This window comes from Pinus tabuliformis, chromosome 9, assembly GCF_031772625.1.
Source record: "Pinus tabuliformis cultivar Carrire ecotype Pingquan chromosome 9, CPIR1, whole genome shotgun sequence".
NCBI classification, from domain to species: Eukaryota; Viridiplantae; Streptophyta; class Pinopsida; order Pinales; family Pinaceae; genus Pinus; species Pinus tabuliformis.
The window spans coordinates 527623067-527727476 of NC_142307.1; the positions used below are offsets into that span (position 1 = coordinate 527623067).

Sequence of the window (104410 nt, forward strand, 5' to 3'; positions counted from 1 at the left end):
AAATGAAAAACTATATATCTAGAAAAAGAAAGAAAAGAAACATAAATTTTAGGGGACAAAAAAATAAAATAGAGAAAGAAATGAGAGAAAATAAAAGAAAAACAAAAAGAGAAAAAATATATGAAAATGTCCCTCTAGGTGAGCAAGTCTAAATGCCACCAAGAAAAATCACAATTACATACTTGAAGAATTTTTGTAAATAAAGTGTGCAGCTTGTTTAAATGCCACATCGTAAATAGGAAAATTAGAAATAGTTAGTCTAATCACACTGTTTAAATGTGATTAGTCTGAAAATAAATTTAATTAGGTGAGTGAATAAATCAATCACACAGTTTAATCGTGATTGAGCTAGATTAATCGACTTAATCACACCATTTAAACATGGTTAACTAACAAAGAAAAAATCATCAAAAACCTTAGAAAAATAAATAAATGGGCTTACAAAATCAAATGCACCCTAGATTTGATTAATTTGATTTAAATTAGTTAATTTGGTTTTGAATAAATCGATCACGTGTACAAACATGATTAATTAATTGTAATAAGTGTATATTATTCTTTAATGTTTCCAAAGGTTGTAATAAAGTTTGAGGTCAGCATATTAGTTTATCGATGGGAGTATTAACTACGCAAATCAATGGTTAAGATCTTCCTCGTCCAGAACAATGGCGAGGAAGTGTTTTCGGGCCCCCCGAGATCCATTCCAGTTTATCCATTGGGGGGGGGGGGGTCTGAAAGGCCCTCTACGTGTCACCCCCACATATTTTAGTACCCCCCTCCGAAAAATCATGCAATGTTGATCGCTCTCTCCCCCACCAGTCCCTATTCTCCATGACACCTATTCCCAACCCCAATCACCATCTGTCAACTCAACATCATAGACCCCACTCCCATAACGTTCACTTTCGTTTAACCTGTCCCGAGAATCTATCTCACTCCCAATCAAAGGCCTCCAACTGGCATCCCCTGCCCATGTCAGCAAACCGTTACGCCAATTAATTTCTCCCGCTCCCTTTGCAACAAATCTGCTCCCTGTAACAGTAAAATATGAACGGTAAAAACAAATGGTAATTTAAAAAATTACCTTATTAAGCATGATTAAACCGCAAATTCCTTTCTTTCTCCTATTTGCACGACTTGTACAAGCTTTCATCGTCCACGTTGTCACAGTAACTAGACAATTGCTCAGCGACAATGATCCAGTCGCTTTCAGAGACCCCACTCCAACTTCTGGAGTAAGCCTTCTGTTCCAGGTAATCCTAGTGTCGTCATCCCCCTGCTTTTACTTTTAAAGATTGACAATGCCTCCTAAGACTAGAACCCCTAAGGACAAGGGAAAGAAACCAGAGGAAAATCCCATGCTACCCCCTCCTATTGATCTGGATCATCTACCCTTAGTTGATATGCAGTATAAAATCGTTGAAACTAACTGTGAATTCGACTTGTTCGAACTTCACAGTTGGTTGAAGCAGAAATTCTTAGATCAAAGTGATGAATTGAATCTATGGGAGTCTACCCTCCCTCAATTCATGTTCCATGGACCCATCACTTCCCTCAACTAGTCTCCTAGTGTCTAATGAGATATGTACCCTCCCAAAGAGCGATTATGAGTTGAAATGGTGAAATTTCGATCACCATAACAGCTCAAGACATATCTCAAATGCTCTAAGTGACAATTAAGCCACTTTAAGTAAACTCTCTCACAGAGCTCTACAAGAACTTAACCTTCCCTCAGAGAGCAAAAATATTTGAAATATTTCTTCCTGAAGATGCCCAATTACCTAAAACAAACCCTCCATACTCATCTTCTATGTTCCCTGAGGTAACCAAATATATCATTAGCATCATCTCATACCTACTTGGTTATCACTCTGATTAGTGGGTTGATGAGGCCATTGTTGGCTTCCTGTCAATTTTTACCACTGGTGAGAAACCTGTTGTTTTTAATTACAGTGAATTTATTGCAGAGGCAATGCATGAGAAATTCATGAAGTTTCCTACAAAGGGAGCTTTCAAATATTTTGTTGTGTTATTTTATATGTTTATTTATCATCAAGCAGACATGTTTCCCTTCACTTTGCAGAAGATGGATGAGCAGGGTAGTGCTCAATTAGTCATACATTGGACCTCTCTCATTAGGAAAAACTCCACAGAGTTCACTTTCACATATTATGTTGATCAATTTTTGTATACAGTTATTTGTCTACTACATAGTGATTTGGAGCCTAGGATAGGAGCAAATATTAAGAAGGTTTTTCATCTTAGTGACCAGGTGAAGACAAGTGACTGGTATTTATACCAGAATTACACCAAGATCAAAGTCTATGGGTGTGAATTGCCACCCTATAGGCTGCCAAAATTTGTTCCCATGAGATTGTTCTCATTAGAATACATCAGACAAATGATACATATGGATGACCTACATTTTGTGGCAGCTAAGAAGAAGGCACAATTTAAAATCAAAGCACAGGTAGGACCTTTTGTGTGCAATACCAGAACAATTGGTAAAGAAGCAGATTTGTTGTTGAAGCAACTAAACTTCAAACTGAGCTTCACTTGGTCTTATGACCCTTTTGGTATGATTTCAAAGCTGAGGGTGGAGCAAAAGACTACTCCCTACACACATACTCCTCGGCCAGAGATTGAGAAATACATGAACCGAGACCAGTGGGAGGAAAACACCTTGCAGGAAGCAAAGGAGCAGATTTTATCTACAACCACCTCACAGACACCCATCCCTCAGGAGAAGCATGATAAAAGGCCTAGAGAAGAAGAGTCTTCTCCAGTAATAGAGATTGAAGCTAAGCAATTTTTAATCTACACTAAGAAGCCTAAAAAGAATCCACCACCAGTCTTTATACAGGAGGAGGAAGGGCAGACTACTATAGTCATGTTAGGTAAACATGCTTCGACAACATCAGAAGACATCTTTGCAGGTATAAGATAGGAGGATGTTTTCTAGGCTCTCCATCTTCCTCTGTTTCTCAAGATCCTCCAGAAACACCACAAACAGGTGACTTGGCTCAAGATATTGTTGAGCCTAATATTTTTTCCAAATATAGGGCAATCAAAAAGAGGAATGAGATGCTGAAAGCCACAACATACACACAATTTTGGAAGTAGACAACTACATCACAGCACAAGCTCCTTTCAACATTTGACACAGAAAAGGGAAAAATGAAAATTGCATTCCTGGAAGCTAAAGTGCCAGCCCCAAGGACACTAGCAGATTACAAAGAATCTGTGTTTAGTTTTGATACACAACAGATCTATCCAATAGATCAAATGGATATGCACAAACAAACTAGTGAAATGATGTATTATACACTAACGAATGTTGCCATGTCTGCTTCTAGATTGCAGGCATCGTTAAACAATACACAGTCACAGCTAAAGTTGGAAAGGATTTCATCATTACCTAAGGATACCAGGATCAAGTCACTGGAAGAATTGGTGATCAAATTGGGATACAATCCCAAAGATGTAAAGGCAACAAAAGAGCTGGTGAAAATAAAGGATGTTGATATAGCAGCATTAAGGAAACAACTAAAACTGCCTACCACAGAAGATCCACAGGGTAAGGATATCAGAGAGATGGAAAAGCAGAAAGAAAATATATTCCAAATAGTGATTGAACAAAATAGCTAGATCAGGGACATGGAAGTAGAACTGGAGAAACTGCTCAAAGAGAAGGAGCAGGCAACACAATTGGCCATAGTTCCACTTACAACAATCCCAATTTCAGCGACCACAACCCTAGGAGCATCTACATCAACTTCAGCACCAACACAAACATTAGATTCTGCAAGTGAGCTTGTTAAAGCCATGGATGATCTCTCCATTCAGGAATAAGAAATCGTTAAGTTAAAATCTCAGCTCAAAACACTGTTAGAAAATAAATTGAAAATTGATCATTTTTATGTGGCAGAGTTGTCGAAAAACCATCAGCGTAATCTTAAAATTGAGCAGTTGCAGAGTGAATTAGTTATGGGTCAAACTATGGCCCAAGCCAGAGAAAAAATATGGACAGAAATCAATGAAGTGATCATAGAAATATGGCCTTCAATACAGATTATTTTTTAGCAACAAGAATTGATAGAGAGGTCTAGGGAGGTAGTAAGGAAAATCAACATAGACTTAGGGAAAAAACCTGGGGATGCAACAACACTTATTAAATTCCTGAATTCCAAAAACATAGAAGAATTAGAGCAGGTGGGAATTCAAGACAGGACATAGACTATTTTAGAAGTGAGGAGGATGCACACCAAGAGGAACCTTATGCTACAACTTGACAATAAGTGTCAGAGTCTAGAAACCAGCATACAAATATTTCACAAGAAGATGCAGGTGTTGAACAAGAAAGGTTTACTAAAATTGATTAATAGGGAAGATAAAATTATGAGCTTGACAACAAGGAAAAAATCACAACGAAGTTGGAGGTTCAGTCATCAACAATCATCCTCGGAAATAGGGCCAATAGTGCCAACAGTTTGAAGTTCCTAAATTTTTGTACTATTTTTATAATCAATTGTTACATATTTTTAGGATCCTATCTTGATCTTTAGAATCAAGATATTTTGTAATATTTTCTATAAGTACTTCATAATTCGAATTATGAAGGGTTGTGACTTGTTTTGAAGAAAAGGAGTTGTATTGTAAAGCAGCTCACAGAGCCACCATTGATCAGATTTTCAGTAATACAGTGCAATCATTATAGGATTATTGTGTCATGTTTATTGGTGAAGTGCATCTCTTTTTGTCAATTTGTTCTCTTTTTATTCTCACATGTGATTCTAAAATATGAATTATTCTAAGAAGATAAAGAACATAATTTGTTTGAATGTACACTTTGTCTCTGGCTTAAGAATAATTTTTATGTTCCACTGAAGATTAAAATCAGAATTCTTAACTACTCTATTTTAATTGGATTTCTAAATCTTTTCTTCTCTTTCACACTATAAATCTTAAAGGATCCAGTGAATTTGCCTACTCTACCCTGTAATTTTAGCTTGTAAAATCTGTATTTGATTTACCCAAACCTGTGACTCCATTTTCCAAATGGCCTCTCTTCCCAGTTTCAACCCAAAAACACAAAAAACCCAAACCTGGACTTAATAGCTAGCCTAATACCTTCAGTTAAACAAAGCGAAATCATAAAGAGAGATCCCTCTCTGAAACTGGACGGGCTATATTCCAAGTTTCCAAAGTAGTTCTGTCATTACCTCTGTGATTTTTTTTGCAACCTCAAAAATTATGGAGTGATAACATCCCGACAACCATATTGGGGAAGGACATCTTCGTTTGAAATTTTATTTCCCTGGTTCAAAAACTTTATTTTAGCAATATTTAAGATTTATTTTTCAGAAATAAATGTTTTGAGGTTGTAAAATTTGTACATATTTGAAATTGTGTGTTTAATATTATATAGATCTGGCTCCTAAAAGAATTCATACCAGAGCTCATCCAGATCTAAATCCTCCCAATATCCTGGATAATCCGTAGAAATTGATAAGGAAGAAAACTTGACCGAAAGTCAAGGGAGTAACAGCCCTTTGCCTAGAGCCAATTCTTTTCCAGAGAGCTTTGTTACCATAGAACATATTCAATTTGATCTACCCTCTGAACTCAGTTTGTTTAGAACCAAGTCTGAAAGCTTTGCAGATGAAACTTTCATTGATGACTCAATGTTAAGACCATACATATTTGAACATCAGTCTGTAGACCAAGATTTAGACGAACAAGCTCTTCAACTGTTTGAAAAGTTAGAAGACCTAGTGACAGACCTAGACCAAGCCATCCACAAAGCCTACATTCAGTAATTAGTTGAACTTTCATCCCTATCATTCTTTGTTTCTTCTCCCATCACACAATCTTTACATCTTGTTTCCACTAGTTCCATCTCCTCAACAATTTCCACTACCTCCCCATCAACATCACAAATTGTAATTCAAACTGTCTTAATCCCTTCCACATCTACACCTCTTATAGGTTCATCTGTTGTTCACCCTCATATACCAGTCATGGAAACTCGATATGCTCCCCTGGTTTTACCTGCCCAATTACATAACATGCCTCAAGACTATCAAAGTAGGATTCCTCAGTTTGATGGCACTGGGGCCATCACTGCACAACAACATGTAGATAAAATGAATGACTACTTTGACCTTCAGGAGGTTGATGAAGATGATGTGAAGATGAGGTTTTTTTCCCAAAGCCTTAATGGAGAGGTAAGAAAATGGTTTAAATCTTTACCAACAACTACCATTAATGACCTTGCTGCCTTTCATCAGTCTTTCCTCAATAGATGGGAAACTAAAAAGAATCCCCTCTAGGTTTTAAATGAATATAAAAATCTAAAAAGAGGGCCTAATGAAATTGTTGAAGAATATTGTGATAGGTTTAATCGAGTCTATAATGCCATTCCAGCTGCTATAAATCCCCCACCAGGGTTAGCCCTCATTCATTTCCCTGAAGGATTTGATGTTGACATGGCCTACCAATTAAGAGAAAGAGACCCTACCACACTTGAAGAAATGCAAAGTAACGCTGTCAAAGTAGAGGCTAATTTATTAGCCAAAAAAGCCAAGCTTAAAACTGAAAGAAGGGTTACCATCAAGGAGGAACCTTCCTCCTCTTCATCAGACTTAAAAATAGACAACCTAGTCAAAACCATGGAAAGAATGATGGAGAGGATGACAGTGGTTGATAGAACCCCTCCTAGGGATAACCAAGAAAATTCTCAAAACAGAAATAAGAATCTTAGGAGAAATCCACCTCTGATAAAACAAAGGGAACAAAGGGGCCCTAATGATCAACAACTTAGGCCTCCTTTCCAGGAAAACTATGTCGAAGAAGAAGTGGAACTAGAAGAATATTTAGAGGAAAACCAAATTAATTTGTTTGGGGAGACATAAATTGATCATATCTTTTTTATGAAAGAAGAGAAAAATCAATTTTTGCTTTCAAAACCAGAAACAATTCTATTAGAGTCTTAAGAATACAAATAAGGTTACCAGAATGCCATAACGGAAGTGCAGAGGCAATATAACCTCAATAGTAGAAAAACTGTTGATACTCCATCGAAGAAAATCTCTGATAGTCCTTCCAAAAAGACTGCTAATAATCAACCAAAGAAAACTCAGATTGATATCCCTTCTTCTAGTCAAACTAAATATGTTCCTTCCTCTAGTCAATCCAAAGAAGATACTAAAAAAGAAAACCTTAAAAAATAGGATCAGAACATCAAGGAAACATAGAAGCCACAAACTTCCTTCAGCATAGAAAATGAATTGGCTAAAGTTAAAATTTCAATCCCCCTCACTAAAATGATGAATAAGAATGCATACAGGACACAAGTAATGAAAGCCTTAAAAGTAGGAGAAGGAACAAATATTGTAAACCTCACTGATGACAAGCCTAAACTGTTGTTTGGTCTAGAGGTAGAAGGTAAACCCCAATATGGAAATGTTCGACTCTGGTGACCCACACAATTTAATGCCCCAAGCCATAATGGAGAAATTGAATCTTGACATCACTAGGCCATATAAAGACTTGTATTCATTTGATTCCAGCAAGGTAAGATGCCTTGGTCTCATTAAAGACCTTTGTGTCACCCTAGCTCAAATCCCTGCCAGAAGCATAGTTATGGATATCGTAGTGGCAGACATACCCCCAAAGTATGGAATGCTACTCTCTAGATCATGGGGGGCAAAGCTGCAAGGCACCCTACAAATGGATATGAGTTATGCTACCATACTTGTTTTTGGTCAACCTAGGAGACTTTACAGAGAAACCCTAATGAAATACATGGTTAGCAGTCAAGATAGACCAAACAACCATCCCTTGTATTCAGTCCATTTAGACCTAGACTCTTTTATCTTGTATAATGATGGAGGTATAGAAGGAAAAATCCCTAACCTAGAAACTGATTTGTGTGAAATGGAAGAAAAAAAAATAGACATTGTAAAACTGGATGAAGAAAATGAGCCTTTATGGAACATGGATTTTGATGGGGTTGTAAGCAAGGAAGGATCAAGAGCAAGTGTGTGGGTTTTCAATTCACAAACTAGAAAAGCTGAAGGACATTCATATAAACTGAACTTTCAATGTAGCAATAATATAGCTGAGTATGAAGCCTTAATCCTAGGATTGCATCTTTTGAAAAGATTAGGTGCCAAAAGAATTTCAGTTCATGGAGATTTTGAACTCATAATTAAACAAATCAAAGGGGAATATTCAACTAAACATCCAAGGTTAAGGGCTTATAGGAATGTTGTTCTAGATTTCCTTGAACGTTTTGTTGAGTATGAGTTATCTGTAGTTCCAAGAGGTCAAAACATCATAGCTGATGGTCTGGCTACTTCAGCTAGTACTTGTAAAATGCCCTATCGCCCAAGTCACCAATACACAGTTGAAGTTAAAAACAGACCAACTGTCCGGATAATATCAGGTATTGGCAAGTTTTTGGTAATGATGAACAAATTGAAAAAAATTTGTAGTCAAAGGATGAATTCGAGTGTGCCAATATAGACATAGATTGTGATGTAGATAATAATGTACATAAGATGATGAATAAAGTAGAATTGAATGAATTAGAAGAGTCAGAAATTTTTTAGTTGAAGGATAATGTTTTGCCTAGAGGGTTAGTTCCCTTGGAAGAGTTATTTGATTTTAATGATGTGGCTAAAAAACCTAAAATAGAACCTACTGGAGCCGATGTGGAAGAATGTAACATAGGAACCGAAGAAAAGCCTAAAATAGTTAAATTGTCCAAATCTTTGCCTTTTGCTGAAAAGCAAAAGTATATAGAGATTTTCAAAGAATTCATAGATGTATTTTCCTGGAGTTATGAGGATTTAAAGTCCTATGACACCAACATTATACAACATAAAATTCCTATAAAAGAGGACCATAAACCTTTTAAACAAAAACTCAGAAGGATCAACCCAATGCTTTTTCCCCTAGTTGAGAAAGAAGTTAAAAAATTGTATGATGCCAAAATCATTGTACCCCTGCAGTTTTCAAAATGGGTATCAAACTTAGTTCCTACTAGGAAAAAGACTGGGGAGATTAGACTATGTATTGATTTTAGAAATCTCAATAAAGCTTCTCTGAAAGACAACTATCCTTTGCCCAAAATGGACCACATCCTACAGAAGGTAGTTGGATCAACAAGAATTTCCTTATTAGATGGATTTTCTGGTTACAACCAGGTACATCCAGATGACTAAGAGAAGACAACATCTACAACATCCTGGAGCACTTTCATGTATGTGAAAATGCTTTTTGGTGTAATGAATGTTGGTGCTACATTCCAAAGAGAAATGGATTTCACCTTTGCAGATGAATTAGGTACGTTTATAGTCATTTATTTAGATGATATCACTATCTTCTCAAAGACAGATTAGGAGCATTTGCTTCATTTAAGGAGAGTTTTTGAAAAATGTAGAAAATTTTGTATCTCTCTTAACCCTAAGAAAACGTTATTTGTCTTCGAAGAGGAAAAACTGCTAGGTCGTATCTTCTCAAAAGATGGCATAAAAATTGACCCTAGCAGAGTGGAAGCAATATTGAAAATAGATCCCCCTAGGAACAAAAAAGAAGTCCAATCCTTTATTGGAAAAATAAACTTCCTTCAGAGATTTATACCAAATTTGGCAAAAATATTAAAAGCAATAACTGACATGTTAAAGAAGGATACTAAAATCAAATGGCATAATGATGCAAAGGATTCTTTCACTAAGGTCAAGAAAGCATTAACAACTGCACCCATTTTAATAAGTCTTGATTTTACAAAGGATTTCATGATATTCTCTTTTGCATATGATCATACAATAACAATTGTGTTGTTGCAGAAGAATGTTGAAGGACATGAACAACCAATTGCCTTTTTCAGCAGAGCATTGAGAGATGCATCTTTGAAATACAACATCATGGAAAAACAGGCATTTGCATTGGTAAAGGCACTTAAAGATTTCAGGGTTTATATTCTGCATTCACACATTATTGCTTTTGTCCCAAGTGCAGTTGTCAAGGACATACTCACTCAAACAGATCCAGATGGAAGAAGGGGAAAATGGATTGCCACCATTTTGGAATATGATATTGAAATCAGACCAACAAAGCTTATCAAGGGTCAAGGGTTAGCAAAACTCATGGCAAAGTCTAATTTTAATTTGTTAGACATCAACAAAATTAGATGAACAGGAAGAGCAGGTGACTCCACCGATCTCAGAAGTTTTCAGCACATCACCATGGTATGTAGACATAATTTTTGTCTTATAAAACTTATATGCTCCTCCTAGTTTAACAAAAACCAAAGCAAGGTTCCTTAAAATGAAATCTTTGAAATTCTGCATTCTTGACAAGAATTTATATTGGAAAGATGTTGGAGGGATGTTACTAAAGTGTTTGTTGAAAGATGAATCAGACAGGGTCCTGGAGGAATTTCATCAGGGAGACTGTGGTGGCCATCTATATTGGAAATCTATAGCCAATAAAATCCTTAGAGCTGGTTTTTACTGGCCTACCCTATTCTTTGATGTACATAAAAAGGTCACCTCCTACCATCAGTGCCAAATATTCGAAGGAAAAAGAAAGTTGTTACCTTTACCATTAAAACCAATTTCAGTAGAATTCCCTTTTCAACAATGGGGTCTAGACTTCATTGGTGAAATCCACCCCAGTTCCTTAGGCCAACACAAATGGATTTTGACAGCAACAAACTACTTTACTAAATGGATAGAAGCCATTCCCACTAGACAAGCCACTGATACCATTATTACCCAATTTCTGGAAGGAAATATACTGTCTAGGTTTGGCTGCCCCCATAAAATTATAACTGACAATGTTGTTGCTTTCAAGTCCAGGAAAATGATAGATTTTTGTAACAAATATCAGATTAAGTTAGGGCACTCTACTGCTTATTACCCCTAGGGTAATGGGTTAGCTGAGTCCTCAAACAAGAGTTTGGTTAACATTATCAAGAAGCTATTGCAGGAGAACAAGAAGTCATGGCACAAAAAATTAATCAATGCACTATGGGTTGATCAAGTTACTACCAAGAAGTCCATTGGAATGTCACCATTCCAAATAGTGTATGGGACAGATGCAGTTTTCCCAACTTCTTTGGGAATTCTAGTGCTCAAACTTCTACAAGAAACACAAGTGGAGACCAATGATATGAAAAGAAGGATAAACCAGACTATTCAGTTACAATAGTCAAGGGAAGAAGTCTATCATAAAACTCAAGTCATCCAAGAAAATATTAAAAGGATTTATGATAGAAGGACTAAAGCTGATGATTTTCAACTCAATGATCTTGTTTTGAAATGGGATTCTAGAAATGAGGATAAGGGAAAACATGGTAAATTTGACAACTTATGGAAAGGACCTTTTAAGATTGATGCTTTCAGAGGTAACAATGCATTCCTTTTGTTAGATTTGAAAGGAGAAGAACTGTCAGGTGGACCAGTGAATGGCAGACAATTAAAGCATTATTTCCCACCAAATTAGATCAATTCATTTATCAACATTGTAAAATATCATTTCATTTTTATATTGCAAGAGTGCAGGTGACTCTCAGTAGAAGTTGAAGCCCGCAGAGAAGGCCCTGAGCTTCTGATGGTGTGTTACCATAGGTATGAATAATTCACAGGTATAACAATTCAGCTGAAATATTTTTTCAAACTGGCCCAATGGATAAGGCTACTGATCTACGGTGTTCTTTGGCACCTCACAAGGAGGATGCCATCCCCAGTTGGAGCCACTGTTAGGGTCCTATATTTCATAGGATGATTTGTTTTGACTTGATGATTTATATTTGAAAAATGTAAATAATGTTTCATGTTTGAAATTTATTTCCAAAAGAAAATGAATATATATATATATATATATATATATATATATATATATATATATATATATATATATATATATATATATATATATATATATTGTAGGGATAGAAAAAATAGAATAAAGAAAGAAATGAAAGAAAATAAAAGAAAAACAAAACGAGAAAAAATATATGAAAATGTCCCCCTAGGTGAGCAAATCTAAATGCCACCAATAAAAATCAGAATTACACACTTCAAGAAATTTTGTAAATAAAGTGTGCAACTTCTTTAAATGCCACATTGCAAATAGGAGAATTAGAAATAGTTATTCTAATCACATTAATTAAATGTGGTTAGTCTGAAAATAAATTTAATTAGGTGAGTGAAAATCAATCACATAGTTTAATTGTGATTGAGCTAGATTAGTGGATTTAATCACACCATTTAAACGTGGCTAACTGACAAAGAAAAAAATAATAAAAAACCTTAGAAAATGAATAAATGGGCTTGCAAAATCAAATGTGCCCTAGATTTGATTAATTTGATTTAAATTAATTAATCTAATTTTGAATAAATTGATCATGTGTTTAAACACAATTAATTAATTGTAATAAGTGTAAATTATTCTTTAATGTTTCCAAAGGTTGTAATAGAGTTTAAGGTCAGCAAATTAGTTTATCGATGGGAGTATTAACTATGCAAATCAACGGTCGAGATCTTCCCTACTCGGATCAACGACAAGGAAGTGTTTTTGCCCCCCCGAGCTCCATTCCACTTTATCCATTGGGGGGGGGGGGGGGGGTGGTGTCGAAAGGCCCGCTAAGTGTCAACGCCAATTAATTTCTCTCACTCCCTTTGCAAAGGATCTGCTCCCTGTAACGGTAAAAACAAATGGTAATTTAAAAAATTACCTTATTAAGCATGGTTAAACTGCGAATTCCTTTCCTTCTCCTGTTTTCACGACTTGTACAAGCTTTCATCCTCCACATTGTCATAGTAAGCAAACAATTGCTCAGCGACAGTGATCCAGTCGCTTTTAGGGACCCCACTCCAACGTTCTGCAGTGAACGTTCTGTTCTAGGTAATCCTAGTGTTGTCGTCCCCCTACTTTTACTTTTAAAGATTGACAATGCCTCCTAAGACTAGAACCCCTAAGGACAAGGGAAAGAAACCAGAGGAAATCCCATTCTACCCCCTCCTATTGATCTAGATCATCTACCCTTAGTTGATATGCAATATAAAATCATTGAAACCAACTGTGAATTCGACTTGTTCGAACTTCACATTTGGTTGAAGCAGAAATTCTTAGATCAAAGTGATGAATTGAATATATGGGAGTCTACCCTCCTTCAATTCATGTTCCCATAGACCCATCACTTCCCTGAACTAGTCTCTTGGTGTCATTTGAGCTATGTACCCTCCCAAAGAGCGATTATGAGTTGAAATGGTGAAATTATGATCACCATCATAGCCAAAGCCATATCTCAAATGCTCCAAGTGACAATTCTAGAGCCTTCTAAGCCACTTTCAGTAGACTCTCTCACAGAGCTCTACAAGAACTTAACCTTTCCTTAGAGAGCGAAAATCAAAATCTTTGTTCCTGAAGATGCCCAATTACCTAAAACAAACCCTCCATACTCATCTTCTATGTTCCCTGAGGTAACCAAACAGATCATCAACATCATCTCATACCTACTTGGTTATCACTCTAATCAGTGGGTTGATGAGGCCATTGTTGGCTTCCTCTCAATTTTTACCACTGGTGAGAAACCTGTTGTTTTTAATTACAGTGAATTTATTGCAGAGGCAATGCATGAGAAATTCATGAAGTTTCCTATAGAGGGAGCTTTCAAATATTCTGTTGTGTTAGTTTATATGTTTATTTATCATCAAGAAGACATGTTTCCCTTCACTTTGCAGAAGATGGAAAAGCAGGGTAGTGCTCAATCAGTTATACATTGGACCTCTCTAGTTAGGAAAAACTCCACAGAGTTCACTTTCACGGATTATGTTGATCAATTTTTGTATACAGTTATTTGTCTAATACATAGTGATTTGGAGCCTAGGATAGGAGCAGATATTAAGAAGGTTTTGCATCATAGTGACCAAGTTAAGATAGGTGACTGGCATTTATACTAGAATTACACAGAGATCCGAGTCTATGGGTGTTAATTGCCACCCTATAGGTTGCCAAAATTTGTTCCCATGAGATTTTTCTCATTAGAATACATTAGACAAATGATACATATGGATGACCTACATTTTGTGGTAGTTAAGAAGAAGGCACAAGTTAAAATCAAAGCACAGGTAGGACCTTTTTTGTGCAATACCAGAACAACTGGTAAAGAAGCAAATTTGTTGTTGAAACAACTAAACTTCAAAATGAACTTCACTTGGTCTTATGATCCTTTTGGTATGATTTCAAAGCTGAGGGTGGAGAAAAAAACTACTCCCTACACACATACTCCTCGGCCAGAGATCAAGCAATATATGAATAGAGACCAGTGGGAGGAAAGCACCTTGCAGGAAGTAGAGGAGCAGATTTTATCTAGAACCACCTCACAGACACCCATCCCTCATGAGAAGCATGAAAAAAGGCCTAGAGAAGAAGAGTCTTCTCCAGTAACAGAGATTGAAGCTAAGCAATTTTTAATCTACACTAAGAAGCCTAAAAAGAATCCACCACTAGTCTTTATACAGGAGGAGGAAGGGCAGACTACTATAGTCATGTCAGGTAAATATGCTTCGACAACATCAGAAGACATCTTTGCAGGTATAAGATAGGAGGACGTTTTTGTAGGCCCTCCATCTTCCTTTGTTTCTCAAGATCCTTCAAAAACACCACAAACAGGTGACTTGGCTCAAGATACTGTTGAGCCTAATATTTTTTCCAAATACAGGGCAATGAAAAAGAGGAATGAGATGCTGAAAGCCACAACATATTCACAATTCTGGAAGCAAATACCTACATCACAACACATGGTCCTTTCAGCATTTGACGCAGAAAAAGGAAAAATGCAGACTGCATTCCTGGAAGCTAAACTGCCAACCCCAAGGACACTAGCAGATTACAAAGAATCTGTGTTTAGTTTTGATACACAACAGATCCATCCAATAGATCAAATGGATATGCACAAACAAACTAGTGAAATTATGTATTCTACACTAACAAATGTTGCCACTTTCGCTTCTAGATTGCAGAGATTGTGTTCAAGTATGGGGTTAGTACAGGGAGCTATAAGGATAAACTGTGACAGCCAAAGTGCAATTTTCTTGGCAAAGAACCTTGCATATCATTCAAAGACAAAGCACATTGATGTTCAATATCACTTTGTGAGGGATTTGATAGAAGACAAAAAGGTGTTGCTGGTAAAGGTGGACACTTGAAGAACACTGCAGATGCATTGACAAAATCTGTGAGCTCTGAGAAGTTCTCTTGGTGTAGAGAAACAATGGGTGTTGAAGGAGCTCTGAGAAGTTCTCTTGGTGTAGAGAAACAATGGGTGTTGAAGGGCTGAATAAATGACTAAGCTCTCTTATGGCCCCCTGTGGAAAGAAAACATGAAGTGGGAGAATGTTGTGTTGTGTTATATTCTTTCCACGACTAGCCCACGTAGTTAACTGGGGGTAGAAGGGGGTGAAGCCACCCCTTCGTTGCGTCGATTGCGTAGCAGGGGGGGTCACAGGGGGTTTGAGGGATGTAGGTAACCCCATTCAATGGGGTCCAGAGCAGCGCCCCAGAAAATTTTGTTTTTGGACCATATATTAGGTTGGGCGAACCTACCTATGGTTTTGTGCATGATTTTTCGCACATGGTTTTGGACGCGATGGTTTTCGGTCCATGGTTTTGGACGCGATGGTTTTTGGTCCATGGTATTGGATGCTTCGGCATGTATAAATATGTATTGTAACATTGAAAGGAAAATAATGAAAAATCAAGCTAGTAGTCTTGGTTTTGGGATCCAGGGGAAAATCTCTGTGCATATGTGTTTTATGTGTTATGCTCTTGCATTGTTTATTTTCTGTTTTTTAGAATTCATATGCAGGTAATTTCCGTACGGAGTTAAAACCTACACATCCTTAGCCAAGGATACCAGGATCAAGTCACTGGAAGACTTGGTAATCAAATTGGGATACAATCCCAAAGATGTAAAGGCAACATAAGAGCTCGTGAAAAGAAAGGATGTTGATATAGCAGCATTAAGGAAACAACTAAAACTGCCTACCACAGAAGATCCACAGGTTAAGGAAGTCGGAGAGATGGAAAAGAAGAAAGAATATATATTCTGAATAGTGATTGAACAGAACAGCAAGATCAGGGACATGGAAGTATAAATGAAGAAATTGCTCAAAGAAAAGGAGCAGGCAACATAGTTGGCCATATTTCCACTTACAACAGTCCCAATTTCAGTGACCACAACCCAAGGATCATCTACATGAACTTCATCACCAACACAGACATCAGATTCTGCAAGTGAGCCTTTTAAAGCCATGGATGAAAGTTAAAAGCTCAACTCAAAACACTGTCAGAACATAAATTGAAAATTGAAAACTTTTATGTGGCAGAGTTGCAGAAAACCCATCAACTTAATCTTAAAATTGAGCAGTTGCAGAGTGAATCAGTTATGGGTCAAACTCTGGCCCAAGCTAGAGAAAACATATGGACAGAAATCAGTGAAGCCATCACAGAAATATGGCCTTCCATACAGATTATTTTTTAGCAACAAGAATTGATACAGAGGTCCAAGGAGGTAGTAAGGAAAATCAAAATAGACTTAGGACAAAAACCTGGGGAAGCAACAACACTTATTAAATTCCTGAATTCCAAAAACAAAGAAGAATTAGAGCAACTGGGAATTCAAGACAAGACAAAGACTATTTTAGAAGTGAGGAGGATGCACACCAAGAGGAACCTTATGCTACAGCTTGACAATAAGTGTCAGAGTCTAGAAACCAGCATACAGAGATTTCACAAGAAGATGCAGGTGTTGAACAGGAAAGGTCTACCAAAATTGATTGGTAGGGAAGATAAACTTATGAGCTTGACAGAGTACCAAGAGAAAATATCCACTATTGCCCAAGATAAGTCAAGATTTGCAGGTATAAAGGGGCACATAACAGGGAAATCATTCCTGGAGGCCTTATATTTCGACTTGTTCATCAGTCATGAGCTCAGACATTTGTTCATCATCAAACCAACTTTCCAGAAGTACACAGATGTCGATGAGGCCTATAGAAAATTAGTTAAATTTTCTATCCCTACTGAAGACAGATGGGAGAAACTGTGTGAATTACTTGAGTAATTTTTATCTTCGACAGCAAGGCAAACAACACAACAAAGTTGGAGGCTCAGTCATCAACAGTCATCCTCAGAAATAGGGCCAGCAGTTCCAACAGTTTGAAGATTCCTAAATTTTTGTACTATTTTTGTAATCAGTTGTTAGATATTTTTAGGATCCTATCTTGATCTTTAGAATCAAGATATTTTGTAATATTTTCTATAAGTACTTCATAATTCGAATTATGAAGGGTTGGGACTTATTTTGAAGAAAAGGACTTGTATTGTAAAGCAACTCACAAAGCCACCATTGATCATATTTTCAGTAATATAGTGCAATCATTACAGGATTCTTGTGTCATTTTTATTGGTGAAGTGCACCACTTTTTGTCAATTTGTTTTATTTTTATTCTCATATGTGATTCTAAAATCTGAATTATTCTAAGAAGATAAAGAACAAAATTTGTTTGAATGTACACTTTGTCTTTGGCTTAAGAATAATTTTTATGTTTTCCACTAAAGATTAAAATCATAATTCTTAACTGCTCTATTTTTAATTGGATTTCTAAATCTTTTATTCTCTTTCACACCATAAATCTTAAAGGATCCAATGAATTTGCTTACCTTTCTCTCTAAGTTTAGCCTATAAAATATGTATTGATTGACCCAAAACTCTGACTCCATTTTCCCAATGGCCTCTCTTCCCAATTTCAACCCAACAACACAAAAAACCCAAACCTGAACTTAATAGCTAGCCTAATACCTTCAGTCAAACAAAGCTAAATCATAAAGAGAGATCCCTCTTTGAAACTGGAAGGGCTAGATTCCTAGTTTCCAAAGTGGTTATGTGGTTACCTCTGTGATTTTTTCTGCAACCTCAAAAATTACGGAGTGATAACACAATATATTACATTTCATATTTATGAAGACCGACCCTGTTTCACATTTTTCAACATGCATGACATTTGGATATGATGAAATTCATTGTGTATTTTAATATTCAAGAGTTTAAGCAGTTTTGGAGACACCTTCAGAATGCAAAGATTTATGTTTTGTCATTTCATATTTGTGTGAGTGGAACACGAACAACCGTCAAAGTTCATTTATAAGTTTGTGCAAGGTTGGAGAACTGGTGGGTTAGATAGTTAGAGAATGTGTAAGAGTTGATTGAGGTGTTCGTCATTAATTACTTGGAACATAGAAGAGGTGATGTGAAGCAGATTTAAGGAGGAGGAGAAACAAAGAAGAAGATCGAGGTATGTAGATTTATAGACCAGGTAACCAATGCATTGTTTTCTCTTTTCAAGTTGCAACTTGATAAATGATAGGTTGGAGCTTGTTGAGGTAGAAGCCCCCTGTGGGTTGTAGCCTACTTAAAACTAATGGGAGTTGGGGCTTTCTCGCATGTTGTAGCTTGCAAAAAAATTGAGGTAGTAGCCTCTTGTAGGTTGGAGCCTACAAAAAAAAATATTTAATAAGGGGGTAGAAGTTTTCTTTACATCACAACAACAACAAATTCGTGGTTTTCTCCCTTTTTGAGTTTCCACTTATATCTGGTGTCCATATGTGTTGTTAATATTGTGTTGATGTGATGTTTTGGCTTTACTTATTACTTCTTGTTTGCATATTAAATCTATTGGTTATGATGTGTTAATATAGCCATTTAATGGTTTAGTTAATGAGTTTAAAGAAATCATATTAATGTCCATAAATATACTAAACTGATTCACCCCACTTAGTTTAGCCAAGTTTTCATCAATTGGTATAAGATTTGGTTCATTTTGTATAAGCCTAACAACTTGAAGGTAGGTCTGGTTGAGTTATGGACTATCAAAGTGTACCTGTGTTGAGTGCCAAAAAACTTTCATGAATGGAGAGATAAGGTAAAATCTAAACTTATAGCTTATGGACGTGGTGTATGGAAACTAGTATGTGATGGCTACTATAAAGACTCCCCCTCTATGCAAGAATAAAAATGGAATGCTAAGGCAAAATGTACTATGTATAATAATCTTCATAATAAGGCTCTTGATACAGTGATAAAATTAAATTCTGCAAAAGAAATTTGGGAAAGGTTGTAGCTCATGCATGAAGGAGAGATTAGTAGTAGCCGTGTAGAAAATGAAAAGAGAAAGAGCAATAAGAAAAATCCCTATCAAAAGGAAAGAGTTCAGTTAAATGAAACCTCTACATGTGCGAATGTACCTTATTCTCATGAAGAAAATATAGATGAACATCAATCTAGGCTTAACTTATCATTGGCTAGCATAGATAAACTTAAGGATGAAATCAAAGACATGAAGAAACTTGTGCAAATATGTGATGAGAGAGAGCATCAGTACAAGGAAGAAATTGTTAATATGAAGGCACAACTTGAAGAGGCAAGGAGAATATAAGAAACGATGAATAATCAGTTAAAGGAGAAAGAGGTACAGTTGGAAAGATTAGAGTTCGAGATTATTTCAGCTGGAAGAGAGTTAGATAAAAAGAACAAGTTGTGTAAGGAGCTAGCAGAAGAGATTGCCTCCATGAAGAACTCAGAAAAGGAAACCATTAAAGATGATAAAACAACATTAAAAAAAATCTAAACAATGTAAACTTTGAAACGGGAACTGACACTGTTACCCATTTCGTAGAGATTGCAAAAGAGTGACCCGATTTTGAAAAGGGGCGATGCAGAACACACATATTTTTTTTAGAGCATAGTTTTTGACACTTTAATTTTTTTTATGTACATTATGTTTTAGAATGTTAGTGATTTGCATGCTGATTTAAAAAAGTGGTGATTCTGCATCAAACCCTTTTTTTAAAAGACCTATTTTTTGACTTTAAATTTTATAATGTATGAAATGTAAATAATTATTTTCTAAATTTAACAATTTTTGAAGTGGTATTCTTTTTCATATATTTTTTTTTGTAGAGAGGTTTTTATTGTTTTGCATATTTAAAGAAGAAGGTCGATATTTTGAAGTTTCAATATTCTACATATTTATACATCGTTAATTAATTTTTAAATGCACATGAAATAATTGCCTCTAAAAAACAATAATTTTTAACAATTGGCATAAAAATAACCATTTTCAACATAAATATATCTAAAAAATTACACATTTTGATCATTTTTTGCTAGAAATGACATGTCAAAATCACAATTTTTATAGGAAAAATTTAACTAAAAATGGTTAAATAATAGTTTTTTTTAATGAATTTCATGTCAGAAATAAAATAATAATCATTATTTTTTGACAAAAAATAATAATGAACATAAAAATTAATGCGAAAATCATATAACACAAATATTGAACACATAACAACGTTAATTGAATGTTTATTCTTCTCATAAAATTACAAGTCAAAACATTACAAGTATAGCTAATTAATAGTTACAAAAAATGAGCTTGATTTCCAAACATAACTTGAATTTAATCAACAATATCATGTAATCCAAATTCTTCATCCTCTAGAGTTTCATCATTCTCTTCTTCCACAACATTTTCTGCTTCATTTTGCTCATTTTGTTCTTCTAAAGGATCTTTGATGTCTGCGAATCTCCTAATGTAAGCCTTTCCAATCATTCCATGTAATAGTGGTTGAAGTTCCGTTGCCTTTTTTGCCATAGGTGATTCACTAAAGTCCCGTTTCTTCAACCCAATTTCTTGCATTGCATTTGGCAGAAATTGAAGCGCATTAATTATTTGCTGAATAAAATTGCATTGTATTGAATATTTTTCAATGGCAATGCAATTTCTTTCTTTTTGAAGACAACATGCTAGTTAACTAATTATCAAGCACAAAAGAAATAATGAAGTAAATTAGTTCAATAACATATAAATTAAGAAAGAAGATATTGAAATTCAATTCCACATAATAAAACTTATCTGAGCTAGAAAATAAATCTAGAATCCAATCTCCTTCATTTCAACATATGTCTCTAAGATAGTTAATTAATAACTATGGTTTTTGATATATGTTAACTATCTCTCCTTTTTCTTCTGCCTTTATATGTTAGTTTTCTCACAACAACATCATAAGCTAGTGCTTGACTATGACTCTTTCCATCTACCCGATTAAAAATCATAGACATATAGCTATCATCTTTTGCCAACTATCAATATGAGTGAACTCACAATCATTTATAAATGGTTGATCTTCATGGTTAAGAAAATTTGACTTTTGCTTGTAACATGGAATAGTAAAAGTTCAATTAACTTATACATAAATGAATTTTTTAACATTAATCAAATATACATTTTTAACGTCTTACCATGTAAGTTGCATCCTTGAGTTTGTTTTCCCATTGAAGCTTGACAATAACATTGCCAATTGTGTGTCTAAATGAAATGTCACAAAGCTCCATAATGGTGATGATGTGACTTCTAGAAATACCGCAATCACTTTACTAAGAGCTTGATAAGTATAAGAGTCACTATCATAGTCAATGTTTGGGATATTGAAACCATGGGCAATATCTGCAATAACTAGGGCATAATCCCTTTTAGGTATGATTTTAGCAATGTCTTCATAGTCCCTTTGTATTACTTGATATTGAATACTGTCAAAGCCCATTCCAAATGAAATGAGTAAGAGTTGGATCAAGTTCAACATTCCTAAGACGTTGCTTCTTTAGTCTTTTGATCTTACATTTTCCAATAAAGGTTTTGAAATTATCTGGTGCTCCATTTGCATTTAATAAAATAAACAAATATATGTATAAGCTATCAAATAAAAATAGTATACATATGAATAAAAATACATGTATAAATCAACATACATTTTTAAATGCAAGATATATTTTTTTAATGTTGATGTAGAACTTGAATCTGGATAATTGCGTACAACATCATCCCAACTATCTTTATTCAACAGTTTAACCATTTGTTCTTGAATTTTCATGTAAACTTTGTGACTACACAGATAAAGTAAGAAAAATTAATATAATGATATATATAACAAATACTACCAAGAACAATATGTTATATTTAAAAGAAATTATAATATAAAAATAAGTAAAAATAATTCAACAAATTTACTTTTCAAATTCCTTAGACATTTTCTCCAATGATAATTCCCCTGACCTCACACGAGATAATATTGCTTTGACAAGTTTTTCATCCTTCACTTCTTGCAGTGCTCTGCAAGGTGTGATAGTCAGATCTTCTGAAAGCTGCTTCATTTTAGGACTTGATTTACTGTTGCTACATATCAATGGTTTAGACCTTTGGCCTTCTGGTTTTTAATGCCAATGTTCTCCCACATGTTAAAAATCTCATTAATCAATTCCCATATCTCTTCAGTTGTAAATGCCCACTGGAAAATGTTATCAATACCTCTGAATAAATCACTATTTACGTTGTCGCTTTTTGAATTGATTTTCTCCTCAATTTGATAGCCTATTTCCATACAACATTTTTTTCGGAAATCTACAGTAACATTTATCTTATTCCCACCACATTTTTCTTCAAATTCACTATGAGTAAATCTAACCCTTTGGATGAAAGTCATAGACATCCTATATTCATTATCTGAATTATGATTCCATGCCATTAACTTTGCTTCTGTATATGATAAATCAACATAAATGATACATTTCATTGTTTCAAAATGTGGGTTATTGGGGTATTCCTCCATCAATTGTCTTTGAGCTTTTACAGAATGGTTCCCCCCAAGAACATAATAATTGTATTCAAAACATTTTGACTTATCAAATGCTTCTTTGTTGGGAACTTGAACTGGATCAACAAGAAGCACATAATTAACCACACGAGCATATGTATTGTACCTCATCAATGTCTTTAAGTTGTGAACATGCAGGTGGTGTGCTTTCTGATTTGATATTTACATTTTCCTTCACTTGCCTTATAGATTTGTCTCACATTAAGCTGAAATGTATGACCACCCTCAATTAAGTTTTTCTTTGTCAAGTTCTGTCAAATGACCTTTTGTTTTGTTTTAATAATGTCATCTTCTAAATCAGCGTCTGGTGTAATGATTTCTTTGCTTTCTTTTGAAGTTTCACTAGGATCTTCATTGTTGGTAATGACTACTTGAGAACGTTCAACTTTACTTTTCTTCCTCATAACATTCTCACCATTAACTAGAACAGATTTATTCTTGGGCATTGTTACTTTTGGTCTTTTACGACTCTTCTCCTTTCTAACATCAGTTCTAATGTCATCCTCAGTAACGACAACATATTCTTCAGTGTCAGTTTCAACTTCCTCATCTTCAAACGTACCCTATCTACCTTTGCTAGATTTATCCACTAGAGGCATTTTTTTCTGATCCCTTGGATGTAGTTTTGTAGCATCATGAATTACTATATTTTGTTTGTTTGTCATATCTTCTTCTGACACTGAGTAAAAACTGTTGACAACTTTCATAATATCATGCCCTATGAAATGAATGTCTCCCAACATAATTGAAACACTTTCAACAAAATTATGTCATCTCATTTACGATTTCTTTACACAACTTTGTAGATACCTCTCTCGTGTCATACAATGAATATAATAACTGATATTTAATCATTTCATGTGACTTGGACTGTTTTGTAAGTATGTAAACAACTTCACTGTTTGGTACCAAACACATGTCTATGACCTTTCCCAACACCTCATAAATTCCATTATCGTTAGGTATATCAACATATAGATATATCTGCACATCTTCGTTTTCTCTTTCTTTCACATACCAGACATTTGCTGGAAGTTTCACTTCTTTTGATTTCTTCTAGTATGAAATCATCTTCTTATCGTTTGAGGCACTTGAAAGATTTGTAGTTATCATTTCAAGTTTGGTTCGTTCAACAGATTTTTTTGAGGATCCACCTTTAATAGTCTTTTGTCCAGAAAGATTCACATTTTTTTTTAATGCCATTTTCCTAAAAAAAAGACACATATATAAATCAGTGAATTACAAAAAAAATAATAGCTTAAATTAAAAAAACAAAATGATAAATGATAATTAATTTTGTAAAACATAACAATTTAAAAATAAATTAAGAATAAATAAGAAATTTAAAAAATATAGCGCCCTATCACCCCACCTGGGAAATTGATCAGCCACCCGAGCTGGCAGTTGGGCCCAGCCCGCCTACCCCACCCTGGCGACACAACAACCGGCTCCCCTCCTCACCTCCAGCCCCGTTCGGTCCCCCGCCCCACCCCGACGGTCCAACTATTGGCCGGGGCGGCAGGTCATTGGGCCGTCGGGGTGGGGTGCGGGCCCACCCAAGCGGCCCAACAGCCAGCCGGGGTGAGGGGCCCAACCCAATGGCTCAACAACCTGCCGCCCGACTGGCCGTTGGGCATTCGGGGTGGGGCAGGGTGCTGGGCAACCAACCCCCCCGCCCTTCACCCATGGCCCCGTTGGGCCGCCGGGAGCATGATCGGGCTTACCATGCCCACTGCGGATGTAGTGGGTATATCTGAAATTTTTAATTTCTAAAAAAAAATCATTAAACTTATTTAATTTTAAAATTTGCATAGCAGAAAAATTAACTAACCTTTCAAATGCGATAGTCCTCCGTTGAATATGTTGTTGATAGCAATGTAGTTGCTCTACAAATTTGCTCCAAGTCTTTTAACGACCCTCAGAAAACCTTGATGTGATGTGAGGAATAATGATAATGAAATTTATTATATAGGGGAAATTACGAAATTGTTTTACCGTGCGGTTAATGTGGGATTAATTTGTTTTTATAAATTTTAACATGTAAATTTTGTTATGGCGATATAGGAAACAATGATAAAGCAAACATTACAGAATTGTTTTACAGCACGATGAATGTGGGAATATTTTATTTTAGAAGGTATAATAAAAATTAAAAAAAAATTCAATTATTTAGTAAATACTATATAGTTTAAGTAATAAATTAATTTAGGTAAAAGATTTAGTTTACAATTTTAATTTAAAAGATTTATTTCATAAGAAATTTTTAGTTAAAATTTTTCGATAAATTGTACAAACAATAATGAAAACAAATACATGAAACGAAATTTTTGACGAAATTTTTTGGAGAGAAATTTTCATTCTTTAAGTTATATATTATCATTAGGAGAGTCTACATTTGTATCATTCAACCTCTTTTATTTGAAAGGCATGGATTCTTTTGATAGTGAAGTTTCGCTTTGTGAACCATCAACATTTTTGTTGCGTAAAAACTCTATTCATATTGATGAATATAATGGAAATTATTCCACTATGAATAGAGAGTCAATTCTTCCACTTAGTCCCAATCCTAAGGACTATGAGGGCAACACTGATAAAAGACGGGATGAAGAATTTTAAATAAATAAAGAGTCACAGTTTCCACTTAGTCTTAATCCTATGGATTATGAGAGCGACAGTGATGAAGAGCATGATGAATAATTTCAAAAGAATGGAGTGTCACGGTGTCCACTTAGTCCTAATCCTATGGACTATGAGAGCAATAGTGATGAAGAGCATGATGATGAATTTCAAAAGAATGAAGTATCACAGTGTCCACTTAGTCCTAATCCTATGAACTATGAGAGCAACAGTGATGAAGAGCATGATGAAGAATTTCAAAAGAATGGAGTGTCACAGTGTCCACTTAGTCCTAATCATATGGACTAGGAGAGAAACAATGATGAAGAGCATAATGAAGAATTTCAAAAGAATCGAGTGTCACAGTTTCCACTTAGTCCTAATCCTATGGACTATGAGAACAGCGGTGATGAAGAGCATGATGAAGAATTTCAACTGAATAGAGTGCCACACTATCCACTTAGTCCTAATCCTATGTACTATGAAAGCCGCAGTGATGAAGAACATGAAGAAGAATTTCAAAAGAATGAAGTGTCACCGTGTCCACTTAGTCCTAATCATACGGACTATGAGAGCAATAGTGATGAAGAGCATGATGAAGAATTTCAAATGAATAGTGTCACAGTGTCCACTTAGTCCTAATCCTATGGACTATGAAAGCAACAGTGATGAAGAACATGATGAAGAATTTCAAATGAATAGAATGTCACAGTGTCCACTTTGTCCTAATCCTATAGACTATGAGAGCAACAGTGATGAAGAACATGATAAAGATTTTCAAATAAATAAAGAGTCGCAGTTTCCACTTAGTCCTAATCTTAAGGACTATGAGAGCAATAGTGATGAAGGACATGATGAAGCACCTAGTCCTAATCCTAAGGACTATGAGAGTAGTAGTGACAAAGGACAAGATGTAGAATTTTCAATAAGTAAACAATCACATTTTCGACGTAGTCCTAATCCTATGGACTATGAGAGCAGCACTGACAACGCACATGAGGAAGAATATCCAATAAACTTTGAGCCAAATTTTCCATTTAGTCTTAATTCTAAGGACTATGACAGTAGCACTAAAGAAGGGGAAGATGAAGAATATCCTCCAAGTTAGTATTTCAAAGGCACAGATGATCATAGTGAGGATAACATTCTTCAGAATGATGATGAAAACGCTTATACAAATGATGATCCAATGATGAATATGTTGCCAGGAAATTTTGTATCGAGGAGTAGGGGCAGATTTTTTTGTATCAATCCAAGATGTTCTAGTTATACAAGGGGTAGAGCAGAATATCTGACGAGAAGAAGTTCTATCAGCGCTCTCATTTCAAGTGAATGTTGTTAAAAAGATTGCTTAAAACATATGGATTTCAAGTTTGCATTAGAGAAAAGGAAGAGATATTTGTCAATGAATAAAAGCATGCAAAATTCATATTTAGTTGGGTGCATGCAATTTACATTGTCAGGTTATGGTTATCATATTGGGTCTTTATTTATATGTAGAAAGGCTTTCAAAATGTTTCATTCGATGGGTAATTTTCGTTTCTCAAAAATCCAAGAAAATTTGGAAAAGGATCCCACATTTTATTCATAAGTACGTCATAAACGACAGTGTGGGCCATTATCAAATATTGCAATGTCATGGATGAAAGTTTTTTTTCAGAGCATGAAGAGTGTATGCCAAATAGAGAGACAATACATATTCCAGATAATTTTTCAAGACAAAAAATCTACGACTTATACAAAGAATATGTAAAAGGTGCTGAGGGACATGTTCGATTTATTACATATCAATATTTTGTGAAGGTATGGAAGAAAGAACTCAACAATGTCTGTATTCCTAAGAAGACCAGGATGGAGATTTGCAATACATGTGCTTCTCTTAAATAAAAAATGGATAAATGTGAAGGGTCAAAAAGAGGTAAGCATTCATAACTTTAACTTTTAAAATTGTATAGTCATCAACTATGAAAACGTATTTCTTAATGAATTTATTTTATGTTGTGTAGATTCCATTGTCAAAGAACTTCAAGAGCATCGCGAACAACAAACAAGTGAAAGGAAAAAGTTGTACAAGCATCGAAAGAAGTGTTATGATAATCCGAATAAATATTTGGGTTTGATAATTGATGGTATGGACCAGAAGAAAACACTTTTACCACATTTTGTTCGCACACCCAAAAATTTACAGGAAGAAAATTTTATTTAGTATCACTTGGTCAGTTTTATGGTCTTCAATGGGAAAATGTTGCCAAGGGTGTACTTCGCAGCTCCAAATATTCATAGTGATGCAAATCTGACAATAACCATAATTCATGATGTGCTTTCTCATTGGTTTGGTAATCTTCCTGAAGTTTTGTATCTACAATTGGAGAACACTTGCTATGAAAACAAAAATCAGGTTGTTTTTGGATATCTAAACGTGCTTGTTGAATTGAGAATTTTTTAGAAGGTAAAGGTTGGTTTCCTTCTCGTTGGGCACACTTATGACCATATTGATCAGATGTTCAGTCGTTTTTCAGTCACATTGAGGAGGAAGAAAGTTGGGAGCTTGCCATCATTAATTGAATGTATTAAGAAATCATACATGTCAGCGCCTACTTTTGATGTGTTGGAAGAAACTGTTGAGATGCGAAGGTTTATTCTGGGATCGTATGGTGAGTAAAAATGCATTGAACAACTTAATGACATTAGCTTCCAACATCTATTTCGTATCAAAAAAATTGATGAGAAAACACTAATATGGGGCAAGAAGTATTCAACTACTGCAGAATGGGCACCATCCTTAGGTTTGGAATTTTTGAAGTTCATTCCAGATCATCCAATAATTGCATCAAATATATTGTTATTACAATCAATTGTTGAAGTTCATAATGCACACAGACAGAATAAAGATATAAATTATTCTGATTGACTAGAAGGAATTAAAAAATGTATTAAATATACATGAGTACTTTGACATCGTTGATTCAGTTTGGTGGGAGTCATTTTTCAATAATCAAAGCGATATCATTTCAAGAACAACAAATGAAGATATACCTTTGAAAAATCCATTTATTTGGCCACAAAATGTATCAAATGAACGCAAGGAAAGAAACATTGTTGAACAACAACACTCTCAAAGTATTATTAATTCTTCACAGGTAGAGGAAAGAGAGATGGATATTGGTTCTAAAAAATCTCGTGCACAACATGAAGCCATGGAAGACCTTTACAGGCGTTTAGTACAGGATATTAAGGAGGGTTACATGATCACATTGCTAGCAGATGGAGATCCCAATGGCTATCTATTCTAGGTTGTTAAGGTTATAAAGGTCTTTACAAAAAATGAAGATGTTACAGGGGTTGAAGTACATCAGTATGCCACAAATACACACCCATTCAATGGTGTGTATAAGCCAAAGATAGTAGTTGATAAAAAAATTCACAAAAAGAGAAAAAGAAAGAGTACAAATATAAATCGTCGTCGCACAGACCTCTTAAAATTGGAAGATGTTGACATACTTGTTTATGACTTCAATTTAACAAAGAGATGAACTCTTCACTTGAAGACGATAGAGATTTTAAAAAATTGTTACCAGAATGAACAGTGTTGAGATGAGAGTTTGCTGAAACCAGTCGTAGATCTAGAAGAATTTTGAAACCTAAAATGGTGGGCATGCATGTGGACTCAGATGGAGCACTAGTTGATGAAAGAGAAGAATATGAAATATCTTCGTTTGCATCCAGTCATTCATCTGAAGATGTGAATTCTGATGGTGTGCAAGAAAATATGAATGATTTTAAATAGTTTTCTAAGACAGTTTATATAACTGATGTTTGCATCGTATCTTGAAATAAAAAATTTGATTTCCATATGGTGTTAAATCAGAAGTTATGAGCCATTTTTATGTTGTTGGATTATATGTTTTAATTATGATGATTTTTATTGTTTAGAATATTTACAATGCAACAATAAAATAGAGATATAATGTATGTTTAATTCAATCTATAAATAATGACATTTTGATTAATTTAGTCATGTAATTTGTTCATAATGTCATGGTTTTTTAATTTTATGGTTGAAATTTTTCCAATTTTTTTTGTATCTTTAATGTTATGATTGAAAAAATTAGAATTTTAGCGATCTTTAGTGTGATGTTATTATATGTTTAACAACATGGATGAAAACTAATAGAATTTTAATGTGTTTCAGATCCCATTATTTTATCTTTATCGTCATTACTAAAACATGTTGAAATTATACTTAGAAAAGAAAAATGTTATTCTACCAAAAACATTAGTGTGTTTTTTTCCTCAAAAACAGTGGGTTTTTTGCACATAAAAATTCGGTTTTATTGGTATTTTTTAAAAATGTTGAAAATTGACCCTAAAAAAAACCATCATTTCAGTATCAACACTTTTCGTTTTCAGGGTGTTTTTTGCACAAATTTTGCACAAAAAATTCGTTTTCATTGCCATTTTTAAAACATGTTCAAAATCGACCCTAAAAATATATATATATATATATATATATTTCTAGTATACACATTTTTCGTTTTTAGCACTGTTTTTCATGTTTTTTCGGCCAGAGTTCTTGTTTCAAAGTTTACATTGTTCCTACAGAAAAAGAAACAAACAAAAATAAGCAACAACATTAAGAGCCAAAGAATGAGATGAAAAAATGGCAGTTGCTTCCAGAGATGAATTAAGCAAATTTGGAAGATACCAAGGGAGATTCTTTACTCCTTTGAAAGATATCAACTATTTTTCCTGTCATGAATCTGGACATGTTGCAGCGGAATGTAAGAGAAATTAGATCAAAACTAATTAGCAGACGATGCAACAAATAAGAAAGCTCCCTCAAGCAAGCAAACACATAAGACAATTATTCACTAGGTACACAAATTGATTATTGTTACTTTTGCAATGGAACTAGACATAAAACTATTGAATGCAAATGTATGTAAAACAAAGTAGATATGAATTAAGAATCTTTCGGTAGAAATCACATAAGAGAAACTTTTGGCCGACGAGTTTCGAACCGACAAGTGTGGTTCATCATCAGGACTAGCTGAAGAGGCAGACCATGACAAAAGCTTAAATAGAGAGCAATGTAGAGACCATAATTTCAAGTAACGACTATTATTTAACAATAATATTTAATTTATGATATTAATTTATTAAAAACAAATATTATTAAGTAACAACTATATTAAACTACTAGTTTTTGAAAAATAATATTTAAATTATGATATTAATTTATTAAAAACAAATGTTATTAAGTAACAGTTACATTAAACGGTTAGTTTTTTAAAAATAATATCAAAATTAATTTATTAAAATCAAATATTATTAAAAAAATCTATTAATAGAAAATAATAATAATAAAATAACTAAAAAATATAAAAAAATCAAAGTTAAACTCCAAACAAAGAGGGAAGTCAAATTATTATAAAAATGAGTCAATACCCTAATCGAAACAAGATCATTTAATAATTAAAAATAATTAATGGAAATAAAATAAACTAAAATAAAAATAATTAATAAAATAAAACAAACACACACATATTCAAAAAAAAGTAATCAATAAATAAAACAGGTCAACCATAAAATACAGGGTTGAGGCCCATTAAACAAATAACAAAAATACTAAGAGTCAAGATCAAATAAGATGATAAAATACTTAAGAAAACACGAAAGATCGAGAATATAAACTTTAATGAAAAATAAACCAACAACAAATACTATATAAATGACACAAATACCTCCATAGGTAAATAAATAAACAAAATATATCCCAAAAAGAAACCTAAAAAACTAGGAGGATGCGACAAGGACCCAACTTCTAATAATAATTCAACCATAGTCTCTATTCAAATTATTGGGTCTTTTTTCGATTTCTAAGGCCTCCCCCAATTTATGATGATGGGAATGACTAACCCTAGCAACGACTTGGGCCTCCTCAATGCAAATGTGATGCTTAGATTTATCTGCATGCTCTGCCAAAACAGATAAGTGGGTCTTGACATTTTTGATGTCAGTAACATGCTAAAAAATCCTTTGATTAATCGAGCAATCAATCTCACCAATGTAGGGAGTCCCACAAGAGCATGGGATAACGTAAACATCCTTCATATTTTTGGGGTCCACTGGGTCTTTTACAGATATAAGGGAGCTCTGGATGGTATTTAAAGCCCTGAAGGTTGAAACCACCTTATGCTTCTTTAGAATCTTCAGCATCTTGTTAGTGGTCCCTTGGATAAAGGGAAGATGAACACCAAAAAATCGACTTGATTGCATCACAAAAGATATACAGTTTGGAGAATGGGGGTTGTTGGATTTGAAGTTGTTTGGATGTGCGCTTTTAACAAAAAAATATGGAGAGCAATTTCTAGTAAGGGGATTTGGTTGGAGTTTATACATGACAAATATCTTAGGCATATGACCCTTGAGGAGTGGTGCAGGGACGATGTTGATATTACAAATAGGGGATTTCAAATTTGGAACAATCTTCTTAAGGTTAGAAAGTGGCTGGTAGATAATATGTTATGGTCTTTCGACAAGGGAGACATGATTATGATTGGGATCGACCATATACAAGGGATGAGTAATCTACATCAACTTCCCAGTTCTATCTTGGATGCCTTACATGCAAAAGGTATATTTTTCCTGGACCAGGGATATGGCCACTACTTCGACTCTTTCTCCTACCTATCTTGGATGGATGTTTTTGAATTGGGTTTGTCTTGTGTAAAAGTGAGCTTATGGAACCATTACATTGCCAACCTTAGGATGGCAAGTCTAGTTTGGAAGGATCAAGGGGATGTTTTAATTTGGAATGGCTCTCTGCGTTGTGGAAATGTGGTGGTTTCTAAGATTTACAATTACATTTTTGTGTTGAAGAAAGTGTACCTAGGTTTGGTATTTACAAATGTAATTTTGATCTTTGTACTTGTCAAAAGAAATATTATTTCTATAATAATGAGTTTCTTGCTCATTTCATAGGTCTAGAAAAGTCAAAGAGTCAAAATCATATATAAGGAGCTCTTCTTGAGCCTATCTGTAAATGTATACTAGTTTAAACAACCCTCCAAGACAAGCACAATCCCCCTGAAGACATCAGCAAGCTAAACAATGTAAATCGTCAATCTTAGTCATGTCGGCCTACACACCTCTTCAATGGCTCAAGTCAGCTTATTATGAAGTCGAAACTACTATATATACCCCGCTATGGATTTGCGCAAAAGGAACAAGCACAAAACTCGATTCTCTGTGATTTTCGGATGGTCTGAGATTTGCATTACAGGAAGAAACTATTTTGGATACCCCTGAAGCTACGATGGTGATTACAGTAAGCTCAGACTAGCAATCGTTGCATACATGTGATGAGAAGGATCATGGTAACCCTCGTTGTCTCGACAAACACTCTAAGACGCAGTCACAATCTTGTGACTCACTATCTCGGCATAAACTCTGAAACGCAGTCATGTACTTATGATGAAGAGATACACTCTCTACATACTAACAGTCTCGACATATTTAGATCTCGGTGCAAGGAAGGATTACGCTCACTATATTTGCGATGATAATCTCTGTCTCGACACAAATGTGATTCCACAGTATCACACTCTTGGCATACTCTGTCTCGACATATGAATGATAAACAGATCTCACAGTAACACGCTTTGGCATGATTTGGATGAAGTCATGATCTCGGTCTCAGTTACAAAGTATTGATCATGAAAAGATCTTTGTGCAGTTGTCAAAGATATATACATATCTCAATATCGAGATCTCATTGTTATAGTGATGATTTCATTAAAGGTGCAGAAATAATCTCAGTAAAAAGCAATGAAGATGTGACAATGGAGGTGCAGTAATGATCTCGTTGTTATAATAAATATCTCAGTGAAGGTGACCTTGATGAAGCAGCAGTAATGATGATGATCTCAGCAGTGATGAAGAAGAGGATTGGTGTCTTGGTCTTGGAATGACTCACTCAATAGGTCAAGGGTCCAGGTCTTGGTGTTCGTCAATTGGAATCTCCATAAGAAGAATTGTGTGGGTTTTCCTCTCCAAGAGGGAGAGGTTTTGGCCTTGGCAGAAAGTCAACATCGTGTGCCTTTGTCTCTTGTATTTTGGTAACTGTTTGATGATGTAAGAAATACACACACTAATAATATCAAGAGAAGACTATGCTAATAAGAAAAAGTTAAAATACCTCACAAATAGTTATCATCGTGAGCTACACACCAACACACCATCTGACAAATAAATGTTGGTTCAAGAAGGCTTGGGACTAGAATGTTGCATTGAAAATTATAATTATACAGTTGGCTGGCATGGAAAAACCGAATCCTTACCCAGCACAATGTATGTAAAAAAGGTATTTTGGGTCCGAGATGGTGCCCATTCTGTAGAGAGTCTTTGGAGAATGTCTCACGCCTTTTGTTACAATGTCCTTTTGTTATTGATGTGTGGATGAGGGTTCTGGATTGTTTTCAGCTCCCATCGTCCCGGTCTTTCCCTTCACTTGATGAGTGTCTTTAGTGGTGGCTGAAGAAATGTGGAAATATAAAGTATATTCTCCTGTTCATCTTTTGGGAAGTTTGGAATGCTGTTATTTTTCATGGGAGGCCTATGAATATCATGAGGATTTGTGCAAAGGTTTTGGTTTGGCTGGAGTCTGGTTTTCAGGTTAAAAATTATGACAGTGTGCCAAGGTTGATGAGGAATTTCTTCCAGATTGAGTTCCCAACGAGCTTCTTTGATGGCATGTCTCAGGCTGGCAAATGTGGATGTGGGGCAGTATTGTTGTTTAGCCCACAAAATCAGCTTCATTTATACTGGTTTTGTACTTTTCGACATTACTATTCTATGAATATGGCAGGCCTACTATGTTTTTGGTTGGACGTCGCTGATTTATGGAGTACTGATATATTTTTGTTTTGAACTTTTGTGAAGCTATTAGTATTATATGCATTTTTTATGGAGCTCATGGTGGAGGTTTGAACAATATATGTATTATGAACTGGTATTTTCAATTAATAAAATATCTAGCGTTTAAAACAAAGAGTCTTATACAATTTTGACAGTACTTTATTATTATTATTATAATATTTGATATTCCTCTCATTCCAAAGGGCATTAGAAATCAGTAAAACTCCTCAAAATATAAATTGCAATTACATTTAATATTTTACATTTTCCTGTAATTCCAATGGCCATTTTAAATTGGTAAGATAGCTCAGGGTATTAATCGAAATAATGTTAAAGAGCAGGCAGTTCTACACAGGTAATGTGGAAACCACAGTTTTTATATGAATACCATAGAGGAATTAAAAACCGAAAAAAATATTCTCCCTGTACGTTTTCCTACTTTCCATTTCAGAAATATATCCTACAATAGAAAGAGACAAACAGTATATGCAACATAATATTACAATGAACACTGCTAGAGATACATTGTGCACTCAATCCAGACAGTAAGCAATACGTTCAGAAAGTTCTGTGCCAACTACTTTAATATACTTCTGCAAGTGTCCGGTTAACAAATCAATGCTCCGTTGACCCATAATACCAGAAGCCTTCAAGTCCTGAAAGTTTGTAAAAAAGAAAAGGATCAGCTAAAAAGTATTCCAAGAAACCTGATCTGTAACTGAGATGCAAAGCATAACTCACAATGCCCAGTCTCAAAAAATATAAGTAAACGAGAAAGTAGAACAGCTACCTTAAATCGAAACCGCAGACCATTCCATTGAATTAAAACCCCACCAATATCTTCAGTATCAAAATCCACAGCGGGTGCTTCAACGCCATTCTCAACACCCATGGAATGGTCACTGCTACCTGATCTTTGAAATTCATGTAACTCTCCATCACAGAATTCCAGATTATCCTCCATTTCATGATCATCTTGCCCATAGGAATCATGCATTTCATCAGTGGCAGGGCTTAAAATTGGTTCTGCATGGTCACAAACATCACAGAGACAAAGGTATGCTGCTTTATCAAGCACCAGCTTTGCAAGCTGGAAAGGAGTCCACCTGCAAAAGTCAAGATGAAATTATCAAAACAATAAAATGTAACAGAATCACAACATATGCAAAACAGCAATTAAACCGTGACACAGATCTCCATCTTCCCACAAAGGATTCATAATTTCATATGAATCATGCTTGCAGAAGCCTGCAGTAAATTGTTGTCATCACATGTTAAGCTGGAAGATTACATGTCAACTTCTACAAACCAGATTACAGGTCAGAAATTAATCAGAACATAGTGAAAGCAAAGAAACAGCAGTCATTCTCCATGTGAATGACACTAATGAAGAAACCAAAATTTGTTAGTTTAAATATGCCAATTTTGCCTAAAAATAAGTTTAGGGCTTTAAAATTAGAAGCATGCTTATGCACGAAAAGATGACCACCAATTTGAGATTAGAAAACTTTGGGGTAGATCTCTTTTAGGGTAAAGATCTATCTCCTTCAGCGCCCAGATTTTAAGCAAATTTTGTACTATAAATTCATGTTATTATAAAATATGAAATGAGTGAATTTAGTGGAAATTCTTTTTATGTGTTATGCTGCATATATGTCATTTCTTAAGTGTGATATGTTATAAGTGTAGATCCATTTTAGCTCTGGATTTATCCTACACGAAGAGGGATAAAATCTCTAAAAGTGTGAACCTTTCCTCAAATTTGATCCCTTCTTCCGCATGAGAGATCCAGAGTTAAGATGAATATATGCCACATGTCAACTCCAAATTGAGCACAAAAGGAATTACACATTACTCAGCAATACACCATTGAAATGTTTTAACCACCATATCCTGGCAATGATCAAATCTTTAGAGGTGTAACCCTTTCCTCCAATTTTGATCCCTCTAAGTGCAACCTATACCCAAAATTTAGACGGATCTACATTGATTCTTTGTATGCCATGCCTCAACTCCATGATAAGCATGGAAGGAAGTACACATCTCTCTCATAGTAAGCAACCCACCATTCAAATGTTTTAACCAAGATTCATCTAAACTCCAAGTTTATCATGCACTGAAAGGGATAAAATCCCTTGACCTACAAACCTTTCCTCATGTTTTGCTCTCTAAAAAGTGGTTTACACCTCCAAGGATTTGGCCCCTCTCACCACATGATTCAACTCCTCCATCACACTCTTATAGTGTTTCTTCACTTCCTCTGGATAGTTTTCACCAACCAAGGAATCTAAATTATGCAAAACAATGCCATGAGTCTCTTTGTCATAGCCTTTCAAAAAGTTAGTTTTTCATGGAAGTTCAGTTTTTTATCGCTGAAGGAATTCAAATTGGACTTCCATATCTCCTTCTTTCTACATGATGGATAATATTGTTGAAGAATCTAAGGCAAGATGGCATTAATGATTCTTCTAACTATGATAATTGCTTGTGATGTCTTTTTACTTATTGTGATTATCTTCTTCTTATTATTATTATAGTGTGTTCTTCAATCATCAAACAGCTACCAAAACCAAAAGATCAACAAGATACAAGTACACAAGATGTAGGCTCCAAACCGGGGCAAAACCTCTCCCTCTTGAGAGGAAAACCCTTCAATCTCTTCTTATAGATTCTTTATTGATGAATACCAAGACCCTTGACCAACACTGAAGCCCTTCCAAGACCAAGATCAGCTTCTCAAGAATATGCTTGCTTCAGTGCTTTCCAAACCCAGTAGAATTTCTTCCGGCAAAACTACTTCGACCTCCAGCCACACCTTTTCGGCCTTAATTGCAGATCTGCAACTTTGGCCCCTAGCAACAGCCTCTACTTCGCACGTGTGGACAAGAATTCCTTCTTCTTTGCCCCCAGCTGCCTCACTTGACCTAATTTGTCTTTTGGATCTAGAAGGGGATTTTGTTGGCCCTTCCTTCAGCTCTTTTTCACCAAATCAAACCTCCATAACGAAACCCTAGCCCCACAGCAAAAACCCTAGCGAAAACTGCAGAATTTCAGCCCTCTTCTTCGCACGTGTGGAGAGAAAGAGAGAGAGAGAGGAACCCAAAACATTTCTTCTCCTTCTTTGCTTTCTCTTTTATGCTTCTTCCTTTGTATGAGAGAGAGAGGAATGAATGTGTCCAAATGAGGTCGAACTGTCTCCTATATATAGGTCTTCTAGGGGTACGAATTCCAGCTTCTAGGTCGACTTGACAGGCTAGCAGGCCGACTTGGTCTTGGAAGGCTCAGTAAAATACAAAAATAATTCTTTTTACAATTTACAAGATGCCTGATGGGGTCTTCATATTATGACAATGTCCCTATTTGACTTCTTGACCTAGGACAATCCTAGAAGCACTTTCAATTAGTGCTTGACCTATAAAACAAATTTCTTGGGCAAGAAACCCAAGCTCAATAATAATAATAATAATCATTTTTCTTTCTTTTACAAAATACAAGAATCAAAAGTACATTTCATATTTATGAAGACCGAACCTAGTTATACTTTCTTCAACACTCCCTCTTAGCTAGGGAGGTATTCATAAATGGTACATCGCTATTCTCAATACTGAAGAGATCTCATATGAAGAGTCAGACTAGTAATCCATCTGTATAGCATCATTATAACCAACATTGTCACATAGCAAGGCCTTGAGTAACAACTCTATCTCTCAATAGATCAAAGCACAATGTTGGGGATACCAATGACTATAGACACCTTCATCATTGTCTCTCCAGGTACATACCCACCCGGGTGTTCACCGAGTATGACCTTCTAGGACTATTCTTATCTTGGGTCCCCAGCCCTCAAAGAATATCGATCCTCTTGCCTACTCTTATTTTGGATGTCCTACAACATCCTCAAAGAGTATCGAATGCCAAATGATTATTCAATCCCTCCATTCTTTCTTCCAAAATGAAGGCAAGAATGATATGTCTATCTCTCCCTCTCAACTAGGGAAGATATGTCAACCAATCCAAGCCAGTTTCTAAAATACACAAGCTTCTTATTGGGAAGAGATTTTGTTAAAATATTAGCAATTTGATCATCGGTGGGGATATACTCCAACTTCAGTACACCATCTTGTACCAACTTTCGAATGTAGTGGTACTTGTTGTTTATGTGCTTCGTCTTTCCATGAAATACTGGATCCTCGGACAGTCTTATACAATTGGTATTATCACAATGTATTATGGTAGGATCCAACGGTCCTGCAAACAGATCAGATAACATCTTCCTTAACTAGACCGCTTCCCTGCTCACTTCACAGGCTGCAATGTACTCGGCCTTAGCACTACTCAAAGCCACTGTCTCTTGCTTTCTGCTCATCCAAGAGACCATGGAGGATCCCAAGCTAAAACATCCTCCTGTAGTGCTTCTTCCATCCTTCTCGCTGCCTCCCCAATCAAAATCAGTAAATCCTTCAAGATGAACATCTTTTCCTTTTTCATACTTCAAGCAGTAATGGACAATTTTCCTACAGATATCTCAGTATATGCTTAGCAACGATCCAATGATCATGTCTTGGCTCCATTTGAAATTTACCGAGAACATTTACTGCAAAACATATGTCTGGCCAAGTATTCACCAAATACATCAGGGAGCCAATCAATTGTTTATACTTAGTAGGATCCATTGGACTAGATTCAGGATTCCTTAACATTTTCAAGTTTGTGATCATTGGAGTTGTCATGGGTTTACATTCCATCATATCAAACCTTTTCAATAGCTCGATCATATACTTTCCTGCGAGACTTTCAATCTCGGATAATAATGCGTAAGTCCTAGATCCTTCATATCGAATTCAGCTGCCAGCATTTTCTTACATTCTTGAATTCTTTCTTCATTACTAGTTAATAGAAGATCATCTACATATAGAAGAATGATGACAAGTTCATCATTCTTTACTTTGATGTATAGATTGGGAATTGTCGTGCTTTTCCTGAAACCCAACCTTTGCAAATATGCATCCATTCTAGCATACCATGCCCTAGGAGCTTGCTTGAGGCCATAAAGTGCCTTCTGCAATCTGCAAACATGAGTTTCTCTAACCTTTACCTCGAATCCCAATGGTTGCTCTATGTAGACTTCTTCATCTATGGTACCATTCAAGAATGTTGTTTTGACATCCATTTGATGTACCTTCCATCCCATTGATGCCGTTAGAGATAACAGAGATGAGATCGTGGTATACATTGTTGTGGGAGCAAAGATCTCTTCATAGTCAATGCCTTCTTCCTAAGAGAAGCCTCGAGCCACGAATCTAGCCTTGAATTTATCTATGCTTCCATTTGCAACATGCTTGATCTTATACAACCACTTAGAGGTTACCACTGATTTGTTTTCTGGTCTTGGGACAATTTCCCATACTCCATTCTTCATAATAGATTGGTATTCCTAATTCATTGCATTCTTCCATTGGTGTTTGGCTGCTTCTTCAAAAGTGGAAGGTTCATCTTCAATGAGCTTCGACATGTATGCTGCATATCCTCTTCATCTTTTCAATTTCTTGCTCTCCTTGAATCTTCCTCTTGCGGTGTGATCTTCTGCTTCTTGAAGTGTAGAAGTTAACCAGTTAGGTCTCTTTCTTCTTTCAAGGAAAGAGATTGGTTCACTAGGAACTTCTTCTTCATGATGAGAGACTTCTTCTTCCTTATTAGCTTCTTCCTAAATAATAGGAAGATCCTCCTCATCAGAATCGGATGGGAGATCTTTAGATTTCTTGAAGGCAATGCTCTCATAAAAAATTACATCTCTGTTTACTTCTATTTGATGTCCTTCCTTTATGTAGATCCTATAAGCCTTCAAGAGTTGATATATCCAACAAATATTCCCTTCTTGCTTGCGGGATCTAGCTTCTTTCTTTTGTCCTTGGGAATGTGAATATATACAAGACACCCAAATATTCGGAGATGATCAATATTTGGTTTCTTCCCAGTGAAGACTTCTTATGGAGTTATATTGCCAAGTGACCTGTGAGGACTTCTATTTTGAATGTATACTGCAGTCTTCGTTGCTTCTCCCCATAGGAATTTCGATAGATCTTGATCATGGAGAATAGCCTTGACATTTTGTTCTATAGCTCTATTCTTTCGTTCAGCTACTCCATTCTGCTCGGGATTGTATGGAACTATAAGCTCCCTCTTAATCCCAACCTCATAGAAAGCAATAAGTTCTTTGGAAGTATACTCACCTTCATTGTCTGACCTTAGAATCTTTATCTTTCTTTCTGTAAGATTTTCTACCTCTGCCTTGAATTCTTGAAATTTTATGAATACTTCGTCCTTGGATTTAAGTAATAAACCCAAGTTTTCCTTGAATGATCATCAATGAAAGTAACATAATATATATGACCTCCAAGTGATTTAGACATGGGACCACATACATCAGAGTGGATGAGATCTAGAATCTCTTGAGCTCTAGATGTACTATTTGCAAATGGTTTCTTTGCATTCTTTCCCAAAGCACAGCCTTTGCAGACTCCTTCATGGTCTTCTTTAAGATTTTGTATCCCATTTACAATGGAGTTTAGAGTTGGCAAGATCTTGTAATGAAGATGGCCCAATCTTCTATGCCAAAGTTCACACGGACTTATCTCAATGTGGACAAGTGCTTGATTTAGAGGAGATGAGAGTTTGTAGAGTCTTCCTTCTCAAACTCCAATGGTTCTAGCTTTTACAATGCTAGAATCTTTAGCCCAAACCATTTCTTTACCATCTATAAAAGCAACTCTATCTCCTTTATCTTCTAACGATGAAACAAAAATAAGATTTTTGCACAAACCTGGAACATATAGAATGTTGTTGAGATGAATGTTACCTCCTTCCAACTCAATTGATGTAGATCCAATGCCTTTTACCGGATAGCTCTTGTTGTCACCAAGCTCCACAGAGTATGAGGACTTCCCTTTGGATAGGGTTTTGAGTTGCTTGTGATATCCAGTCATGTGTCTTGAAGCTCCACTATCTATCACCCATATATTTTCATCTTGAAATGTTTGGTGAGGGCTAAGAACAATCCTTCATTCTTTGAAGATTTGAGATCTTTGGAAGAGAAGAGACTATTCCATATTGCCTTGAAACTTTGCTTGATGAGACTTGCTAATGATGAACACTTCTTTTCAAGCTTCTTCATAATAGAGTTGACCTTCTTCATGCCTTGTGCGAACCATAACTCTGATACCATGTTGAAGAATCTAAGGCAAGATGACATTAATGATTCTTCTAACTATGATAACTGCTTGTGATGTCTTTTTACTTATTATGATTATCTTCTTCTTCTTATTATTATAGTGTGTTCTTCAATCATCAAACAACTACCAAAACAAGAAGATCAACAAGATACAAATACACAAGATGTAGGCTCCAAGCCAGGGCAAAACCTCTCCTCTTGAGAGGAAAACCCTTCAATCACTTCTTATATATTCTTTATTGACGAATACCAAGACCCTTGACCAACACTGAAGCCCTTCCAAAACCAAGATCAGCTTCTCAAGAATGTGCTTGCTTCACTGCTTTCCAAACCCAGCACAATCTCTTCCGGCAACACTACTTCGACCTCCAGCCATACCGTTTCGACCTTAACTGCAGATTTGAAACTTCGGCCCCCTAGCAGTAGGTTCTACTTCGCACGTGTGGAATGGAACTGCTTCTTTGCCTCCAGTGGCCTCGCTTGACCTAATTTGTCTTTTGGATCTAGAAGGAGACTTTGTTGGCCCTTCCTTCAACTCTTTTTTACCAGATCGAACCTCCACAATGAAACCCTAGTCCAGCAACAAAAACCCTAGCGAAAAACTGCAGAATTTCATCCCTCTTCTTCGCACGTGTGGAGAGAAAGAAAGAGAGAGAGGAACCCAAAACACTTTTTCTCCTTCTTTTGCCTTCTTCGCTTTCTCTTTTTTGCTTCTTCCTTCGTATGAGAGAGAGAGGAACCCAAAACACTTCTTCTCCTTCTTCTGCCTTCTTCACTTGCTCTTTTCTGCTTCTTCCTTCATATGAGAGAGAGAGAAATGAATGTGTCCAAATGAGGTCGAACTGCCTCCTATATAGAGGTCTTCTAGGGGTACGAATTCCAGCTTCTAGGCCGACTTGGTCTTGGAAGGCTCAATAAAATACAAAAATAATTCTTTTTACAATTTATAAGATGCCCGGTGGGGTCTTCATGTTATGACAATGTCCCTATTTGATTTCATGACCTAGGACAATCCTAGAAGCAATTTCAATTAGTGCTTGACCTATAAAACAAATTTCTTGGGCTAGAAACCCAAGCTCAATAACAATAATAATCATTTTTCTTTCTTTTACAAAGTACAAGAATCAAAAGTACATTTCATATTTATGAAGACCAAACCTAGTTATACTTTCTTCAACAAATACTTTCTCCAATCCATATTACTTCCAATTACTTTATATCTCTCTCTACATATAAAGTTTATATTATTTTACTTAATTCAGATATTTTATTTATGGGCAACATAGAAATATTTTTTTTAAATATTACGTGTCAACTTCATCTTGAGCATGGAAGGAATTACACTTATCTCTCGTATTGAGCTGTAGAGAGCACAATTTGCCACAAGGAAACATGGCACACCATCACAGGGCCTGTGGTTCTCTATCCTGCCTGTGAGGCACATCACATGCTACAACATGTCTTAAAAACAAGACATGTGTCAATCGCGTGTCTAACACATGTCCCAAAGTGTCAGATTCCCGCATGTGGAAAGGGAAAATTAAATGTGTTCAATACATCCTTTTAGTTAAAAATAGGATTGATCTAACAAAGCTTTTAACAATCATTTGATATTTCACATTAGTTTGAAAACTCACAAAACTGTAAAACAATGAGAAATTGAGATCTAAGGTCTGCAATGAGCGAGTGCTTTTTTGAATCAAAGAGATTTTGCTCTGTTGATTACAGTTTATGATGGGGTTTGGGCTCTTTCAATTTTTATTGTTTCTTAATAAATTTGGACCTTTTAAAGGGTTCCTTCGAAGCTGTGTCGCTTGAGAATCCAACTGATTAGGCTTGACAACCCTGTGTCTTGTTCTCCTCGATGACCTCTTCCAATCATTATTCTTCTAAAATGCCTGGAAATTTTGTTTTGTTTTGGTCTGTATTTGTTTGAGTTTATTAGCTTCAGTTCATTTATTGTCTATGCTTCTTGTTTAATTGTTAAGAGCGCACCCTTAATAAATTATTTATGTGTCTGATACTCTCAGTATTTAATGTCTAGAAACCATGATCTTGTGCTTATATATCTTGCAGTATACTTCGCCGAAGGTTAGTTTTTATTGCTCGATTACTTCTGCACAGTGAATGATGATGTTACTAATGTATTTCAACATCTACACTTAGATGGTGTGAATGATGTTGCTAGATTTGTATTAGACACATTAAATGTCCTTTTAGACCCTAGTTAAATTCCCTTTTGTAAATGTTTAATTTCTAAAAAAGATGGATATATATATATATATGGCATAGTCAAACTAATAGACGAAATGACTCTTTTTCAAGCATTTTTTTCAGGTCAATTTTGATCGAAATAAGACAGATTTTTAAAAATTCCGAGTTTAAGTTGTTTAATCTGCACAGTTAGAGTGTCTTGGGGGTTTTTCATGGTGTTGAATCCATTCATGCATTCAAAAATGCGTTTTAAAAAACAAAAAATCACAATGCTGCTTGAAATTGTATCACCGGATTCCAGTGGAAAAAGCCACTTCGTCTATATATATATAAACAAATGTATCGATTCAACATGCCGTGCTATCGTGCATGTCCCGTGTCATGTGACTTAAAGGGGGTGCACTGTGCAGACTGTCCTTGAAGAGCAATAAACCCAAAGAAACCACAGCAAACAAGAAGCCACATTGTCCCCTAGCTTAGTCGCCAGTATACCAGTTCAGAAAAAGAGGGCAAAGGCAGTAGTGCATTCTGGTCTCTGTTTGTTCATAAAGAAGACAGCACTGCCCTGTTTAGAAGTTGCGGGTTCTTGGAAAACACATCTCTGTTCTACTTTACTGTTCAGGGAAACTCAGGATTCCAACGTGCAACAGAGAAAGACATCCAGCATTCAGAAACACTGAAAGCGAAGGAGAACAACTAGTTTGAGGAGAAAATACAGTCACCATGCCAAATACAGCCACCGTTCAAAGTGCTCAGTAGCGGTGCTTTCTGAAGTTGAGTTTTCTATGAAAACGGGTATATTCTTGGAACATTCCACTCCCAAGAAATTTCACCCTTTTCTAATGTTTAGAAAAAAATTGTGATTATTTAAAAGGTATTCAAGGAGGGTTTCCTAAGGTTATGAAAGGACATTTTATAAGGTTCGCTTGGCTGAGGGGGTCATCTAAAGTTGTTAAGTGGTATTCTTCCTTTTCTTAAGGGACATATTTTTGAATGGTGTTCTTCCTTGAGGTCTCAGATAAAAATTTGCAATGGCTGGAAAGGTATCACTTTGGAAAACAATGTTCACAAGCTTGACGGCAAGAATTATGCCATCAAGAAATTTGAAGTAAACAATATTTTGGGGTAAAAAATTAGTGGAATATTGTTGGAGGAGAGGTAAAAAAACCTGAGGGAGAAGCAGTTAAAGAAGCAGAATACGAGGAAAAAGATAGGAAAGCACTTGCAATCAACACCAGGTAAGTTCATAATATTCCACATGTACATGCACTCATGCAACACTGATAAATAAGAAGAATATCCTCTTCGTGGCATTGAAATCCTCTTTGTGCAAATTTCAACGGTTTTTATTGCGTGAGAATTCCATCTTATGATTGCTCTCTAGGCTCATCGATTTATGTGTGATTGCTTCCAAATAAACAGGATTGAAGCCACTTTTGCCTTTTAACTTCCACGTATACTTATGCACTTACGTAACTCTGATGGATAAGAAGAATATCCAATTCGTGCCAATTTCAATGGTATCAGGTGCATGTGAATTCTATCATATCATTTCTCCGTAAGTTCATTGATTTAAGTGTGATTACTTCGAGTTAACAAGATTCAAACCACCCTTGACTTGTTAATTTCCACTTTCTTTCCTTCATACCAAATGAGAGGAAGGCATTAATCAAAGCTTGTTTCAAAGGAGTAGTTAATATTCTGTTTTGAAGCATTTCGTTCACTGGTTCTGAGATATTTTCATGCAGATCTGCAAATTATATTGCAGATTTGAAGTGGTTTTAGAGTAGATTTGTGAAGTATAGGGACAAATTTGAAGTATCTTATCATGGATCTAAGTTTGTTTCTGTTCTGAAGATTTTAAATGCAGATATATGAGGTTGAGTACAGATTACAGTGAGTTTTAATAGCAGCTCTGAAGCTTCTCATTGCTGATGCTCGAGTATTTTTGCTTCAAATCATCCAGGATTCCCCCATTAGGTCAGAAAAGAACTGACCTAGAAGTGAGAGGAAACATGTTGGTGACAAATACTTTTCCTAGCTTGTCATTTAAATGACTTCTAACCAAGTTGGCGGAAAACCTTGTTGTGGACGCTTTTGGGTGATAACACTTGGATCCCAAGTGTTAGTTGTTAACATACATATAAAGCCTCAGCAGAGGTATTGATTGGAACTTAACCGTCCTTTTTATGTGGAAGTTGTATGTGTCCAAACTCATTCTCATAGAAGGATGAAAATTTTTGCAAAAAGAAATCATGTTTACCACTAGACATTTTTATGTGGCTTTAGCTACTGATGAACATGTCTGAGCTCATCTCTATTTTTAGTGGAGAGCTATCTCTTAAGTATGAAATACTTAAACAAAGCATAACATGATTAATGCATCCAACATGAGGTGCAAATGATTTGTTCTAGAAGAATATATTGCTAATTTAATCAATATATATTGAAGATATCGGAAAGAACAATAATGGAGAAGAGTCAATTGTTAATACCAATTTGAGTGAACTTACTGGTAATGCACAGCACATAGAAGTTCCGAGGGATTATATGCTGCCTTGTATCTCATTTTCGGACAAGAGTGAATGTAGTAACCAAGATAGTAGTACTGAAGAGTAGGGCAGTGCTTTTGTGCAGCTTGCACCCATTTTATTTCCTCTAGAGCTGAATACTTCCCAAGTGATAAAAACGCCAAATCGGGATCCCAAAACATGTACTTACTTGAAAGACATCTAGGTAATATATCAACCACACCAACAGCAACCAATCTACCATCAATCAAGTACTGCTGGTGAAATGAGCCAAAGCCACAAGGAGGAGCAGAGTTGTCATTCCCTGGTGGAACAAAAATAAGTGGAGTTTCCACAAGAAATCTTTTGTAAGAACTCTCCCGCACTTCCTCCGGTCTATCGTTATGCACCCTTATTTGATACTTCTTGTACAAGGCAAACTCTTCAGGATCAAATGTTGATCTTTTCATACGAATCTCCAGCTTGTGTTTTTCATGATGCTGAAAATTTTTATTATCATCAAAATCCTTGTCCCTTTTACAATTACCTCCAGTTTTCCTTGGAGATGGTAGATCACATTCCATAACAGGAAAATTTTCACAGCGAATACTCTGCATCGAATCCTCTGATACACTGACAGACATGAAATTGAGATGGCCATTGCATGCTTGTACAAGGAAACCAGAAAGTCCAGATGTTTCTAGCTTGGAAGCCAATTTCTCTGCTATTACCATGGGAGAAAGTTGTTCTGATATTTCTTTGTGACCTTTGACATCCAATGAAACATCAAATGCACTCTTTATGTTTTCTGGCACCAGCTTATGCCTCAGGCTGGCTGCAATTTGAAATGAGATACTGCTGGTATATTCTATGTCTCTAGAAACTCCCTTCAATTTTTTCTTCATACCAGCTGTCAATCTTTTCACAGTTGTGAGGGGAAATTTAGCGTCAGCAGGTAATTCCCCACTTTCAACACAAGCCTTCAATGCAACATCAATTTTGCTTGATATACTTTTTGCAGTGCTATCAACTTCAGGTGTCTTTGAATTGACTGTATTAGCTGATACCTTACTGGATGCAGAAACCTGTGGCATTTCGGCAGTCTCAAATATACTTGTGATAGAACTAGATGACTTTCTACACTTAATGTTGTTTTCCTTTTGTCTATATTCTACAGTCCTCAATCCATCATTAGTGCCATCCATATATCTGCAGATTTAATTATCACAATTTACTATATTTGGCAATCAACAATATGGAAAAGAAAATGAAAACTAAACAAAGTTGAAGTATCCCATTAAACTAATCTCAGAAAAGTTATAACTGTAGACTAACTTTAAAATGAATCTTACATGTCAACTCAAAGATACCTCTGAATCCGCCGCTGGACACGTTTTTGCTCTTTTGTTGGAACAAATGCATCTACCTTGAGACGGATCGTGTAAGGGGGGCAGCAGGTCCTTTCCATTTCAGGTTTGTAAAGAAACTTGCCAGACCTTCTCCAACCACGGTCAAGAAGGTCTAGAAAACAGGTAGTACATGGGTTTAATTTAATAATGCTATACAATAATGCATTTTGTTGGAGTATTAACACTCCAGTACTAAAGTTTAAATGTAATTTATTAATGATTTAAAAAAATAATACTAAATCATTTGTTAGTAAGTAGTTAATACAATCAAGAGTATATCCTCCACATTATGTAATAATAAGTAAACCCATCATTGTATACGATGACTTCTTAACTCATTAAATAATTATTGTTATCTTTCTAGTCTTGTATTGTCATAAGCCCTACATGGTCTTAGAGGGGAACGATCCAAAGTCCAAGTTCAATCAAGTCCCTGACCTTGTGAATAGATCGAATTTAGAGTTTGGGCCAAGCTTCGCATAGGTAAAGGCGAAAAAGTCGAATGAAAAGGCAAGGCACAATAAAGTAACAAATACATTGAATAAAAATTAAAAAATTGTAAGTGATTCCATAGGCAATTGTAAGTGATTCAAAATAAAAAATGTCCCAACAAAAATAAATTGTAAAAGAAGGAATAAGATTCAAAGTGATGATGTCATCCCCAGGGGTCAATATATTTGTAGGGAAAAGAACAAAACTACTTTTTTTAATTGTATTTTTCACTTATCGCCTTATAGATTTATTTAAATGTCAAGTGTAGGCTCCTGTCTGCATTAACGAGTACTCACTCTGCATCTTTTTGAGTAGACCCTCTTTGAAAAAATAGGAAATACATTAAAGAAACATATTTTTTTTTTTAATGTTTTTTTTTTTTTTACTTTTTTCAAAGTATGTTTAATCAAAAGTACACATAGTGGATACTCACTGTTGAATAGATCCACTCTAACAAAAATTAAAAACACATTAAAAAATATGTTTCTTTTATGTATTTTCATTTTTTTCTATGTTGGTCTACTTAAAAGTGCGCAGAGTGTGCACTCGTTGGATATTAAATTTAATTCTACATCCAACAAATGCCTACATTTGACGTTTAAGTAAATCTACAAGGAGATAAGCCGAAAATACAATTATAAAATAATAATTTTCTTTTTCTTTTTTAAAATTAACAACTCTTATTTTATTATTTTCTTTAAAATACCCATTTTAAACCTCAAAATTCTTCACGAATTATTACGGAAAAAACATCTGAAATAGAAACCAACATTGGAAATCTCAAAAGTGCCAATACTAGGTCGAGACAACCGAAATGAAAACACCATTCAACAATAAGAAGAATCTTGTTTGCACGAGGAAGAACTATGAATCATAGAATGCAAGACATATACACAATATGAATCCCTAAGAGAAACCTATGGTTAATCAAATAGAGTGCAATCCATGACTGCGAACAAACTAACAGTGTAAAGAATTTTTGTGGGGCACTATGAAAGGAAGATTGACTCCGTGACCAAGACAAACTTGCGCAACTGGAACGCGAAGAATTCGACAAAGCATAGGCACTAACCCAATCTTTCTTGACACAGAGAGAAAGTCCTACCCGAAGGCAGAGACAGCAGAAAAATTCAATGTAAGGACTCAGGAGACTTAGAACAAGGAGAAGAGAGCTCTATTACGGGGTGCAGAACATCTCCAGTTGTAAAGAAGAAACGCAAGGAATCGGGCGGCCACTACCAGCAATGGTTTCGCCAGGTGATTGGGTTTGTGTTTGTGGAGGTGAGTCTAATGCACGTAGGTATGGTTCCATTGGGTGATTGGACTTGTGTTCGTGAAGGCAAGTGCAATCCGTGTTAAATCTATGAATCCGTAAAAAGGGGAATTGTTAAGCCACCACTGAAGCCATCGAAGAGGTTTGAATCTCTGATGAATTAGTGAAACAACGCCACTGGGGATAAGGAGATTACCTGTGCCAGATTAGAAGAATATGAGGTTTGGAATATAGATTCAAAATTGATTCAGTAAAAGAATCTGCTAGACGAATGTGATGCCAACCTTGGTTTAACCGTATTGTGTCGTGTGAGAGGTATTATGCCGTTAGGAGATAACAAAAGGTGGTATATTGCAACTGACAAGTCGCTGCAACCGCCACCTTTTTATGAATTGTTGGCCACTTTAATTTGCAGTCGCTACACAAATGTGAAAGCAGCAACCGTACAAGCCGCCACATGGAACAATTCCATGACGAATTAAAAAGGGGAATAGAACCACCCATAGAGTTGAGATAAAGTTGTGAATCTAGAAAAAAGTGCATGGAGAAACCAACAGAGTAAAGAACACACATAAACTGAAGAGGCCAATTGTCAAGGGATGTGGAATTCCACCACTGGGGATTACGAACTCATAGCCGCCGAAGAAAGGTGCCTAGCATAGCACCGAATTCCAGCCATAGTGATGAAAGGACTCGAGCGAATAGACCATGAATACGTTGAGCAACAAAACTTGAAGGTTGAGGTCATGCAGAGAGAGCCTTGGGCATGTATTGCTTAAGAAATTGTTGGTATTATGATACAGGTGTTGTCCTTGATAGCAACTCACTCATAGGTTAGTTCAAATTTGATAATTGGCAACTCACATTATAACAGGTCAATTCAGAGGTAACAGGGCAATGGTACAGAAGATCAGGAAGTTGGAACAAAGGACTACAGATCATAATCAAGAGGTTGAAGAAAAATGATGTTTTAAGCAATGTTCCACCAAGACTCCAGGACAGGGAGACGCAGGTGCGAGGAGACGCACAAAGGGGACGTGTGGGAGTACCCTCAAATTTTAGGGAAATTTAGGGGGGACGAGGGTACGTCGGGGTATATATATATATATTTCTTTTCAATATATATATATATATATATATATTCATATTCATTTCAATATATATACATATATATATATAAAATTCATATTCAATAATTGATCCATACATACATGATATATACATAATTGAATTCAATAATGAAATAATCCAATCCATATTCATTATTCATTATTCACCATTCTAGAATCTACATTGATTTAAAAATTAAATTCATCATTCTAGATTCTAAATTGATTTAAAATTAGAATTCATCATTCATCATTCTAGAATCTAATTAGTACTAAGCGAAATAGACTATAATAGATACTGAAATCTAAATACTGGAATAGTAAATTGATATAACTAAAACTCAAAAACAGTGGAGTGATGAGTCTAAAAGTCACTCTAAAGTACAAAGAGGGCTTGGTGCTCTTGATTAAATACTAATTCCATACCCTTGTACATGACAAAATGCAATGGAAACATTGCAATCCATCGAATCCTGAATTCCTGAAAAACTGTTAAGTCTGCTGGATTTTGAGTGAGATCTAAAATTCTACTTTCTCCATATGAAATCCAATGAGGTCGGAACCACTCTCAAACATCCTGAGTCATTTCATGGTAATGTTAAAAATTTAAGTAAAAGGATGAAAATGAAAGATAAAGGAGAATGTCACTTTTACTTTAAGAATTTAACATTACCATGAATTGCATAGCATTAGTAGGGAAATATGGTCAAATACTAGGTTTTCCCTGTCATAAATCATTGTTTAAAAGCAAATTTAACGGGGGACGCATAGCCCATATTGAGGGGAGACGCCCAGGAGTCCCCCTTTTGGGGAGTCGCGTCCCCCACACTAGGGAAACGTCCCCCCCGCGTCTCCTCGCGTCTCCCCAGAAGGGGGACGTGGGGAAACGTTTCCCTAGACATCCCCCCGTCCCGGGTGCGTGGCGTGCGAGTGGTGCGCACACCCGACCCTGGTGGACGTGTCCCCGTGGAACACTAGTTTTAAGTAAGTGTAAGTTGTATACGCAGGTTTACCTTGTCAAAGTAGCGTATACAAGCGGGTTCACTGTACAAAAAGAGCGTATACGTATGCACGCACTTTCACAAGAAGAAAAGCGCGTCTGGGTTGGAAAATTAAGGAAATTTAAGATTAAAGAATACTAAGGGTCAATACCAAGCCCACAATATTGAGCAGAGTAACATTATTTGATCCCGTCCAAGAATACCACAGGTTCTAAGTGTTGTTTTGGTCCAAGGTATTGAGAAAGGCCAAAAACTATATAAGGAGGAGAAGATCAAAGGGCCAAGTGTGCAAGTGAAAGGGTTTTTCATGAATACTTCTATCTGAAGTATATCTTATGTTGTAAGGGCTATGGTTATGATATGATCTAAAATATCTTGTGCACCTTTTGATACAATGTTGGATCAGGATCATGAGACCTGAAATGACTTATCATTGTATGATCTAATAATTGTTGGGCTAGATCTGAATACTGACGCAAGTTTTATCCTATAAATGTTATGATTTGGGTATCACTGAAGTCTGGAATAGCTATGAAGTTTTAAGTTAGTATTTGCAGATCTATACGCTGGTTCGCCTTGGTGAAGGCGCGTATACACGCTGGTTCGACTCTTCCAAGTAGCGTATGCAAATGAAAAGCCTGTTATTCAAAAATGATTGATCTATCTGATTAGTGTTGTTGTTTTACTGTTGTCTGTCAATGATGTCTTCTTAGATCTGAAAGTAGAATTGAATGCATAAGGAGATTGAGTTTGATTGATTGATTGATTAAGTGAGAAGGGTGATCTTTGTTGTTGTCTGTATAGATCTCTGTAATTTGACAGTAGATCTTCAGAATGTTACTGGTTGATACAATTTTGATTCAGAGGTTTTTATGATTCAGTAATTTTGGAGGTATATGCAAGTTTGGTTAAAGGAAGTAGCGTATACACGCAGGTTGGCTTCACTAAAGTAGCGTATACATTCTGACATATGAATTTTGAGGTCGCAGTTGGTTCTGGATGATGATGCAGGGTTTTGGGTTCAGCGCAGTGTTCTAGTAACAGTGATCTAACTATTCAGATTGATTGATTGTTGGTTGATGCAATTATTATTGAGTTTGAGCTTCAATGTTACTGATAGGTCTAGTGCAGTGTTTTAAGATTCGGTCGGCTCGGAACCGACTCGGCCGAGTTGGTTCGAGTCAAGACCTCACCAGGGCAACTCGACTAGTGAACCGGTTCGGCCAACGGGGTTATTACCGAGTCGGCCGAGTTGTCTATCTACTCGGCCGGCTCGGTAATAACCCGGTCGGCTCAGCGACCCGGGTCTGAAGTTTTCACTATGATACGCGACCCGTAGAACTAAAAAACAACGATTTTTATTTTTTTTTGAATTTTTTGATATGCCAAACTGGACTGAAAATGCCCCCTGGTTGGTCTTGACCCTATTTTGGTGGATGGTGCCTTCTTCCAAAGCACAGATAAGGATGGTTATCATTGAGATGACTTAGGAGGGCTAGCACATCCCTCTTTGATGCCAATGCTTACCCTTAGGGGTGCCATGTCACTCACATGCTTGAAAAGGGTGACATAGGGTCTCTCCTAGATGACATCATGGTGGAGGATGCACCTTTTGAAGATGTACACATGCACTTTGGGACTTTCTTGGAGTGAGGAACACTCTTGGACCCTTGTATTAGTTCCTTGATGACTTACAATCTATTTTGGAGAATAATGCCATTTCTAGCCTCCTTGGTTATGTGTTTTTGTTTTGATCTCTATATCATCATCATGTATGTATTGGACAGTGCACTGGGTGCCATTTTGATATAATGGATATATTCATGAGCCTACTTTGATCATATGTTGTCTTCTATCTATATTCTAATGATGTGTTTTTGGAAACATGAATGAAAATCTTTAAAATTATGTTTTTTATAATAAAAAAATATTTAATGTATTTTTTACAACGACCAAGTCATTGAAATCGAGCCTACCGAGTCGGAGTTGGAGTCGAAGTCGACCCTCAGCCGAATCGGAGTCGGAGTCAGAGTTTTAAACATTGGTCTAGTGTGAAAATTTGATGAAATGTGGCCTTCATATTGTGTTGTTGTGTACCAGGAGTATCCAATCTGGAAATTTATGAAACGTGGTCCTTGGAGGAAGAGAGAAGGTTGCAGCCTTCTATAGGTCGGCACCTACGTACTAGTAAACATATCGGCTAGTACAAGAGCTAGGAGGTTGTAGCTCCCTTCCAGTAGAAGATGGAGAACGAGAGAAGGTTGTAGCCGTCTGCAGGTAGGTGCCTGCGTACTGGTATGAGTCTGCGCCAGTTCAAGATTGTAAACAAATTTTCTTTATATTAAAAAAAGACAAAGACGACAGCAGCAAGTGGTTTTTCTCCCGCATTGGGTTTCCACCTTATATCTTGGTGTTCATGTGTGATGTGTGTTTATTATGTTATTACTGCACATAGTCACTGTTTAATAAAATATTGATGCACTGATTAAAGATCAACACAAGATGAATTAACTAAATGATAAGTTCACTGGATATACGTTGGTTTCCTTAACAACAATTGTGTGCACACGTGAGTTCACTTCACTAAAGTAGCATATATAAATCTGATTATGAAATGAACAATTATTGAATTGTAAATACTAATTCACCCCCCCTCTCAGTATTATTTCCAACAAAAGTGTTAGTTTTGGGCATTGAGGGTGAATGAGTTATTGTGCAGACATGAAATAGAAGAAAGTGACAGATGGATTGAACATGCACACTTTGTTCATTGAATTTTGAGGAAAGAATAACCTCATAGTAGAACATGTCATTCCAAGGCAACCAAAAACAACATTCTTAAAACAAAGGTATTTTCAGAAAAATGGAAATAGTAAGGTTGTAATTCTTTTATGACACATTTATTTTCAGACCTAAAGTTTGTGATTTCCAAAGAAGAGTTTATTTTCTAAACAATTATCTTTTTATGAAATTCAATGCACGAGATTAACAATTAATTGATGATATTGGCAAAGTAATACTATGTGGCGATAGGAGTGAAAGTTTATTGACATTATTACCACAGTGCTTTATGGATTTCAGGGCAATAGACATTAGTAGAGTAAATTCACATAGGTCGTTAGATGGCATTAAATCTAATTTCAATATACTTTGGCAAAGACGATGTTGGCATTTGTGTTTACCACATCTTTTCCTTCTTTTCCTCCTTTATCTTCTAAGTAGGTTTGAGATGGTTGATAGCCTACTTAATATGGAAAAGATAAAAGGGTTGTATGACATGCTCAGATAAAGGTGCGAAATCAATTATCTATGCATCTACGAACTAAAGGAAGTAGCCCATGCCACTTGAAGATTGCTCATTTATTGATTGTTTAGTTATTGGGTGTTCATTTGTTGAAGAATCAATATTGTTCATTTGAGAAGGTTAATGAAGCTAGTTCTCTTATAAGATACTATAGAAGACTATGGAATACCATTTCTTCCCTCTAAGACACTTACTCTCATTAAGCATATCTTGGATATCTGTATCTATGACTCAACCTGCTCCTTTGTTAGCTGGAGGGTATTGATTTAGTCTTACAAAGGCTATCATTCATCTTGATATACTTGCTTGAACTGATATTGGATGGAACATCCTAGATTGACTGATGAGATTTCATCACATATGCAGAGGCATGGGGACTTTATAATTTTGAACATTTGGATATGAAATTGATATATTGGCTACAACAAGAAAGAAACTTACACATTTGATGTGATTTTTGGATTATGGATAAGGCCTAAAGTCAAAATAAGGTCTGCCAAGGAGGATGGATCAAGTGTGTTCCATACATTTATATCGAGATAGTCTGAAGTGTTGGATTACAGACCTCTTGAAAATATCTTGCATGAATGAGATGTCATTGCTTGGCCTTTCATGATTACAGATTGAGCCAAAGGAGAAAGAGTTCCTCACCAAAAAGGGCAATATATATTCCAAAGTTTGTTGGAAAGGTTATCTAGTAGTCCTAGCGTTTGTAAACCCTAGTAGTCTAAAAGGCTTGAGTGTAAAAGCCCTAGGATAAAATCCTAAGAGCTAGACCTAGATCAATGTTTCTTCTGAAAGAAGAAACCCTAGCTCATGCAAGGAAGGAAATGAAAGAAGCATGATGAGGATGAGCATGATGAGTTTGCAAATGGATTTCATTTCTGCAAGAAGGCTAAGATGAAGAGGAAGTTGACATTTCCCTATAATCCTCAAAAGGTAAGTACTTTATATCTCTCTTCCTTGATTATTAGTGTTTTGCTATTAGCCTCTTGTCTTTGTTCTTTTGTTGGGTTATAACCATTTCTTCCATGACCTCCTAATGAGCGTTGCAAGTACATCGTGATAGCATACCTAGGCTCTTACAGTAGTTGGAAGCATTTGGAAGAACGAAGCAAAGTATGTGGCAAGAGGACTCTCCCAAGAGTGATTCGTGTTCAAGAGGGAGAAATTGTACCAATATCTAGAAGGGCTCCTAGTTTAGAGGGTTTAGACATGCTAGCAAGTTTGAAGGATGTCATTACATGAGATTTGTGGAAAGTCAGTGATGACTTCAAGATGGACTTACAAAATCAAGAATTTATTAGCAACTTAGTACAAGCAAGGATTCTCCCAAGAAGAGGGAAAGGACTATGAGATGACATTTTCCCCAGTTGTAGTTTGATTGGCAAGTTGAGAAGCAGGGTAGCTTCAAAATTGTTTGATCAGGTACAATCATGATGATCAATGCACTTGGTACCACTACATATCATGGTACAATAAGAAGCAGTGAGGCTCCAGTGTATTCGAGCAAGTTGTTGACATTTTATCAAAGCCTTTGTCTCAGGATGAAAGACAAGCTTGAGATGATTGAGAATGCTTCCCTTGAGGGAGCATTGATGTTATAGCATCAAGGGGTGGAGCATCTCCTTAGGTTGTGGGTTTTGACTGAGACAACCATGGGATATGGTTAGGGAGATTGGCCTAGTTAGAGTCGACTTGATCGAGATCGACATGGACCGGTTTCATTTCAATGAGATTTCGTTTTCAAAAAAGACATAAGATAATTAAATTTTAATGGAACAGATATATATATTTTTCAAGATTCCAAACCATTAGAGATAAAATATGCACAATTTGCTCATCCATATACCATGTACAAGTGAATATATCAAAATGGAACCAAGTATATATCACCAACAAAATATATAATCAATGAGGCTATAAATGGCCTCTAGAGTTCAAAAATCATGCTATAAGCTCCCAACCTACTACATAGTTACAAACCACTGATCAACATGATCACGCGTCAAACTCATCAACACTACTAGAAATGGGATCATTAGCAAGGGCTACAAAAAAGTCCTCAAGAATGATGGGGTGGGGGCCTCGAGCAAATACTGTGCGGCTATTTGCAAGGAGGGGTTCATTGCTAAGGTCTAGAAGGTCTCTACGTGCAACTGAACTATCAGCTAGAATGAGATCTGGTCTGGGGGTGCCTCTGAGATCTCACTAAGACAAGAATGGAGCCTTGTGTCCTCTGATCTAGAGTCATTTTAAATTTGTATCCCCCTGCCACTTGGTGCCCTAAATTGGGAGCACTATAAAAAAGGAGGTAATTTGTCAAGTAGAAGTTGATCTCTGAAGTTGTGGTGGCTAAAGGTAGGAAGCGCAGAAATAAAGAGTTGCCTGCATATATAAGGCAAAGCATCTTTGGACGAGGTAATTAAAGAATCGACCAAGTGTCTATATCTCACGAAAAAGACAATGGAACTGCACTAAGATATCATAATAAACTGAAAACAAAAGATGAAGTACTCCTCACTCTCTACCTCTTGGAGATGGCACAACTAGCATATCCTGTTTGAACGACTAATCTGTTGGTCACTCTCAATCTGTAATCTATGAGACCCACCTTTAAACTGACCCATGGGTATCTAAAGAGCATGCATCTAGTGGCGAGACATATAAGGAGGTCGAATAATAAGTCCATCTCTCATGACCATGAAGTGCTCAACATAGAAGGCAATCTTTGGGCATAACACCCTGAGAATTGATCCAAGTGACCCTCACAAACTACCTGTAGATGTCCTCTCTGATGATCATGTTCAACTCCTATTGTGTAGGTAGGAAGTGACAAGGTCTGTCTAGGAAATATATGAAAGGGGGTAAGTGATCAATCATAATGCCAAGGGATGCTAGAATATCTAAAACACCAGCAAACTAGCATCGAGAATGAGTCAGAGAATGGATTGATGCAACGGACTTCGATGAGCAATAGGCCAAGTACAGGTACCAATCTCATCCCTTTGCAATATCGACTAAGCTTTGAATGGTGCAAGAGAGAGACAAGACCAGACACTATCTCGAGCCAAAAGGGGTAAGCTCCAAACTTTGGAAGAATGATGGGCTAGCGGACTAACTGCTTGCACCTGAAGATGCGGTGAAGAAGGGTGATTTGTAATCTCTTTGTTGAAGACCAATACGATTCTAATAGCCTATGCCCCACACCTCAGAACCATATAAACTATGAAAAATTATGTTGCAGTGATTGATTTATTTCTCCTACTTATTTACAATAATAAGTTATTTCCGAATGCTTCAGTAAATATCAAAATAAATTCAGCTACAGACTTCACAAATTATGAACTGAGAAAAGCAAGAGAAACACCAACACATGAACAATCACATTGACACACTTGTTTTTGGACAATAGTCCCCGGAAAAACCCAATGCGGGAAAACCAGTGCAGTAGATCTGAGGGTTTCTATTATTGGCAGTAAATTTCTAAATACAATCTGGATGCCCCAGAGAAATGACAATCCACTCAGAGAAGATAACTAATAGAAAAATAGTGAGAATTTTCTCACACTAAATCTGGAGATTTTGCATTGGCCCCAGCTCCTGGATGACCCACTACGCAGTATCTGCATGAGCCTACGCAGTCACTGCGTGGCTTTTGCGTGGAGACTCCCTCTGACTGCATCACCCTTGTTGTCACTACGTCTATTGCTGATAAATTGAGATTTCATTGGTCAATCACCCACATTGATTCCTGACATTGATCTTTGCTATCCCGCAGCAGTTCTGCGTCAACCTCTTCTAGTTGTTGCACTGTGCCTCCTTGGCACTGCGCTGCCTCTCTGATCCTTCACTGTCTTCTCTGAAGTATATTCACTGGAACAGGAAATCACTTCCTTCCAGTACTGCCTCTGATCCTCACTGCTTGATCACTTGTTTGAATTCCTTAGCCAACCCTACCCTAGGAATATCGAATTGTCTGATCAACTCTCTCTATGATTTCAAATGAACCCGAAGCCTCCTTATATTTTTCTCGTTGAGATTTCAACGGCCTAGATTAAATCTCTAATCAATGGCTAAGATTAAAACTTGACTTCATCTGCTTTCTAGAACATTCTCACCCATATTTTGATTAATACCCATTAATATTTTAATTTTCCTAAGTTTAGACTTAGGAACCCCATTAAAAATATTAATTATTTTAACAAAATACAATTAGGGTTGAATTTCACCAAGCTGTTTTTGGGTCCACCAATTTTCATGGCTAGAGCACATCTAATGCTACCAAAAACTAACACTCCCTCTTAGCAAGGAATGTGCTCTAGCAACAATGTCCAACTGCATGTTGCTCTATCTCTGAGGCATCTCCTTTCCGCACTGTTGCTGCCACCAACATTGTGTTGTTGCTGCTACTGTATTGTTGCCCATGACACTGCCACTGCCACCGCTGCTTCTGTACTACAACTCCCTCTCAAATGCTGCATCACGCTATTGAAAGGGATTTTCCAACATACCCATATTCTCGAAATTGAACAAACTTTGTGTTGGCATTATGACACAGGTTTGGCGCTATGACACAGGTGTTGTCCTTGATGGCAACTCACTCAAATGACAGATCACAGTTAAGGCTCTCAAAATGAAGGAAAAAGAGATATACGCAGGTTCCTCTTAACCAAGGCGTGTATACACACGGGATAAACGATCAAAAGGCGCATATACGTATGCATGCACTTTCATGCAAAGAAAAGCGCGTACATGTGGGAAAACTTATTTTTGGTCCATGGTATTTAGTCCTTGGTATTTGGACCTATGGTTTTGAACCATGGTATCTCGTCTGAAGTGTTGAACCCAAGTATTTGGTCCAAGGTATTGATTCTTTATGGTTTTGGACCATGGTATTGAGTAAGGCCTAAGACTATAAAAGGGGAAGGAGATCATTAGGCAAAGGCATTCACTCAAGTATTGAATATCTTATGAAGAGCTAGATCTGGAATACTGGTCATTGGGTTATGGTGCATAGCTGGATCTGAATCAAGGAGGAACCTGAGTGTAAGAAGAAGGATAAGTACTATTGATGGGTCAAGATCTTAAGGCTTGAATAGTAGTATCTTTGTGTGATTTTGATCTGTTATTTTTGGCGCATGACTTGATCTATAAATCTGATAATCTAGGTATAACTGATGTCTCAATAAGTGAAAAGGGTAAATTATCTTTTATAGATCTGTACCCAGGTTCGGCACAGCAAAGGCACGTATACACGCTGGTTCATTAATTCAAAACAGCGTATACGCAGGATTGGTTTCTGGTTACTGTTACTGTATTCTAGTTACAGCTTTTTGAGAAGTGATTGGTTGATTCAGTATTGGTTTGTACAAAGGAGATTGGTTGATGCAGATATACTTGATGTTTGTTATTCATGGATCCAGTCTGAAAATTTATGAAACGTGGTCCCTGAAAGAAAAGAGAAGGTTGTAGCCTTTTGTAAGTCAGCACCTATGTACTAGTAAAAGGACCAGCTAGTACAAGAGCTAAGGGGGTTGCAGCGCCCTTCCAGGAGAAGCTGGAAAACGAGAGAAGGTTGTAGCCTTCTACAGGTAGAAGCCTGCGTACTGGTATAAGACTGCACCAGTACAGATCCATTGTAAAAAGAAGTTTCTAATTGAAAGAAGATAGAGACGAATTGCAATAGGTGATTTTCACCCACATTGGGTTTCCACCTTGTATCTTGTGTTCCTGTGTGTGACTATTGTTCTGTTTTACTGTTCCTGGTTACTGGTTATATGGTTTTGACACACAGATTAATGATCAACATCTGAAGAATAAATTAAATTATAAGTCTGCAAGTTATACGCGAGTTTCCTTAACTGTAGTTGCGTATATATGCCGTTTTCACTAACTGAAGTAGCGTATGCAAATCTGATTACGAAATGAAAAATAATTGACTTGATAATACTGATTCACCCCCCCTCTCAGTATTATTTCCAACAATTGGTATCAGAGCAGGTCCTTCAGAAGAAGCTTGATCACTTGAAGGAAGATCTATCATCATGAGCAACTACGAAAAGGAGGCATCAATCAGGCCACCAATCTTTGATGGGAGCAACTTCGTCTATTGGAAGGTAAGAATCACAACCTATCTTCAATCTCTTGGTACAGAAGTTTGGGATATCGTGGAAGCAAGATACACATTTCCATCAGCAACTCCTACAGATACGGCTAGTAAGAAGCAGTATGAAACAAATGCAAAGGCTGTCAATACTCTATTAGGGAGTTTATCTCAATCAGAATTTGTCAAGGTTATGCAGCTCAAAACCGCAAAAGAAATATGGGACAAGATCGTTCTGAGCTATGAAGGAGACAATCAGGTAAAACGTGCAAAACTACAAACTCTCAGAATTCAATATGAAAATCTCAGAATGTACAATGATGAAAGTGTGGCTAATTATTTCTTACGTATAGATGAGATTGTTAATCATATGAAAAACTTGGGTGAAGAGATAAAAGAAGTTACTTTGGTTGAAAAGGTTCTAAGATCTTTGTCTTCTAAGTTTGAATCAAAAGTCTCTGCCATAGAAGAAAAACAGGATCTACAGAGTATTACCATGTCACAGCTGCACGGAATCCTAACTGCTTTCGAAATGAGAAAAGAGGGACTATCAGACAGGAGAGAAGTCGCATTCAAAGCTTCAGAAAAGGAGATTACAATGAGTCAGGACATATGTCAGAGGGAGAGGAATAATCAAACTTTGTCAAGAACCTTCAACAGGGTTCTGGAAGATTCAGAGGTAAGCTACCTTTCAAATGCTTTGCTTGTGGAAGAGTCGGTCAGAGTCGGTCACTATGCAGCCAAGTGTCCTCGTAAAGATAAGCTTGATAAAGGTAAAGAACCAGTTAGATGGAACAGAAAACAGAATGTAAGTAAGAAGAGCTATTATACACATGAAGACAGTGATGGATTTTCAATTAGTGATGAAGATGAACAATGTAATGATTATAGACTTTTGATGGCTTTTGAAGATGATGATTTCTTGGATGCTATAGATGAAAATGATCTCTATGAAGAAATTTCTAAACTTAAAATTTGTTTAGAAGAAAAGAGTATGATCATAGATACTCTAACATTCCAACTTGTTGAAAGGGAAAAACACAATGAAAAGTTAGAATGTGAAATTGTGGGACTTAGAAAAGATATTGAGAAAACAAAAGCTCTTAATCTTAGATTTGCTAAAGGATCTGAAACTTTAGATGAGATTATCAAAGTGCAGCATTCTCCACTAATCAAGACAGGTCTTGGATATACTGAAGAAGCATCTCAAGCACAGAAGCCATCCACCTCCAAAAGTTATCTTGATGCAGCAAGGAGAAGTGAACAGGTTGACAATCGACAGCAAAGGCATAAAGCAGATCACCAGGTAAATTAGGGTCAATCTACCTCAAGGATGAACAGAGATCACCAAGTACATCGGGGACAATCTACTTCAAGGATGAACAGAAGCTACAACCAACCGCAGGTAAATCATTCTCAATTTGCCTCAAGAACGAATGGCTATGGAAATTACAATCACCTGGACGAAAGGTTTGATAATCGCAGGAATTTATTCAATGGCCAATGTTTCTCTTGTCATAACTTTGGACACAAAGCAACTCAATGTGTTGCCTACAAGACCATCATGACCAGAGAAGCACGAAATCAAAGGAGTGTGACTGGAATCATGAAAAGAACCTACAATAACTTTTCTGCTCTTGAAAATGAAATAGAATGTTCTATTTGTAACAACTTCGGTCATGAAGATTCTGAATGCAGGAGTAGGTTTCGGCAAACAACTCAGAAGGAGCAAGATTCATTGAGTCCCAAAACATGGAGGAAGAAAGAACCGTAACCAGAAAGATGTGGTATAGCCTTATATGCGGAAGGATAGGAAAATTAGTGGTACATCGACAGTGGTTGCTCGAAACATATGACAGGTGATAAAGAAAAACTTCAATCATATAGTGCCTTTGAAAAGGAAAGGAAGGTCTCATTTGGAAATGACACCCCTGCATTCATAAAAGGTAAAGGTTCTGTTATTTTGAAAGAAAAAGTCAAAGTTGGAAATGTTATGTATGTTGATGGCTTAAAACATAATCTATTGAGTGTCAGTCAAATGTGTGATCAAGGAAATGAGGTAATATTTCGATCAAATGGATGTATTGTTCGTGAGCTTGATACAGGAGAAACAGTGATCAAAGGCATAAGAACTCCAAATAATTTATACATACTCAAGGGAGGACAACAACAATGCTATCTAAGCAAGAATGATGAACACTGGCTATGGCACAGAAGATTGGGGCATCTAAGCTTCTCTCAGATAAGGAAAGCATGCAAATATCAGGCAATTCGTGATCTCCCTGACATCAGAATTCCAGACAATACTATATGCAAATCATGTCAGTTTGGTAAGCAAACCAGAACTAATTTCCCTGAGAAGGAAGGATCAGCAAGTAAGCCACTTGAACTTGTCCATACAGATGTATGTGGTCCATCCAGGAAAAGGTCACCTCAAGGAGAAGAATACTTCATATTGTTCATTGATGACTTTTTTAGGATGTGTTGGATAGGACTCCTGAAGCATAAAGACGAAGCTTTCGAAAAGTTCAAAGCATTCAAAGCCTTGGTTGAAAATGAATCAAATCGCAAAATCAAATGCCTCAGGTCTGATCGAGGAGGGGAATTTACCTCGGATGAATTTTTCGATTTTTGTGAAGAACATGGAATAAGAAGGGAATTCTCTACTCCAAGGACTCCTCAACAAAATGTAGTAGAAAGGATGAACAGAACGGTTCAATAGATGGCTTGTGCTATGCTTGATGAGTCTGGAACTCTTGCAACCTTCTGGGGTGAAGCTGCATTTGATGTCGTTACTATTCTCAACAAGACAAACGTTCGGGTGAACAGCACTCAAACTCCTCATGAACTCTGGTATGGTAAGACTCCTACGGTAAAATACTTCAAAATTTTTGGAAGCAAATGCTACATCAAAAGGACTGATGAAAACCTTGGCAAGTTTGAACCTAGAGCAGATGAAGGCATTCTCCTTGGTTACTCTCCCCAAAGCAAAGGATATAAGTGTTACAATAAAAGACTTAGAAAAATTGTTGAAAGTATTGATGTAGTGGTTGATGAAGAAGGAAACATTCCAAGGCAGGTAAAATCCAAAGATTTCAAGATGATTCTATCATTCAACATCAAATCAGACTAATGATGAAGAAGACACCTATGAGGAACCAGAAGAACAGATAAGGGTAGAAGAAAAGACTCCATCCAGGTATGTCCAGAAGAATCATCCAGAAACTCAAATTTTGGGGCAGAAAGAGGCAGGTGTACAAACAAGAAGAACTATTTCAAAAGCTTCAAGCTATCTAGCATTGCTCTCCTCCACTGAACCACAAAATGTAAGTGAAGCATGCAAAGATGAATGTTGGGTCAAGGCCATGAATGAAGAACTTGATCAGATTGAAAAGAATAACACTTGGGAGTTAGTTCCTAGACCAAATGATAAGAATGTCATAGGGACAAAATGGATATTCAAAAACAAGCTGAATGAAAATGGAGATGTTATTAGAAACAAGGCCAGACTTGTTTGTAAAGGGTATGCTCAACAAGAAGGTATAGACTTTGAAGAAACTTTTGCACCAGTTGCCAGACTTGAAGCGATAAGAATGTTTCTTGCTCTTTCTAGCTTTCAGAAGTTCAAAGTATATCAAATGGACGTGAAATCTGCCTTTCTGAATGGAGACTTGGAAGAAGAAGTGTATATTGAGCAACCAGATGGGTTTATCCTTGGAAATGATCCAAAACTTGTATGCATACTCAAAAAGGCTCTCTATGGCCTTAAACAGGCTCCAAGGGCTTGGTATTATCGTTTGGATAAGTACCTCCATCAACAAGGTTTTACAAAAGGATCAACAGATAGCAATCTATATATAAAAATTGACAATGATAAGTTGTTAATACTTGTTGTGTATGTTGATGATATCATCTTTGGTAGCAATGAAGAAGACATGAGTCAAAACTTTGCCTTGGTGATGCAAAAAGAATTTGAAATGTCCCTGCTTGGTGAGCTCACATATTTTCTTGGTTTACAAGTCCAACAAAACAAAGACGGTATTTTTCTATCAAAAACCAAGTACCTCAAGCAGATCTTAAAGAAATATGGGATGGAGGATTCGAAACCAGTATGTACCCCTATGGTAACAGGATGCAACCTCAGCGCAAATGATGAATCAACAGTAGTACATCAACCAACCTATAGATCCATGATTGGTAGTCTACTCTATCTAACAGGTACCCGACCAGACATCATGCATGCAGTGGGAATAGTTGGAAGATTTCAGGCAAATCCAAAGGAAACTAATCTTCAGGCAGTTAAGAGAATTTTCAAGTATCTTCAAGGAACTCAAAACTATGGCTTATGGTATCCTAGAGATACAGATCTCACACTTCATGCATATACAGATGCAGATTGGGCAGGAAGCGTGGATGACAGAAAAAGCACTAGTGGTGGTGCATTCTTTATGGGTTCCAGATTAGTATCTTGGTTCAGCAAGAAACAAAGTTCAATTGCATTATCTACAGCTGAAGCAGAATATGTGGCTGCTGCATCTTGCTGCACACAACTCCTTTGGATGATGCAAACATTGCAAGACATTCAAATCACTTGTACTCCACCTATCTCCATTTTTTGTGATAATACAAGTGCAATCAGTATTTCAAAGAATCCAATCATGCATTCGAAGACCAAGCACATACCTATCAAATATCATTTTCTCCAGGAACAAGTGCTTGAACAAAAGGTCAAATTGGAGTATGTCCCCTCCAAAGAACAAGTTGTTGATATACTCACCAAACCACTGCCCAGGGAGACATTTGAATATCTCAGACAAAAGTTGGGAGTAGTTGATGCATCATCTTGCTGTTGAAATTATCTGTTTCAGAGAACAGTGGTTGTACGCGAGTTTCATGAAGCGTATCCATATACATACACAAGTTTCTGTGGATACAGTCGCGTATATGTTGGTTTGAAGAAAATCAGTGGGGCTAGACTCAGGATGAAAAGAGTCTGATATGGGTCTAACAGAGACCATCTGGCACAGGTTCAGGGGGAGCATATACTTCTAATAATGCATTGTTGGCATTATCTTAGAAGATCTTGGTTCAATTTCACAGTTGTTTTTGTTTCAGGTGGAACAGGTGCAGAGGGAGATCATGGTTGCCAGTCTGAATGATGATTGACAAATGCTGCTAGTTGCTGATGACTATCATAGTCTTGTCTTAGATATTTAGTCTCTATGTCATGTATTTCTTTTATTATCAAGGTCATGTAACGGCCTATGTTGGTTTCCCCACTATGCCTGGGATGGATGATGTAATATTCTTGTTTTATCATGTGTAAACTTTTGGTGTATCCCCACTTGGTTCTCCACTTGGTTGGGTGGATGACTCAATATTGGTGTATCCCCACTTGGTTGGGAGATGGATGTATGTATAGAGTCTTTGGTGATAGGAAGGTCATTTATGATGTATAAAGTCATGTTTCTTCTTGTAGAACATCTTTTTGCAGACCTTGCCTACAATCAGGGGGAGCATGGACAGCACAACAGAGCAAAGATTTCAGCATGTACTCAGGGGGAGCATAACCCTTTGCCCTTGATGACAAAGGGGGAGAATGACTTTGAGTGACTTGGGGTTGCAATCAAGTCCACATGAGGAGATTGTTGGCATTATGACACAGGTTTGGCGCTATGACACAGGTGTTGTCCTTGATGGCAACTCACTCAAATGACAGATCACAGTTCAGGCTCTCAGAATGAAGGAAAAAGAGATATACGCAGGTTCCTCTTAACCAAGGCACGTATACACGCGGGATAAACGATCAAAAGGCGCATATACGTATGCATGCACTTTCATGCAAAGAAAAGCGCGTACATGTGGGAAAACTTATTTTTGGTCCATGGTATTTAGTCCTTGGTATTTGGACCTATGGTTTTGGACCATGGTATCTCGTCTGAAGTGTTGAACCCAAGTATTTGGTCCAAGGTATTGATTCTTTATGGTTTTGGACCATGGTATTGAGTAAGGCCTAAGACTATAAAAGGGGAAGGAGATCATTAGGCAAAGGCATTCACTCAAGTATTGAATATCTTATGAAGAGCTAGATCTGGAATACTGGTCATTGGGTTATGGTGCATAGCTGGATCTGAATCAAGGAGGAACCTGAGCGCAAGAAGAAGGATAAGTACTATTGATGGGTCAAGATCTTAAGGCTTGAATAGTAGTATCTTTGTGTGATTTTGATCTGTTATTTTTGGTGCATGACTTGATCTATAAATCTGATAATCTAGGTATAACTGATGTCTGAATAAGTAAAAAGGATAAATTATCTTTTGTAGATCTATATGCAGGTTCGACACAGCAGAGGCGCATATACACGCTGGTTCATTAATTCAAAACAGCGTATACGGAGGATTGGTTTTTGGTTACTGTTACTGTATTCTAGTTACAGCTTTCTGAGAAGTGATTGGTTGATTCAATATTGGTTTGTACAAAGGAGATTGGTTGATGCAGATATACTTGATGTTTGTTATTCATGGATCCAGTCTGAAAATTTATGAAACGTGGTCCCTTTGAGAAAAGAGAAGGTTGTAGCCTTCTGTAGGTCAGCACCTACGTACTAGTAAAAGGATCGGCTAGTACAAGAGCTAAGGGGGTTGCAGCGCCCTTCCAGGAGAAGCTGGAAAACGAGAGAAGGTTGTAGCCTTCTGCAGGTAGAAGCCTGCCTACTGGTATAACACTGCACCAGTACAGATCCATTGTAAAAAGAAGTTTCTAATTGAAAGAAGATAGAGACGAATTGCAACAGGTGGTTTTCACCCACATTGGGTTTTCACCTTATATCTTGTGTTCCTGTGTGTGACTGCTGTTCTGTTTTATTGTTCCTGGTTACTAGTTATATGGATTTGACACACAGATTAATGATCAACATCTGAAGAATAAATTAAATTATAAGTCTACAAGTTATACGTGAGTTTCATTAACTGTAGTTGCATATATACGCTATTTTCACTAACTGAAGTAGCGTATGCAAATCTGATTACGAAATGAAAAATAATTGACTTGATAATACTGATTCACCCCCCCTCTCAGTATTATTTCCAACACTTTGTTCTTCCTAGAGCCTTGGTCAGTACATCTGCTACCTAATTTCCTATGGGAGTATACTCCAACTGTACCGCCCCACGCTGAACACAGTCCCTGATAAAGTGACACTGAATATCAATGTGTTTGGAGCGATCATGAAACACTGGATTTTCAAAGAGCTTGATACAACTCTGATTATCACAAAAGATTTTTGTCGCTTCCATCCTCTCCCTGAATAGATTCACAAGCTATTTCTTGAGCCATATAGCTTCACATGTTGTTGTGCTAGCTGCCATATACTCAGCTTCAGCTAAGCTCAGTGCTACAGACTTCTGCTTCTTACTGCACCAGGAGGTCATCCCAAATCCAATACTGAAGAATACCCAATGGTACTTTTCCTGTCTACTAAACTTCTTGCCCAATCTGCATTAGTGAATCCACTCAATTCAATATCATCGCCCTTGGTGTATCTTAATCCCAAATTGATTGTTCCCCGCACATACCTGAGAATGTGCTTTGTTGCTGCCCAATGCGCCCTTTTTGGTTCCACTATGAACTGACTAAGAGTGTTGACAGCATAACATATGTTTGGCCTGGTGTTGACAAGTTACATAAGCGACCCAATGAGCTGTCTGTATAAGCTGAGGTCCACTTGTCTCAGGATGCATTTATTTTCTTCCAATTGGTAATCATAGGCTTAGCCATAGGTCGACAATCCTACATTCTTAATCTTTTCAGTTTTTGATGCATATCTACCTTGGCCAAGGAAGATCTCACCATCCTGCTACCAAACTACCAATCCTAGAAAGTAGTGCATTAGCCCCAAATCCTTTATGTCAAATTTTGTTTCCAGGTTCTTCTTGCAATCCTCTATGAGTCTGGATGATCCCGTCAAGAATAGATCATCCACCTATAATACCAGAATTAACAACTCAACTTCTACTAACAGATAATAAAGATTGGGATCGGCATCGCTCCTGATGAATCCCAACTGTTGTAACTTGTAAGTAGCTGTCAATTCGACCATACCAAGCTCTGCGTGCTTGTTTCAACCCATACAAGGCTTTGTTCAAACTACACACATGAGTTCTCTTTTCATGTGTTTCGAAACCTTCTAGTTGTTCGATATATACCTGTTCTTCTATCACCCCATTCAAGAACGCTGCCTTGACATCCATTTGGTGAATCTCCCATCCCATCTGTGCTGCAAGGGATATATCGGATCTAATAGAGGTATACCGAGCTACTGGGGCAAAGGTCTCTTCATAGTCTATTCCTTCCTTTTGCGCATATCCTTTCACGACGAACCTAGCCTTATACTTGTCTACACTGCCATCTACAGCATACTTGATCTTGTAGATCCATCTCGAACCCACAATTGATATGTTCCCTAGTCTTGGTACAATTTCCCAGACATCATTTGTCATAATGGAACTATACCCTTCTACCATGGCATCCACCCACATCTGGTGATGTATGGCTTCACGAAAACTAGAGGGTTCTTCAACCTGAGCTACCAATTCTTGGTACCTGCCAGGTTGTCTATGCTGCCTTTTCTCGGCTCTAGGAACTCCAACAAATTCCTCTGCGTCCCTCAAAGTTTGTCGTACTTCTCGGCTAGTCCTTCCACTGGTGGTGGGAGGTTCCATCTGTTCTTCTTCTTCTTCTTGTACCTGTTGTGACACTCCTGGCTCCTTTTCTCTTGAGGAGATGCTAGTATTGGTTACAATGCTCGAACCAAATCCCTGTCTTCTTGCTAGATCTGCTCCCTGTTGCTGGACCAGAGGAACATCCTCAGCCTGTTCTTCAAAAGGCATCTCTCGAGATTTCCTAAAAGTTCTATCTTCCATGAACTTTACATCCCGCCTTACTACAATCTTCCTACTGCTCAAAATGTAGATTCGTATGCCTTTTATGTCTCGCTGTAACCCACGAAATATCCAACTTCAGCAGTCTGCTCTAACTTGCTCCACTTCTCATTTGGAATATGATAATAAGCCCAATTTCCAAATATCATGAGGTGACTCACTTCTGGCTTTTTTCCGTGAAAACACCCTCCGGCGTCTTCTTTCCTAAAGCCCTATGAGGGGTCCTGTTCTGAATGTATACAATCGTGTTGCATGCTTTTGCACGTAAAAACTTGGGTAGATTCTGATCATATAACATCGCCTTTGCCGCTCCAAAAATAGTTTTATTCTTCCTTTCTGCAACTCCATTCTGTTCTGGATTATAAGGTGTTGTCCATTCTCTTCTGATCCCTTCTCTTGCGCAGAAATCTGTGAAGTTTTTATCCGTGTATTCTCCACCATTATCTGAGCGCAATATTTTGATCTTCCTTCCTATCAGGTTTTCCACTAGAGCCTTAAACTGATCAAAGACCTCATCCTTCGTTTTTAAGAAATAAATCCAAGTTTTCCTGGAATGGTCATCTATGAAGGTGACAAAATACTCAAAACTGTTGATAGCTCTTGTAGACATTGGACCGCAGATGTCTAAGTGTATTAAACCCAATACACTCTGAGCTCTATTTTTGCTTCTGGAATAAGCCGCTTTGGCATACTTGCCTAGTACGCAGCCTCTGCATGTATCATATTGTTTGCTAGTAAGCACTGGAACCCCTGTAATAGTGTCCTTGAGAATCCTTAACGCCCCGTGATGTAAGTGTCTTGTCCTTCTATGCCACAGTTCATTCAAGTCTTTCTCTCCACTGACATTATTGCTTATCAGTGACATAGGAGACTCGAGTTGCAACTTATATAACCTGTTGCTTCGAGTTCCAAATTGGGCCCTCTTTTTCCACTTAGGATACTTGACATATACTTTGTTACCGATGAAGTAGACATCATATCCTTTATCTTGTAATTGAGATACTGAAATCGAATTCATTCCCATACTTGGCACATGCAGTACATTAGTGGCCCGAAGACTATCTTCTGCTATTGTCTGGAATGTAATGGTTCCCTTTACTACTAGGGTGCATTTCATCCTATTACCCATTGTGATTTGAAAGTTCATATGTTCCTCTTGATAGCTCAAGAAATATTTTCGTTCTCCAGTCATATGAGTTGAAGCCCCGCTATAGCAAGCAAATTCCTCTTCCAACGTGGAAGCTAATTCGGAAATATTATGATCCCTACTGTTCTCCATGCTATTTTTCTCTGCTGGTAATTTCTGCAAGGGGCTGCGTGAATCTTTTGGAGATCGATTTGCTGCCAATGTGGCACCACCACCCTATACTGCAGAAATTACTACCATCTTGCCTGATCTTCACTCCGATACCATGTGAAAATTTTTGATGCAGTGATTGATTTATTTCTCCTACTTATTTACAATAATAAGTTATTTACCAATGCTTCAGTAAATACCGACATAAATTCAGCTACAGACTTCATAAATTATGAACTAAGAAAAGCAAGAGAAACACTAGCACATGAACAATCACATTGACACACTTGTTTTTGGACAATAGTCCCCGGAAAAACCCAATGCGGGAAAACCGGTGTAGTAAATCTGAGGGTTTTTATTATTGGCAGTAAATTTCTGAATACAATTTGGATGCCCCAGAGAAACGACAATCCACTCAGAGAAGATAACTAATAGAAAAATAGTGAGAATTTTCTCACACTGAATCTGGAGATTTTGCACTGGCCCCAGCTCCTAGATGACCCACTACGCAGTATTTGCATGAGCCTGTGCAGTCACTGCGTGGCTTCTGCGTGGAGACTCCCTCTGACTGTGTCACCCTTGCTGTTGTTGTGTCTGTTGCTGAGAAATTGAGATTTCATCTGTCAATCACCCAAAGTGATCACTGACACTGATCTCTGCTATCCCCCGGCAGTTCTACGTCAACCTCTTCCAGTTGTTGCGTTGTCCCTCCTTGGCACTGCGCTGCCTCTCTGATCCTTCACTGTCTTCTCTGAAGTATATTCATTGGAACAGAAATCACTTCCTTCCAGTACTGCCTCTGATCCTCACTACTTGATAACTTGTTCGAATTCCTTAGCCAACCCTGCCCTAGAAATATCAAACTGACTAATCAACTCTCTGTGTGATTTTAAATGAACCCCAAGCCTCCTTATACTTTTCTCATTGAGACTTGAATGGACGAGATTAAGTCTCTAATCAACGGCGAAGATTAAAACTTGACTTGATCCGCTTTCTAGAACATTCTCAACCATATTTTGATTAATACCCATTAATATTTTAATTTTCCTAAGTTTAGACTTAGGAACCCCATTAAAAATATTAATTATTTTAATAGAATACAATCCGAGTGGAATTTCACCAAGCGGTTTCTGGGTTCTTTAGAACTCATGTGCCTTATCCTCTCCACCAATTTTCATGGCTAGAGCACATATGATGATACCAAAAACTAACATAAACAGTGAGTCGTACTAGAGTATTTAGGAGTGACATCTTGGACGATATAACCTGGAAGTGATTTTAGAAACAATATCTCTGAAAAAGAGCAAGGGAACTATATCCTTTGCTGACTCGACGTTGTAGCGCATGGCATAAGATGAAACAAGGGCCTCTAAAGAGTACCCTCAAGTAGGTGTATGTACCAATGTGGAAAAATTCGAAGTCGGGATTAAATTGGCAAAGGTCCAAAAGTTGAAAAACTCATTAAAGTCGGGAGTTTTTTGAAAAAGTTGGCAAAATTAAAAAAAAACACAAAAATATTTGTTTATTTTTATTTTTTTTAACATCTAGAGTATCCACAGTCCATTAGGGCTTGTATTTTGCAGCATCAAATCTGCAATCTAACCAATAAGAAATAGACAAGAACAAACATATAGCTTACTTGTTGAAGTAGCCCATCTAGATCAACCCTTTCTGCATTTTTTGTCCTTGACACCTGGCAGGTCCTTTGCCTCATTTGCCATCAATTGCTCACTAAGTATTTGCTGCTCCAAAATACACAGTATACTCGGCCCTTACCAGATCTACTTCTCAAGTGGGTTTGACCACCAAACCACTGTACAATCAGCGTCGAAGTATATCATCAACTCACAATGGTTTGGCCCTTCCAAGACACTGAATACTAGTTGTCCAAAACCCTTATTGTTCAGCCTCCTCATAGCAAATTTGCCTCGTCAAATTCATTGTATAACAACTCTAACAGTAGTGGCAACTCATAGTAATTTAGATTATCAAATCACTATATGATAGCCCTTAAACACCACTGTCATATCCCACATTCAGCAGAGATGGATGACTTTTTCGGTCAACTCCTGATAAAATCAGGCATAACACGAATAAATCGCGATTTTTTCGTTTCTAAAAAAGCCTGCAAAAAATCGGAGGATTAAATCGTTTTGTTGAAAAAATTGCAATTTTAGGATTTAATCCCGATTTTTTGCAGATTTTTTCCACACTGGTATGTACGAGTGATCTCAATCTCCTCCCCTCTGAAAAGGACATGGTGATCAAAGAATTTCTTCTTCGATCCATTGAAGATCATTACCTTACTTTTAACCAGGTTGATTGTCAGGTGTTAAAGGTCATAAAAGGGATCCATCTCCCTCCTAAATGTGTTCAACAATGTAGATTCCAAACAATGTGGAGGGCAGGAGCAACCCTATTTAACCCCAATGGTACTCCCGATAAAATCTGATAGTCCATGAGCTATGCGAAGACAACCCAAAACTAACTCGTAAAGGCGCATGATAATTGTCAACATAGTATCTAATATACCAATATCTCCAAGTCTCTAAAATAAAGCCTCACAAGTCATGCAGTCAAAAGCTTTTCAAAAGCCCACAAAATAGCAATAGATTTTCAAAGACCAATGTCGTGCCTCCTCAATAATAGCTTTAACATAGTTTGGTACTTAGGTCGAAAATCACATGTCCTATGGCTCTGGGTTATCTCTTCTCAAGCTCCTCTAGAAGCATCATGTGGAGGGTTGTAGAATAAATATTAGAGAATGTGTGGCCTACCACGATTGTCCTATAGTTGTTGGGATCCATACTAGAGCCCAAATTGTGAATCAGATAGATAATATGATGTCACCAAGACCATGGAAAGGCCACGCAGGCAATATGGTTGAACAAGTCGGTTAGGTGGTTATCCATGGCACAAAGACCTTGAGTGAAAATTTATGCATGGAATACTTCCTCATCAATTGCTTTACTTGTTTTCATTAACCAAATAGCCTCTTAAATGTCCCAATAGGGGAAAAAATGCGAAGAAGGTGGGGGAAAACTTGGATGATTGGTTGTCCACAAACATCATACAGGGAGGAAGTATGACTGAAAATGGAAGGAGGGTCAAGAGCAAGAGTTGAGTGACGAGGCAAGAAGGTACGCCAAAAGTTTTTTGGGGAGCAAATAAGGAAAGTTTCTTCAAACCAAATCTAGGCCTTGAAAATTGAACAACTGGGTATGTGTAAGCAATGGTGATCACAAGCTCTGCACCTTAAAAATAGAAGTGATACTCTAAGAGGACGCACTTCGACCTAATGAAGATCATAAACTTGGTTTTTCCAAGGTTGATCATCAATTAACAAAGGTTATAAAAACTTCATAAGACATCAAGTTGTCTCCATAACCTCTCCAAGGTGGAGGACATGAGGAACATGTCGTTAGCAAAGAGGAGGATGGTGATCAAAACTAGGTAAAGAAGACACTCATCCCCTAAGTAGATATGCTCCTATAAAAAATACTCCAACTCATTAATGTATATCCCAATAAACATAGGGAAAGAGGACAACCTTGCTTCACCCCAATCATGCTCCTAATAAAATTTGAAACTCTATGAGCTATGCAAAGTTTATCAAGAACAAACTCATAAAGGTGCACAACAACCACGATAAGATAATTGAGATGCCATTGCCTCTAAGCCTCTAGAAAAGGACCTCCGTTGGGACAAAGCCAAAGCCATTTTGAAACTCGACAAAGCAGTGAAAGACTATCAAAGATGTTAGAAAATCAGAAAGGCAAAAAGATTTTCTTATATAGATACTTACTTTTGATTCTTTTATCTTTATGTTCTTTTATATTTTAGTTCAACAAGCAATTACCAAAACAACAACACAAGGACAACAGATGTAGGCGGACAACCAAGGCAAAACCACTATCTAGGGGAAAACCTAGTCAACAATTCTTCCTTCAATAGTTTCTCGAGATAATCCAAGACTTTTGGCCTAGACAAAGACTTCCGCCACACCAAGTCAACCCTCAATCTTTCTTGCAGATGATAACTCTTCCAAAGCAACTTCGACCTAGTAGCATCAACATGCAGTAGCAGCAGAAGCTTCAACTAGACAAAGAGAACTTCGATCTCCCTTGATACATCTTAGAAGTGAGAGAGAGATGGCCCAAAATTTCGATCTTGGTGTCTTCTATCTTCCTCCAAAAACTCGCACTCTTTTCCAACCTCCTTTCAGCTCTTTTCCAACTTCACACTTCCCAGCATCCGGCGTCAGGATATCGAACTATGTGAGAGAGAATGAATTGCTCCAAATGAATTCGAACTGCCTTGTATATATAGCCTTCTAGTGAGGTCAAATTACCCTTCTTGAGGTCGACTTGATCTTCTTGAGGCCAACTTGGTGTGGAGGAGACTAAATTCATTTTTTACTCAAAAATGATTCTTTTTACATGATTCAAAAGCCCAAGAAGGGTCTCTTTTAATGGACAATGACTTAAATGACTCAGAATAAATCCTAGAAGTCCTCAATGGGGACTTTGATCTAAAACAAGATTACCCAAGCATGAAACCCATGCTTTAATAAGTCATAAATAATAATAATAATAATATTTTCTTCATTCTTCTTATAAGTACATTTCATTGTGACTCAAATACATTTATGAACACTAAACCTAGTTACATATTTCAACACTCCCTCTTAACTAAGGAGGTATTCATAAGTACAAGTACAAGGAAAATCTCAGAACACATGAACCATGAAGAATTTAGGCACCACAATGCCATGAACTAGATTTCTGACCAGGGCAATCTATCCAAGGTCCTTCAATAGTTTAGGCACCGCAATGTCACGGACTAGATTCCTGACCAGGGCAATCTATTAGAGTGGGATTAAGATGGACTAAAGCTTGCAGCCTCTTTAGGTACCATCAAGCTTACTTGCTAACCATTAACCCAGGGATCTAGGTGCGTATCTGAGGTCATAGCTCTACGACCAACGCCACCCTCCCTACTTTGGGAACTAGACAATGTGTCTCACACACAAAGCCTTAAAATTCCCGATTATTCCAATCGGTAACAAATCCTCCCCAATCAAACAAATCGGTAAAAAATCTCTCTTGAGTAACCTGCATGCCATCAAACCTCAGAGAGATTTACCTGTACAAAACACAACCCCAATCAGTGACAATCTTTCAAATGTACATAAGTAAACACAAACCTTCGGGGTTTTTCAGGCATCTTGATGTTTCTTCTTAAGTTTTCACAGTAGGACTTAGAGATTTTCAAATGAATCTTGACAGAAGATTCCTCAACCATACAGCTTCCTTTCCTACTTTACATGCAATAACATAATCTACAAGCGGATCTTGCTTTCCTTCTTTTAACATTACCTCAAAATACATTCTCCAATTTTCAATATGACTATTATATGCCCTCCTTCTCAACTTAGGGAGATTCCTTTCATCCAAGCTCCTTCTCAACTGAGGGAGATTTCTTTCATCCAAGCTCCCTTTTAATTTAGGGAGCTCCACTTCTTTTCTACAACATTGGAGAATCCTTCATGGCTTCCATTTTTGTAATCACAGTTATCATGACCATCATCATTCACATAACTTTCTTCATCATGCTTATCATATCAACTTTTTTGTACAAGCATCTTCACCATCTTGAAGATAATATACCTGCAAAACTTAGATAGCAAGTATACCCAAATCTATAGAAGCATGAAGTTAACCATATCAGAATCATATAATAATGGAAGCATTCAACTTTATACATCAAATACCCAAACTTGATTACAAACAAGAGACACCTACTCTTCAACTTCTTGCTAAGGTTTTTTTCATGAACCCTAGACTATATCATCAAGACTTTGAGTATTTCATAACAACCTTCATTAAATCTAGGGTTTCAATGTTTCTTTCACAGGTATGACATACCCTACTACAACATATTGCAAACCCTAGAAGCAATTCAAACAAATATAGATCTATAATGCATCTAACAACTTTAGAATTCATATGTTAGACTTCCTACTAGGATTTAGTGCAAAACCCTAGATTTCATACATGAGCTTTAACAATCAAAACCAATCACAGCTCAATTCAAAGTAACAACATGACTAGCTTCCACTAGGGTTTGTTGTAAACCCTAGATTTCACTAATTCTCAATACCCACAATACAATTTCAGGTTTTATCAACTTTTTCATGAATCCCAGATTATCACATTGTCATCATATATCAGAGATTTAACTTCTACTAAGGTTTAGTTACAAAACCCTAGAATTCACAAACACTCATCCTAGAGAATCAAACTTCGATTAGGGCTTAGTTCCAAACCCTAGGACTCATGACCATCAACAATTAGGTCAACACATATATCTAGGACTTCATCATCATGTACAAGCATAACATGTGTTAGTCAAACCCAAAGACACAAATAACTTGATCAGACTAGGGTTTCAATCAGACAACACATATACCAAGGATTTCATTTCTAGGACATTATAAGGGTCTTGCTTATACACCCTACCAAACCCTAATGATCTAGGGTTTCAATACTAAACATAGAAAACCCTAAATTATCAATACTTCAAAGGTTTGAGATTTCAGACATCACCATTCAACCCTAATAAGTTAGGGTTTCCATACCCATACCAAAACCCCAAACATGATATCATCAAAGCATCAGACATTTTCTTTAGACTTCAACAATAACCCTAAGTAGCAAGGGTTCCATACATTATCATCGACATACCCTTAAGTTAGGGTTTTCACAGAGAAACTTTCTAGGGTTCCACAAGAGTAATCAAAGATACGAGGAGGGTAGATTTATCTAATGATGAATCACCCAATCAAGAATCTTTAAGATTCAATAAAGTTAGACACAATGATGTTAGTACTAGTTTATCAAAAATGAATATGAAGAGAGTAAAAACTTGTAGTTCAAAACATACCTCTTGTTTCTTAACAAACCTTGTAATTCTAATGCTTTGTCTTGTGAGGCCTTCTTCCTTCAATCTTCAGCAAGTTTTTCCTAAACAAGGAAAATATGAATAGAAATGTGATTAGTAATTAATGCAAGCAAAGAAAACTAAAAATGAAAATGGTAATAAGATACTTATCTTTGGAGGTTGGTGAGGGCTCCCTCCAAGCTTGAGGGATACCTATAACCTTCAGAACAAACAAAAATGTTTTTCCAAAATATGTTATTCCTACAAATAAAAAATGAAATAAATAAAGCTTAGATCAAAGGACTTAGTAGTGCAAGTCCCTTATATCCAGTTCTTCGGGCTTATTCTTCCTTGGAGATTATTCTTCTTTGGAGATCCTTCTTCAACAACATTAGCTTGGTCTCTATTTCTTTTCTTGTCCTTCGGATTGTCAAGACAGTCACTTCTATAGTGGCCCATTTTGTGACATTGGTAGCATTCTATCTTGGACGTATCAACCTTCATTCTTGGCCCTCTTGACTTCTTGGAGTTTCCTCTCTTGTGAGAAGCAGAGTATGCATTTGAAATCTTTTCTCCTTCATTGTTGGAAACTAATGAGATTCTCATTTCTTCTTGGGTGCAAACATTCCATAATTGCTCGAAGGTAGGAGCTTCTCTCCAACTATTGAGACCTGAAGCAAAACAACTCCAAGTAGGTGGCAATCCCAATAATGCAGTGATTACTAGTTCCTTTTCCAGTACAATTTCAGCTATGGCTTGAAGTTCATCTCTAATTCTAGATATCCTTACAAAGAAGGAAGCCACAATATCATCCTTTGACATTTTTGTAGTCCTTAACTCATTCTTCAAACTTGCTACTTGACTGACGTTCTTGATAGTGAATAATTTTGATAAAGCTTAATACATTTCTTGAGCATAGTCTATATTGGATATGTATGGGACAAGATTGTCCTTTATGCTTTCTACCATCAGTGTCATAGCCAATATTTCCGATTCTCTATACATCACTTTGTTTGCATCACTGGATTCTTCGGTAGGTTTCTTCACCTTTCCTTTAACCAAATCCAAGACCTTGTTCTTTTCAAGAATGAGGTTAAGTCTCTTCTTCCACGCCCTATAATTTGATGCTCCTTCCAATTTGTTCTCACTCTTTATTGTGTTAGACATTGTCCTTGAAGATAGATCTAATATGTCTTGTTAGAAATTCTTGAAGTTGTTTTCATAAGTTGTAGGTATCCCTCAGAAAGGTTGCCTTTGCCATTTTACCAAAAGATAAGTATATTGTTCTTTATTTTATCTTTCATGTTTGGTTTCCTCCTCATATCGAGATTTGCTTGTATTGTATACTAATAACCTTTTCTTTATATTTTCCTTGGTTAGGAAAGCTTGCAGAATACACAAAGGTTGTGGAGGAGACTTCAAAGGAAAGACTTGAATCATGAAAGAAGTTTTGTTGCAAAGGAAGCCCTTCAAGAATTGATGTCCTACAAGGTTTGTTAAAGAACAACTCAAGGTATGTCTTAGACTACAAGTTTTGTTACAAGGTTCTCTCCATACAAAAGGTATGATCATTCTCTTTTGAAATTTGTTTTACATTACTGACATCTTTATGTCTAGGGTTTTGAATCTTAAAGATTCTTGTTAGGGTGATTAATCATTAGATTGAATCTACCCTCATTACACTATTATTTGCTTATTCTTGTGAAACCCTAACTCTTAGGGTTCATTGTAAAACCCCAACCTCTTGTTGTTAAGGGTATGTCAATGATAATAATGAAGCCCTAGTCTTCTTAGGGATTGTTGATGAAGTCTAGAAATCCTATTCTTTTGAAATTTAGGGTTTTGATAATGTTATAATAAAAACCCTAGTTCTTTAGGGTTTGTTGTTAATGTTTAAATGAAACCCTAGATCTTTAGGGTTTGGTAAATTAGGGTTTATAAACAAAATCCTTGTAATAGTTATAGTAAGATCCTAGGAATGAAACCCTAGGTGTATATTCATCTATTTGATCAAAACCCTAGCCTGATCAAAATTGTTCGATATATTGATCTTGGGTTTACCTAGTAGATATTGTTGTGAAATGCTAATGCATGATTATGAAATCCTAGATATGTATATGCGAGTATGCTAACTTAATTGTTGATACTCATGTTTTAGTTTGTGAAATCTAAGGTTTGTAACAAAACCCTAGTAGAGATTGATATTCTAGGACATGATGATATTGTTTTCAATTATTGATATGATTTAGATTTGATGATAAAAATCTAGGGTTTGCAACAAACCCTAGTAGAGTCCGACATGAACCCAACAAACCCTAGTAGAGTTTGACATGTAATTCTAAAAGCATATTGTTGAAACCTTAGATGTATAGTACTATGATTGGATTGTTATTTGATTGAATCTAAGGCTTTGTGTCTCGAAGATGGAGTCTAGGGTTTATGACAAAACCCTAGCAAGAAGTTAAAGTCTAGTATGTAAAAATATGTGACCCTTGCTAATTATGAACCTATCTAGGTTTAGGTATCTGATGTCTAAAGTTTGAATGTTTTGATGCTTCCATTGTAATGATATGATTTTGATATAGTTAACTTCATGATTTATATATTTGTATTTGGTTGTACTTGCTATTAAAGTTTTGTAGGTACATGATCTTCAAGATGTTGAAGATGTTTGTAATTGAAGATGATAATAATGATGAGCATGATGAAGGAAGCTATAAGAATGATGATGATCAAGATGACCTTGATGCCATGAGAAAGAATGAAGCCTTGAAAGGTTAAAGTTTCTTCGATGTTATAAAAGAAGGAAGTTGTTGATCTCCCTAAGTTAAGAGGGAGCTTGGATGAAAGAAAAAGTATATCTCCCCAGTTAAGAGGGAGGGCATATTATGACAATCATAATGACACCGAAAAATGAAAGAACTACAGATGTCTTTGCAAAGGCTTTATTTGGTGCTACTAAACAAGAAAGTTTTCAACAAAGTTGTATGTGGATAACTTGATGATGATATAAGTAGCATCAGGATGATTGAGGACCCTGAATATTTGTGTTTACTTGTATATATATACTTGAAAGTTTATCATTGATTGGGGCTATGATTGTGTAGGATCTCTCTGTAAAAGGATTGAACATTTAAAGCATGCTTGAAGTGGTGGATATTTATATCTAATTTAGTTGAGAAGGAGAGATGAAGCATCTCATGGCAACAAGATACTTGGGAGGACATCTGGTCAGCCTATGTGTTGATGTCTAGATCCCAAAGTAAGAAGGGTGGCGTTGGCCATGGAGCTCCGACCTTGGATACGCACCCAAATCCCTGGGTTGGTGTAAGAGCTTAAAAGCTTAATGGTACCTAGAGTGGCTAAAGCTTGAGTACACCTTAGTCCCAACCGATTAGAGTACCCTGACCAGGTATCTAATCTATAGCACTGCGTGTACTATGACTCTTCAAAGAGCATATCATTTTGAGATCTTCCAAGTACCTTTGTATATATGTAATTATGAATACCTCCCTAGTTAAGAGGGAGAGTTGAAAAAAATGTCACTAGTGTTGGTCTTCATAATTGTATTTGAGTCATGATGTAATGTATTTGTCAAAAGAAAGAAAAAGGAATTTTATTATAAAATAAATTGACTTATTAAAGCATGGGTTTCATGCTTGAGTCAATGATTTTTAGGTCAAAGCCTCCATTGTAGGCTTCTATCGTTTGTGTCAAGAGTCTTTGTCCTTGTCATTATGTAAAAGACCCTTCTTAGGCTTTATCTATTAGAGAAGAAATTTATTTTGATATAAATTAGGTCTTTTAGGCCTCCTCCACCAAGTCGGCCTCAACCTGGACAAGTCGGTCTAACGTAAGAGGCAAAATCCACTATATAAAGGCTGCAACTTGACCTCATTTGATACACACAAACTCAAGAAGTTTGATCTACAAGAAAGATAAGCAAAAAAAGGGAGTGAAATTGCTAAAGAAGAAGATTAGCTAGGAAGACCTAAATCGAGTTTGGGCATTTTATCTCTCACACGTGTAAGTTACTGCGCTGTTGTTGGGGCCAATATTTTGAATCTACTGCAGGTCTGAAGTTCTAAAGCTTGAGACCGAAAATTTGTAGCTGGGGGCTGAAATTCTGAATTGAAGCTGCAACTGTGAAGCTAATACTTGGAGACTTTAGCAAGATCATCTACAGGAAGGGTTGACTTGGTGGTTGGAGGAGGTCTTTGTCTAGGTCTAAGAGGTCTTGGATTGTCTCATCTTGAATTGAATCTACTAGTGGAAGTGTTGACTGGGTTTTCCCCTTTAGAGGGGTTTTAGCCCTTGTTGAGCACCTATGTCTAGTGTCCCTGAACTTCATGTTTTGATTTGATGATTGCTTGATGAAAAGAAGATAAAAGAAGAACATAAACTAAGTTAATAAGAACACAGGAATATCACAAGTAATTATCAATATAAGAAAATATTTTTGCCTTTCCAATTTTGTAACAGCATTGAGGTACATGGAGGACGTGGTGCTTTTGATTAACTACTAATTCCATACCTTCTTACATCATAGAATCTACTGAAAATAGTCTTGAGATTATGAAAACTATTAAGTCTACTAAATTTTGAATAGGATATTGAATTCTATTTTATATGAAGAGCGATTTCATTAAATACATAAAATCATGATTACACATGTTATTATGAAGACCGAACCTAGTTACATATTTCAACACACCCAGCCTTCGGCTCCACCTCTTAGCCTTGATGCTAAATGAATCAAGGCATCCTTGGTTATGCCATGCTCACTGAGTGATTTTAGATCTTGAAGTTGCCTACCTCCATGTCGAAGTTGAATGCAACCATATGGGATTCCCATCCGATCCTGTATCCTAGCTACAAGTGATGCAACGAGATTCGTAGCTTTGACCTACATGCAGAAGGATCCCCCTGAGAGTGGTCTCACAAAGACAGTGAAAATCTCCAAATCTGGGGCAATAACCTCCTCGTGGTTGTAGGAGGAACCCTTCATTGAAAAAGATTTCCTTTGTTTTACCAAATCTAGTTTCTAGTCAACTATTGCCACGAAGCCAATGCCATTATCCGAATACAACTCCTTTCTCAAGATCTTGACTTTGGAACCGCGGATCGGTCTTGTCAGAGGAAATTTCGCCGTTGGGGCATCACTTGTTTCACCCTTGACCTAGGCTACAGGCGGAGAGGAGCCCTCCACAGAAGCGAGCCCCAAAAAAACGGATTGGAGGCCCAGCAGCGAAGGAGGCCTTCAAGGGGGGGGGGGGGGGGGGTGTTTGTTGCACACTCAAAAGCATGACACTCCAAGAAGAGGAAATGGCAGAATTGAAGTTGACAGCAGCGAGCAGCGAAAGTAAGGTTGCAAAGGCCATAATTGTTGCAGAGCGTTGAGTCCCAACAATTTAATCAAGGCAAAATCAAACAAATTTGTATGAAATGCATTATACAGACGTTGAAACATGCTTTAGTTTGTATGAAACACATTTCCTACATGTGAAATGAGTTTCATACGAACTGAAACGTGTTTTGGTAAAGTTTTAGAGTTTTGATACAAAAACACAGCTGATACGCAAGTGGGGGGGCAAATTTCCTCCAACATAGAGCTATATTCATTACAAAGGGAATTGCTTTGTCCATCCATGTTTGCCGTGGACAAACTCCAAAGCTTAAAACAATTTGTTCATATATTTTTGAACACATTCCCCAATTTGAAGAATATGACTAGGTGTTAGCATGCACTAACTCCAAAACAATACATTTATTATCCAGGTAAATATATTTTACTCACAAACACTTTCTACATAAAAGATTAATCATCCATTGTTGGAAATAAATCTAAAATCTTTTTATATATTTAAGAAAAATAAGAGGATGAAAACTTGTGGACCTTAAAATACAAGTGTAATTTTATACAAAAAAGGAAAATACAAAAATGGTTGCTATGAATAGCAATCCCATTATAAAATCACGCCTCGTAGAGCATATTACATAGATCTTAGTACATAATGTCAGTATTCAAAAAGCTTCAAGACTTCAGCAAAAGTCAACCAAAAGTTTAGATAGGGTTTCAGAAGAAATGCTTCATTCTTGCCATGCATATCTTTAATGCATGTTGAAAAATATACAACAACAAAACTCTAGAAAAACACAATAAAAGACGAGACGAACTTGGGAAGGACTACAATAAAAATAGGTAAATTATTTAGGATGTGCAAGTATAGGTAAATTGACACGGCAATTTATCTGGGATTTACCATGGAAATGATGCAATTGTGCCATATACATCCTTAAGTGCATATTGAAAAAAATACTGCTATAACACTAGTGAAAACCACCAAGAAGACACTTTGTCACTAAGGACCAGAATAATAATACAATGACAGACATTATAATTGCATGGCTACTATATAATTAGTCTAGATAGAGGCATAAAACAAACCTTGATAATCGTCCACACTAACCCTGTCTGCCGACAATCCTGCCCCAATTTCGATAAGAAACAGAAAACTGTTAGAGCTTCTAATAATATGCACAAATACCCCAATCTACAACTACACAATAATATCAATGAAAGTTATTATTGCAGGTATGTCATGAGAACTTAATAGCTTAGGTTATCAATCAGATAAATGGAGGCATCCTTTTTCGCAGTAAAATTAACAAGCATGGACACTAGATGGATATAAAACAAAAAAATTAAAGGTGATTTTTCAAAAATATTGTTCCTTGATGTGTTCCCTGTATATCATCCTAGGACCTACACTGGGAAAAATAAAAATGATATTTTGAGTACATCTTTCAAATCTTTAACAATAAAACACATGGATTAATCATCTAATTCCAATTTGTGCCAAAACAAACACTGCTGATGTTAAGATGAGACATATTTTTCCAAACAAATCATCCTCGTATCAGTGTGCAATGAAAATTGGATGTCAAATGAAGGCCAAATAAGATGATAGATGGCTGGTGTTACCCCTCATATTCACAAGTGGTAAATTTTAATTAAATTTTGATTCTCATCACATGACAGGGGTAACTTGAAGAGATGATGATGAACTTGAGAGGCATATCTTTTATTTTTGCTTGATGATAGTGCATCTTGAGATATTCATGATTGTGGATCCTCCATGATGTTGCATGAAGTTGATGGCTTTAGCTCATGTTGTTTTCTTCATGGTGGTATGCTCCTTGATGCAGGGTGTTGACAGATGGTGAAGAAGCTCTTAAGTACTATGTTTTTGGATCAGCTTGATAATAATATTAGTGCCGTGCATGGTTAATAATGTCTCTTCTAGAGCGCTTACTTCCTTGATACATTTTGGAGCAACCTAGGGTATAAAGAATCATTTTGGCATGGTTTATGGATCACGCTATTTAGATAAAGCACCCTAGGATTCTATGTGTCTATCGTGTTCCTATGGTCATACTACATGGAATAAACACTTGAACTTGGTGAGCGCTCCCCTTTATCATGGATTTTCAGCACTTACCACAATTCTCATGTGGTTTTCAGCTATTGGATGAGGATGGATGACATGGCACTTTTGGCAAGAGTGGCCTAGGGCTTGAGATGTCTATTGAGATCATGGGTGGTGATGTTTTATGTAGTAGACACTCAAACTAGGGGAGTGCTCCACTTCCTCATGGTTTTTCAGGCATCTATGGTATGCATAGAGGGGCCAACTCACTTCCTATTACAGATGTGACTCCAGTACTTGAGTGCTTGACATTATTCTTATGTTTTGAGGTTGAGATTGCACATTTTTATGACTTTACATCTCATTCACATGAAGTTCTCCCTTGCTTGCACAAGTGTGAAGGCATTACTAATGGATTGAGCCATTGGATAGGGGTTGTTACATGCACATGTAGGTTGTTAGATATTTGATAACTTGACACTTAATCTATGGTATCTATCTATTACTAGCCAGCCTCCTACCTTAAGATCATCTCATCTACCTAGATCAATGAATGATTTGGAGCCACACGTGCCACTTGAAGGGTTTTGTTACATCTTGGAGCTTGAACATTTATGGTCCACTTCATCGGAGGGTTGAAGTTCTTGGTAGCTTCGGAAGCTCTTCTACATGAGCTTGGTGTCTTAGCATGTCGGAGATGGTTAATTGTCTATTCAAGTGCTTGCATGGCGGAGTAAGTAATTTATGACTTCCTTCCTAACTTAGGAAAAGTACAATAATTAAAGTCAAGTAATTATTGTAGACTATTAAGCCAAAGTAATAAGGATAAATAATAAAATTATTTAAGTGATTTAGATAGGAACTCAACCATTGATCTCAAATGAGGGGAGATCTAATCTTGACCATCAATCACTTAGGAGATTAGGGTTAAAGATTTTTCTTAATGAAGTCATAAATAAGCCTAAGGGAGAGGTGAAGACACACAAGTGGAGAAAGTGATTTTCTCAAGAGCAAGAGGCTCAACTAGACTGAAGAGAAGGGAGGAAAAGTGCAGGGAAATTTTGGGAATATTTCCAAGAGGCCAAGTTCAGGAAATCAAGAGACCAAGTAGGTGAAACGTAGAGGAGGTCGAGTTGTCGAGAGGTCGATTTATCTAGTGAGTCGATTTTTCTTGACTGCGCAAGGGTCATATGAGGAGGAAAGGAGAGAGCTGATTTGTTGGTGGTGGAGGTCGAGTTTCTCTAGGGTCGAATTCGTCAGGATGTTGATTTTCTAGTGGGCTGAGTTTTCCAATGGGGATCGAGTTACAGGTTCCAACAATGCATTTTTCTTTGTGGTTCTAGGCCTAGATTTTACCAAGGATTTTAATGAAGAAAAGTTGTAATGGGTGTATACTTACTATTGTGATGTGATTCATCTCTCTTATTTTATTTTTCCGCTACAAATATTTTATTTCAGAAGTTAAATGCCAGTGGCTTTATTTTCACAACAATTTCGAGTTTTATTTAATAATTTTATGCAAATAAATATTTGTCGAAGTATAAATAAATCTAGACTGGTATTAGAAATTTAGCATGGTATCAAAGCTACAAAAACTCTAAAGGAGAGATCTGAGATCACAAGGGTTTTACAGCAGCAAGTTATTCATTTTTACAACAGCAGAATTTTTATTTTGCATCTAGGCTTTTGTGGCCAAGGTCGATTTGTGAAATGGCATCAATGAGCTTGAGATATGAAGATAGGTTGGATAGGGCCACTAATTTTAGTCCATGGAAGGAGCAGATCACTATTGTTCTAAAAATGAATGGTTTGTGGGATTTTGCAAACACAGAGATCTAGGTTCCTTCTGACCCTGCCCAAGCAACCAAGCACAATCTGAAGGATGTGAAAGCGATGGGTATTATCTTGGATGGTGTGAGGGATCATATAATTCCTCACATAACAAGGAAGGACATAACACATAAGATGTGGGCAACCTTAACCAATCTTTATCAGAGTAAAAATGAGAATAGGATAATGGTGTTGCAGAAGAAGTTGAACAACATCTGAATGAATAGATCAGAGACCATAACCTCATATCTCACCAAGATCCAGCAAGCTTGTGATAAGTTGTCAGCTATGGAAGAAGTTGTGAGTGATTTGAAGCTAGTGAAGGTAGCTCTGAAGGGATGAGTGATGAGCTATCAACTATGGGAGAAGTTGTGAGTGATTTGAAGCTAGTGAAGGTAGCTCTGAAGGGATGTGTGATGAGCTATCAACTATGGGAGAAGTTGTGAGTGATTTGAAGCTAGTGAAGGTAGCTCTGAAGGGATGTGCTAAGCAATGGACCACCTTTGTGGAGGGGATCCTTGCTAGACAATAGCTTCTTGATTGGAGTTGATTGTGGGATGACTTCATCCAGAAAGAAATATGGGAGAGTTCAATAACTGGTGGACAGTGTAGGAGTGGTGGTGGGGATGAGGAACTTGCTCTTGTTGTGCAAGCGAAGAAGGGCAAAGGAAAGGCAAGCAAAACTAGGGTGGAGGAGGATCTTCACAAAGTAAAAAGGAGGACATGAGCAAAGTAAAATGCTTTGCATGTCGTAAGTTTGGTCACTTTGTCGAACAATGTCCAAATAGGAAGAAGGGCAAGGGAAAGACATCTACGACAACCACAGCACAGATGGATGAGTTGGTTGAGAAGTTCGAGAAGAACTTTGCCTTGGTGTCATGCCTTTCTGGCACTGTTACGAGAGGGGTGTGGTTTGTGGACAGTGGAGCATCTCGTCACATGACGAGATCTCGAGATATTTTCACCAACATGGCCAAAGAGCCTAGAGACCTACATGTGGAGCTTGGAGACAACACCAAGTATGCAGTAGAGGGCATTGGCAACATTGAGTTTCAGATGGACTCAGGGAGTATCATGGAGGTGAATCAAGTGATGTTTGTATCGAGGTTGGAAAAGAATCTCCTTTTAGTTTCAGCCATGGAGGACAAAGGACTAGAGGTTAGCTTCATGGGAGGTGAAGTAGTTGTTAGGCTGAAAGGGCCACGACGTTAATCCCAACAAGAGGCAAGTAATTGGGAGCAAGGGAAAACAACCTATATCTATTGAGAGGACAATTGATGAAGGCTCTTATACATGAGAGTGATAGCCAAAGTGAGCTTTGGCATAGGAGGATGGGACACCTACACTACAAGGCTCTTCCTATGTTACAAAGGATGGTTATAGGTTTTTTGGAGATCAAAGTGGAGCAAGAGGGAGTGTGTAAAGGGTGTGCATTTGGCAAGCATGCCAAGGTAACGTTTCTTCGTAGTGAGACCAAGTCCAAGGGGATATTAGACTTGTTGCATTCAGATATATGTGGTCCTATGTCAGTGGAATCAATCACAAGGTCTAGTTACTTTGCGATATTCATAGATGACTATTCTAGAAAAACATAGATCTACTTCTTGACGACCAAGGGTGAGTTCTTCAGTCGATTTCAAGAGTTCAGAGCTCTTGTGGACAAACATACCGAGAAGGAGATTAAGATGCTAATATTTGATAATGGCAACGAGTATATCTCCAATGAGTTTTGAGATTTTTGCAAGGAGGCAAGGATCAAGAAGGAACTCACAATGCCTTACCGCCCTCAACAAAATGGGGTTGTCGACAGGAAGAACAGGACCATAGTGGGAGCAGAAAAGGCAATGATCTATGATCAAGACATGCCTATGTTCTTATGGGCGAAGACTTGCAACACAATTGTGTCTATGATCAAGACATGCCTATGTTCTTTGGACGGAGACTTGCAACATAATTGTTTATTTGCAGAACAGGAGTCCTCATAGAGTTTTGAGGACAAAACTCCTAAGGATATGTTTACAAGAGCGAGACCGAAGGCAAGTCATCTACGCATCTTTAGCAATCCATATTATGTCCACATTCCTACAAAGAAGAGGACTAAGTTGGAGCCCTCATCAAAGAAGGGCATTTTTGTTGGCTACAGTGAGGTCTCAAAGGCCTACAGGGTCTACATTACAAGACAGAGGAGAGTCATCATCAATCGGGATGTTAGATTCGAGGAGGGTGGGACCTTTAGGAGGTCTCATGATACAAATCCAATAGGGGTAGAGGATCATAAGCAAGAGGCTCCTACAATTGAGCAAGGACACAGCCTGTAGATTTGGAGGAGCAAGATGATACTTCGAGCTCTGCCAAAAGGATGTCGAGATGGGCCGCACAAAGCTTGAGAGATGTTGAGGAGCATGTGGAGGCACCTAGCAACACTTTCAATCAAAGTAGACCACTAGTGAGATTTTCCAGTTATTTGGCCTTGTCAAACAGCATTAGTGACTCCAAGCTTTCCACTTTTGAGGAGGTTGCAAATGAGTAGGTCTAAAGAGATGCCATGGTGGAGTATAGCTCTATCATGAGGAATGATGCGTGGGACATAGCGTCGAGGGCAAAGGGAAAGTTCGTGGCACTTCTTGATGGATCCTCACAATCAAGCATGCAACTAATGGTCGTGTTGGGAAGTATGAAGCATCAAAAATTCTCAAATGTAATCTAAGACATGGAAAATTTCTTAAAGTCGAGGTCATGGTGAGTCAAAATTGAAGTGGCAATTCTAGAGTGAAAGTCATTAAGTTTGTCAGTTGATAGTTGAAAATGTGAGTTGCAAGATCTAGTTATATAATGGAGTCATCGTCAAAAGTCAAAGTCATAAAGAAGTCATTGATGAATGAAAAAGGGTGCATGATCAACGTTAACTAACACCCTGGTTTAAATTTATGGTCAAGTCATTATGTGAGAATTGTTGAGAGTTTGGAGTCAAAGTAAAGTGAAGTTGAACTCATGTCATCAGTGTGTGAATTAAGACCAAGGTCATAGGTGCCTTGTTCAATCTTGATCAGTTCCAATAAGAAACATATTTTGTGAGTATGTAAAATGTATGAAGAAGATTGCAGGTGTCTTGTTGATGGAGACGTCCTTCCTACAGTAAACAATTTTATCCAAGTTTTATGTGGAAGATTCAGAGAAAAAATTATGCAAGAAGATGACAAAATAAAATGCAAAAAAAAGAGAAAAAGATGTTTACTCCATAAAGAAAAAGATGACAGAGGAAGAACAAGCAACATGACGATCCCAAAAAAAGAAGATGACTCCATGAATTAAGCAAATAGATGATGAATGATGAAGCAGCAGACTCCATGAAAGAAATAGAATGTGATGGAGATAATGTAGTGAAAGCAAGATGAAAAAAAAGAAGGAAAGACGAGCAAGAAAGAATGAAGTAGTAGAAGAGGAGTCAAAAAGGAAGACGAGAGAAGTGAAAGAAGAAGAAAAAGGAATTTGAACATACAGGCAAGAAGAAGGGCATGAAGCAAGGTTAAAATAATAATACTATGTGTTCAAAATTGAGATGCAGATGTAGTGAATCCATGAAAACAACATAGCTAAAAGTTTTAATGGTCTCTAAAGTTTTTGGGTGATGGAAAGGAAATGTTTGTATAAGGGCTAGAATAGCCTGAATGGAAATTTAAATTGAATGTACCTTGGTCAATGTAATGTAAGCCAAATAAGACAAGTATACCCCCATTGCAAGAAGAAGTGGTGCTCAATAGCCACTTGGTGTGAGAGAAGAAGGTTTACGGTCATCCATCACCACTTGATGTAATGTATGTTTGTTGTAAGCTGAAACCATCTAAGGTTTGTAAGGTTAAGGGTAATCCAAGGAAGCCCGAAGTATGGTTATGGATAAGCCCAAGACAACCCAAGTTGATGAATGATGATGATATAGGGACAGTGGAATGTACAGATATAAAGGTATGTTATTGAACCATGTACAAGAAAAGGTCTAGAGAATTGGCGAATACAACCACTGGTGACCCATGTATTACGATGGACGGTAACTGGACTTCAAGAAACACATTATTTATGTTTTTGCAAGTACAAGATGAAAGTTGAAGATAAATGAAGATGAAAACAAAAGGTCAAAGAAGAAGAGTGCAAATCAAGATGGGACCAATTCAAAGGACAGCCAAAGAGAGAGAACTTACAAATACACATTAAGGGGGAGTATGAAGGAATTACTCCTACTTGTGAATCATATTTAATGTCCAAATTATTGAATGAAATTGTAATGAGGTAAACCAACAATAGAAGTCTATGGAAGAATGAGAGATTAGAAGAAATGAGTGATGTTAGTGATGAAGATTGCTTAAAATATTTATGGAGATACTACAGAGGAAGTTAAGGAAATGGTTTCAACCAAAAATCTAATTCTGTCATAATTGTTATGGTCAGCTATCATTATATATTGTGACCATTAATGGGAGTGTTTATTTAATATAATTTCCCTTTTGGAGGTTTATTGCATATAATTCTGTGTCCCTTGTTTCATGATTGGCTATTATAGCCAACAAAAGTTTCATTGGCAAGTGTATGGATGCCAAAGTTAACAGAAGACCATAGAAGAGCAATGCTTATACAATTGGAAAGGAGTAAGGGTGTAGGTTTACTCCCTATTTTCCTAACTGTTGAGAATTATAGCTCAAACAGGAACTTTTGCATATGTTCAATGTGAACATGCAAGAGGTAATTCAAGATATTTTTGTAAAAATATTCTATTTTGTAATTCCCTTTAATTAAAGTGTAACTCTTATAAATAAAATAATAATAATAATCTATTTTTAAGGTCACAACCAAGTCATACACTGAATTGGTGTATAAGACCCCCTTGTTTATGGGATAAGAGGTCTACCTCCGCGCAACAACTTGACTACTAAAGTCTGCAGAGGTGTGCATACTCTACCCCCCTCTTGTTGATTTTTCGTAGTTGCGGTTGGCATTCATTCATTGTATCTGCCCACAAATTACAAAAGAATAAAATAGAATTTTTGTTCGTAAATCTGCTCCATTAAAAGAGGAAAAATACAAATTTTGAAATTCAAAATTTTGCCTCCAAAATCAAGTCGGCCAGCCCCAAAGGTTCAAGTCAGCCTGACCTGTTCACACACCTATTTGGGCTCATTGATTTACTATATCAAGGCCATTTGAATTTTGACCTCTTCATTGGACATCAATTCGGATCACTCAATGGACAATATATTCTTCTGCTCATCTATACAAGAGAGAGAGAGAGTATACAGAAGTTTGACCTCCCATCTGATCTCTTTTCTGTTGACTTTGCATGTGTGGGCAGGGGACCAAAATTTTGGGCAGAGGACGAGTTTTTGGGCAGCAAATCAAAGTTCTGGGCACGAGGCCGAAATTTCTCAATTTGACCAGGTTTGAGCCGGATTTGTTTGCTGATCAATTTGATTGTATTTGACTGGAAAAATTAGATTGTATCTCTTGTTGAATTGGACAATTTCTCCAAGAAAAGGTTGTTAGGTTTTTCCCTAATTTGGATTTTCCCAGGGTAAATTTTTTTGTATTTCTCGTGTTTGTTTGTCTCCTCATGATCTCACTGTCACTATTGTTTCACTGTTGAGATCTTTTGTGAAATTGCTTAATGATGAATGTGAACACAAGAAGGATTAATTTAAGAAGCCAATAGAAGTGATTATCAGATTAGAAGGTCTTGAAAAATCAACACCTCTATATTTGAACCTGTGACCTTTTATGAAGAAGCACATGTTCTTAACCATTAGGTCCAAATTGTATCTCATGCATGACTTAGACTAGGAGATCTCTTAAAAGTAGATTCTTGGATATAAGTATGAAGACAAGGCAAGGTAGAGGCTTTCTAACACACATGAGCAGTTGAGTAGGTTGAGTGTGTGTGTGTGTAAGAGAGAGAGAGAGAGAGCAGCCAGCCCAGAAAGAGGCACTTCTAAGCAACACACAATTTCATACAGTCATATGGCACAAACTCATACAGTCTATGGATAAGTACCATACAAATAGTACCGTATGAATCCATACAATAGAGAACTGTTGTTTCTGTTTTTTTTAGCAATTGTGCCTCTCAAGTGTAGTGCTGTTTTTGGGTAGCATATGGAGGTTTCCTTGTAAATTTTTTCGAAGGAATGAAAATTTAATTTGAAGTAGTAATTACCTGTGTATGTGTAAAATGACTGCTTCCACTGTTTAATTTCTAGCTATTATATGATTGATGCTATGGTCTGAAATTTGATTTCAGCGGTTGATTAAATTTACTAATCTACTTGTTTGATTGAGATCATAAGGACATTGGTCACCTAGGGCTTGAAATTCTCACACCAACCCCTTTTGTGTTTCTTACCTTCAAAATAAAAGCATTATGCACTCAACATCACTTGATTGTATTGTATTTGTATATAATCTTCGTAAAGGGCACCCTAATTTGTTGCCATGAGTAGTGGATCTCAAAAAGACTATCTCCAGTCTCCACCATCACTTGCAAGTCTAACAAACAAATTAAGGCTGCTATAGGGCACATCACCTTGGCTACTTATAGCTAAGTTACCGGAAACTCCTGAAGAATTTTCCGGAAACGCGGATCCCCGTTTCCGATACATAAACAGATACGATTCTTGTCCGAAACGCTGTAAAAACGTTTTTGTGCCGTTTCAAAAAATCGGAAACTTTAGATTTGGAATTGGATACGTTTCCAAGGGATTTTATTTTTTTTGGATCCGTTTCCGGAGAAATCCGAAAACGGATCCACGAAAATTGTGATCAAAATCCACCCTTAAAATGTTAAAAAGCTTGAAAGTTTGTATAGCCATAAATAAATAATAAAAATGAAGAACTCAGATTTGCAAATAAACTCACTATAAATAGAGTCTCATAAAGTCTTTTCTAAATCTTTAGAAACAACGACACTCCATATATTTATCAAGGATTCTTACTAAGAAAAAGATAGATGTTCAAAAACGCAAGTAAAAGGGTTTGATGAATGTCTTCGTAAAGAGATTTTATTTGAGCGATTAATTTTCATTTTGGTTAAGGTTTTGTTAATTGTCATTGATTTTGCTCTTGATTTCATAAATCCCTCCAATATAACAAATCTTCTCTAGCCAATCTTGTGCCTGCATATAGTCATGAGACCAAGCTGACATTGAGAATATTGAAATGTTCAAATAGGTCTTGATGGAATATCCCAATGATCCCATGGGCCTTTTAATTGTCATGCAAGGAAGATAGATATCATCTGCCATGCATGACAAGTTCTTTGAAGGAGTTGGACTCGAAAGCACAAATGTTGTAGCATTTCTGATTACATTATTAATGTAAAGATGATGACAATGTTTATGCTGAATTGATGATGATGATTTGTTTATGTTGAATTCATGATGATGACTATGCATTTTTAGATATAGATTCTAGATTCTAAAAGATGAATGGTAATATATATATATATATATATAAATATATATATATATATATATATATATCATTGTTTTAAGAAACGGCCGTTTCGAAACCGAAACGGCCGGGTTGATCCGAGCCAATACCTTTTTCTATGACCCGGCCTTTGGAACGGTTCGACTGGCCGAGTCATGGCTGACTCGGCCAACTCGGCCGTTTCCGTTATGACTCGGCCGAGTCACAAAAAAACGCCCAACATCATGTCAAACTGCGATTTAATAAAATTTTAATGGATTTTTAAATTGTTTTTTGGTTGGTTTGGACTCCAAGCAGTTATAAATTTTCATGGTAATGTTAAATTCTTAAAGTAAAAGTGACATTCTCCTTAATCTTCATTTTCATCATCATTTTACTTAAATTTTTAACATTACCATGAAATGACTCAGGATGTTTGAGAGTGGTTTCGGCCTCATTGGATTTCATATGGAGAAAGTAGAATTTTAGATTTCATTCAAAATCCAGCAGACTTATCAGTTTTTCAGGGTTTCAGGATTGGAGGATTGCAATGTTTCCATTGAATTTTGTCATGTATTAGGGTATGGATTTTGGAACTCGTATTTAATCAAGAGCACCAATCCCTCTATGTACCTTGATGTTAGTGACATTGGTTGTCGAACTCCTCTGGGATTCGCTCCCAAACCAAGAGCTTCTCAAAATGTCGCTCCCGCTCCCGTTTTCACACTCTCGCTCCCCACTTTCGCTCCTGCTCCAAGTAACACTGAGCCACATGATGTTGGCAACTCTAGCAGTAGCCAGTAGTACTGGTCACAGAGTTTTGTTGTAGAGGCCATTTATAGCCTCCTTGGTTATGTGTTTTTGTTTTGATCTCTATATCATCATCGTGTATGTATTGGACAATGTACTGGGTGCCATTTTGATATAATGAATATATTCATGAGCCTACTTTGATCATATGTTGTCTTCTATCTATATTCTAATGTTGTGTGTTTGGAAACATGAATGAAAATCTTTAAAATTATGTGTTTTTATAAAAAATAAATATTTAATGTATTTTTTACAAGGACCGAGTCATTGAAATCGAGCCGGTCGAGTCGATACCGAGTCGGAGTCGGAGTCGGAGTCAACCCTCGCCGAGTCGGAGTCGGAGTCGGAGTTTTAAAACATTGGTTAAGAGTTATGTAAGGAACATTTTTATAATTAAGAGTTTGGAAAAATAGTTTAAAAATTGAGTGAGTGAGTTTCTTGTAATCAAGAATTTGCAAAATACAACGAACTGTACACTTATGTGAGTGAGTTTCTTGTAATCAGGAATTTGAAAAATATACCCATCTTGAATTTTTTTATCATTCCAAAATCTTTATGCTTGTCTCGTCAAATGTATGTGTACTCAGACATCTCAACACACAACAATAAATTATTTTAACTAGCATTTGCACCAGATGCTGCAAAGGAAATGCCGTAAGTAGGTAGCGCATATAAAAGAAGAACATAAATGAAAAAATGGGATATATTAGGTGATCTAACTATAGCCAAATTCAAATGAAAAACCACCCAAAAGCACTGGTATGCTGATCAATTCAACCATTCTGGTTTGGGAAATAACTTGCTTAAACTCCACACTATCACAGGGAGAATTGCACCCACTAGGAAAACCATACCAAGTTTTTGTATGACCCAAATGGCTGAACAGGTGTTTCAGACCAACTAGGCCCCATGTGACTGATGCATCAAATCAATTCTTCTTTGGGTATGTTCACATTGTTGTTCTTTCTCTGCTATTGTTTTGGGAATTGAATGGCGTTGAGACCAATGGTGTTTTTTGTCTGTAAATGCAATCTCATTTTAATAGTTTTCTGGGTTCTTGTAATTATAGTATGGAAATTCATAAATATTTCAATTGGTCCTCCGTGTTTTAATATTTTATGATAATAGTTCGATTTGGGTGCTAGTCTCTGTCCCAAATCGAGCTCTGGTGTTTTAACGTAGGAATTTAGTCCACATTGCAAATTCTATAATTTGTCTCATTTTATTTTCCATTTTTGAAGTTTTAGGTTTTTTTGGGAAATAAAATGAGACAAATTATAGAAATTTGCAATGTGGACTAAATTCCTACGTTAAAACACCAGAGCTCGATTTGGGACAGAGACTAGCACCCAAATCTAACTATTATCATAAAATATTAAAACACAGAGGACCAGCTGAAATATTCATGAATTTCCAGACTATAATTACAGGCACCCTGAAAGCTATTGAAACGAGATTGCATTGACAGACAAAATCACCATTGACCTTAAAGCCTCTCGATTCCCAGAACAACAGCAGAGAAAGAACAACAATGTGAATATACCTAAAGAAGAATTGATTTGATGCATCAGTCACATGGGGCCTAGTTGGTCTGAAACACCTGTTCAGCCCACTTGGGTCATACAAAAACTTGGTATGGTTATTCCTAGTGGGTGCAATTCTCCCTGTGATAGTGTGGAGTTTAAGCAAGTTATTTCCCAAACCAGAATGGTTGAAAATGATCAGCATACCAGTGATTTTGGGTGGTTTTTCATTTAAATTTGCTATAGTTAGATCACCTAACATATCACATTTTTTCATTTATGTTCTTCTTCTATATGCGCTACTACTTACGGCATTTCCTTTGCAGCATCTGGTGCAAATGCTAGTTAAAATAATTTATTGTTGTGTGTTGAGATGTCTGAGTACACATACATTTGACAAGACAAGCATAAAGATTTTGGAATGATAAAAAAATTCAAGATGGGTATATTTTTCAAATTCCTGATTACAAGAAACTCACTCACATAAGTGTACAGTTCGCTGTATTTTGCAAATTCTTGATTACAAGAAACTCACTCACTCAATTTTTAAACTATTTTTCCAAACTCTTAATTATAAAAATGTTCCTTACATAACTCTTAACACATTTGTGTAGCTACAGTGGCCAGCCAGTTTGTGAACAGCCTTATAGAATTGAAGAGAATATACTTAAAGGCACCCAAAATGTAATGTATGTTGTGATAAACCATTCATCTGTCCTTCAGAAAATATTCACACTAATTGGAAAAATCTTTGTAGCATTGTAAAACACCCAACAAATAAATAGCAATCACAACAAAAAAATGGTATTATAACAGTTGAAAAAGATACTGGGTAGCTCTACAATCAATCCATGTTGAAGTCCCAGCGCAACCTTCATAGTCTTTACAGATCGGGGGCCCCCAATTATTCCAACAATGTATAGGAGAAACAAAACAGCATAAAACCCTAATGTTGAAAGAATACACCAACATCTACGAAAAAAACCTAAAACTTCTTTGGGCTGAAGGAATTTTTTTTTTAAATCAGGAAAATTGGTAAACTTGCTACTTGTCACGGAAAAGATTTGATTCAAGTCAATAGGACTGCCCTTATAGTCCTGAGCCTAGAGCAATTGCCCACAAACCTACCTAAACAAATAACTTAAACCTAGGTGAGACCCTATATTGTTCAGAAACAACCTTGAATTTTGTTACCTAAACAAATAACTTAAACCTAGGTGAGACCCTATATTGGTCAAAAACACCTTGAATTTTATTCCGTTAAAGGTTATTATTCAAAATCCACACAATGGTAAAGACTTTATATGTGAAAGTTATCCAAGAGAGTGTAAAGCAACCAATCCTTTTCATCAGAGGCCTTAAATTTTTGACATCATTCTAATTGGTGTTGAATGTCATAAATTGGTTTTTTATAATATAAACAATTATTCACAATCTACTTAAAAAAAAACTAAACAACACCCAAACCAAAATCCAACCATTAAAAACTAAAAACGAGGCACCATTTCTCCGAAGTGTACCCTTACCTCGTAACCATCGCAGCTCTGCTCCATCACATAATTCTTGGCATTTTCTGGATCGCTGCACCTTCGCAACATCTCATTCTTTGCACTATTACTCCAGACTATAACAGATCTGTCAAACCCTTGCTCGGCTAAGACAGGCGTGGTTAGATTATAATTACGATGTGTATACTGCAATTTAAAACACCTAAACTGTGAAGCCAGACTCCTGACTCTGCCATAGTACCTGTTCAGCCAGGGTTTCTTCACACTCCACGTAGCCATTACCTACAGAACATACAGTGATTGCCATGAAGTGAAACAATTGTATCTTGAAATCAACGCTAATATATGAATTCTAACGGCAAAGAGAGGACAGGGCTTGTTACCTGATTGACAACGACATCACAATTTCCAATGGCGGTGATGTGGGTGATTCCAAGCCGCAGAGCATGTTGGAGGCCAGCAATTAAGGCTTTGTAATGAGCAGAATTGCTGCATATTCTGAAGTGATCATTGACATACACGCTGAACCTCTCCAAAGTAGCTCCATCAAGGTCGCTATAGATAAGGAAGCCAATGCTGCCACGACCAGGGTTTGTCTTACTTTCATAATGCAATTCCTTGTAAAAGAAGACTTTCTTTCATTTGAGGCCAAGACTCCTTCCACTCATCTAGTGTTTTTTTGGCTCTCATTGCTTTGGCCACTACTGTTATGGCCAGTGGCAAACATTTACACTCCTCTGCTATTTCTTTGGCACACTCCTTTATTTCGCCTTGAGCATTGTTGCCTTTAAAAGCTACTCTCTCAAATAAAAGCCACCTATCTTCTCTGGTCAAGAGTTCCACTTCCATGGACTCTTGATCCTCGTTAATTCAAAATCTCTATTACGCGAGGAGAACACAACTTTGCTACCTTTCTCAGCCTCAAATGCCACGCCCAATTCCTTCAGATCCAGTGCACACCAGAGGTCGTCCAATATTAACATAAATTTCTTATACTTCAGATTTGCAAACAATTGCATCTTCCTGACATCAATTTCATCAGTGTGGAGAGATCTAAACCGATTTGCTGACCGATCCTCTTTTGCAAGTCTGGAATTTTATAGTCTTTAGATACTGTTAGCCAGATCACTTTTTCAAAGACATTACCGACATTGTAAAAGTTGTAGACAATTTGGAGCAGCGACGTCTTTCCCACACCACGCCTTCCGTAGACACGGATCGATTTAACTTGTCCAGGTTGCACACTAATCCCATTTTGAGCTTAGTCTCAGCAGTTTTAATTGCCTTTCCAACAAAACCCCCATCTGGAAGCGGGTTATCTTCTGGCTGCCCGGATACCCGCCGAGAATTCACAGCTATTTCTATGTCAATCGATAAATCATTTAAGCCGCAGAAGAGGAGAAGCTCTTAAATGATTTATCGATTGACATAGAAATAGCTGCAAATTCTCGGCGGGTATCCGGGCAGCTAGAAGATAACCCGCTTCCACATGGGGTTTTGTTGGAAAGGCAATTAAAGCTGCTGAGACTAAGCTCAAAAAGTGGATTAGTGTGCAACCCGGACAAGTTAAATCGATCCGTGTCTACGGAACGCGTGGTGTGGGAAAGACGTCGCTGCTCCAAATTGTCTACAACTTTTACAATGTCGGTATGTCTTTGAAAAAGTGATCTGGCTAACAGTATCTAAAGACTATAAAATTCCAGACTTGCAAAAGAGGATCGGTCAGCAAATCGGTTTAGATCTCTCCAACACTGATGAAATTGATGTCAGGAAGATGCAATTGTTTGCAAATCTGAAGTATAAGAAATTTCTGTTAATATTGGACGACCTCTGGAGTGCACTGGATCTGAAGGAATTGGGCGTGGCATTTGAGGCTGACAAAGGTAGCAAAGTTGTGTTCTCCTCGCGTAATAGAGATTTTGAATTAACGGAGGATCAGGAGTCCATGGAAGTGGAACTCTTGACCAGAGAAGATGGGTGGCTTTTATTTGAGAGAGTAGCTTTTAAAGGCAGCAATGCTCAAGGCGAAATAATAGAGTTTGCCAAAGATATAGCAGAGGAGTGTCAAGGTTTGCCATTGGCCATAACAGTAGTGGCTAAAGCAATGAGACCCAAAAAAACACTATATCCGGCTTAGGGCTTCTTTGTTAGCTATATACTAGGGTTTCTTTATCCGGCTAATGGGTTTTAGGTTCCTCTTTTGGAGGGTAGCATTTCATGCTTTCATAGCAATATTTTCTGAATGTTAGGGAGCTAATTTGGTTAGACTGTTGTATTATTCATGCCGTGTTGATTTTTAATGATTTTATTCATGCTGATAACTACTGGAAATTGTCAATTGGTGTTGATGGGCCTTTAGTTTTTTCCTCTGGCTGGTAACAGTTTATGCTAATGTTCAATATGAGCACTGATGTTTTTTTATTAATGTTTGCAGAGTGTCGCCATACAATTGATTCTGTTGTGAGGGGGCATCCACAATTGTATATTCTACTATTTTATTTTAGCTCCCCTTCGACCTAAAATGGGTACCATCATGATCTGGGTCAATAAACATTTTGAGTTCATGCTGTTAACAACTTTGGTACTTCTGTTCTTTTGCAGCAGAAGTAGAAAGCATCAGAGAACAGAAGGGGTGGAGATTCAAAAGGCTCCAAAATGTGCCAAGAAGCCAAAGGATCCAAATCAACCCAAAAAGCACAGACAGTTTTCTTTGTTTTTATGTAAGATATCTTGAAGGCTTTACCAACTGTCAAAATATATAATGAAGTTTACACGTAGTTGCAGTGTTGAGGTCCTTGATTCTGAACTTAGCATACCTCTTTTGGGCTTTATGTGTCCTGCAACGTGAAGGCATTATGTGTGTGCGCATACATAGAAGCATGAATACCTAGATCTCTTAATGAGTTGTATTATTTTTTACTCTTTAAATAAAAGCCATGTTTGCTTGCTTGCAAAATCTGTCATGACAGGGAGGAGTTCAGAAAAAAATACAAAGAGGATAATGCTGATGCCAAAGGGGTATGCTAGATTCAAAACCCATATTTATAAGTTATCTTATTTGTTGCGTGATATGTTATTTATATACAGAGAAGCTATGGTAAACCTGGTCTTTTCGGCCATTAGATATGTTTTGCATGTGTGAAGTGAATCTGTAGGAACTGAAGTATGAACTGTTTCATGCAGGTCAATCGACAAGGAGCTGATAAGTGGAAGTCAATGACAGAAGAGGTAAGGGTACACTTCGGAAGAAATGGTGCCTCATTTTTAGTTTTTAATGGTTGGATTTTGGTTTGGGTGTTGTTTAGTTTCTTTTTAAGTAGATTGTGAATAATTATTTATATTATAAAAAACCAATTTATGACATTCAACACCAATTAGAATGATGTCAAAAATTTAAGGCCTCTGATGAAAAGGATTGGTTGCTTTACACTCTCTTGGATAACTTTCACATATAAAGTCTTTACCATTGTGTGGATTTTGAATAATAACCTTTAACGGAATAAAATTCAAGGTGTTTCTGACCAATATAGGGTCTCACCTAGGTTTAAGTTATTTGTTTAGGTAATAAAATTCAAGGTTGTTTCTAAACAATATAGGGTCTCAGTTATTTGTTTAGGTAGGTTGTTGGGCAATTGCTCTAGGTCTCAGCCTATAAGGGCAGTCCTATTGACTTGAATCAAACTTTTCCGTGACAAGTAGCAAGTTTACCAATTTTCCTGATTTAAAAAAAAAATTCCTTCACCCCAAAGAAGTTTTAGGTTTTTTTCGTAGATGTTGGTGTATTCTTCAACATTAAGGTTTTATATGCTGTTTTGTTTCTCCTATACATTGTTGGAATAATTGGGGCCCTGATCTGTAAAGACTATGAAGGTTGCGCTGGGACTTCAACATGGATTGATTGTAGAGCTACCCAGTATCTTTTCACTGTTATAATACCATTTTTTGTTGTGGTTGCTATTTATTTGTTGGGTGTTTTACAAAGCTACAAAGATTTCTCCAATTAGTGTGAATATTTTCTAAAGGACGGATGAATGGTTTATCACAACATACATTACATTCTGGGTGCCTTTAAGTATATTCTCTTCAATTCTATAAGGTTGTTCACAAACTGGCTGGCCACTGTAGCTACATAAATGTTTAAGAGCATTGTTTTTAAGAAACGGCCGTTTCGAAACCGAAACGGCCGGTTGATCCGAGCCAATACCTTTTTCTATGACCCGGCCTTTGGAACGGTTCGACTGGCCGAGTCAGCCATGACTCGGCCGAGTCATTGAATGACTCGGCTGAGTCATGGCTGACTCGGCCAACTCGGCCGTTTCTGTTATGACTCAGCCAAGTCACAAAAAAAAACGCCCAACATAATGTCAAACTGCGATTTAATAAAATTTTAATGGATTTTTAAATTGTTTTTTGGTTGGTTTGGACTCCAAGCAGTTATAAATTTTCATGGTAATGTTAAATTCTTAAAGTAAAAGTGACATTCTCCTTAATCTTCATTTTCATCCTTTTACTTAAATTTTTAACATTACCATGAAATGACTCAGGATGTTTGAGAGTGGTTTCGGCCTCATTGGATTTCATATGGAGAAAGTAGAATTTTAGATTTCATTCAAAATCCAGCAGACTTATCAGTTTTTCAGGGTTTCAAGATTGGAGGATTGCAATGTTTCCATTGAATTTTGTCATGTATTAGGTATGGATTTTGGAACTCGTATTTAATCAAGAGCACCAATCCCTCTATGTACCTTGATGTTAGTGACATTGGTTGTCGAACTCCTCTGGGATTCGCTCCCAAACCAAGAGCTTCTCAAAAAGTCGCTCCCACACCCGATTTCCTCGCTCTCGCTCCCCACTTTCGCTCCTGCTCCCAAGTAACACGAGCACATGATGTTGGCAACTCTAGCAGTAGCCAGTAGTACTGGTCACAGAGTTTTGTTGTAGAGGCCATTTATAGCCTCCTTGGGTTATGTGTTTTTGTTTTGATCTCTATATCATCATCGTGTATGTATTGGACAATGTACTGGGTGCCATTTTGATATAATGAATATATTCATGAGCCTACTTTGATCATATGTTGTCTTCTATCTATATTCTAATGTTGTGTGTTTGGAAACATGAATGAAAATCTTTAAATTATATGTGTTTTATAAAAATAAATATTTAATGTATTTTTACAAGGACCGAGTCATTGAAATCGAGCCGTCGAGTCGATACCGAGTCGGAGTCAGAGTCAGAGTTTTAAAACATTGATATATATATATATATATAATAATATATATATATATATATATATTTATATATAGATATATATATATATATATATATATATATATATACATGTCATTTCCTTGCCGTATCGTATCCTAATATTTTGAAAATTTGTCGTATCCGTTTCAAACCTCGTATTCGTATCCGTTCCCGTATCCATTTCAATGCAACTTAGACTTATAGCCCCTAACCTTTCATAGAATGCCCCCTTGAAATTGCATGCATGAACCCATCACCCAAGCAAATAAGGCATCTGTCTCCCTTTCATCCATAAACCCCAAAATCATAAAAAAATCATAAATTTCAATTTTGTTTTTGTTTCAAGTTGCTATGCTTCCTTTGCTCCAAAATACCCTAGCATGAATTAAGCTTACTAGCTTAGTAACCCATAGGGAAGCCCCACAAGCTAGGATTCCATCTTCCCTAGCCTAAAGTGAGAAAGGTA

The 104410-nt window shown here is 36.8% G+C and overlaps 2 protein-coding genes across 2 annotated transcripts; one reads left to right on the top strand and one right to left on the bottom strand.

The window, feature by feature from the left end:
* Positions 1–34633: 34633 nt before the first annotated feature.
* Positions 34634–84658, bottom strand: LOC149149545 (arginyl-tRNA--protein transferase 1-like). Its single transcript, XM_089441086.1, has 5 exons — positions 84596–84658; positions 47646–47796; positions 46279–47484; positions 35114–35429; positions 34634–34979 (listed from the first exon to the last, which is right to left on the bottom strand). The coding sequence occupies exons 2-5, from the start codon at positions 47741–47743 to the stop codon at positions 34857–34859; spliced, it is 1743 nt and encodes a 580-aa protein (XP_089297212.1). The 5' UTR covers positions 47744–47796; positions 84596–84658; the 3' UTR covers positions 34634–34856.
* A 15813-nt stretch (positions 84659–100471) lies between these two features.
* On the top strand, positions 100472–100834 carry LOC149149546 (putative disease resistance protein At1g15890). Its single transcript, XM_089442508.1, has one exon. It carries the CDS (start codon positions 100472–100474, stop codon positions 100832–100834), a length of 363 nt encoding a protein of 120 aa, XP_089298634.1.
* Positions 100835–104410: the final 3576 nt, after the last annotated feature.

Excerpts from the sequence above, each read along its gene's own strand:
- LOC149149545 (XM_089441086.1), bottom strand. The coding sequence starts at position 47,743 with ATGGAAAGGACCTGCTGCCCCCCTTACACGATCCGTCTCAAGGTAGAT. Across the intron at positions 47,485-47,645 it reads GTCCAGCGGCGGATTCAGAG|ATATATGGATGGCACTAATG; the intron begins GTATCTTTGAGT and ends TTAAATCTGCAG. Across the intron at positions 34,980-35,113 it reads GTCTGCGGTTTCGATTTAAG|GACTTGAAGGCTTCTGGTAT; the intron begins GTAGCTGTTCTA and ends ACAAACTTTCAG.
- LOC149149546 (XM_089442508.1), top strand. The coding sequence starts at position 100,472 with ATGCAATTGTTTGCAAATCTGAAGTATAAGAAATTTCTGTTAATATTG.